The 108,942-nt window shown below is 39.9% G+C and overlaps 2 protein-coding genes, 1 long non-coding RNA gene and 1 pseudogene across 5 annotated transcripts; 1 reads left to right on the top strand and 3 right to left on the bottom strand.

Moving 5' to 3' along the window:
- The first annotated feature begins 555 nt into the window (after positions 1 to 555).
- OIT3 (oncoprotein induced transcript 3) lies at positions 556 to 33,248 on the top strand. Its single transcript, XM_021006107.2, has 9 exons — positions 556 to 787; positions 4,673 to 5,047; positions 5,896 to 6,003; positions 9,482 to 9,604; positions 16,005 to 16,127; positions 17,877 to 18,037; positions 21,117 to 21,532; positions 30,791 to 30,890; positions 32,177 to 33,248. Exons 1-9 carry the CDS (start codon positions 694 to 696, stop codon positions 32,345 to 32,347), a joined length of 1,671 nt encoding a protein of 556 aa, XP_020861766.1. The 5' UTR covers positions 556 to 693; the 3' UTR covers positions 32,348 to 33,248.
- A 4,060-nt stretch (positions 33,249 to 37,308) lies between these two features.
- On the bottom strand, positions 37,309 to 69,145 carry PLA2G12B (phospholipase A2 group XIIB). Of its 3 annotated transcripts, none has more exons than XM_021006200.2 (4): positions 68,762 to 69,145; positions 45,584 to 45,660; positions 42,671 to 42,836; positions 37,309 to 37,857 (listed from the first exon to the last, which is right to left on the bottom strand). In XM_021006200.2, the coding sequence occupies exons 1-4, from the start codon at positions 68,970 to 68,972 to the stop codon at positions 37,739 to 37,741; spliced, it is 573 nt and encodes a 190-aa protein (XP_020861859.1). In that variant the 5' UTR covers positions 68,973 to 69,145; the 3' UTR covers positions 37,309 to 37,738. The 3 variants fall into 3 exon arrangements, with proteins under 3 accessions (XP_020861859.1, XP_020861858.1, XP_020861860.1); XM_021006199.2 differs by having other exon boundaries at positions 45,572 to 45,660; XM_021006201.2 differs by lacking the exon at positions 45,584 to 45,660 and having other exon boundaries at positions 68,762 to 68,874.
- Positions 52,543 to 62,007, bottom strand: LOC110221429 (RNA-binding protein PNO1 pseudogene; annotated as a pseudogene).
- A 7,094-nt stretch (positions 69,146 to 76,239) lies between the features above and the next one.
- Positions 76,240 to 85,567, bottom strand: LOC144456259 (uncharacterized). Its single transcript, XR_013485185.1, has 3 exons — positions 84,045 to 85,567; positions 77,481 to 77,539; positions 76,240 to 76,780 (listed from the first exon to the last, which is right to left on the bottom strand). It is a non-coding gene; the product is annotated as an uncharacterized LOC144456259 (long non-coding RNA).
- Positions 85,568 to 108,942: the final 23,375 nt, after the last annotated feature.

The raw sequence follows: 108,942 nt of genomic DNA on the forward strand, positions 1-108,942 counted from the left end.
CTTTAAAGGAGATACTACAGAAAATAACATCCTCATTTTAGAGATGACAAAGCTGAGGCTCTGTCATAAAGGCAGTAACCTTGGTCATCCTGGGTCTGTGTCTAGCTCTCAGCACTTTATCCACCAGGTCACCCTAAGTCTCCAAAAAAGAGACTCAGAGCATTCCATTAATGGTCTCTTCTATTCCACACCCATCTCTACTATCATTACTGTAATGTTTCCACTTGCTTTGACATTCTGCATCATTCTCTTGTCTTCTGAGCTTAAATGACACCATTGTCCTTTGGTCCTTGATGGTAAGGTATAAAACATAATGATGTAATAAATTATGGAAGAAATGAGACTTCTGGACATGCGGTGTGAGGGGGGAGGGTGTCGCCTTTTCAGTTCCCTTCTGAGTAAGATATATCAGATACGTCACTGCAGAGAACTTGGGAGAGAAAACAATAGGAGGATGAGTTTTTTAAGGGAAAATATCAGTAAAAAAAAATAACCTTGTTGACGGTGCAAGTCTGTGTTTCTAAAAGAGGTCAAGGCTCGAGCAATGCCCAGCTTATTCCTTCATCCCCTTCCTCTGATAAAGTGGCCACGACTGCTGATAAAGCCTCTGCTCTTAAAAGCCTAAAGGTCTCAAAAATTTAAACTGAAAGAGAGTGCTAGACCACAGAAGAAAGAAGAAAAGACATTTAGAGGATGCTTGGGTCCTTCAGCTTGATCAAGAACATGTTCCAGGTGCTACTTTGGGCCTCCTGCCTTTTCATTATAATCACACCGGTACTGCCGATGGGTGAGTGTGTCTGTGGGGTATTTTGCCCTGGGTCCATGCTTGCTTCCACTCACTGCTGTAAGCTGGGGTCCAAGAGCCAGGTTCAGAACCCGACAATGCTGGCTGGAGGATGGCCTTGAGGTTTCAGAATCCTTGATGACCTGCGGGAACTTGCTTGTACAACATAAACTGGGCCTCTTTCCTCTTCTATCAATTCAGCCTCCTGGATTTTCCCAAGTCTGGCTGCTCCACTAATTTCTTGATGAGTTCATTAGTAGACTAACATCTCCTACGTTTTGTCATTACCCTAATGACTTGCAAGAAAAATGCTAAAATAGAAGTGTTAACATCTCAAGGCTCTTTTTAGGCAAAATAAGACAGGAATTCAGTTCAGAGTGGGGTTTTATTTTAATTTTTTAAAATTAATCTATCCCTTCCACTATCTCCCCCCCACACACACACTGAGCAAATTTTTTAAAAAAACAAACTGCAACCCATAGCTGTATTGTCCAGCAAAACGAATTCCCACACTGGCTTGGGAAAAGACAAAGCTTCGAGGATGATTTGATGATCTCTATTAGAGGTTTTCATATATAATAGACTGAGTTCAGTTCTTATGCTTATTAATCTCCAACAAGGGCAGGAAAAGTGGGTTTAAGTTACAGCATGAGACAAGAATTAAGAGCTTTCTTAAATCTAAAAATGGCTATTGAAGTAGATTTCAGAATTGTTGTCTTTTTAAAAAAATTTATTTTCAGATCCAAATTATCTCCTTCCTTCCAGCTTCTCCTCAATCCATTAATAAGGCAAGAAATATGAGACCCATTATAAATATGAAGTCATGCAAAATATATTTCTACATTAGCCATATTGAAAAAGAAAAAAGAAAGCAATAAAAATTAAGTGAAAAAATGCTTCAATCCACTCAGAGTTCATCAGTTCTCTCTCTGGAGGGGGACAGCTTTTTTTTTTAAGCATGAGTCATTTGGAATTGTCATGGATCATTGTGTTGATCAGAGTAGCTAAATCTTTCACAACTGATTAACATTACAATATTGCTGTTACTGTGTTCTAATTCAGCTCACTACACTTTGCATTAGTTCATCGAAGTCTTCACAGGTTTTTCTGAAACCACGCTTTTCTTAGTTTTTTACAGCACAATAGTATTCCTTCATAATCGTATACCACAACTTGTTCCTGACTGCTGGGCATCCCTCAGCTTCCAATTTTTTGCCACAACAAAAAGATCTGTTGTAGATATCCTTGTACATGTGTATAAATGTATATTTTTTCCTCTTTTTCTCTGACCTCTTTGGGATACAGACCTAACAGCAGTATTGCAGGGTCAAAAGGTATGTGGTTTGATAACCCTTTGGATGTAGTTCCAAATTGTTCTCCAGAATGGTTGGACCAGTTCACAATTCCAATAATGCATTACTGTATTTTATTTTTCCAAATACCCTCCAGCATTTGTCATTTTCCTTTTCTGCCATGTTAGCCAATCTGATGAGTATGAGGTGGTACCTCAAAATTGTTTCAATTTTCATTTCTCTAATCAATAGTGATTTAGAGAATTTTTTCATACGAGTATAGATAGCTTTGATTTCTTCTTCTGAAAACTGCCTATTCATGCCCTTTGGCCATTTGTCAACTGAAGAAGAGCTCTTATTTTTACAAATTTGGCTCAGTTTCCTATATATTTGAGAAATGAGACCTTTATCAGAGAAACTTGCTGTAAAAGTTTTCCCCCAGTTTCCTGCTTTCCTACTAATTTTAGCTGCATTGGTTTTGTTTATATAAAACCTTTTTAATTTCATGTAATAAAAATTATCCATTTTACCTCCTGTATTTTCTCTATCTCTTTTTTGGAACTGAATTCTTCCCTTACCCATAGATCTGACAAGTAAATTTTTCCATGTTCCCCTAATTTGCTTATAATATCACCCTTTAGGTTCAAACCATGTACTCATTTTAAGCTTATTTTGGTATACATTGTGAGATGTTAATCTATGCCTAGTTTCTGCCAAACTGCTTTCCAGTTTTACCAGCAATTATTGTCAAATGGTGAGTTATTGCTCCCAAAGCTTAGATCTTCGGGTCACCAACACAAAGTTACAGTGGTCATTTAGTCCTGTTTATTGTATATCTAATCTGTTTCATTGCTCAATCACTCTATTTCTTATCCAGTACAAATTGTTTTGACAATTATCACTTTGTAAGATAACTTGAGATCTGGTACTGCTAGACTGCCTTTACCTTTTTTTTTTCCCCATTGATTCCCTAGATATTCTTGACTTTTTGTTCCTTTAGATGATGAATTTTGTCATAATATTCCTAACTCTATAAAATAATTGGCATGGCACTGAATAAGTAAATTAATTTAAGTATTCTCATTTTTATTATATTGGCTCAGTCTACTCATGAATAATAAATATTACTCCAATTGTTTAGATCTATTTGTGTGAAAAATGTTTTGTAATTGTGTTCATATAGTTCCTGTGTGTGTCTAGGAAGGTAGATTCCCAAGTATTTTATACTGCCCGCAGTTATTTTAAATGGAATTTCTCTTTCTATCTCTTCTTGCTGGGCTTTGTTGATAATATATAGAAATATAGATGATTTGCAAGGGTTTATTTTATATTCATCTATTTCATTTAGATTGCTGGTTTTAGTGGCATATAGTTGGGCAAAATGGCTCCTACTAGTTGCTTTAATTTAATCTTAATTGGTTGTGCATTCAGCCTTTTCATTTTCAATACTGATAATTTGGTTTTCTTCTTTCTTTTTTTAATCACTGCCTTCTGTAATCTACCCTCCCTCTTATCAACACCCCCTTTCTCTTAGCCTCTTCCTCTCCTACTTCCCAGTTGGGTGAGATGAATTTCTACACCCAACTATGTGTTTGTATGTGTATGTGTGTATGTATATGTATATGCGTGTATGTGTATTTGTGTTGTTCAGTCCCTAGTTGAGAAAAAAAATATATATATATAGAGAGAGAGAGAGAGAGAGAGATTCATCTTTGAACCAGTTCTGATGAGAGTGAGGTTCATGTGTTGCCTGCTTCCCCATTTTCCCCTCTATTGTAGTTGTTTAGAGGGTTGGGTTTTATAACTTTTTTTTAACCAAGCTGTTAATTCTCTTTTTGTAATTTTCTTGCATTGCTCTCATTTATTTTCCCAATTTTTCCTCTACTGCTCTTATTTAATTTTTTAAAATCTTCTTTTGTTCTTTAAAAAATCTCTTTCTTTAAAACTCTTCTAGGAATTTTTGTTGGACTTATGTCCAATCTGCATTTTTCTTTAAGGCTTTTCATGTTTTGGTTGTCTTTTTTTTGAGTTTGCATTTTGAGCTTCCTTGTCAGTATTTTTTTGAAAAAAGATGCTTTTTATGGTCAGGTTCTTGTTTTGTTGTTTGCTCATTTTCTCAGCCTTTTTCTTGCCTTTGAATTCTATATTAGAGTTGAGCTTCTGTGGCTAGATTTGGGAGTCTAGGTTCTTGGTGCTTTTCAGGTAGTGTGATAAGGAGAGTGTTCTGGTCTCTATCCTCTTGATCTGTGCTCTGGTACTTACCCACAATTAGGGCCTGTGTTCCCTGGTGACCACAAACCATAACTTCTCCTCTCCATCCTGGAACCGTGACCCACAACCAGGTAATGGGCACCTAATCCTGCACCCACTGCCAGCACAGGAGTCCTCTGTAATCTCTGTCTGTCCTTAGGCTCTAAGCACTCCTGCTGCTGCCATGTTGCTTCTTTCTTGCCTGCTCTTTGCATTAAGGATTTTTCTCCTTTGGTAAAAACTAGTCCTGCTCTTAAAACTTAATCCTAGCATGGCACATTTAAGAAGTAAACTTAGCTCATCCACACAAAAGACACCCCCTTTGAGCAATTCTTTCTATTTCTAGCACTGGATCCCTGTTCTGCTTATATTAGCTTGAATGAGCCCTGGAGGAACACCGATCACCAGCTAAAGGAGGATGATGGTCAGCCTGCCTGTGACAGTCATGTGGATGGGGAGTGGTACCGCTTCACAGGCATGGCCGGAGATGCCATGCCCACATTCTGCATCCATGAGAACCACTGTGGCACCCATGCCCCCATCTGGCTGAATGGTAACCACCCACAAGAAGTGGATGGCATTGTGCAGCGCCAGGCCTGTGCCAGTTTCAATGGAAACTGCTGCCTTTGGAACAACACCGTGGAAGTCAAAGCCTGTCCGGGAGGCTACTATGTCTACCATCTGACTAAGCCCAGTGTCTGTTTTCATGCCTACTGTGGCCGTAAGTAACTTCCCTTTGTTTTCTCCTCTCCCTCTGGGGCAGAAGAATCACTGCTATCAGAGAAAGAGTGAAAGAGAAAGGTGCTATGAAATGTATAGCATCTAAGAGTTCCTGGGGACAGAGCCACAACTAGGGTGGGGTGACTGGGATGCTGCCCAGGGTACAGAAGATAGCTGATATCAGAGGACACACTTACTCCCTCTCGGTCATGATCTTGCGGCCTGCTGCTACCACAAACTGACCCCTGGGACATCACCCCAGGGTGGAGCACTCCTCTCCTAGGGCATGTCCTCCCCTACCTCTATGAGAACAGGCTGCCCCCTTCCCCAAATCTGACTGAACCCAACAGGATTAAATTGTTCCCATACTACCACCCTTCAACCGAATTTATGCTGGGAGCCAGAATGTTTAGTTAAGGGTTTGCCTGGGGATCATGTAACACAGATCCTTTCTATTTGGTATTTCTAACAAGAAAATTAAGCCTGCTGGGCCAAGAGTCTATGAGACATTCCTAAAGGATAAAGAGGTAGTAATTGGAATCATGCCTTCAGGTCATTCTCATAATCATATTTTTGGCCTGACAAAATGTCAGAAGATAAAATATCCTATTCAGTTAGAGACTGTATCTACGAGACAGAAATGTCAGTGCTTCTCTATAGGTACCCTCAGAGGAAAGTTGAGAAAACCATGGTCATCTACCTAATTCTGCTGGCTTCAAGAAGCCCTGAAACCATCATGGCAGCCCTTTGGATAACACCATCAAACTGGGGGGTCAAGGAGCTTATACCCCAGTGAGAGTCTCTAGGCCCTTTTCCGTAATCATCACCATATCTCTGGCCTTCATGCAGATTTCTATGACATCTGTGATGTGGTGGACTGCCATGGTACTTGCTCGAACCCTGAATGCATGTGTTCTGAAGGAACCATCCTGGGCCCAGACCAACAAACCTGCCTGGGTAAGAAAGCTACAGTGAGGTGGGGAATTGGCCAACCAGGTGAAAGGGTCCAGCAGGCAGTTGGCTTTACAGTAGGACAGACACTGGGGGACAGATGGAAGCTATGTATAGAGCTCTGGAGTCATTTGTGTGGAGATGATAACTGAAGTCACTGAGTGACAGTAGATCAAGCCAGTAAGACTGAAAGGGTGAAAAGAAACTGGGAGAAGGTGTGCCTCTGCAGCTTTCTGGGCAGAACAGTGATCAAGCCTTTGGCCCTGACAGATCGGGGTAGAATTTGATCAGGGCTCAGTTTATATTGTGATTAGATGAATAGGGTCAGTCTAGCACTACCTAAAGAAATTCTCTCCTAAAGTGGCACCAGGGTATTTTTATCTTTCTTGGGCAGCGGAAAGAGAAGGATAACGGGCAGTTTGAAAAGAATCCAGGGCTGCTTAAATTACTTTTTCCACTCTCTGTGTCTTAGAGAAATCATCAGGCTGAAGATCCTAGCACTCGGGATAGCCTTTTCCTTTCCCTTGATTTTTTTATTTAATTCAAAGGGAAAGAGATTAAACTAGGACTAATACAGACCACTTTGCCTGGTGGCACCACCAAAAAACCCCACCAAAGATGGCAGAGATAATTTGGAGGCAGAAAGTGTAAAGGGGAAGCCATTTTAATTTGTAAATTCAAATCAATTCAATATACATTTATGGAGTACCTGCTACATACAAGACACTGTGCTATATACCCTGGAGATAAAAAGATGAAAATGAAAGTCACTGTCCACAAAGAGGTTACATTCTGTTGAAGTTATAACATGTCTATGGATAAGTAAATCTAAATTACACACCAAGTAATTTTAGGAGGGAGAGAACCCAAACAGCAGGGGCATGGTGAGAGGGGAGGACAACAACAGGGAGCCTAGGCTAATCCTTGAAATAATTTAGGGATCTTAAGAGGCAGAAATGGGAAGCAAGGGCAGTGCCGGCATGGACCATCTGTGCAAAGACATAAAAACAGGAGAAGGAATGTCACATATGGGAAACAAAAAGGCCAGTTTAAGTTTTATCTGTGAATGTGAGAAAAGCCTTCTGTCCTCATTCCCAACACTAGCTTCTGGTGAAACATCACACATGTCTTAATAAGGGCACACCCATAAAGGCTCTAGATTCCTGCTGTTTGTGGATTTATTCTTCAATCTGTTGACACTAAGGATCTGGGATTTCATCAGTGAGAGATTCAGACAAAGTGCTTCAGAAAAATGTGAGGGAGGAGAAGTAACTTTCTGTTGGATAATTGGAGGTTTTTCCTGGGTAAAGTGACACCTGGACTGAGCCCTGGAGTCAGGGATGGATTGCAATAATTAGAGAGGAGAAGTGAGTACCTTCTTATGTTAGGGACCTCCTGCATGAATGCTTGGAGACTGGATAGAGGCCAGGATCAAGAACCAGATAGTGGCCTAGTACATGGGCCACAAGCAGGGATGATAAGGTGAAGGAAGGCTAAAGCCACATACTTTGGGGCCTGATTTTGAAGTTAAAACCCAGGCTAGGTTTTGTTTTATTATTTTTTTTCCAATAGGCAAGAGAGAACCATCACAGATTCAGGAGCAGGGCAGTGACATGACTGAATCTTTGCATTAGAAAAATAATTTTGGCAGCTTGGATAAAGTTGGAGTTGAGGAGAATGGAGGCAGAAAGCCCAGTTTGGAAGCTATTATAATAGTTCAGAATGAGGTGACGAACTAGGCGGTAGCAGCACAAAAGGAGACAAAAGGATGAATGTGAGAGATGTTACGGAGGTAGGATCAACAGTACCTGGCAACTTATTGACTGCTTCTAGAAGGTAAGAGAATGGGGATAGTCAAATATGACTCCAAGGTTTTGAGCCTGGGTGCCTCAGAGAATAATGATAGTTCATCTAAAGAAACAGGGACCTTAAGAAGAAGGGCAGATTTAAGATGAGTTCAGTTTTGCATATGTTCAGTTGGAAGATCCGAAAGGACAACCAGGTAAAGGGATACAACAGATAGTCAGACATAAAGGAAAGGGATCAGGAGCTAGGTATTAGCTTTGGGGGTTATATGCATGGAGGGGATGACTGAAATTATCTACTTCAGATGAGACGAAGAAGAGAGCTCAGAGAAAGAAGAGGCTCAAGAACAGAACCTTGGAGCATAGACCAAGAGGAGCGGTTATAGTGATAGGAAAAGGATTGGGGGAGCAAAGTCACAGAAACTAAAGATGAAGAGAATATTAAGGAGGGAATGGTGGACAGCATGAAATGATGCAGAAAGAGCAAGGAAGATGAAGACAAAACAGGCCATTAGCTTTGGAGATTTAGATATGGCAATTTTAGTAGAGCTGGGGTTGGAAGCCATATTGCAAGGAGCTGAGATATGAGTAAGTAATGAGGAAATGGAAGTAGAGGGAGTAAGTGCAGACTATTCTTTCTAAAAGTGTAGCAGTGAAGGGTAGAAGAGATATAGGCTGATAGCCTGAAGGGACGACTGTGAAGAGAAGACTGAGATTGTAGACATAAAGCTTTTCAGGAATGCGTGTTTGTTTGGGTTGGTTTTTTTTAAAGGTCCGCTATATTCTTTTTTTCCCCTCTTTTCTTTTTCCCCAGTTACATGCAAAAACAATTTTTAACAATCGTTTTTAAAACTTTGAGTTAAAAATTCTCTCCCTTCCTTCCTTCCTCCCCACCCCACCCCCATTGAGAAGACAAGCAATTCAATATACGTTATACGTGTGTAGTCATGTAAAACATTTCCATAACAGTCATGTTGTGAAAGAAAACATAGACCCCCCCCAAAAAAAAACCCTCAAGAAAAATAAGGAAAGCAAATAAAGTATGCTTGAATCTGTATTCAGACACCATCAGTTCTTTTTCTGGGGATGGATAGCATTTTTCATTATAAGTCCTACAGAGTTGTCTTAGATCATTTTATTGCTGAAAATGGCCAAGTCATCCACAGCTGATCATCTTCGAATACTGCTGTTACTTTGTACACAGAACATTTCACTTTGTATCAGCCCATGTAAATCTTTCCAGGTTTTTCTGAGAGCATCCTGCTCATCATTTCTTATAACAGAATAGTAAGGAATGTATGTTCTGAATAAATACAAACCTATTAGCATATCCTGACTTACAAATATACCTGCATGTCCCACAGCTTTGCACTACATCTGCCTGGAGAGAATTGGCCAGTAGTCTAATTAGTCTTCTATATTTTAGCAGAGAGAAGTTATATGGGTAACCTGATTGGTGTGTGTGTGTGTGTACAGGGGGGTGGAAGGTACCTTGGACCACTGTGAAATATACAGAGCAATAGAAAGCAAGCTGATTTTATGTGGGAGAATGTAGGTGTTCTTCCAAAGAGTTTGAGTTTCCCTGTAATGGGGGCTATCCTGCCTGTTACAAGAAACCCTCCTCTCCCCTCATCAATTACCATTAGTCATATGTTGCTTGCATAATTTCTACCCTATAGATGAAAATGAATGTGAAAAAAACAACGGTGGCTGCAGTGAGATCTGTGTAAATCTGAAGAACTCATACCGCTGTGAATGCGGGGTTGGACGTGTGCTAGGAAGCGATGGCAAAACCTGTGAAGGTGAGAATGGGGGAGAATGGATTCAAACTAATGGCCAGGATCAGGGGTCAGAATTGGTAACGGAAAATAGTGACATTGACTCCTCCATTCCTCTGGAGAGGAATGGTTCTTTTATACTGGAATATAACCGTTTAGTAGTGATACTCTTATACTAGTTTTACTAGAGCATAATTGTTGATTTATTGTCCCAGTGGGTTGGGTGGCATGTTAGATCTCACATTAGGAAGGATCTGGGTTCAAATCCCACTTCTGACACTTAGTAGTTATGCAATCAACAGCAAATGACTTTGCCTTTCTTTGCTTCATCTGTTTAAAAGGGGATGCTAATGCCCATAGCACCTATCTCAGAGGGTTGTTATGCAGGGTCAGATGAAAATATATTTAACACACTTTAAAATTTTAAATCTCTATGCAAAGTCAGCTATTATCATTAAAAGGTAGTTGATTTTATACCCTGTGAAAGTACTTTAAGACATAAGTAAGACAAATAATGAATTCTCCTTTTTAAGATTAGAAATGGTATATACATTTTATATAACTGACATATAAGTGACAATGAAGCCACAAGTCAAAATAATGCTTTGCAGTAGTTATGGAATGGGTGAAATGAAAAAGACATTCATACGTAATATTGTAAAGGCCCCTCCCCTTCAGGGTACCTTTCCTGTTACAGGTAGTTTGTTGTTACTGGTTAGTCATTTTCAGTCTGACTCTTCGTGATCCCTTTTGGGGATCTTGGCAAAGATGCTAGAGTGGTTTGCCATTTCCTTCTCTAGCTCATCTTACAGATGAGGAACTGAAGCTATCAAGGTTAAGTGATTCAGCCAGTGTCACACAGTTAATAAGTATCTGAGGCCGCTTTGAACTTAGGTCTTCCTGACTCCAAGTTCAGCGCTCTATCCAACCTAGCTACCTAGGTCCAGGTAGTTACATTTGCTAAAATTGCTGTACCTTCAACTGCATCTTCTATAATACTTGATTACTTCACTGTTAACATTGAAGGTACAGGACAAGGATGGCTCATCTTATGTCACAGACCCTCTATGTCTGAGCGAGAAAGATGAACTATACACCCTTATTTTAGACCAAGCGCTGGACTGGAATTACAGTCTGACAGCCCTTGTAGCATTAAGTAATATGGCACTTCATTGCACAGAGAAATGAAGATAGCAGGTGCTCTCACTCGTATCTAAAGGACAACTTTAGATGGTGGAACACAATGAGTATTGGACTCAGAGAGACCTAGGTTTGGATTCTACTGTTAACATTGACGAACTGCTCAATCTTAGGCAAATTTTTATGTTTTTTGTTCACTTGTTTTTCAGTTGTGTCCAATTCTTTGTGACTCGTTGTGGAGTTTTCTCAGCAAAGATATTGGAGTGGTTTGCCATTTCCTTCTCCTACAAATGAGGAAACTGAGGCACATAAGGATAAGTGACTTGACCAGAGTCACACAGCTAGTAAGTGTCTGAGGCCAGACTTGAATTCAGGAAGATGAGTGTTCCTGATTCTAAGCCCAGTGTTCTATCCACTGCACCATTTAGCTACCATGTTTACCTTTCTGGGTCTCAGTTTCCTCATTTGTAAATTAGGAATGAGAATAACAGTTGTGTAGAGTTGCTGCTAACCTCAAAGGGCTATAGAAATAGGAGTTGTGTTTTTCCATAAACTCATTTGGGTCTAGTTGGATTAAATGTTACAACAGCACAGACAGACCCAAGCGTGACTTGCAGCAATATGAGTATTTGAAAGTCTTAGGTAAAGGATGTGTTAACTACTGCAGTAGTCATTATGTGCTGCATGTGCAGACAGTGCCTCTAAGAACAAGGCTAAATTTATTTGGAATTTTATTGAACTAAGTGCAATGGCCTGGATTCTTCCTTAATCTTCTTTATTTTCTGCAATAATCTTTGCATATTCGAGCACCGCAGGAGATAATTAATTAATTATTTGGGATCAGTTTATTGGCTGAACATGCAGGCCACTCATCAGACTCCTCTCTGCCTTGTCATCCATACATCCATGGATTCAGAAGGAAAACTCTGGACAAGTTCTACTCGGGGATTTATTTTCCTCTGTTTCCCTTCAGTGACCTGACTCCTCGTGATGCAACTACAACCAGCTTACCGAAAACTTTTCCTTTATCTAAGTCATTGGAGACATAGAATTGTGAGGCTGGATGAGACCACAGTGCTCTAACCAGAAGCCAGATCCTTCTATAACACCCCTAATCAATAGAATGCATTAATCCCTTAGGCCACCTTAATTTCTCCAAAGATGAGAGCACTTGGAATTAGAACTGGCTGAATATTAAAATTTGCTCTTAGCATTTTTCTGAAGAAAAGAGACTTGAGAATTCATCTAATCCAACCTTTTCTTTTTATGTGAGGAAATAGAGGCCCATTGAATCACAGAATTTTAGAGCTGGAATCAACCACAGCTGCCATTTAGTTTAACCCAGGTGTGGAATCTGCTGCAGGGTCCCCACCCCTGAAACTTTAACCTATATCCCCAAAAGAATTCCCATTAAAATATGCCAACAAGTTGTTATCCAGCCTGTGCCTGAAGGCCTCCTAGGAAGGGGAACCCATTAGCTCCTGAAACAGCTTTTTCTACTCAGGGAGAGCTCTAGTTGTTAGGAAATTTTTCCTGATATCCAGCCTGAAATTTCTCCTTTGCAACTTTCCCATAGCTCTGGTCTGGCCTCTAGGGCCAAGCAAAATGCACCTGTTCCCTCTTCCACTAGCAGCTCTTCAAATACTTCAAACAGTGAAATGACATGTCCCCGACCATTCATTTAATCAATCAATCAACATCTATTAAATCCCTACTATGTGCCAATCACTATGCTAAGCTCTAGGGGTACCAAAAAGAAGCAAAAGACAGACCCTGCCCTCAAGGAGCTTATAGTCTAATGAGAGAGACAAAATACAAATAAATACATACAAAGCAAATTACACACAGGATAAATAGAAAATAATTAACAGAAGGAAGGCCCTGCAATTAAGAGGGGTTGGGGAAAGCTTGTAATAGAAAATAGGATTTTAGTGGGAACTTAAGGGAAATCCAAGGAGGTAGGTAGTTAGAGCCGAGGAGGAAGAGCATTCCAGGCCTGGGGGACAACGAGAGAAAAAGCCTGGTGGAGACAGGGAGGGTCTTCTTCATGGAACAGCCGGAAAGCCTGTGTCACTGAATGGAAGAGCATATGTTGGGGAGTAAGGTGTAAGAAGACTGGAAAGTTGGAGGCAGCAGTATTACCAAGGGCTTTGAATGCCAAACAGAGCATTTTGCATTTTCTCCTGGAGGCAACAGGGAGCCACTGGAGTTTATTGAGTAGGGGAAGGGTGTAACACGATCAAACTTGTGTTTTAGGAAAATCACTTTAGTGGCTAGAGGATGGATTGGAGTGGGGAGAGACTTGAGCCAGGCAACATCCCCGCCTCCCCCAAGTGGGCTATTGCAGTAGACCACTGGGTATGAGGTGAGGGCCTGCACCAGAGTGGGGGCAGTGTCAGAGGAAAGAAGGGGGCATTTTGGAGAGATGGTACAAAGGTGAAATCAACAGGCCTTGGCAACAGATCGAATGGGGGGGGGTGGAGGTGGTGAGAGATAGTGAGAAATCCAGGATGACTCCTAGGTTGGCACTCTGACAAATTGGGAGGATGGTGTTGCCTACTATGGTAATAGGGGAGGTGGGAGGAGGGGAGAGTTTGGAGGGGGTTCAGTTTTGTACGCGTTGAATTTGTGATGTCTGAAAAGAGTTTGGAGATGTGAGATTGGAGGTCAGCAGCAAAGGGATGGAATTTAAAATCCATGAGAGTTGATGAGATCACTAGTTGAATAGAAGGGAAAGAGAAGATGACCCAGAACAGAATGCCCAAATACAGAGGGTAGGATCTGGAAGAGGATCCAGCAAAGGAAACAGAGACATTCTTAATAAAAGGAATGAATAAGGAAAAAAATTTTTTAATGTTGACTTTTAATATTTTTCCCTACCTGAAGATGTCCAATTAATCATTATTACTGATTCAAACCTGTGATTTCATCTGTGTAGGGAACTCCCAAAGTGGAAGCACCTTCTACAAAGACAACTTGAGAATTCATAGTCTTAGGCAGTCTGCTTAAGTTAAGAGAGGCTGCTGAGAGAGGGGTTAACTGACTTGCCTATGGTTATATATCCAGTACATATTGGAGGCCAGAATTGAACTTGAGTCTTCCTAAGTCCAAGGACAACTCTTTATCCAATATACCACATTGCCTCTCATACAGTTAAATAGAAATTTTTCCCCAGTGGTTTCAAAGGCCAAAGGCTTGCCTTTATCTGTTAAATTTATAGCTTTATAAATAAGATTGCTTTGAATTTATCCACTCTAAGTTTCAAAAGATTAATTTAAATTAAATTAATTAATTAAAAAGTTAATTCAAGAGAAACAATATTTTATGCAATCATCGTACAAGAAATAATTGAAATCTCAACCAGTAGGCAGCTTTTGTCCCTTCTTGAGCACTTAGATGGCATCCTCATTAAGGAAAACCCATTTCTAGATGCTGCTGAGACAAGAAAGTACTCCCAAGAAGGCTGGTTTTTGAGGCAGCTAGGTGGTTCTGGGTTTGGACTCATGAAGCCTTGAGATCAACCTTTCTTAGATACTTACTAGCTGTGTTAATCTGGATATCTTACATCACCAGAGTAGATTTCAGTTAGAAGTGATCAGGGCTTTGCTCCACAGCACCAACATCCAGGGGGGCCATACTTCCTCCTTGGAAAGAAGGCAAGCTTCCTCCCTGTAAAATTCCAAAAACTGGGGCCCTGCCTAGTGGTCTTTGCCTGCCCATCCTGTGCGGCACAACTTCCTCAGGAAGGACCCTTTCAGGGTTCTGTATCTGTGGCATTCCTCTTCCTGGACCTGCCTTCCCCTTCAATTTCACCTACGTATAAGATGACCCCTTTCTCAAGTATTCCCCACCCCCACCCTCATCTACAAGTGAAATTGTCCAATGTGCAAGAATACTTGCTAACAGCTTGGTCTCTATAATGGCATTCAAATGCTACATGTTCATCAATATTTCAAATTATTGGTCCTCCTTTCATCCTCAAAAGACATATGGTGCCTATCTGTAATATCACAGCGTCATGAGAGAGTAGTTCTAAAGCAGCAGCCTTGATGATGCTTTCCAAAATTGGGTAAATTAGCATATTCTTTGAATCTGCCTCTTCCAGTCTCCTCAGCTCCTTCTTCCTTGCATCTAAGAATTTTTACTGTTCCTCTGGAAGTTTAATAACAGCAAGGTTTGTGTTCTGAAGGTGACAAACTGAAATTATGTTAGCTATAACATTTTTCTTGGGAAGAACATTTTTACTTGGGAACTTGAAAAACGTAATGGTCTTGAATCTTCCCCATAAAGGAAATGTGAGTAAAAGCTCTTTTCGGCAAAGTTTCTTAACGTTTTTATTTTATTCTATTCTGGTTTCATTTTCATATTGGGCTGTTATCACAGAAAGCCTTAACATGAATCCACTTGGGTTCTGAGATCCCAAGAGCAGCAGGTAATGTACCAATGGACCATGAATCCAATGCACTACATTAGCCAAGATCTTGTCTAGTTGAATTCACATCCTGACAGTAAGAATAACAGATTCTTTCATATTCAATACTGCTCTGTAAGCTTTCAAACAGGATGAAGAGAATATTTCATCAGTTGAAATTGGCTTGTTCTGTTTCTTACAAGCTTGGCTTCACTACCCCATTTGTTCAGTAAAATAGCAGCCAGTCAGTAAAATTCCATTTTGTTGGGAGAAAAAATTGAGATCCAGGGGCATTATCAGAAATGTGCACTTCTCTGATCAAATTCCAACAGGTAAGCTTTCTCCATTTAGGTTTCTCACCTCTTCTCTAATTAGACATGATATTTGTCAGTAGTAGCCCAAAAAGGAAGCACTTCATGAGTAGAGAGCTGACATTGAAGTCCTGAGTTCTAATCCTGCCTCTGACACATGCTAGTAGTATGACCATAGGCAAGTCACTTAACCTCTTTGCCTTAGTTTCCCCTTTTTCAAAATAGGTAAAATAATAGCATCTACTTCCCAGGGTTGTTATAAGGATCAAATAATATACACAAAGCATTTTGCAAACATCAAAGCCTTATGTAAACGTTAGCATTATCATTATTATATCACTAGATGACCTCTAAGGTCCTTTCCATCTCTAAATCCAAGATCTTATGATAATTGTTTTGCATTGGTGAAGGGAGTTTACATATTGGAAGTTCCCTAAAATGAAGAAATTACAAATCCAGAGCCTAGATCTTGCAAGAGTTTTATTGCAGCATCACCCTCCCACTCCAGTAAGTTCCTAGAGTGATATAAAGGGCCTGCTTGGCTTTTCTATTTCCATTGCAGACATCCAGGGTTGTCAAAACAAAAATGGTGGCTGCAGCCATTCCTGCCGTGGATATGGAACAACTTATCAGTGCGAATGCCCTCGTGGGTTGGTGCTATCTGAGGACAATCACACTTGCCAAGGTAGGACTTGGGCTATGACCCAGCCTCTATTCTCCTCTCCTGAACTCACTGCCCTTCAGGTCTCTTCACCTCTGCCTCCCTTCAATACAAACCTTCCTAGTATAGCATATTTTTGAATCAGGACCCCAGAATTTTTCAGAAGGGTAAGAAGTTTTGGGAGACACTTTCAGAAGATTTATAACTCCTTAATTTAATTCTTTGAATTTGCCTTTGTATTGTTTCTATAGCTTTTATTATTGTTTTAAGTAATAATGATGAAAGGATAGAGTGCCAGGGTCAGAATCAAGTTCTATTTCAGCCACAGCCTGGCTGTATGATCCTGGACAAGTCACTTCTTCTTAGGACCCCAGGTAACATTCTGAGAATATAGCTTGTAAAATATTTGCAGATCTCTGTTCCTACTTTATAGAAAACAAGCCATGATGGCTGGTTCTACATGCAGTAAGGTACACTAGAAACAGCACTGAATTTGGTACTGGAAGATCTGGGTTTAAAGCATGGTTCTACTACTTGCAAATCATATATGTCTTTGGCCATTTTACTTCTCTGGGCTTCAGTTTCCTCATTTTTTTTTTAGGCAATTGGGGTTAAGTGACTTACCCAGGGTAACACAGCTAGTGTCAAGTGTTTGGTCTGAGGCTGCATTTGAACTCAGGTCCTCCTGACTTCAGGGCCAGTGCTCTATCCACTGAACCACCTAGCTGTCCCAGTTACCTCATTTCTAAGATGAGTTTCGGTTAGATGACCTATAGAATTCCTTCTAGTACAAAATTATTGACCCTATGATCATCTAGCAAAGAAACTTAAGTCTCCTGACTCCCACTTAAATACTTTTCCCCCTGATTATGTTGTGATTACACAGTCCAACTCACTAGACCATGTTATTACCTGACCATAAACAGACAATTCCATAAATACCTAACCAACATTTATTTTCCAAACATAGAAATGAGAAGAACTCCCGTGACTGAATGATTCTCCTCATAAGTACAACAGCATTCAGTGTTTGATCCTTTAGGGACTACCCCCTCAGAGTATGAACTTCTCAGTGCCCAGAACGTGATTTCTCCATATTGATTATTATAATTTTTTATTATATGTTGGGCTTTGTCTTGACCCTTATTGGAAAGAGGAACTTTGGGGACTAAGTTGGAAGAAGAGAAAAAGTCACCATATCTTAAAGGCAAAGCAATCTTTTTCTATTAAATGAAAATTAAATTTATCAGTAGTTTGTGGCTTTACTAAGTCAAGCAATGACAATCTGAAACCTTTCCCAAACCATATTGACAGTGTCTATTTTATGGGGCAATAATTAACAAGAAGGCCACGAGAGTTTGGTGAAGAGGTTTAAGCTTACACAGAAAGAGCACTCTTCCTGCACTGCCAATAAATTGACTTTATGGGATGAATATTAATCCTTTAAGGGTTCAGGTCATGGTTTTGTGCTGGCCATATCTTTGGAAGAGATCTGAGGGTAGAATATTTTCAAATTCTGGAAATAAATGTTTCCCCTTAAAACAACAACAGAATATTTAAGAAATGTATCCAGGTCTAATCTCAAAAGGAAGAACTCTTGGGCTATAATAACTGACTTTCTTTGAGGTCTTTGAAAGATATTGGAAAACACTAACTCACTTAAGTACAACCTTAGACAACTTCTACATAAATTTTTCCTCTCAGTATCTTCCTTCCCCCTAGCTCTCGCTTAGGTTTTCTAGTTGTGCCTGACTATTGTCACCTTTCTTTCAGTCCCTATGAGATGCCAGTCGAACGCTATTGAAGTGAACATCCCCAAGGACTTGGTTGGGGGTCTGGAGATCTTCCTGACCAACACATCTTGCCGAGGGGTATCCAATGGCACCCACATCAACATCTACTTCTCCCTCAAGACCTGTGGCACTGTGGTTGATGTAGGTTCCTTGGGAAGGGAGGACAGGTGGGAATGATACAAGGACCTGAAGCTTGGGAGATGGGTTATAGATTGAATGTTTTGTTTAAGTCACAGATAAAATAGACCCATAATAGAGAATGTAATTCAATTTAATGAGCATTTACTAAGCACCAGCTGTGTACCAGACATATGTGAGAGGCAGAAAGGTGAAGTGGATGGAGAGCTGGCTTCAAAGTCCTCGGGGAGCTTACACTTCACTGGACTGAGCCTAAAGTCCTTCACCCACGAAGTAGCTGAAGATATTTTCATGAGAACAGCAACCACTGCCAGAGTTTTGGTTACTTCTCAAAACTGTGATCTTCATGGCTCTCTCTTTTAAAAAAAACACTCTTTCCAAATACCTAGTGGGTATACCCACTGAAATGCCTCACCAAAACCTCAAACTCAGCATATCCATGACTGAACTAATTATCTTCTCTCAAAAACCTGCCCCTCCTTCTAACTTCCCTAATTCTGGTGAATGGCACCATCATTTTCCAAGTCTTTCAGATTTTAAACCCTGCATTCTTTTGCATCCAATACAAAATGAATCCCCCTAATCCTCTGTCCCCTATTTTATCTCTAAATATGAAAATCCTTCTGCTCCTGCAAGGCCTAGCTCCTGCAAGACCCACCTTCCCCATAATATATTCTCTGATCCAACCCAAGTAGAAGTGCTCATCCCCCAGATCTCTCAGGTTTGACTTCTCCTGTGAACGTAATTTGTATTATAGTTATTTCTGTACATATTTCACGCTTCTACTAGCTCATAAACCTCTCATGTCAGGGACTTCATTGACTTTCATCCTGGTATCCCCAGTTCCCAGCATAACACCTTCTACACAGTATGCACTTTAACAAATATTTGTTGAATTACATTGAATTTTTAATTTTAGGACATAGAAGATATAGATATAGAAGAGAATCAGAATAAGGGCAGAAAGCTCATTCATTCATCATTCATTCAACCCTCTGTACTCTACAAAATCCTACTCTGATACCTCATCATGGCATAGAGGTGACCCTGAGCCCTTAAAGGCTATGCACAAAGCAAAAGTCTGATGGGTCCTTCCATAATGAAAAATGTTCAGGTACAGTCCATGCAATAGACTATATAACCAAGTTATTTGGTGATGAATTATTTGGCAATGACAATTCACAAAGCAAAGAAAAATGCAAAACAGCCTTTAATCCTGTGCAGTGATTCTATTAGTCTATTTCTGCAGTGAAATTCATTCAGTTAACACAGACTTAGAGTAGTACACAAATTTGCTAAAGGGCTTATGGGAAATACAAAGAAGCATATAACACCATCCCTACCTCCAAGAAGCTTGCAACCTAGTTGGGGAGGCCAAACATACATATGGGGGGGAAGTAAATTTAAAAAAAAAACATATGGTTCAAACAATATGTGTTTTAGGAATTGATCAGAAGGGACTCATAGGAGCTGTCTTAGTCAAGGAAGTGTTCGGGACAACCTGAACTGAGCCTCAAAGAATGTATGTGATTTGGTTATGTAGAGTAGAGATGGTCTGGCAAGGGAAAAAACATGAGCAAAAGTTCAGAGATGGGAATGAGCAAGTCACAATCTGGAGTCAGCAGATAGATCATCCCCTTTGAAACAAAGGGTTAATTTGAAAGTTGTAGGTACAGACAGAGGAGATATAGTCAGAGAGACAAGTTGGCACCAGATTATAGAAGCCCTAAAGGCTAGGGGGAAAAAGAGCTTAGACTTTATACCATACTAATGGCAAGCAACTGAAGGTATTTTGAGCAGGTATCAACGTAGGGGTTTTTTGTAGTAATTGTTTTAAGAATTAGTGTTCTAGAAACTCCATTTTTGCAGGGTTATATAGCTTGATTTGATAGACAGACAGATAGACAGATAGATAGATATTTGTTGTCACTGTTGTTAAGTCATTTCAGTCATGTCCGATTCTCCGTGACCCCCATTTGGGGTTTTCTTGGCAAAGCTACTGGAGTGCTTTGCCATGTCCTTCTCCAGCTCATTTTACATTTGAGGAACTGAAGCCAACAGGGTTAAATGACTTGCCCATTTTTTGTTTGAGGTCAGATCTGAAATCACGAAATTGAGTCTTCCTGAGGCCAGGCTCAGCATTCTCTCTACTGTAACACCTAGCAGATAGATAGATAGATAGATAGACAGACAGATAGATAGATAGATAGATAGATAGATAGATAGATAGATAGATAGATAGATATCCTTGTATATAACATCAGTGGTTTGCACTCAATAGTAATGATTCTGGAACCTAGGGCAAGAAACATAAAAGGTATCATCAAATCAACTTTTCAAGACAAATTCAGCTGGGTGAGGTGAGGAAACCTAGAGATACTAGGCCTTCTAGTGGAAAGAGAGCATAGAACACTACCCCAAGGTGGAGAGACTGAGACCTTAGTACACTACAGGGGACAGAGAGGAAAGAAGGGCAGAAGCTCACAGCCTCTGCTGGGAGGAAACAATACCTACCTATTTTATCTAATTATTCTTGCTGACTAGGTAGTAAGAGGCAGAACAGTACAAAGGACAGACGGCTGGCTTAAGTGTCAGGAAGACCCAGGCTCAAGAACTGCTTCTGACACAAACTAGCTGTGTAACCTTGGACAAATCACTTAAGTTCTTGGTACTCCAGGCAACTAAGTTGGAATCTCCCTATACCAATGAAGTCATACGTACAGACCAAAAACCAAAACAAAACCCACAAAAAACTGGGTGCTAAGGTCAATTGTTTCTCTGCTGAAGAAGGAGTGCATGTGCCTCCTAAATTGCACTACTCTGGGCAAAGACCTAGTCATAACATCCTGGTTACAACTTGATGAAGAATAGCTAAGTCTCTAGAATCACAGAACCACAAAGAAGCACATATGGAATGCTGACCATCTTGATGCCAATCCTAAAGTAAAAGAAGCCAACAGAAACAATCAGACGCTGACCCCTGGGTCCCCTGGGGACTAGGGCACTAGAGTAGGGAGTGGAGAACTACAAAGTACAACAACCATAACAGCTTCTTTCTTCCTCTACTTCCTCCTGCCTTCAGGTGGTGAATGATAAGATCATCGCTAGCAACCTAGTGACAGGGCTTCCCAAGCAGATGCCCGGCAGTAATGGCGACATCATCATCCGCACCAGTAAGCTGCTGATCCCGGTCACCTGCGAGTTCCCTCGACTCTACACCATTTCTGAAGGCTACGTGCCCAACCTCCGTAATTCTCCACTGGAAATCATAGGACGCAGCCAGGGGATCTTCCCCTTCACGCTGGAGATCTTCAAAGATAATGAGTTTGAGGAGCCCTACCGGGAGACACTGCCCACTCTCAAGCTACGGGATTTGCTCTACTTTGGGATTGAGCCCCTGGTGCATGTGAATGGTCTAGAAACCCTGGTGGAGAGCTGTTTTGCAACCCCTACAGACAAGATTGATGAGATCCTCAAACACTACCTCATCCGAGATGGGTATGTATCTCTGAACGATCCTCTAAGCCATTTCACCTTGCTTTACTCATGTCTAGGCGCTATAGCACCAATTGCACACAGGGTTACTTCTTGAGATAATATAGCACTCTTGGAAGCCTTAATCTTTTTGAAAATGAACTTTTATTGATACCTTTTGCTTTTATATCACCTTTATGCCTAAATATGCCCCACTTTCCCTACCCAGTGAGCCACTGTCCTGAAACAAAGATTAGGGGGAAAAAAATTAGTTCAACAAAACTACCCCACTGATCAACTAAGTCTGGCTGTATATGCCAAGCTCCACACCCTTTGCAAACAAGCGAAGGACATGCATACTCTCATCTCTCCTCTTGGGCCATCCTGACCCTCACATTTACAAAGAGGTGAGTTTGGGGGTCTTTTGTTAGTCTTACCATTTGTATTATTGTAATCTTTCTGTAGGTAGCTTTCTTGGTCCCTCTTTTCATTTTGCATTATGTCACGTAAATCTTCCCATATGTGTCTCTGAATTACACATATTCTTTATTTTTCATAGCATGATAATATTCCATTATAATTATTACCAATCAATCAATGTTTATTAAATGCCTATTAGGTACCAGGTACTGTGCAAAGCACTGGGGATTAAAAAAAATAAAAAAGCAAAAGACATTCCCTACTGTCAAGGAGCTCGCAATCTAATGGAGAAAACATCAAAGAAATATATAAAAACAGGCTATGTAGAGAATAAATAGGAGATAATTAACCACAATCCAATCGATAAGGAAGCCCTTTATTCTAAGTGTTAGCACTCAGAGCTTTCCTAAAAATCCTTAGTCTCTTTAGGAATACTGTGAGTCTTTTGTGGTATCTACCACCTATGAACCAGGCCTCTATGATTTCAATACTTCAAAGAGCTGTAATTTTTGTCAATGAGGTTATTCCCTCTGCTGTTTGCAGATCACAGCCCCTCTCTAACTGAATAAATGATCTTTGGAAGCTTCTGGGACCAAAAATATTCACTAGCCCAGCCTATGTGGTGATGAGACTCTCCCAACTTGGCCACGTGCATCATTTTATGGTTTACAAAGTTCTTGACATACCTGATCTCATTTGGTCCTCACAAAAATTGCTATCCTCCTTACATAGAGGAGGACACTCAGCTGCAAAGTAGCCACCATTCCTGCTGCTTTTGTCCTCTAGAGGGGGTCAAAGCTTCAGTAAACCAATGTAAGCGTCCAATGGGCCAAGTTCAGCCCTCGGTCAAAAGGGTTTGTTTGGCCTTGCTAACAGAGTGTCTCTTGAGAGGCCAGATAAGTTCAATGGACTTCCAGCTGCACCACTTCATAGTTACATAAGTGTAAGGATAGAGGTTGAGAATAAAACCAACTTGGTTCTTCCAGTGGTCCCTTCCCATCTCCTATTTCCATCAGTTGAAATGGAAAGCTCATAATTCTGTATTGTAATGATAAGCAAAGATAGGATCTCACAGGAAATTCTCTCTTATCTTTGTGACCTTAACTTTTCCAAATGGAAAGCAAAAGCATCGGATTTTCCTTTCTATTTTTTCTTTTTAATTAAAAAAAAAGCATGAGCTTTGTAGTGAGTAGTTTAATGGCCATATTTACTTTTAACAAAAGTAAATGTATAATAAAAATATATCACTTGTCCAAAGACTGGAACATAACCAAGAAAGCAAAGAAGGCCTGTGTACAACCAAAAAAGCCACCACGAAGCTCATGCATTTTACAATAAAACCCCAGGCCCTTACTTGAATACCATTTATTCTTATTTCAGACAGTTTGAAGGCACTTAGTTATCTTGTTTCTTAGCCCATAGAAAATAAGCGATAAATTAGACAGAGGTGAGAAACTACCATGGGTAGGCATAGTTCAACATCCAGAGAAAAGGTCAGAGAAAAAACCCAGTCAGACACAATTTGAAAAGCTTAGTCTGGGCCCGTTTTTTTGTGGGAGCAAATAGCCTCAAACTGTAGTGAGTCCCTTCATTTTAAAGAGAGTGATTATGAATTATTCATAGACACCTTCCCAATTTTAACCCCCCCCTTGTTGACCAAAATATACCCCCAAAACAAACACTTGTTTAATAAATAGCACTTACCTAACAAGGAGAACAAGGTGATGGGTGAATGTTGTGAAGGCAAGGGAAGGGAGGCAGGATTGTTCCGTTCTGAACCCCCTCAATTCGGGAAGGATATTAATAATCTGGCATGTGTCCAGTGAAAGGCAACCATAATGGCGCAAGGTCTTGAGTCCATGTTATATGAGAATCTGTAGAAGAAACTGGAGATATTTAGCCTGGAGAAGAGAAGGCTCAGGGTGGTTCACAATGGTTGTCTTTTAGTATTTGAAGGCTGTCTTGTGGAAGAAGTTAGATTTGGGCCTTTTGGTCCGGAAGAGCTGACCCAGGAGCAATAATGGGTAGAAATTGTAAAGAAGCCAATTTAGGCTTTAAAATGCACGGAAAACTTTTGGGAAATCTTCTGCTTCCTAAGACGGAGCGCAGTCCAAGTACGATGGGCTGCCGAAGGAGACCGAGGCTTTCCCCTCCTGGGGGGACGAGCTGGACTCCAAACTGAGCTGTCTGCGACCCGTGTTTCTGAATCTCCACTGTTCCTCGGTGAAGGGTCTGGGCCGCAGAGGGAGCTCCCAAAGGTGAGAGAGGCCAACTTCTCCGGTCCAGACCCTCCAAAGGCCTGCCCGCTTCTTTCTCTGACTCTGAAGCACCCGGTTGTTGGTTCAGGGCCTGCACGTCCCCAGCTGATGGGAGGAAGAATGCTCTAGGCGCACGGGAAGTTTATCACCTGTCCGCCAGCTTCGGTATTCCTCCGCCTACGTAGGAATGCGAACTGCAACGTGATGTATTTCTCCACCTGTGTGCATGTATGTGTGAGTGTGCTGGCGTTGAAACCCGCTATGTTCTACCTGTTGTGTGTCAACCCTGAGGCCTTTATATTCCTACGCGCGTGTGTGTGCGTGTATTCCTCCAACCATGAGTGGATATATGTGGGGTTGGGGGGAGAGAGCAGGGAGTGAATGCTGGAACCTGCATATTCCTCTATCGCTGTGTCTTTGCGTGTGTTTCTGTCCTGAAATCTGCCGTAATATTCCACCTGTGAGAAGTAGAAGCACATGTGCGTGCGTGCCAATCCTGAGACCTTTATATTCCTGCCTGTGTGCATGCACTAGGATCTCCTACATTTCTTCCTCTGTGAGTGGATGTATGTATGGATATAAACGGGACCTTGGTACCTGTATAGTCATTCACATACCAGTCCTGAGACCTGTATAGCCTTCCTTCCATATGCGGGTTATATTTCAGATCTGCAACCTGCCTCTATGTGTGTGTGGGGGGGGGAGCTGGAGGAGTCAGGTCTGTAATGCAAAGGAATTGGTCTATGAAGTAGTCTATATGGTGAAAATAAGTACAAATGACTGTTGTTCATGATAATGAAAATCCATAAAGTGCCAGCACAGCAAAGGTTGACTGTATTGTTATTTTGGGAGTATCCTGCATTGCCATTTCTTTCCCTTGGAACCAATAATTAAAACTGACTTTATAATTAGATCTTTACAAAAGACCTGATCTGGCTTTGAGCCAGCAGCATGGGACAGTGGAGAGAGCTCTGAATTTGAAGTCAGAGGACCTGGATTTAGATCCCAGGTTGTGGTCAAGTCACTCACCTCTCTGGACCTCCATTTCCATATCTGTAAAATGAGGGAGTTGAACTGGGTGACCTCTAAGGTCCATTACTTCATTTCTCTGGCTCTCAGTTCCCTTTTCTGTAAAATGAGGGAGTTAGACTAGGTGGTTTAAGGTCACTTCTAGTTCTAATTCTATGATACTGTGTCATAGCATGAAGGTGACCCTGGGTTCTCTATGCTACTGGAATAGGAGCTCTAGAAAGTTCTGCCAAAATGGAAAGACTTTAAGTATGGTCTGGGATGATCAGCACCTGCCTGCCAGGGTTGTTGAGAAGATAAAATGAAATAACATATAAAAAGTGTTTTGAAAACATTAATGCATTATATAAATGCTTATTATTATTATTATTATTATTATTATTATTATTATCATCATCATCACCCAATAAAAAAGTAGTTCATAAACTACTAGAGGGACTGACCCACATAGATGTCAATATTGACATATAGAAGTTGCAGCTCAATGAAAGATCCCATAAAAGACGGCATAAGGAGTTAGTTTTATCTTGCACCAAAAAGCAAAAAAAGATACATGGTTTCATGAGATAGCCATTTACCTGTTCTTGCAGTGTTCATGATAGAATGTAAGCAAAAGATAATCACACCCCATTTCTCAACATCTGTTATACAGGTTAAAAAAGCAGAGAAATTACTTGAAGAATTTGACTTTTTTGTTTGTTTATTCAGTTGTTTTAGTTGTGTTCCACTCTCTGTGACCCCATGTGGGGTTTTCTTGGCAAAGACACCGGAGTGGTTTGCCATTTTCTTCTCCAGCTCATTTTACAGATGAGGAAACTGAGGCAAACAGGATTAAGTGACTTGTCGGATCACACAGCTAGTGTCAGAGGGCAGATTTGAACTCAGGGAGATGTGTTTTCCTGACTCTAGACCTAGCACTCTATCTACTGTGCCACCTCACTGACAAGATCCTTCAAAATGAATTGACATGTTCCTAAGTACCCAACAACTTCAATGCTAAGATGGGCACAAGAAAGAACAATGGAAAAAATGTTAGAAAATATGGTTCAGGATTAAGAAATGAAAGCAGTCAAAGGCTTATAAATTACTGAAAAGTCTCATGTCTTTATATCACGAATATAGCCTTTAAGAACAAAGTTGAAAGTATGCATCATGTGCACCAAAATAAAAATAAAATAAAATAAAATTGGCTATATGTTAACAGACAGAAAACAACTGGTCACTGACATAGGAATCATTTCAGAATCAATTATATGTAGTCAGACTGTTAACTGATTAGAACAAAGGTCAAAATACTCAATTAAAGGGTAATGATGAGAAGACATGATATGCAGCTATACTAATCTTATCTACTTAAGCAAATTATGACTAAAAAAGATGACACGGTTTGCAATAAAGATATTGACTGCAATTATTGCTATTTCTTAGAGAAGTTCTATTGATATAAGCAGTTGGCAATTCAAGAAAGCCAAAAGAACCCAGAAAACCACTTTGCCCTTCAAACACTTGATCTCCTTAAAGAATAGAGGGACATAAGAGCTGAGACCAGGAGGAGTGTAGAACTTAAGCTCATTTCCAAAACATTATGGAAAAAGTTGGAGGATTATTAACGAGGTAGTGTCATGAAAGAACAAAAAGTATTGAAGAGTAAAATGAACCTATAGCTATTGTGGTGTAAGACTCAGGTAATATGAATTATTTCAAGAGCATTTATAGAGAATTCAGAATCTAATTTCAACCATTGTTGTATGTCATAGACCCCTTTGGAAGGCTGGTGAAACCTATGAATACTTTCTCAGAATGTTTTTAGATACATAAAATAAGCTACATCGGACTGCAAAGGAAACCAACTATATGAAATACAGTTAAAGAAACATTTTCAAAAAACAAGTTCATGGATCCCAAGTTAAGAATCCATAATAGAAGGCAACAACTAGACACAAAATGGTTTTGCCAACATTTTTATATCAATCTATTCTCATCATCAGGAAAATCACTGCATATAAAGAAGTAAAAATGTGATTTATGAAAATGGCATTGGAAGAACAGCTGGACCTAACCAGATCCACACACAGAAGAGATCCATGCTGGAGTTAACATAATTTTCAAGGCTTTTGGGAATTGATTTTCAGATTATCCCAAAAAGAGAAAGAATCTTTAAAAACTACAAATGTCATCAATTAACAAGGGCTTATTAAATACTTTTATTATTATATATATTTATTAAATTAAACATTACTATATTCCAGGCACTGTGCTAGAAGGCTAGGGATAAAAATCTACAAAAAATGAAACAGTCCCAACTCACTCATCTCTATAACATGGTTAAGAAAGTTGTCTATATACATATTGATAATGTGCTTGATGAAGGGAACAGGCAGGATTTTGCAGATGATTTCCTACAACATGCCATATCTATGGTCACAAAGTTGAGAGCTGTAGAGTATACAGGATCCTGTGTTTTTTCTTCTTGATGTTTTTAATTATAATTGTATAATTATGTATGTATAATTAATTATAATTGTTTTATTTAGTAAAAACAAACTACAGCTTTCAAGGCTCTCCTCCAACAAGATGTCTCCCATGCATATGTAAAAGTCATACATGATTTCTCATTAGAAGCAACCACAGAGATAATTGTTCAATGATCTTCTGATTATCCGTATCAATACATCAATATGTTAAGGATCTGTAATATCAACACGAATTGAAGCAAAAACCAGGGAGTATGTATACTAACCAAAGGTGTTTGCCATTGCCCTAAAGGCTGTCCTGGTCCTCTAGATGCTCCTGTTTGTGGATGACATTTTGCTAATTGCACTGAGTCATCAGAAGACTATCGATTAAGTCTCCTGCATGAGATCCACAACTGTTCAAAAGGAGTAGCAATGGGAAAAAATCAAGTGAATCAAGAAAGCATATTGCCTAGGACATGAGATACAGTTGGACAGACACTTCGTTGAGTTGTTCCATCACTATCTCCATCTTGAACAGGAACTATAGATGGGCAATAAGTTGGGCCTGGAATTGAGTAGGAAGAGGAGAGTAGGCTGAATTGCATTTAGGAAAATGTACAGTGCTTTTAATAACCCCATGCTGCTCCCTAACACAAGAACCCAACCTCTAAGACTATATTAGCCCAGTGGTGCTATGTGACTACAAGTCATGGAACATCTGGATCATCAAAGAATCAAAATTATCGGCTCTCATAGTAAGTAAAAACAGGCTGATGCAAATTATGGATAACAGCTTGCGTGTGAGAAGTGGCATAAAAGGCATTATCAAGAATAAAAAAAGAAGATTTTATGGTGAAAACAAGAGAAAACAGATAGCTGGAAGGCTAGACTGGTACCCCAAAATGTTAAAAGACCTAGAGGAAGGCTTTCTTTAGAGCTGTCAACTGTATTTCTGGAAAGGATGAGATTCATGCAGGATGAGAAGACAAGGGCGTATTGTAATCTGAACCATTGGGGGACATGTTCTTATCTCAATTGGACCCATCAAAGTAACTCAAGTATATGTAACCAACGTAGCATGACCTAATCCCACCAAACACTGGACCAGGAGCCAAGATTCCTGAATTTGATTCTGTACTGTAGTCATGACTGACAGTGACCCTGAGAAATTTTACCTGCCTGCCTCAATTTCTCCAAGTGAAAAATTACAACTAATGAAGTATTTTCAAGTAAAGAAGTATTTAAAAGTGCTTTGGAAGTCCTAAGATCAAAAGGACTGTTAAAATATTGAGTTCCAATTTTTTTTGGGTCAAAAGATAAACCAAAAGGAATGTGACTTTAGGGAAATGAAAAGGAAATAAATGAGATCAAATGCAGAAATACTTGGTTTCTTAACTCCTCTCCATTTCTGATATAAGGTACTATTAGTAGCACAAGCCAGAATGGTGTTTTTGGTTGTTGTTAATTTTGTTGGATTTTTCCATTGCACCAATGCATCAGTAAGTAGTGAAATACTGAGTAATCCAAGAGCGTAGGGGAGAAATCTTCAGTTATAGCAGCATTTATCTCTCCTCCCTAATGCTTCGCCAAACCTGATAAATGAGAGCTCATAGGTACAAGATTACCCATAAAAAATAAAAAAAAAAAAACATTACTCAGAAAAAGACATTCCCTGTAGAAGAGAGATTGGAAGGAAGATACGAACAGAGCCATCAACTTTTAAAGGCCCATAAAAATGACCTAAAATTTAACCCGAAGAAGCACAAATGCCAGGAAGCTCTTTTTCCCTTTCTGACCCTGGTGGTTCACTTTAAGTCTCAAGACTGTTTCCTGGCGGGGGCAGCTAAGTGACGCGGTGGATTAGAGCACTAGCCTTGGAGTAAGGAGGGCCTGAGTTCAAAGGCAGTCTCAGACCAGACACTTGACACTTACTAGCTGTGTGACCCTAAGCAAATCACTTAACCCCGATTGCCTCACACACACAAAAGAAAAAAGACTGTTTCTTGGTTATTAGGGCATCTCCTGAAGAGCCCTGACAGAATATAGCTCTGGGTTAAATGCAAAGAGGTATTTGTGTGGGTCAAATGCAAAGAGGAAAAAAAAGAGTAATAGCAGCTTCTAAGTGAGCCCCTATCCCAGGAGTACCAGGTATATTATCAGGAGAAAGTTTTCACAGGCAATCGACGCTGATGTTGATGATGATGATAATGCATCAGCAATTTTTTTTGGTCCAGACCTGCTATAGGAAACTCCCTCTACCAGTGTAGATCAACAACAGGTGTATAATTTATAGTCTCAGAGCATGGTCTGAACCCTGAGATTTTAAGGGTCACACAGTAAGTATGTATCAGAAGCAGGACTTGAAGCCACATCTTGCTGACTCTGAGGCCAACTCTCTATCCACTATGCTCTACAGCTCCATCATGTCCTATGTCATCAACATCAACAGAGGAAGCACGAAGCCTGTAGAAAGCCAGCTTTGGAGGGAAGAAGACCTGAGTTCAAATCTTAATCTTACTGTCCACTGGCTACATGACTCTGGGTGACTCACTGAAACTCTCAGTGACCCCAAGAAGTCTAAAAGTATAATTTTCAGAAAAGTTCTTTGCCTGCACTGAAGTTTCTTCACCAGAAGTTCCCTCTATCAATGCAATCACTGGCCCAGATTCTACCCTACCTACCCCTCCTCCCTAATAAAAATAAATAAATTCATTTACTTACTACTTTAATATTTGCAAATACAACAGGTGGGTCATTTCAGACCAGATTTCCCACCATATAATACGGAAAAAGAACCTGTAACCCTTTTCATCACTACAAGATCTCTATCAGTTAAATCTTTTGCTGCTGATGAAACTCTCTAATATATTAGCTCAATAGAAAATGTTTCTGCCCAAGAATAATGAGTGAGGCAAAATTAGAGCCAGGCCTGCATCTGGAGATGCCATCACAGGGACTGAATTTTGTTTTTCCTTCATTCCTGAAAAGTTTGGAAAGAACTCAATCTTTTCTGTCCAGTTTCTTTCCTTTTATGGGGATCAAATGGGTTGGGTTGGGCCATTTTTTCCACCTCTGTGAAAGTGATTAGGCCTTTAAACTGCGCTCTTTTCTCTTTTTAGCTGCGTGTCAGATGACTCAGTAAAGCAGTATACGTCCCGGGATCACCTCACAAAGCACTTCCAAGTCCCTGTCTTCAAATTTGTGGGCAAAGACCACCAGGTGAGTCGTATATCCAACAATATGATTTTTCAGGCCCAAGATCTCCTAAGAACACTTTTTTTGTTTCTGTTTTTAATTTTCTAGAGGTGATGAATTGGTCTTCTTTGGGGGCAAAGGGTACCTTGGATGTCTTTCCATTCTGAAATATACCAAGAATACAAACTAGTTAGATATTGAGTAGCCATAATCTACCCTAGCAACTATAATTATCTACCCATAAATAGATGCCCTTTTTAGTATGTGATACCATTTAATGTTGATTTGTAATTGCTATGTGCCAGTGTGACTGGAAGGGCCCACACGTAACAAGCCAACAACAATCCTTTCCCCATTGGCCATGAGTTAAGTTGACCCTTTGATGAGTGATGACCTCTGTTATCTAAAGTGTTCATTTTTAATGATACCTCTAACATTCTAGTTAGTGTTATAAGGAATCTTAGAGATCAGCTAATCCAGCTCCTCATTTTACAGATGGGGAAACTGAGGAGTGAAATGATAAGTCCAAAGTTGTAATAACAGTAAGTGGCATATCTAAGAGTCGAACCCAGGTCCTCTGACTCCAAAGCTGGCATGTTTTCCCCTGTACCATGTCCCTTACATGATATATGTGTGTGTGTGTGGTGTGTGTATGTGTGTGTGTGTGTGTGTGTGTGTGTGTGTGTATATGTATGGGTAGTAATATTTATATATGTAGATATGCCCACATACATACTATCTATCTATATACATTTGTGTGTGTGTGTACACACACATACAAGTGTATAAACATATATACTACCAAAATTAACAAAAAGGTATAGCCAATCTTTATACCTTGATGATTATGAGTCCACACTAATTCTCAGCTCTTTCCTCTCAGTTTCCCTATTTGCAGAGTGAGTAGAATAACATTATTCTTAAAAGACATAAAACACATGAGAGGCTAATGCCTATGGTGAAATGTAAAATATTTTTGTTGTGAGGTACAACGGAGTTGGGTGGCTAGGTGGCGCAGTGGATGGAGTGCTGGGCCTGGAATCAGGATGGCTCATCTTCCTGAATTCAAATCTGGCCTCAGACACTAACCAGTTGTGTGACCCTGGGTAAGTCACTTAACCCTGCTTGCCTCAGTTTCCTCATCTGTAGAATGAGCCGGAGAAGGAAATGGTAAACTGCTCAGGTATCTCTGCCAAGAAAAATCCCACGTGGGGCCACGAAGTCCCGACCGAAATGACTAAACAACAACAAAATAACGTGCTTATTTGAGAATGTCTGATTTCAGTCTCACTGGCCTTCTTTCCTCACAGGTGGTGTTTTTACATTGCCGAGTCCTCGTCTGTGGGGTCCTTGATGAGCAATCCCGCTGTGCCCAGGGCTGCAACAGACGGATGCGACGTGAAGCAAGAAAGGACCAGGGAACTCACCTGCAGAACCGCCTACTGACTAGTGGCCCAATCATCATTGACAGGGAGGACTAGTACCAAATCTGCCACCATGTCTCTGGCTCTGGGGTTTCTCTATGAATTATGACTGCGCCACCAATCTCTTCTAAAGCTTTCCAGGGAAGTTGAATCAGCATTCAAGAAAGCTCAACATTCAATGACACATTATTTTCCGTCATCTTACAGTTGTTGAAGATACTCATGCCATCTAACCTTTTCTGGGTCCTGTTATAGCTGGTTTATAAGAATCAAAACCTTGCCAAATGACTAGGCTTATTCTACAATGGAGGACCATCCATTCAAAAGATCTCCCTATTCTCCTCAACACATTCCCTTTTTGTGGTTTTATTCCTCTTCTTCAAACATCTCAAATAATTCTAAGCACCAGTGCAGTCAATAGTAAGGAACTAGTTATCAGGAGCCTTGAGTCTAGTTTTCAGCTTTCAGGTCATTTAGATAACCCAGGAGACTTTTGTTTCCAAGGAAAGGACAAGGATTTGACAAGCGCAGACATGGGGAGCAGACTTAACAATTTTTTAAAAAGCCAAGGGCCAGTGGTAATGGAAACACTATCGCAAGCAGTCAGGGTCACATTTCAAACTTAAATTGTAGAAATGCTAGAGGGAAAAAAAATGTTGTGTGAACTTATACATTAAAATGCAAGAGCTCAAGGCCTTTAAATATGTAAATTGTCACTGTACCCTAACATTTCCAATAGGCATTCAGGGTCACTTCAGAGGTGCTTATAAGCATGAGTGTTTAATAAAGGAGGCTGTTAAGTTTTTCTCTAACATAGTATTTTCTCCTTTTTTTTTCTTTATTGTTTGTTCTCTTATTTTTACATTGTCTTTATCTTTTAAGGTCAAGGGAATTGTCTCATTGGTCCAGCACCTGGCACACAGTAGGCTCTTTAATAAATGCTTGTTGATTGATTAGACTGACGCCTGTGATTGCTGTGGTAAAATATAGCCATAACTAAACTAGGAAAAAGACAGTTGTACTCGCATTCCTTCCCTGCCATCTCTGAATCTCGATTCACCTACCACAACTGTCTCCTAGCTGCCATTACCAGGGTCCCTCTCCTTCTGTGCACCTTCTCCCTTTCCTGCCCTCCACCTTCTACTGACAACATCTGTAGGCACAAGAGACATACTCTCTGGAACAGGCAACTCCCTCCTGGCATGAATATACCAGTAGTCAGACTGTCCTTTGTGACATGGCATGATATTGAATTTGTCTCTCCTGCATCCCCCAACTCAGTTATGGCTCATTACAGTTATTGTATGGTAAAAAGAACCCCAGATATAGGATTAGATGTCCTGGGTTCAAATCCTGAATCTGCTACTTACTGATTATGTGACCTCAGCTAAATCACCCAATCTGAGTGGGCCTGTTTCCTCATAGGTAAAATAAGAAGGTAAGATAGACTAAAAAATTACTAACGTTCTGTCTAGCTTTAAATCTGATGGTCCAATACAATGATGTACTTTTTTCTAGCTTTAGACTTTTTTTTATTCTTTAGCTTTTTATTTTTTACAATAATTTTTAAAATTCTGAGTTGCAAAATTCTCTCCCTCTCTTCAGCCCCTCCCCCACCCATTGAGGAGGCAAGAAATATGATACCCATTATGTATATGAAATCATGCAAAACGTATATCCATATTAGCCATGTTGCAACAAAAAAAGCAAGAAAAAATAAAGATAGTGGGGGAAAAGTGAAAAAATGATTCAATCTGCACTCAGAATTTATCAGTTCTCTTTCTGGAGGTGGATAACATTTTTAATTACGAGTGCTTTGGGACGATCATGGATCTTTGTATTGCTCAGAGTAGCTAAATCTTTCACAGTTTGATCATCATTACAATATTGCTATTATTGTATACAGTGTTCTCCTGGTTCTGCCCACTTCACTTTGCATCAGTTCACATAGGTTTTTCTGAAACCCTCCTACTCATCATTTCTTTTAGCACAATAGTATTCCATCACGATTATATAGCACAACTTGTTCAGCCATACCCTAACTGATGGGCATCCCCATAGTTTCTAATTCTTTGCTACTACAAAAAGAACTACTACAAATATTTTTATACATGTAAGTTCTTTTTCTTTTTTCTTTGATCTCTTTGGGATACAGAATTGGTAGTGGTAGTATGTGTAAAAGGGTGTGTACAGTTTTATAGCCCTTTGGGCATAGCTCCTAATTTTTCTTCAGAATGGTTGGACCAATCCACAACCCCACCAACAGTACATTACTGTACCTATTTTTCCACATCCCTTCCAGTATTTGTTTTCCTTTTCTGTCATTTTAGCTATTTGATAGCTGTGAAGTGGTACCTCAAGGTTGTTTTAATTTGCACTTCTCTAATTAGTAGCAATTTAGAGCATTTTTTGCATATGACTATTGATAGCTTTGATTTCTTCTTCTTAAAACTGCCTTTGAAAACTATGCATGTCCTTAGGCCATTTATCTAGTGGGGAATGGCTCTTATTTTCATTAATTTAGGTCAGTTTCCTATGTATTTGAGAAATGAGGCCTTTATCAGAGAAACTTGCTGTAAATTTTTTTTCTAGTTTCCTGCTTTCCTTCTAATTTTGGCTACATTGGTTTTGTTGTGCAAAAACTTTTAAATTTCACGTTATTTTGCCTCCCATAATTTTCTTTATCTCTTTATTGGTCATAATCTCTCCCTTTGACTATATATCTGACAGGTAATTGTTCCCACGCCCCATAATTTGCTTATGATGTCACCTTTTAAGTCTAAATCATGCATCTATTTTGAGCTTATCTTGATATATTGTGTGAGATGTTGTTGTAGGCCTACTTTCTACCAAACTGCTTTCCAGTTTTCCCCCAAATTTTTGTTGAATGGTGAGTTCTTGCCCCAAAAGCTTCGATCATTGGTTTATCAAACACTAAATTACCATGGTTGGTTACTTTTGCATTCTGTCTATCTAATCTAATCCACTGATCCACCACTCTATTTCTTAGCCAGTATCAGATTGTTTCGATGATTACTGTTTTGTAGTATAGTTTGACATCTAGTACTGCTAGGCTGTCTTTCCTTGGCTTTTTTTTTTCATTGATGCCCTTGATATTCTTGACCTTTTTTCCTTCCAGATAAATCTTTTTTTATTATTTTTTCTAGCTCTATAAAATAAATATTTGGCAGTTTGATTGGTATGGCAATGAATAAGTAAATTAATTTAAGTAGAATTATCATTTGTATCATATTGACTTGGCCTACCCATGAGCAATTAATATTTCTCAAATTGTTTGGATCTGTCTTTATTTGTGTGAAAAATGTTTTGTAATTGTGTTCACATAGTTTCTGTGTATGTCTTGGCAGGTAAGATTTCAAGTATTTTATATTGTCTACAGTTATTTTAAATGGAATCTTTCTCAATGAGGTACTTTTAAAAGAAGGGCAGTGGCCTGAATTATAACTAAAACAACATAACAGCCTGCCCTGTTGAATAGCCAAAAAATAATTTGGAAGACTTAGTAAAACAGTAGAAAAGACTAACAAATTATCTGAGAAATGGTCAATGATTTCCATCTGCTTTTGAGATAAGGAATTAAACTTGGTTTAATTATATTATAGCCCTTAAGTCTTGCAGGTAGGACTCATGACTTTTTCTCTCTTTTCTTACTGAAAAAGGACCACAGTAAGTACTGTCCTTAGGGAAATCAGCAAAAAAAAAAGAAAAAATAAGGAAAGAGAGATTTTCCATCATGCAGGGGAGGCTGGGAAATGGACATTAGAGGACAAAGCTGACTAAAGGAAAAATATTACGTTCCAATTCAGTCCAGTTCAACAAATATCTATCAAGCATCTACTTGTGTGCAAGGAACTGTACTCAGCACTGGGAATACAAAAACAAAATTTAAAAGTCCCTGACCTCAAGGGGCTTATATTCCACATTCCACATTCCTTTACGCTGATTGGTATTCTCCTCTAGATATCAATATTTGTCAAGAAAATTATTCCCTACCACCAGAGGAGGAACACAGACAATGGAGAGAAGGGAACAGTGATTTCTAATCCTAAAGTAGAGAATTAAGCTCAAGGTTATAGCTTCTTGAGGGTAGTAACAATATCTATGTTTCTTTGTGGGAAATAATAAAGAAGCAAAAGGTACTGGGGAAAACACAAAATATCAGGGAATGTGGGACTATATTAAATCTGTAACGACAGCACCTAACAAAAGTTCACTATGTGCCAGGCACTTTACAGTTACTATCTCATTTGATTCTCACAACAACCCTGGGAAGTAAGTGCTATTATTATCCTCATTTTATGGATGAGGAAACTGAGGCAAACAGGGGATAAGTGACTTGCTCAGGGTCACACAATTAGAAAGTCTGAGGCTGGATTATGAACTCAGGTCTCCCCAAAGCCAGGACTCATGCTCTATCCACCATATCGCCTACCTTGCCCTACAAAAGAGCCTAGAAATCCTCTATTCCACCTCCCTCCTCCTTTTACGGGCCAAGAACTTCAAGTTAAGTTGTCGCTGATGGGTTGTATAGTGGTTTGCCATTTCTCCTTCTCCAGCTCATTTTACAGATGAGGAAACTGAGGCAAATATGCTTAAGTGACTTGCCCAGGGTCAAACAGCTAGTGAGTGTCTGAGGCCAGATTTGAACTCAGAAAGATGAGTCTCCCTGATTCCAGGCCTGGCGTTCTATCCACTGTGGCACCTAGACTTACCCCAAATCCAACAGGTAGAGAGCGGTCCTGGCTAGGATTCCAAGCAGGTTTTTTGTCTCCAAATCCAACAGTCTTCCTACTACCCCAGGGAAATGACTCCACCTGATGTATTGACTATAAACAAAGGGAGATGCATCCAGACCTAGCCACATCCTCCTCTTCCTCTGCTCCTACGCAGATGATAGTAAATGCCAGCCAAATTCACCAAGTAAATTTCCTGGCCTTTTCTGAGCAAGATACTAGAAGCAGCTAAATGGTGATGACTCAAAACAGGGCTTTTCAAAGTTTTAAAAAAGTTCACTTTATTGTGTCTAGCAAGGGACAACCAAAGCATGGATGGATGGGAAGCCATCACCCCCCTCAGGAGAGTCAAGATTTGCCCAAAGTTCCTGTGTGAATACAAGCTTCAATTCCAGAGCTCTCAGAGTTTGTGTTGCATTTTCTGTGTGTGAACAGTTTTCCCAGGCAGGGGGATTTCTAGGACTTGCAGTGGAATATCGATGCTTCAATCCCTCTCCTGCTCACTGTCAGGCAGGTCTCCCCAAAAGTCATGACTCACTCTCAAGCTGTAATTTACTGCGCCCTCTCTCTTTGTGGTAGGACGTGGAAGGATGGAAAGTAGCTGATGGAGTATTTCGTGCTTTCACTGTCCACTCTGAGGGGGGATGTAGGCAGGTGTGGTATCACTGGAGGGCAGGGGGAAGCCAGCTCTTCATCATAACTCTTCCTTCTCTTCTTCAGCACAGATGCAGGCTGCCCTCTGACTGTTCATGAATGGTCGGCAGCCCAAGGTCCATACGGTATTGAATATCGTGTCGGCAAGTGAATCACAAGCTATACAAAACAAGTGGAGAAAAGAGAGGATGAGAAATGGTCCAGGGTCAGCCCAAAGCATAGAGTAATTGCTAGGGGACAACGTGATTTAAGAGATGACATGATGCCCACCAGAATCTTGGTCCAATGCCAAATTGGGTTGCCAAATGGTGAAAAAGTCAGTTGCCCAGCATTTATTTATTTTTTAAAATTAATTTATTTTGGGGCAGCTAGGTGGTACAGTGGATAGAGCACCAGCACTGGATTTAGGAGGACCTGAGTTTAACTCTGGCCTCAGACACATAACACTTATTAGCTGTGTGACCCTGGGCAAGTCACTTAACTCCCCATTGCCCAACCAAAAAAAACCTAATTTATTTTGAATTATCAACAATCACTTCCATAAGCTTTTGAGTTTTAACTTTTTCTCCCCCTCTCCCCATCTCCCTCCCCAAGATGGTGTGCAATCTGATATAGGCTATACATATACATTCCTATTAAACATTTTCACATTAATGATGTTGTAAGTAAGAATTAGAACAGGAGGAACCAGCAGAAAGAGGAAACAAAACATAACAGAAGAAAAAATAGCAAATAGCATGCTTTGATCTGTATTCAAACTCCAGAGTTCTTTCTTTGGATGTGGATAGCATTTTCCATCATGAGGCCTCTGGAGATGTCTTAGATCCTTGTATTGCTGGGAAGGGTTAAGTTTATCAATATTAGTCATGGCACAACATGGCTGTTATCGTGTACAGTGTTCTCTTGGTTCTGCTCACTTCACTCAGCATCAGACCATACAAGTCTTTCCAGGTTTTTCTGAAGTCAGCCTGTTGAGCATTTCTTATAGCACAATAGTATTCCATTACATTCATGTACCACAACTTGCTCAGCCATTCCCAATGGATGTTGCCCAACATTTATTAAGCACCCAAGTCAAGCCATCACCGTCCTGATGTCATTGGTTCTCTTCAAGAACAAAGTACAAACAACAGCAACGAACATTCAGCAGATGCCAGGCACTTGCTAGGAACAAAAAAAAGAGAGAGTTCCCTGCACTAAAGGAGCTCACAGTCTAATGGGAGGACAACATGCCAACAACTCTGTACAAACAAGATATAGGCAAGAGAAATTGGAGCTAATCAGCAATGAGAAAGCACGAGAATTAAGGGGGCTGGGGAAAGGTTTCTTGCAGAAGGTGGGACTTTAGTTGAGACTGAATGAAGCCAAGGAAGCCAGGGGTCAGACACAAGGAGAGAGAGACTTGTAGGCATGGGGAGAAAGCAAGGGCATCCATTTAAATTTAGTTGAATTTTGCGAAGAAACTAGAGTCAACCTACCACCCCAGAACACAGTCACCACATATCCTTGGGGGCTCAGAACCACAGAATCTCTGAGCTATGAGGAACCCCAGAGGCCATTTTGTCTGACCCACACCTGAGCCAGACTCTCCTTATATTTTACATGAAAAGGAGTCTTTCAGGCTGGGAGTGGGTGGTGGGTAGTGCAAATGTTTTTAAGCTTAATCTACAGTGTTAATTAAGATTTCCTCTCTCATTTTCTTAAGTCTAGACAATCAGCAAGCTCTGACGTGTCGTGTTCACCCATTTCTGAGGTTTAAATGCTTGGATGAGAAATTTAACAACCACTTTCGAGAGTTGGTTCAAGCTGGTTCCAGCACACTCCTGACTCAATCCCAGCACTCACTGCCTGCCTCCCAAGGTGCTTTGAGACAGAGCTAACTGTTAGGAAGATCTTCCCTTCCTTGGAGCCTCAATCTACCTTTCTGCACCTTCCACACAGAACAAACCTAATCCTTCCTTTACTGGATAGTGCTGTCAAATACTTGATGGTAGCTACCATGTTCCCACTAAGCATTGTCTCTTCCAAGCTAGCCAACTCACTTCCTTGACTGGCAAGTCCTTGTAGACATGGCCTCAATATCCACCAGTATGCTGCATCCTTCTGTGGATGTCTTAAACCTGCCTGTATTCTTACTTATGTGGGATGTTCACATCTGAACACAATCCCCTAGTTTGTACATAACTGTTGGCTTGTTGCCCCCCCCATTAGACTGTGAGCTCCTTGAGGGCAGGGGATTCTTTTTATCTTGTTTTTGTTATTGTTGTTAGCACAGTGCCTGGCATACAGTGGGTGCTTAATAAGTGCAGGGTGACTGACTTTTTCACCATTTGGGGTGACATTGGACCAAATTTCTGGTGGGCATCATGCCATCCCTTAAATGACATTGGATGTGGTCTGACCAGAGTAGGGGACAGCAGACCACCACCTTCTTATTTACAGGATTGTAGATATAGAGCTGACCAGGACCTTCCTCATTTTACAGATGAGGGTCACATGGGCCTCTTAAATGTCAGAAATATAACAAACCCAGGGCCTGACTCCAAGTCCAGTGTTCTAGACACCATGCCAGGCTGGCTCTTCAGTCCCTAGACACTGTGCCTCTCTTAAATGCAGTTTTAAACAGAAGTTGCTCATTTTTTTAGCTTCTATGTTGTCTTGTTGATTCATATTAAATTTGCAGTCCACCAGAGACCCCGAATCTTTCAGGCGAACTGATATCCAGTCCCATCAAGTGAGGTGATATTAATAGAAGCACTTAGCACAGTGCCTCACACATAGTAGGTGCTTAATAAATGCTTTATCCCTTTCCTGCTCCTGACAACCTTCCCCATCACAGTAGTCCCTTGGGTAGTAATTTCACCTGCAACAAGCAATTCTCTTCTAAAGTACCTCCCCTGTGAAGAATCTCAGTAACTTATAGTTCATTCACTACAGCCTCGTCTGTACCTTCCCAGTGAAGAGACACAGGGGAGAGAGAAGGTCACGAGATGTCCTGTTTACTTCAGTTTTTCCTCTGAGTTGTGGATGAATGGTAGACAAGCCAATTACTCAGGTGGAAAATGTCTTGACCTGGTGTGGGGTTAGCAGCCAGTACTTTCTCATCCGCTGCTAAAACTATTAGACTGGACATAGATAAGCAGATAGATACTCCTTCCCCTGGAGCCCATTTTTTCTCCAGATTAACAGTTCATGCCTTTAGACTCTTACACATTTATTCTGAGGGTCGATTATAGCATAGACCTATGAACAACTCCCAAGATACTCTCTGATGTTCCCTTTCCCTGGGAACTGAGGCCAATCACTTGACCTGTCTACGGCTGTAATGTTACCCTTTTAAAATATATGGTTTTAACAGCTGGCAGTACATCTTTGACTTCAGAAGCCCAGGGATAAAGAAGAAAAATTTCCCCAGAAAGGGAATAGCAACTGAGGACTTTTTTTAAAAATTCAATTTCATTTTATTTTCAGTTCCAAATTCTCTCCTTCCCTTCTCTCTTTTCCCACCCATTTAGAAGACAAGAAAAACAAAACCAATGACGAACATGTATAATCATGCAAAACCAATTTCCACATTAGTCATTGTCAAAAAAAATAGAAAGAGAAAGAAAGAGAAGAAAATATACTTTAATTTGCACTCTGAGTTCATCACTTCTCTATCAGGGGATAGGCAGCAATGTTTCTTTATGAGTCATTTGGAATTATGGCTGTTTATTGTATTGATCAGAGTTCCTAAATCTTTCAAAGTGGATTATCTTTACAATTTGCTGTAACTAAGTTAATAAATTGGTCTCCTGGTTCTGCTCACTTCATTCTGTATCAGTTCATACAAGCCTTCCCAGGTTTCTCTGAAGCCATCCCCTTCATCATTTCTTGCAGTACTATAATACTCCATCACATTCATATATCATAACTTGGACAGTCATTCCCCCAATTGATGGAAATCCCCAAACTAAAGACTTTTCACCAGGTATGAATATGAAGGGCCCTTACACCAAAGACCACAACCAGCTTTCTCTATCTCTAGTAAAAATAGAAGAGGGAATCACTATGTCTAAGAGAGAATTTCTGATATACATCAGTACAGCAGAATGCATGATCAACAAAGCGTTAATTATGACGGGGTGACCCAGGCTTTGTTCCAAAGCGCTAACACGTGAGTGGAAGAAAGGGTCTTCCTTGCAGCAACCACCATCCCTGAACCTTCCCTCAAAGTCCTCTGTCCACCTGTGCTGTGTGCACAATCTTTCTTCCGACCCCTATGGGATCAAGACCAGCCTTTCCCTTCTCCTAGATCAGCTACATCCAAAGTAATACTATTGTCCATGCTGAGTCTCCCCATCACAACCCAACATTTTTTTCCCCGACTTTTTTTTTGCCCCAGGTGAAAATAATCCTAGTTATAGCTCTGATGACCAAAGTCGGCTGTAGAATTTAATTTGTCCTTGGAGATTTTTTAAAAGAGGAGCTAATTTAATTTCTCTACAATGAGTTAAATGGCATCCCTCCCATTGGATATTTGCGTGGCGCAGGGGATAGAGCGTTGGCCTTGGAGTATGGAATACCTGAGTTCAAATCCCACCTCAGAAACTTACTAGTTGTATGACCCTGGGTGAGTCATTTAACATCTCAGCCTCAGTTTCCACATCTATAATATGGGGGTTATAAAAGCACCTATCCACAGGGTTGTTGTGAGGATTAAATGAGATAACATATGTAAAATATTTTGCGAACCTTAAAAAACATTAGCTAATAATAATAACAGGGTTGGGACCAGAAGCTCCTCGGCACAGGGACTTTCCTGAGATAGTCCCTTGAGTCCTGTCCTCCCTTTCCCAAAGCAGCCACAATGTTCCACATGTTCTGCAGACATCTCCCTGTTGCCTCCAACAGTAAGGGGGGTTCAGGACACTAGCCTGAGGGAAGGCGGGAGCCGCCTGCCTGCACAGAGGCCAGTGAGGCCAGGTAGTACCTGCCACCTTGGAGACGAAGCCCAGGCTGCGCTTGAGGTCCGAGCAGATGGAGTGGAGGCACCAGCGGAACTTGGCGTCGCAGCGGTATTTATTGGCACCACACGTGTCGTAACAGGTGTCCAGCTGGTTGCAGCACTTGGTCATTGCTGGGATCCCCAAGTCCATCTGAGAGAGAAGAGCAGGAGAAGGAGCATATATTCAGAGCCCTGGGGCTCCGGCAAGAGCTCTTGAAATCAAGGGTCAAGGCAGTATTGTTCCTCCAAACTCCTTATGAGTGACATCCTGACCCAAAGTCCTAAGGCTAAGAGAATTTGTTCATTTAGATCCATATAGAAGCCTCACTGAGGAAGCTGGGTGGTATAGTGGATAGAGCACCAGGCCTGGAGTCAGGAAGAACTGAGTTCAAATCCAACCTCAGACACTTACTAGCTGTGTGACTGTGAGCTAGTAACTTCACCCTGTTTGCCTCACTTTCCTAATCTGTAAAATGAGCTGGAGAAGGAAATAGTCAACCACTCCATTATCTTCACCAAGAGAACCCTAAATGGGGTCAGGAAGAGTCAGACACAACTGAAACAACTGAACAAGAAGCATCATGGGATAGTAGGTTTAGCAGATGGGGATACTGAGGATCCTGGATTTTGCTACCAATTTACCATATGACCCTGAATAACTCATTTCTCCTCTTTTTGGTCAATATGTCCAAATCATTTATTGAAGATCCATTCCTGTATGTAGCACCACAGTAGGGATGGTACATGGTGGAGGGTGGGGAGAAATGGAAGTAGTCTCCTGCCCTCAAAGAGATTATAATATCACATGTGAAAAAAAGAATACATTTAGCAAGTAAACTTTAGACAGGAATAAATCATCACAGCACAAAATACAACATTAAACATGGAGGGCTTCCTGTTGGAAGCAGGTTTTGAAGGTACTGAAAGACACATTAGGAAATAGAGATAATTATAACTGTAAAGAATCATATGTGCAAATGTGTGAGGAGCAGTGATCTCAATAGTTTGGGTTTAATCTGAGACCTGTAGCAAAGAAGTAATAGAAAAAGTAAGATTGGTGAGTAGGTTGGAAAGGCAAGTCTACAAATGGTCATGAGAGGTTAGGGCTTAGATGTAACACACTAGAAATCTAGTAAACAAAGGAGTGAAATAATGAAAATAGCATCTGCAGAAGGTTTTTCTTAAAATTGCATAAATGATTACTTGGGTCAGAGAGTGCTAAGAAGCAACATGGTACATTAAAGAGAGTCCTGGACCTGGTATCAGGAAGACATGGGGTTCAAATCCCACTCCCAATGCTAACTGTATGACCATGAGCAAATCACTTACCTCCGGAGACTTAGTTTTCTAAGTTGTAAAGTGGAAATAATAAACCTATAGCATCCTCTTCACAGAGCTATTGAGATGTTCAATTGAGGTAATGTATGTAAATTGAAAATAAATTGCAAATTCAAGAGACGATATGTTTTGCAAAAGAGAATTGCAAGACTGGCTGACTAATTCAACATAGGAGGAGAAAGAGAAGTCTAGAATTACTGAAAAGGCCTTGCGAAGCAGGAAGATAGCGGTGGCATCAACAGCGGCCATATTAGGAGTGAGAACAGAAGGCACCTATTTGTGAAGGACGATAGTGAATGGAGTAGCTGCAGAACAACTTCCTTGGGGAGTCCTTCAATACAATAATGTTCAGCAGCTTGTAGAGCAGATCATAGGCCACAGGAACTACAAAAGACTGTTCAAGCCAGACATTATTAAATTAAAAGCCAGTTTGGGTAAGGAAGTTGACAAAGGTCTAAGCCTTTGTAGTCTTGGGTTTATTCCTAGTATCTTTCACATGTGACTTTCCTAGAATCATAGATTTAGAGCTTGAAGGGACGTAAGAGATCATCTTGTCCCACTCTCTCATTTTACAGATGAGGAAACTGAGGCCTGGATATGTTAGATGACATGCCTAGAATCTCACAGCTATTAAAGTTGGGTCAAATCAAGTAAGACAAAATTTAGTAGTGATGAACATACAGTCTTAAACTTGATTTGGAAAAGGAAATCACCTTCCTAAGAACAAGATTAGAGGTGTGGCTACACAGCATCTTGGAAGAAAACTACTCTAAATCTTTTAGAGAATTACAAGGTGAATTGGAAGTGTGCGAAGGCAGCCAAAATGCTTTATGAAATCTTAGGTCTGTAGTCATCTCCTCCAGGACTTGAGAGGTGATGGGAGTTTCTTTGTACAGAATATTCTGCTCAGTTCTAGGTGATGTATTTTTAAGAAGGACAATGATATACTGGAGTGGAAGGACGAAGAGATATTTAGCATTAAGAAAGGAAGATTTGGGTGGGGGAGGGTGGAATAGTTTTCTTCAACAATCTGATGGGTCATCATGTGGAAATTGGATTTGTTCTGCTTGGCAGAAGGGGCAGAAATAGGAGCAGGCTTGATGTCAGATAAACTGACAAGGAGCAGAATGGGCTGGCAGCAGGTGCCCTATCATTGGTGGTCTTCAGTCAAAGGATCAGTGACCACACGAGTGTGTTGCAGAAGGGATGGACTGAACTAGACAGGTGATAAAGTCTTTTCTGACTTTGTGTCTCTGTGATTCTGTGAGTGATCATGAAAGCCCTCAGGGTTGAGTTGGGGGAGGCAGTACTGTTTTCATACCTTTGATCCCAAACAAGAGCTTTATCCAAAAGGGATAGCTACCCCTGAGGAAGGACAAAGTAGCAGTCACCTACTTTGAAATGACTTTTTTTCTCCTGCAAAACAGTGGTTACGATTTTATTGGCAAGCATTTTCCCATGCTCTTCCCCTGGAGGGCCGCTATTTGATTCATTCTCCAGATTAGTAAAATCATATCAACTTGTAAGTAAAGCGTTAGCAGTACATACACTGTCTGGTACCTTGAGACCCAGGAAGTAAGAGCTGCAGCCATTGGGCTCCTGTGGCTTGTAACCAGGCCTGGGCATTGGTGCCTTCCCTGGCAGGAAGGAGAGAGGAGAGAATCAGAAAGAAACCTTTAACAGTGTATTACGTCAGAGCATTCATCAAACAATGACAGTGACCAACATGATTTTGTTTATTTTAACGTTGCATTAATGACGTGGGCTTTGCCTTATCTGAAACCCTCTCTACTCTGAATTCTTCCTTACAGCAATAAAAAAATCACTTAAGTAAAATCTATAATATTATAATAACCACATCTAACAGTGGACACAACATTCTGAATCCATAGTCCACTGCCTCTCTACTGAGAGGAAAGAAATGTGTTCTAATTATCCGTGTTCTATAATCAATGTTGGCCATTGCATTTTATCTCAATTCGGATGTCTTTTAGTGTTGTTTGCACTTATGTTAAGGTAGTCATAGCATATATTTTCCTGGCTCTGCTTTCTTCACTCCATATTGGTTTATACAGACTTCCCACATTTTTATAAATTTCTCTTGTCATTTCTCATAGAGCAATGGTATCCAGTTACATTTAGATAGATAATACATACATAAAGAATTTACTAAGTACTTACTAGAAAAAGAAACAAAGAAAGGATGAGGAATTCAAAGTAAGGGTACCTGGAATCACAGTCCTGCTATTCTTTACCCACGAGACCTTGGAAAATTCACTTAACTTATCTGGGCTTCATTTCCTCATCTGTAAAACGAGACAGTTGGACTAGATTCTGGCTAAGTTCCCTTCTAGCTCTAAAGCTCTGACCCTATGAATCTAATAGGAGATACATGAACGGCACAACCCCACACCCTTCAGTGTCTCTGCACCAGAAAAGAGAGGTGCAGGTGGGGCACACAGACAAAAGTCTCGGAATCAGTCACCTTCTTTCTACCTTTACAAATCCTAAATCACTTTAGATCTTTTTTTTAAACCTCTCAACCTCATTATTTTAAGGTTTTAATCTACCTCCCTTCCCCCAGCCTCTCTCCAATCTGATGCCTTTTTCTTATAGCTTTGTCTTCCTAATGCATTTGTCTGACCACGTCACCCTCAAAACCATCAACGACTCCTCATAATAAACCATATCCTTAACTTGGTAGTCCAGTTTTCAACGTCCCTTTCCAGTCTCACATCACTTCCCTCTATGCTCTTTACATTCATGCCAAACTGGACAACTCATCATTTCCCAATTTCATCCTTTCCCTTCCATCTTCCTGCTCATGACACACCTGACCCCAGCCATTTCTACATACAGAAACCTTTTCCATCCCTTTAGACCCAACTCTGGGGAACCTCCTCCATGAAGCTTTCTTTGATTCCACCCTCAACCCCCACCCTCCAGTGAGAAGTTGTCCCCTCTATCTTTGAATCTTTCCTGACACTTTGGTCAGGTGTTTCTCATGAGCTTGAAACAAGTAGGTATCATAGTGGCAGCAGACGGCAGATTCCTTGAAAGTAAGGAACAGGTCAGAGATTCAAAACTGGAAGGGACTTTCAAGATCATTTAGCTTAGCCCCTTACTTCATTTTAAAATAAAGTTTCACTGATGTTTTTTGTCTTTGTATCATAGTCATTTCTGGGTACCCCAGCCCCCACCTCCACCCAAAAACTAATAAAGAAAAAACAATGAAGTATATGCAATATTCTACACTCATAGCCCCCCACCTCTCTATAAGGAAAGAAAAAAGGTGTGTTTTTTTATCTCTTTGCTAAGTTGGCCTTCATATTTTACAAAAGAGGTAAATAAATCCCAGAAAAGAGAAGTAGCTGATCCAAGACAGTCAACAGCTATGGATGGATTCCCCTTGGTAAGCCTTCAAGAGCTATATAAATGCGAACCATTAGATGATACCTAGGCTCATGGCAAGTCAATGGGCAAACTAAGGCTGAAGCCAAGTATCTCTGACTCTTTGACCCGCTATCAGGCAACACCACTCTAAGAAGAAGAGGAAGCAGTTTTTCACTGGGCACGAGGGTTTCAGGCTTGAAATGGATTAGCAGCGACCTCAGTGCTCAGGAATCTTTCCTCCACCATTTCAAAGCTAGAGGACAGCTGTACATTATCAGGAAAACTCTGGAAGAGTTCTGACTTGGTAGAGGAGGCAGAGAAGCTTCTGCCTGTAGTCCAAACCAAGTATTCTAGATCTAGCTCTCAATATAAACTTTTTTTTAAAATTTAAAGCAAACTCATGTAGACGAAGACAAAATAAGAGGATTGAAGCAAGTCAGTAAGTATAGGCTTTGAGCAAGACAGTTCTGATTTTTCTGAGAATTTACATAGTAACTCTGTTGGGTTTTTTTCCTTACTTTTGTTGCAGCATTGATGTGGCCTGATATAATAGGGGAAATGTTAGACATGGAGGAAGAAATACCTAGGTTCAAATTCTACCTATAGCACTAGGAATATAGATTTAGAGCTCAAAAGGACTTTGGAGATCGTCTAGACCAGGGTGGAGGCCCTCCAGGCCCTCAAGTGCAGCCCTTTGACTGAATCCAAACTTCACAGAACAAATCCCCTTAGTGAAAGGATTTATTTGTAAAACTTGGACTCAGTCAAAAGGCCACACCCAAGGACCTAGAAGGCCACATGTGGCCTCCAGGCCGCAAGTTCCCCACCCCTGGTCTAGAATAGTCCCTTATTTTAAATATGAGGAAACAGACTCAAAGAGGGTATCACACAATTGGTTATATCTAAAAACAGCATTCATTTGTGTGATCCTGAACAATTAACTTAGTCGCTCTGGACCTCAGTTTCCTCATATGTAAAATGATGGGGTTAGGCAAGATGGCCTCTGGGGTTACTTCCAGGACTAGGTCTATGATCCTATAATCTTCTGCTCTACATCCTGGGCTCACTGGTGTGACCCTGGACAAGTAACTTAACCTCCCTAGGTCTCTGATTCCTCATCTATAAAAATGGGGGTAATAATATAGTACCTGCTTCACATGTTTGTTGTGAACTCAGATGAGATCATGTTTGTAAAGAGCTTTATACATTTTAAAATCCTATATAAACTTCAGATATTATTGTTAATACAATTGTGCAAAGCTTTCCTAGGCTTACTGTGGGCCCCAGACCTTACACATTCCTGATGCCAATCAACATTTTCTGCCACAACTCTGAATCAAGAACATACCTTTGATCACAAGAACACAATGAGTTTTGGAAAATCAATGGAGACTGAAAGACGGGTGAAATCTGACATCAAGCAGACACTGAAAGGCCATTCATTTGTATTTGCTTTTTTTTGTCAGCATTTTTTTTTGCAAATGCGGAAGAATGCAACATTATTCTCTCAGAGTCATAACATGTTTGCTTTGTACTTTTAAAAATTTCTGATAAGTGTAAAAAGATCTATTTCTCCCTGTTGTTTTCTTTGGGCTTTTTCATCCCCTGGGGAACAGTCATCTGTTTCTTATGTAGAATTTTTATAGTCCAGAGAATTGAAAGAGTTTTGGACTTAGAGTCAAGAGGACCTGGGTTTGCAGTCGCCTCCATCCAACAGGACCTGATTCAGGCAAGTCATTAAATTTCCCTAAATCTTTATTTCCTTATCTATAAAATGGGCCTATCTGACTACCTATCTCACAGGGGTGTTGAAAGTAAAATATTGTGTGAATTTTAATGTTATAAATGTTTAATGTTTAAATTTTAATGCTATAGAAATGTGAGTTATTATGGGGTATCCTTCATGCAGTTTTTTACTTTCTAATGAGAATGGTTCCTTATCTCTGCTCTAAATATCTGTTTTTCCCCGGATGTGTCCCTCCTCCCCCCACCCATCATTTTGTGCTTATTTTGTATATATACTATTTTTATCTATGTGTGAACATGTTGTCTTCCCCAGTAGAATGGAAGCTCCCTGAGGGCAGGAACGATCTCACTTTCATATTCACATCCCCAACAACAAGTGTGGTGCCTGTCACATAGTAGGTTTTTAATAAATGCATGTTGAATAAGAGCACAAAGTGGGAATCATGAGAAGGGCTTTCAAGTTCTTGTTTCCTGCAGACTTAATTTTAAGATGCCAGTTAATTATTTCAGAGGTAGAGGGAAGAGGAGCTCCTGCCTTAAAGGAAACTTGATTGACATTCAAGGGTCATGTGCAAAGCCAGCATGGATCAGGGAAAGGCAGCCTAGGACAGTAGAGAAAGGAATGGACTTTGTGTCCAATAACCCTGGGTTCAAATCTTACTTTTGCTATTTGTGACCTCAGGTAAGTTATTCATATAGAGGAGTTTGGATTGGAGTGTATCCCATGGAGTATAAGATGAGGTGCCTTGGCTACTTCAGGCAGTGCCTCAGAGCTGAAGGACTCTGACACTGTGAGATGATGAAACAACCCCCTTATTGATCCCTGGGTCCCGTGACGGCAGCAAAGGCATCTACATCAACATTTACCAATGACCCAGAAGGAGTGGCCTGCTCAGTGGACCTTAAAGGAAGGAACCTTGCCCTCTAGCTCAAGCCTCTTTCCATAGGTCAAGGTCAAGACTCCTCAGGCCCCGCCAGCATACTGCTCACCCTGCACAGAAATGGAGAACCAGCCTGTCAAGTATGACAGTCAACATTCTTGCTGATCTAGGTGAACTAGAGATTACAATTTCTGCTTCGATTCAATGCCAATCAGAGGGACTTGTATTTCCTAGAGGCAACAGGGTGCCCCTGAAGCTTCTTAATCAGAAACAAGATGTGGTTGCTTGTGTTTTAGGAGTATCCCCACATATTTAAGTGTATAAGTGAAGTATATTTCATCCAAGATACTGGTTTTTCTGTGAAGGTTCATTAGAGACCCCACAAACAGAGTTTCTTCTTATGATGCTAAACTGTTAAGTAGCCCCTTGGTCAAATTTATTTTGAGTCCTGCCCTCATCATTCTTTCCATGTCTTTTGAGATATACTGACTATCCCTAAAACAAATCAGTAGAGAGGGGGTAGCTAGATGGCACAATGGATAGAGTGCTGGGGCGGAAGTCAGGATAACCCACATTCAAAACTAGCCTCAAGCATTTACTAGCTGTGTGATCCTAGGTAAGTCACTGACCCCTGTTTGCCTCAGTTCCTTATCTGTAAAATGAGCTGGAGAAGGAAATGGCAAGTCGCTCTAGTATTCTTGCCAAGAAAACCCCAAAATGGAGTCACGGAGAGTCAAACATGACTGAAATGACCCAACACCAACAAAGAGAGGAGACAGTAGGGCAATTGGGTCTTGACCTATCTGGCCTCACCTCTAAGATGCAATCTGAGTTTGGCTTAAGGTATTCATTCAACTAACACATTTGTCTTTCCTTCCCTAATAATCTACCACACTGTGCATTTGAATGAGGTCAGTACCACCACTGATAATAATTCATGCAACATAATAGGGAGCCACTAAGTTTTTTGAGTAAGGGGGTGGATACAGTCCACTACAGCACGTGTTGCTTACCCAAAGGAAGAATCATGGCTTGAAGACAGCTGTCACGTGTAAAACATGCACACATAAATACATACATGCACATGCACACACAAATATGTATTCACACGTACACATACACATGCATATACAAATAGATGCATGTACATGCGCACGCGCGTGCGCACACACACACACACACACACACACACACACACACACACAAAACATGTTTTTTTTTTCTCCAGGATAAACAACCTTATGTCCTTAAACCCATCTTCATATAGCATCTCTCACATCTTTCGTTTAATCTGTGCCTGAATTTCTAAGCTGTCTTTTTCTACCTGTTCTGTATCTACTATTACATTCTACTGAAGATAGAAATATTGACATTTCATTATATCATGTTTTATGCCACTATTTGTATGGGTCTATGAGCTTTTCAAGATATGCTTTCTCTACATGTAAGGGTTGACACTCTTCCAAACCTTCTCCCCTTCTCTTCCTCTCAAACCCTTTGACATCAGCTCTTCCTTTTGCCCATCTCAGTCAAAGAGGTGGCCCTTCTCCTCACCAAGGCCAACACTTGTATGTGCACTTGATCTCATCCCTGCTCACCTCCTCCAGCAGATTGCATCCCCCCTCACATCTTCAACCCTTCCTATCTAGTTATTCCTTCCCTACTGTCTTCGAACATCTCTGTCTCCCCCATCCTTTAAAAAAAACTTTCACTAGACTAACATTCCCTCAAGCTACCATTCTCTATCTCCCCTCCCTTTCTCAAACTCCTTGAAAAAAAATTGTCTACTTTTGCTGCCTCCACCTCCTTTCAGTCATTTCTCAATCCCCTCTAACCTGGTCTGTAGACTTACCACTCTTACTCATCTGCTTTCTCCAAAGTTACCAATTAGTCCTCTTTTCTGTTTAATTTTTATTGCTTAACCAAAAAATCCAGCAGGCAGCTAGGTGGTGCAGTGAATAGAGAGCCGGATCTGGAGGTAGGAAGACCTGAGATCAAATTCAGCCTCAGATACTTACTAGCTGTGTGACCCTGGGCAAGTCACTTAACTTCTACCTCAGTTTCTTCAACTGTAAAGTGAGGCTCATAACAGTATCTGACTCCCTGGGTTGTTGTGAGGATCAAGTGAGGTAATATTTGTAAAGTACTTAGTGCCTGGCACACAGCAGGCACTTAATACATGCTTTTTCCCTCTCTCTCCCCCTTTCAAAACAGAAGAATTCCAATTGCATACTTGCTATATAGTACAAGTGAATATGTAGGTACATTATACCAAAAGAAGAGAAGACAAATAAATAGCTTAAGTATTATATAATATCTAAGTCTGCATAGTATCAGACTAACTGTAGAAACACGGTTTTCCTTTTGTTTCTGGATGAGAATGACAAAGTGAACTCTGGCTGATTACAAACAAATATCTCTTCACCTGGCACTGTTGCTGCCCCTTGACGCAGCACATCTCCAGCTTTTTTCGGGTACAAAATGTCCCTGATCTCAACATCAGAATTGCTTTGCCAGCACAGCTCAAATGTTACCATAGCTCTTGGATGGATAACTTCCAAGGATGATGTGGCAGGTGGCTGCACTTGTCATCTTAATGTTTTGAAAAAAACCAAGGATACCAATGTTCAAATCAGCCAAAACTCTCTGGGTCTGGGTCACACTTTCTATGGCAAATTTAATGTTTCATTTTTTCCTAGCAATTTTTTTCTATTGCCTTGGAGAGGCGACCTCCCTCTTTACATTTGTAATTTCTGTAAAGATTTTAGGAAAAGATCATCGACTCTAACCTAATGAAGGCAAGGGCATCCTCCACCTGAAATCTGAGAATAAAAGCTTTAATATGTAAACAGCTTTTGTTGGAATGCTTTCATCCTTGGTTTCTTTACAAATCCTGATTTCTACTTTTCTTTATTGTTAAGGTTAGAATCAGGAAGACCTGAGTTTGAGACCTGTCTCAGACACTTTTTAGTTGTGTGAAACGGGCAAGTCACTTAACCTTTCTGTGCCTCAGTTTCCTTATCTGTACAAATAGAGATAATAATAAGATCTGACTTAAAAGAGCTGTTGTGAGGATCAAATGAGTTAATATATTTAAGCATTTTGCAAACTTTAAAGTGCTATATAACTGCTAGCTATTATTATTGTTATTATCATTATTATGTTAAATTCTACTTGAAGTCCCAAGTGTACTAAAACAGGTCTAAACATTTTCATCCAGTTCTCTTTGAATGGGATATATCTGTTGGCAGGTACTAGAATTTTCTTCATTTCACATTTGGTACCTGAGAATGTGTCTCCAGGTGAAGGAGGAAAATCAGGCTTGCTCTGGGGCTTGGACTATATCCTTGTGACTAGCCTTCCTTCTCTCTTTGGCTGCTCCTCTTCTTGCTGTCTTTGTGTTTTATCAAACCATCCTGTCCATGCTACAGAGAAGGTAGAGGGTTTCTAGCTCCCCCACATCACCAATGGATCTCTTACTTGTCAAATCTCATAGTCTTTTTTCTCCTATCTACAGCTTTTGACACTTTTGACACTGCTCTCCTCAAGACTCTATCCTCACTGGGGTTTTGCCATATTGTTCTTCCTGGTTTACCTCCTACTTATCTGAATGCTCCTCAGTCTCCTTGGCTCACTCATTATCTAAATCACACCCCTGGTGGGCACTAGATGCTCCCTTAGATACTGTTCTGGGCCCTCTTCTCCTTCTATAGTCTCTCTCCTGGCTTTAATTGCTATTTTATACACATTTCTCTCATATCTGTATATCCAGCCCCAGGATCTCCCTTGAACTTCAGATTTGCATCCCTAATTGTCTATTGGGCATTTCAAATTGGATATCCCCAAGACATCTTAAACGCAAAATGTCCCGAACTGAATTGATCATATTTTCTCCCGAATCTTCCCTTCTTCCAAACTTTTCTATTTCTATCAAAAGCACCATCATCCTTCTGGTGTCTCAGATCCTAGACTCCTCACTCTGCTTCACCCCATATATTACCCTGTAGCCAAATCTTGTTATTTTTCCTTTTATAACATCCCTTGCATCTGACCTGTTCTCTCTATTCCCACAGTTACCACCTGAGTTCAGGCCCTTGTTATATCTCACCTAAATTTTTGCAACAAGCTCCTAATTACTCTTCCTGCCTCAAGTCTCTCCCACACCAGTCCATCCTACATTTGTTGTTGTTGTTGTTGTTGTTGTTGTGCTGATTTAGTCATGTCTGACTCTTTGTGACTCCATTTGGGGTTTTCTTGGCAGAAGTACTGGAGTGGTTTGCCATTTCCTTCTCCAGCTCATTTTATAGATGAAGAAACTGAGACAGGGATAAACAAAGGAAAAATAGCATGGAGGGAAATACACAGTTACTTATCATAACTATAAATGTGAATTGGATTACCTCACCCATAAAATGGAAGCAGATAGCATAATGACTTAAAAACTGGAATCATACAATATGTTGTTTACAAGAAACACATTTGAAGAAAATAGATACACACAGAGTAAAGGTAAGGGGCTGGAGCAGAATCTATTATGCTTCAGCTGAAGCAAAGAAAGCAGGGATAGCAATCATGTTCTCAGAAAAGCTAAAGCAAAAATAGATCTAATTAAAAGAGATAAGGAAGGAAACTATATCTTGCTGAAAGGTACCATAGACAATGAAGTCATATCAATACTAAACATATATGTACTGAATGGTATAGCGTCTAAATTTTTGAAGAAGTTGAATGAGTTACAGAAGGAAATAGATAATAAAACTATACTAGTGGGGGACCTCAACTTTCCCCTCTCAGAACTAGATAAATTTAACCAAAAATAAACAAGAAAGATGTCAAGGAGGTGAACAAAATTCTGGAAAAGTTAGATATGATAGATCCCTGGAGAAAATTGAATGGGAATAGAAAGAAATATACCTTTTTCTCAGCAGTACATAGCATCTACACGAAAATTGGCCATGTATTAAGACATAAAAACCTCACAATCAAATGCAGAAAAGCAGAAATAGTAAATGCATCCTTTTCAGATCATAATGCAACAAAAATTACATTCAATAATGGACAATGGAAAGAGAAATTGAAATTGAATTGGAAAGAATAATATAATCTTAAAAAAAACATGTGGGTCAAAGAACAAATCCTCAAAACAAGTGATAATTTCATTAAAGAAAATGACAACAATGAGACAATATGGCAAAATTTATGTGATACATCCAAAGCAGTACTTAAGGGAAAATTTATATCTCTAATTACTTAATCAATAAAATAGAGAAAAAGCAGATTAATGAATTGGATATGCAACTAAAACAATTAGAAAAAGGACAAATTAAAAATCCCCAACTAAACATTAATTGGAAATCCTGAAAAAGCAAAGGAGAGATTAATACAATTGAAAGCAAGAAAACTATTGAACTAATAAATAAAACTATAAGCTGATTTTATGAAAAATAAAACAATAAAACACATAAATCATTGATTAACTTGATTTTTTTAAAAAAGGACAGAATAAAACCAGATTACTAGTATCAAAAGCAAAAGGGGTGAATTCACCATCAATGAAGAGGAAATTAAGACAATTGTTAGGAGCTATTTTGCTCAATTACATGCCAATAAATTTGACAATCTAAATGAAATGGATGAATTCCACAAAAATATAAATTATCCAGATTAACAGAAAAAGAAATAAAATACTTAAATAACCCAAGCTTAGAAAAAGAAATTGAATAAGTCATTAATGAACTTCCTAAGAAAAACATCCCCAGGACCAGATGGATTCACAAGCAAATTCTACCAAATACTTAAAAGAACAATTAATCTCAATACTATATAAACTATTTGAAAAAATAGATGAAAGAGTCCTACCAAATTCCTTTTATGACACAAATATGGTGCTGATACCTAAACCAGGAAGAACCAAAACAGAGAAAGAAAATGGCAGACCAATTTCCTTAATGAATATTGATGCAAAAAAAAATTAAATAAAACACTAGCAAAAAGATTACGGCAACATATCACAAGGATCATACGCTATGACCAGTTGGGATTTATATCAGGAATGCAGGGCTGGTTCAACATTAGGAAGATTATTAGCCTAATTGATGAAATCAATAACAAAACCAACAGAAATAATGTAATTACCTCAATAGATGCAGAAAAAGCCTTTGACAAAATCTAGCACCTGTTCCTATTAAAAACACTAGCGAACATAGGAATAAATGGAGCTTACCTCAAAATGATAAACGATATTTATCTAAAATCATCAGCAAGCATTATCTGTGATGGGAATAAGTTTGAAACCTTCCCAATACAGTTGTGGGTGAAGCAAAGATGCCCATTATTACCTCTATGATTTAATATTGTACTAGAAATTTTAGCTATAGCAATAAGAAAAGAAAAAGAAATTAAAGTAATTAGAACAGCAGTAAGGAAACAAAACTATCACATTTAAGAGTTTTTGCACGATAAGACCGAGGCAACCAATGCAACCAAAATTACAAGGAAAGCAGAAAAGTGAGGGTGGGGGGAATTTTGCAGCAAGTATCTCTGATAAAGGCCTCATTTCTCAAATATGTAGAGAACTGTAGAAAACAAATTTATAAAAACACAAGTCATTCCCCAATTGATAAATGGCCAAAGGATATGGACAGGCAGTTTTCAGACAAAGAAATCAAAGCTATCTATAGTCATATAAAAAGTGCTCTAAATTACTACTGATTAGAGAAATGCAAATTAAAACAACTCTGAGATATCACCTCACACTTATTAGATTGGCTAATATGACAGAAAAGGAAAATGTTGAATGTTGGAAGGGATGTGGGAAAACTGGGACATTAATGCATTGTTGATGGAGTTGTGAACTGATCCAACCATTCTGCAGAGCAATTTGGAACTATGCCCAAAGGGCTATAAAACTGTGCATACCCTTTGATCCAGCACTACTAGTCTATATCCCAAAGACATCCAAAAAGAAAAAAGAAAAGGACCTATTTGTACAAAAATATTATAGCAGCTCTTTCTGTGGTGGCTAAGAATTGGAAATGAAAGGGATGCCCATTGGTTGGGGAATGTCTAAACAAGTTGTGTTATAGGATTGTAATGGAATATCATTGTGCTATAAGAAATGACAGGCAGGATGATTTCAGAAAAACCTGGAAAGATTTACATCAACTGATGCATAACAAAGTGAACAGAACCGGGAGAACATTATACACAGTAATAGCACTATTGTTCAATGAAGAACTGTGAATGACTTAACTATTCTCAGCAATACAATGATCCAGTGATCTAATGATGAAGCATGCTATCTACCTCCAGAGAAAGAACTGATGTTTGAATACAGATTGAAGCATGTTATTTTTCACTTCTTTTTTTTTCATTTTTTTTCTTTTATTTGAGTCTTCTTATACAAAATGGTTACATAATTGCCCACGTATAACCTATATCTGATTGCTTACCAGGTCAGGGAAGGGGGAAGGGAAGGAGGGAGGGAAAGAATTTGGAACTTAAAACTTTAAATAAAAATGTTTTAAAAAAATTTTAATAGTCCCTGCTCTCAAGGAGCTTACATTCTAATGACAGAGACAACATGACATATACAGGATAAATTGAAATGATCTCATAAAGAAATGTCGCTGTTCCACTGTGGGAAGAGGGAAGGTTATGAGTAGAGTAATGGGGGGGGCACAAAATGGAGATTTTCTTCTGCTTCTTTAGCAAAGACAATCAGGAAATCAAGGCCCCCAAATTCTAGGAACAAAAAGAGCAAAAACTTGGAAGAGGTTGACTCCTGAGACCCAGATGAAAAATGTCATTGAAGGAGGCAGTAGGAGAGTCATACATGTACTCTTAGAAAGAACCTTAGTGATCTTCTAGCCTAATCTCCTCATTTTACGAATGACAAGTGACTTGCCCAAGGTCTTACACAGGCAGCAAGTGGCAGAGTGGGGATTTGAATCCAGGATCTCTAACTCCAACTCCAGGACTCTTTCCACTGTATCAGCTCCATTTGTGTGGTATGGGTCAGTGTTAATTTTTTTTAAATTATATTTATTTTGATTGTTGCTCCTCCTTTGTTCTCAAAGGGGACCAATGACGTCAGGAGGGTGATGTCTTGACTTGCAAATGAATAGGATTTCAGTGAAACAGGGCTGTGCAGAGTCATCAGCCTCACGTTCTCCTCCAGAGTCACTGGAGTCCACTGGCAAGACACAGGTCAAGAAGACCAGCAATAGCCTCGGATGCAATGGGAGGTCATGGCCTTTTTAAGCTTAGGTCTTTCCTAGGCCTCAGTTTCTCTGAGGCAATAACACCCATTCAATAATTAAAGGCTAGGTAAGAATTGAGGGAGAACATTCATTTTGAACTTAAATACAAAAAGACCCAAAAAAAGAGCATTTCCATGTACACCACATAGCATAAAAAAAGATTCAATACAAAACTATGAATTTCCATTTCATATTCTTTACTTTTTTAAAAAAATTATGTAATAATGTTTATAGTTTTCAAAGCTACCTGTTTTTCTGTGCTTCCTTCCAAGTTTTCTTTTGTTCTCTGCTCTGAATGTTTTATGTTTTTCTCCCTCCCTTCCTACCCCACCCTAGAGAAGGCTATCATTGGACATGAATGTGTGTGTGTGTGTGTGTGTGTGTGTGTGTGTGTAAAACCATACTGTACATATTTCCATTTGCCAGTTCTTTCTCTGGATGTGGATACCATCTTCCTTCATGAGTCCATTGTAGTTGATTTGAGTATTTATAATACTCAAAATGACTTAGTTGTTCAAAGTTTTCCTTAGAACAATATTGCTGTTACTGTGTACAATATTCTCTTGGTTCTGCTTATTTCACTCTTCATTATTTCATGCAAATCTCTTCATATTTTTCTCAAATCAACCAGCTCATCATTTCTTATAGCACAGTAATATTCCATCACAATCTCATACCACAATTTGTTTAGCCATTTCTCAGTTGATAGGCATCCCCTCAATTTCTAGTTCTTTGCCACCACAAAGAGAGCTGCTATAAATATTTTAGAACATAAATTCTTTTCCTTTTTCCGTAATCACCTTGGGGAAACAGACCCAGTAGTGTTATTGCTAAGTCAAAGAGAATACACAGTTTTATAACTCTTTGGGTATAATTACAGATTGCTCTCCAAAATGGTTGGATTAGTTCACAGTTCTACCAACAGTGAATTAGTATCCCAATTTTTCCATATCTCCTAGACTATTTGTTACTTTCCTCTTCTATCATTTTAACCAATCTGATAGATGTAGGATAATATCTCAAAGTTGTTTTAAATTGCATTTCTCTAGTCAATAATGATTTAGAACATTTTTTCATACGACTACATATAATTTTGATTTCTTCATTAGAAAATTGCCTAATTATATCCTTTGATCATTTGTCATTGGGGAATGACTCTTATTCTCATAAATTTGACAAAGTTTTTTATACATTTGAGATATGAGACCTTTATCTGAGAAACTCTCCATAAAAATTTTCTCCCAATTTTCTGTTTTCCTTCTAATCTTGATTATGGTGGTTTTATTTGTATGAGCCCTTTTTTAATTTAATGTAATCAAAACTATGCATTTTATACCTCACAATGCTTTCAATCTCTTATCTACTCATAAATTATTCTCCTACCCACAAGTCTGATGAGTAATATATTCCATATTCTTCTAATTTTCTTATGATATCTTCTTTTATATCTAGGTCATGTAACCATTTTGACCTTCTCTTGGTAAATGATATAAGATATTGGCCTATGCCCACTGCCAGACTACTTTCCAGCTTTCCCAATAATTTTTACCAAATAAGGAATTCTTGTCCCAAAACCTTAAATCTTTATATTTGTCAAAGACAAGATTACAATAATCATTTGCTACTGTGTATTCTATGTCTGCTCTGTTCCACTGATCTATCTTTCTGTTTCTTAGCCAGTATCAAATAGTTTTGATAATTACTATCTTATAGTGTAGTTTAAGATCTGGTACTGCTAAACCTCCTTCTTTTACATTTTATTTGTTAATTCCTTTAATGTTCTTAACTTTTTGTTCTTCCAAATGAATTTTATTATTTTTTTCTAGTTCCATAAAGTAATTTTTTTGTAATTTAATTGGGATGGCATTGAATAAATAGATTAGTTTAGGTAAAATTTTCGTTTCTGTTATGTTGGCTCTGACTATCCATGAACAATTAATATTTCTCCAATTATTTAAATATTATTTTATTTGCATAAAAAGTGTTTTATAATTGTGTTCACGCAATTCCTGGGTTTGTTTTGATAGGTATACTCCCAGAGATCTTCTACTGTCTACAGTTATTTTAAATGGGGTATCTCTTACTACCTCTTCATGCCAGAATTTGTTGGTGATATATAGAAATGCTGATGATTTATGTGGGTTTATTTTATATCCTGCTACTTTGCTAAAATTATTCATTGTTTCTACTAAGTCTTTAGCTGAACTCTAGGATTTTCTAATTATATTATAATATTGTCTGCAAAGAGACATAGTTTTATTATCTCATTGCCCATTCTGATTCCTTCAATTTCTTTTTCTTCTCTTATTGCTACTACTAGCATATCTAATACAATATTGAATAATATTGGTTATAGTGGACATCCTTGTTTCACTTTTGATCTTATTGGGAAGGCTTCTAACTTATCCCCACTACAAATAATGCTTGCTCCAGATTTAGTTTTTTAAAATTCTGATTTTCTTAAAGATTTCTAGCCTTATATTTGCTTGTGTTTTTTTTTAACCCCACCCTCCAGTTCCTTATAGTTACTAAAACACAAATACAGGAAAGATCTGTCAGTTTAAATATAAATTTAGTGAAAGGAAGTTAAGTGGAAAATCTTCCAACAATGCAAATCACAGCCCATCTGTGACTCATTAGATTTTTGGGTAGAGACTGAGAGCTGGAAAGGACTTTAGAGATCACCTAGTCCAATTCCCCAATTTTACAGATGAGGAAACTCAGACTCAGAGAGGTTACATGACTTATCCAAGGATGTGTAGGTAGCAAGTAAGAGGACTGGTGTTTGAATCAAGGTTCCCTGACTCCAAACTGTTCTTTTTTTTTTCACTGTACCAGCCAACCTAGGGCACATAGAGGCTGAGTCCAGTTTTCATCACTTTCAACTCAGTTCTCTATTAGGGGGGGGGGGGGGAACACCTTAGAAATGTACAAGAAAGTGAGGTATTTCAGGGAGGACAAGGTAGGGGAGAAATTGGAGGTGAGAGCAGAGATTCAGAGGAGACAGGAAGGGAAACTCTGGGTCTTGTAGGTGAAGGACAGCAGCCCAGCTCTCCTTGACACAGAATCAAGAAATTTCTCCAAAGGTTTAACAAGGACAGAACATTATGAGTGACATTGCTCTGTAAAACTGGTAAAAAAAAAAAAGTAAGTTATTATTATTATCACCTGTCTTTCTCTTTGCATACCTTTCTGATCAGTCACTGTCAAGGACGGCTGGGGTTTATTACCGGGGCAAGGGGCAGTTGTTAATTCTCCATTCCCTAGGTGGGGTGATTTATTTAAACAACCACAGTGTCTGCCTGCGTATCAGAGACCTTGGCCACCCTACATCGAATGTCTGTGTTTCTCTCAAGTTTGAAGTGGTCACTTAATTTTAAGGTATCTATTGGATTTTATTTCCAAAAAGAGTTGGAGTAAAGTATAGATTAAATTGAATATTTAAATATCGTTAAGATAAGACACTTAAAAGATAAAAACAGAAGGAAGCAGAAGAAACAGATATTCCCAGAGAGCAAGTTTGTCAGATTACAACATTTCAGCAGTTTGGCTCTCTGACAGCTAAGCCTGTCAGAGAAAGGGAAGGTTAGGTTCCATAGCTTTTGCTTTCTGACAAGAGATAGCTTGCAAATAATCGTCATGGAGACATTATAGATAGAAAGCTGGAAATTACCTGAGAGCTTAGTGAATCCACCTCTTCCATTCTGAGCCCCTAAAAGGCCAAGTGATTTGGCCAAAGTCTCACAGGTGAAGTGAATGGCAGCCATGACTGGAACTCAGGCCCCCTGACGAGTTAATTTTCAGAAATGAATTTTTCTTGGAACTGAACTCAAGTAAGAATAGACTGAGTAAACTGTGGCACATGGATGTAATAGGATATCACTATACTGTGAGAAAAAATGGAGATGATGAATACAGGGAGAATAGAAAGACATGACACAAAGTAAAGTAAGCAGTACCAGGAAAATAATATACTCAATAATTACAACGTAAACAGAAACACCGACAACAAAACATTGAAAATTGAAAGCTGTGGAATTCTGATGACCGAAGACTGCTGCAGACTAAAATGGCTGCAGACTGCCCAGCTCTCACCAACCTACTCCAGCCAAAACCTGAAATTTGCTCCACGGTGAATAATGCTCAAGAAATTCAGTGAGAAATGATAAGATGTGACTGCCTCCACCCTACAATGACACAAAAAGTCAATTAGAAGCCACAGGCAACAGATAGGGTGATGGTCAACAGAGCAAGAGCCAGCAGGGGCAAACAAGCCCACAGGCTGCCAATGACCAGGAACAGGGGAGACACAAGGGTAGCTTGTGACACTCTGTGTCCACAGGCAGAGAGAGTGGAGGGCCTTTCAATTGCTCGAATAAATGTATCTTTTTAGGTTTCTCCTGATGCCTAGTCTTTTCATCAGCCTTGGGATGGTCTGAATCCTACAGGATGAAGATGGGCTTAGAAATCTCAAGGTACAGCAGCAGTCAGGGTGACAAGAACAGTGAAGGTGTTCAGAGGATCAAGGTTCCTAACACTATGTCCTGAGACACCACTGACAGACCTGAAGACCCAACTCCCTGAACCTCAGAGAGTTAGAGAGGCCTAAGCCTAGGAGGTAGAGATCATCGTCAGAACCCAGGTGACGCAGGGTGAAACCAAGCAGAGCTGACTAATCTACCCAATGTCATACAGGTGGCAAGCAGCAGGGACAGTACGGCTCTGGAACAAAGCCCCATTTCAGGAACTAATGCTGGGGGAAAAGAAGTCACCGGCCAGGAAAAAAATTCCTGAGAATATAGAATTGGCCAAAAATTAACCTTAGAAGGCGAAAGAAAGCAAGCCCATAACGACTAGAAAGGTACGTTATTTGAGCCATTGAAAGTGATGATACAATAATTCAGCAACAACAGCAACAGAAGGCTTAGGGGTCTCTAAAGGGCTACAAAAGGAGGAAAAGAAGGGAGGGTAAAAGGAGGAATTCACTAGTGTGGAAAGGAGGAAAAACGGGGTGGAATGTGATGTTTCTTGTAGCTGGAGTGCGTGAGAAGTAGAATGTGAGAACATTAAAGGAAGGGATGATGGGAATGACAAAGGGGGGTCAAACATCCACGGGGAGTCAGGTTTAGAAATACTACAGAAATAAGCAGTGATGGGGACAGGACACTAAGAGGAAGGAACTTCTTGATTGGGGGACAAGCAAAAGGGTGGCAATTGAAACAAAAAGGAAAAGAAAAAGAACTAGAACCAAAAAGGTTGCTCAAGTGGGGGATGACTGGATAAACTGAGGTAAATGAATGTAGTGGAATATTATTATGCCATAACATGTGATGAATGAGATGATTTCAGAGTCCTTAGATAGTATGAGCTGATGCGGACTGAAATGAGCAGAACCAGAAGACAAAATCTATAAGGATAGTAACATTACGTAGAAAAACAACTTTGAAAGATTTAAGAACTCTGATCAATGCAATGACTAACTCTGTCTCCAGAGGACCTATAATGAAGCATATTACTCATTCTCCTGATAGACAGGTGACAGACACAAGGTCCAGAAAGATAGATTTTTGGACACGGCCACCATGTGCGTTGATTTTGTTTAACTATGCTTAGTTGATACAAGTTTTCTTTTTTCTTTTTTAATGGGGGGATTAAAAAAAGAGAGGATGGTTAGCAAGTGATGCCAAAAGCAAAAGAAAAAAGAAAAAAAAAAGGAGGGTCATTGAAACTCTTTTTGGAAATGTGCAGAAGAGAAGAATTTTCAGAAGAAAGTACAGATAAGTTTTGAAAGTAACTTGGAGGATTTATTATATGCTTTTAAAAAAAGCAAATGGTATGAAATAGATACTCACTTCACATAGAATCCTTTTGCATGTTCCACTGTACAACTAGTGCTTTTTTTTTACATTTAAGTCCAGAATTTTGAAAATTAAAAAGGACATAGGAAAAAAATAGTTTTAAAAAATTATAACGCCCAAGCCCAGCTCCAAAGGAGAGATGAGAAAATGCCCATTTCTTTCCTCTTTTCAAAGGTGGAAAGCTAGGTGGCAGACTCGATTGATACATTGGTCAGTTTTGCTGGTCCCTTTCTTTCCTCTTTTAAAATCTTTGTTGTAAGAAGCAGCTCTCTAATCAAGTCTCTTTGGGAAAGGAATATTGGGAAATGCAAATTATACAAAAATGAAAGTATGTGGGGATTTGGGGAGGGGTAGAGTATGTGGAGAGTCCTGGACAAACAATTTCATTGGTGTAGGAAATTCCTAGTGAGTAAACCTGCTTGACCACAGCAGGATGGCCATCGTTCTTCCAAAACAAAATATATCAATAATTTTCTAAAAAGAATAGATTGAGCAGGTCCTTGTTTACAAAGGACATTGATGATATCTCAACCACAGCTATAAGAACACTGTACAAATGGAGGGTTTTCATTAGCAGGATTATTGTCAAACATCAAATGTCACCTTGGAGTCAGGAGGATTTGAGTTCAAATCTGACCTCAGACACATGATACTTACTAGCTGTGTGACCCTGGGTAGGTCACTTAAATCCGATTGCCTCACCAAAAAGAAAAAAGAAAAACAAACAAAAACAAACAAATAAACATCTAATGTCTTAAGCAAGTTGTTGATAATGTGATGTCAGTCCCTTCATAGCAAACCTTCTAAATGAAGACAGGTATTTGTATATTGCTGATTAAAGGGAAACCTATATGCTTTTGATATCAGATATGAGGAAAGCAGAGTTGATATTCTGTTGTGGAATTCTGAGAGCCAGGCTTGCATTCTTGCCAAGAAAGAAATTGAGGACATAAGCAAGAGAGAAGTACCTTAGAGATACAGTCTTTTCTTTTTTCAGTTTTTAATCTTCTCCAACTCTCACACTAATGTTTGGTTTGCACCACCAGTTTCTATGACTGTATGATATGGAAGACCCCATGGAAACTCAATGTCTCATCACAGTATTGAAATGACCTTGGTTCTTCAATGGTTGCAACAGCAGAGAGCTCTGCCAGGTCCTGCAAGCTTTCAAATGATGACCTGTTCCGTCAGCTGAAGACCATGCCTAGCTATATTTGCAGAGACTCATCACCCCTGTCACCAAAATTTACTGAAACCCAATTGACTTCCTTGCTGTTCATCCAATGAAACATTTCATCTCTCATCTTTCCCACCATAGCACAAGCTGTCCCTTCAACATAGCCTCCTGGGATCCTAGCTCCCTTCTGGCCTAAACTCACATATCCTCTCCTGCAAAAGACCTTCCTGATTCCAGCAGCTGTCTGTGCTCTTCCTCATCCCAGCAAATCGTATAGTTCTTTCCCAGTAGAATGTAATCCACTTGAGATCATGACTTCTTTCCAGTCTAGCACACTATCTGGCTGGATAGGAGTTATTTAATAAACACTTGTCGAATTGAATTGAATTGAACTGAATCACTAGAAGATTAGCCACCAAGTAATGATGTCTCTTAGCCACAGAAACTCGGTGAAGAACATGAATTAAACTGGGAAGGAGCTGTCATCTGCCCCTCTGAGGGAGATCCAGCACTCACAAAATGGAGGTGTTGTAAAAATGAAACATAATGACCAAAAAATTATTGTAAAAAAAAATCCAATAAGATCATTTCTGAATAAACTGGGAAGCCTATTATAAACTGATACAAAGGGAGAAGAAACAGTAGAACAATTTATACAATGACAACATCAGAGGGAAAAGGAATTTTGAAAGACTTTAGAATTCTGATTAGTGCAATGATAAACCATTAATCCCAAAGAATAAAGATGAAACATTCCACTCATCATTACAGGGAGGTAATAAACTTAAAATGCAGAGTGACACATTTTCAGACATGACTAATATGGGAATTTGTTTTGCTGGACTACGTGGTTATTTTTTTAGAACCTTGTTTTTTCAGATTTGTTTGCTCCTTCATTTTAAATTTGCTCAATGAGAGTGGGTGGTAGTGTCAAGGACAGATTCATTTTTTTAAATATTTGTTACTTAAACAAATAAAAATAATCAACTATTTTTAAAAAGCAAAATGTGTCAAAACTTTTTAAAAATGGGGGAAAAAACCTCAATAAGTTGAATTTGGGAGTAGTTGATTCTAAGCTGCTTTACCTGGCCATTGCTACTTTTTCAAGGGACAATACTGTGCCTCAGATACCTTCATGGGTGGGTCAGTAAAGTAAACTGAGATGGAAAAAAGGCCTGGCTGATTATTAAGGACACAGGAGGGCTGACAAAGGAGACCCTTTTGGATATTGAAAGAGTTTTCTGCTTCCCGTTACGATTTCAGAAGATGTTTCTAATAAGTTGAGATCATCTATCTACCAGGTCCTCAGATCCTTCTGGTTCCAGAGACAACCAGATTCAAAACCCTCTTCCCAAATTTCTTTTTGGCCAAGGGCCTCTCCTTGGAAAAGTTCCTGCATTTGAAGTAGGGGCTTTGTTTGCCTTCAAGCTATCTCCCTCTTATCTCCTCTCCACTCTACAGAGTCCCCAGTCTCAACCCTACCCAGTTGGGAGTTTTGACACTCTGCAGGTTGCTGAGCTGGGGCCTTTTACTGCTGTTTTGTTGGGGGAGGAAAAGGTGTAACAGCCTTGTGTTCCTGGAAAAGACCTGCAATTCTTATATTCTAGGAACTGCCTCCCCAAGGCGGTCGGTGAAGAACTGGAGCCTTATCTCTTAGGTTGTCTGGGGAGACTGTACCTGAATTGATTCAGGTGACAGAAATGAGCAAACTCCACTCCTACTAATAGCTGACGCTTACATAGCTTTTTGGGATTCACAAAGGGTATGCAGTCTTTATCTCCTTTAATTCTGTCAGTGAGGAATAGAATTATCACTCCCATTTTACAGATGGGGAAACTGAGACAGGTGAAGTGAATTGCCCAGGGTTGCACTGCTGGCAAATACCTGGGATGAGATTTGAATTCAGGTCCCTTTCTCCACTCCAAGTCACACCCTATCCACTAGAGCACACTGTCTCATTCCTACCCAGAAACCGAATTGATATAACATGGTCTAAAGATGATGTTTGTTACTCTGAATCCTCTCTCCCCCTACCACCAAACAAACAAACAAATAAGCTTTTTTTTTACTTGGGTCTACCTTGAATGGCCCAGGTAGGAATTATTAGTCCAACTTGGAGAGGAGGGGAAAGGGGAGAGGGACTTTGAGACTCTTTCTTTGGTGTAGGGAACTCACCGTAGTGACAGCATCTGAATCTAGATTTTCCGGGCCCCAAGGCTGGCTTACCTACTACTCCAACACAGCCTCTCATTAGGCACATGGATAAGTCTAAAGACCTTATTGAATGTTGACAGAATTAAGGGTGAAGGGACACCTTTACTCTTCATTCCATCCCCAACTAGTGCAAAAAACATTGTTGGCCACAGAATATTTTGTTCTGTCCCTGCTGTATCAGCGAGCATTCTTTCTCTCTGGTGGCTTATAAGAAACTTCCATCCTTGACTCAGAAGTTGGGAAAAAAAAAGGCATCCTTGGACATTTCTAGCACACTGCACTAACCCAGTCTTGGATCTTTTCCTTAGACTAAAGTGTGTGTGTGTGTGTGTGTGTGTGTGTGTGTGTGTGTTTCAAAGTGACTTGTCCATGGTCATTTAGGCATCCAGTCTCACTGGTGGGATTTGAAATCTCTACCAGATTTCTACTTCTGTTCCACTAAAGGTCAGGCATCAGAAGATACTTGTCATCCGTACCAATGATGTTACCATGGCTCTTGTCAACCACAAATAATAACTCAGGGAAAATGTGAGTTGACGTATCAAGGACTGTGATTTCATGGATATGGGAACTCCCAAGCGTGAGAACTCCCTCTACAGCAGTAAATGCAATCCAGCTATGACTTTTTAGTCTTCGAGAATTTCCTGAGGTTTAGAGAAATTACTAAAATGACTGTCTCTTGATCACATATCTAGTAAGTGTCAGAGACAAGATTTGAACCCAAATCACCCTGCCTCCAAATCTAGCAATCCATCCACTACTTCTTCACATTAGGTGGGAGCAAAAACAGAGTGAATTAATTCAACTATAAAATGACAAGTTCAAAACCTCCCTAGTATAGTAGCCTGCCCCTGGGGAGGTTGTTTCACCACCTGGCAGTAAATTTTAGGATATTTTCTCTAGATGTTCAGGCATATTTCACCTCTTCTTGATTTCATCCCATCCTGGGGCTTCAAATGATCGCCTCTGCCCTCACTCCACCTATCCCTTACCTAACTTCTCCCTATGTCCTGGCCCCTCCCCACCCCAGGCAACCTGCAAAGGCAATGAAAAGACAGAAGGCCCTTTGGCAGCTATCGGGACGGGTGGGGGTAGGGAGGACCATGACAGATGGGAATTGTGGGACAAGTTTCTTCTACAAGAGGCAGGCAGGTCCCAAGCCCTGGAGCCACAGAGTTGATATTAACATAGAAAGACACAGTACTCACCGTATCTGCATCTATATTGGCAAACCCCATTCTTCCCTCCTAGCAGCTCAAGAAAGGAGTCAAAATAGCTGTTGACTGATTCAAAGCTTCCTCGGATGTGCCGAAGACCCCAGTCAGAATAGGATTCCCCAGTTTTGGCGTCCGGTTCACTCTGGGCCGCACAACCCCTTAGACTCAACCACAGAAAGAGGGCTCTGATAAGTAGCTTCATCCTGTAGCCAAGAGGAGAATACAAGTCCTCTCCCTAGACCCCAGCTGGCCTGCTGGGAAGCCCAGGTACCCAATGACCAGCCTGGGCGGTACTGAAAAAGTTGCCAAAGGGGATTATGGAGAGCATTCAGCTAAGGTGCTCCTCTGTGAGGTGGACTTTAAACACTGCTGGGGTAGCTGGGCTGAGATCAAGGCAATTACAAAGAGTACAAAGGTCAGGTAATGGGAGGGCCCTTCAAAGTTGGATTCTAAAACAAGTAGAAGAGTATTGACCAATCTCTGAAATGTAGGGGCCAGGGGCGGGCTGGAGATAGACCTCCTCCAATGGGATCCCCTCTGTGTGGTCATCTAGGGGTCATGTGTTGGAGTTTAGTAGCCTCACTGTCTTCATGTATTCATTTCCCTGGACCCCTGGCCAAGGCCTCCAGACCCTAGTTCTGTCCCTCTGGATGGAGCTCCAAGGGTGACCAGAGAACACGGGCAGCTTTTTACCACTTGGTGTGGTCAGTAAAGCAGCTTCATATAAAAGATACTCAGTGTTTCTGGTGGCTCTAGAACACCTTACTCTGAGGAAGGTGTAAATCAGGATTTGAGGATTTACCTGTCTTCATCACTGATTAGCCAGATGACTCACACAAGTCCCCTAATCTCTTTATCTTACTTTGCCTATCAGTAAAGGGGCCCTTTTTGCCACTCTCAATTGCAAGGGTATTTTCCATGACTTCTAAAGTCCCTTCTACCTCTAAATCTAAGACCCTTTGGCCATCATAGAGGGAAACAAAGGAAGAAAAGTACCAGGAGAATTCAGAAAAGAATTCAGAAAAGGTGAGGGGCCTTTTCTCTATTAAGCAGACTACTAAAGTGAAAGTACTGGTTTACTTGGAAGGTTTTTGTAACTTTGGGACACTTGTAAATTCTACTCTGAAGCCCCGTGGCTAGACACCATTTCCAGGCTGGCATTCCGGCTTTCATTACATAAAGGGACATAAATTTCCTTCATGAGACCGCTGGGAAATAAAAATGATACCTTCATTGATCAAATGAATCTTTTGGCCTCTCTCAACCATGCCTAGAAAACCCCATCGGAAATAATAGATTGAATTTCATTATCTCAGAAAAGGCATTCCTCCGTCTGAGGGAAAAGAACTAGAATTGCTCTTGAAATGGAGACCTCTGGAGCCCCAGAAGGAATAAGTAATATTCCAGAATAATAATGATACCACCTTATGTCACACAACTTTTTTAAGTCTTCAAAGTCATTCATGACCTTGCTAGGAAGGATGACGAGCTTCATGCAGAGAGCTGCTGTGGCTAGAGCTGAGGGACAGAGAGATGTACTTGGCACCTGGGGCTCTGAATTCAATTCCCAAGCCAGACCTTTACCAGCTGTGTGACCCTGGGGAAGTCACAGCTCTGAGCTTGGTGTTAATAATGACACCTATCTCACCAAGTTGCTGTGAAGATGAAATGAATTAATGTGTGTAAAGCACTTTAAAAGCTTTACCTCTCTCTATGTACGTGTGTGTATAGCTATTGCAATAATAATGCTGAAAGACACCATGGTGTATTGGATAGAGTTGGCTGAGAAGACCTGGGTTTAAATGCTGCCTCTCACACATCCTGGTTGTGTTACCCTGGACAATTCCCTTAACAATTCAGCGCATTAGGGCAATTCTTCTTGACTATTAAGTTGCAGAGAAGATGCTAACCTGCATCAGCAGAGGGCATGTCCTTATCTTCAAGTTCTGTATGCCAGGGAAATCACTGTCCCTATCCCTATAAGAATAATAATGCAATGCCCCAATAGAATATAATCTGCTTGAGGACAGGGGGTGCCGTTTTCATTTTGGCATCCTTAGGAACTAGTATACTGACATAGCAGTCACTTGAAGTGGTTTTTAAATGAATATCATGGCTATTTCATTGTAAGCTGTGATGTGGCCCAAGATGATGAATGTACCTTTATAGACGAATTTATCTAAGACCTTAATTGATTGGGCCTCTAGCCCAGGCACTTTCCCAGCTCCACTTCCTTTCACTCGGGCCCCACTGTTGTTCAATCTTGTCCAGCTCTTCCAGACCTCATTTGGGGTCTCTTGGAAAAGTTTGCTGTTTCCTTCTTCAGCTCATTTTACAGATGAGGAAACTGAGGCAAACAAGGTTAGGTGATTTACCCAGAGTCACACAGCTAATAAGTGTCCGAGGCCAGATTTGAACTCAGGAAGATGAATCTTCCTGACTCAAGGCTGGGTGCTCTGTGCACTATGGCGCCACCTAGCTGCCCTTTGTGCTCCACTGCCTTAAGCTAAAACCTCTCAGAGTGAACTAGAAGCCCAGTCTCAGAATGTTCATCCACACTGATTTTTTTGAACAAAATGTTGAATGACTGAAATGTCCCTCTCCCTGCCTCCCATGTCCCTGATACTATAACAGAGGAACCTGATGGCTTTCTGCTAAGCTCCAATTCAAGAGCCCAAGTTGTGGGATTCAGGGGTCCTGTCTCTAGTGTCAGATCCCACCTCTGATCCTTACCCCTCTGTCACTTTGCCTGAGTCAGGCAAATTCCCTGGGCCTCATTTGTAAAATAAGACTGGACTGCACAGCCTCTGAGTCCTTTCTAGCTCTGTATCATAACCTATTGCAAACCCTCTATGGTATGTCTTTGCTATCTTGGATGTAGAGATGTTAGATTTTCCTATTAGACGTAATGATCTGGGCCCTTGGTATACTGCCTGGGACCAGTATGTGCTAATATCTCTGACTCAGCATTAGAAATTAATGTTGAAGGGGTAGCTAGATGGAGCAGTGGATAGAGCTCCGGCCTTGGAGTCAGGAGGACCTGAGTGCAAATGTGACCTCAGACACTTGACATTACTAGCTGTGTGACCCTAGGCAAGTCACTTAACCCTGACTGCCTCAACAAGAAGCAAATAAATAAATAAATAAAAATTAATGTTGAGATGAAACATAGATGGGGGATGAGTCCTTCTTCTAATTTTACAACCCCACAGAGAATTGTGGAACAAAGGGAAGAAGCCCCCCCTCCCAAGCCCCCATCCTCTTCCTATTCCATTTAGATCCCAAATCACACACTCACCAAACATCAAAATTTAAGACTTGGGGCTCCTGATGGTTCACTTCAATTTATTAAGCAAACATTATTTTTAGTACCTACTAAGTCACTGTGCTAGGCAATGGGGGCATAAAAATGAAAGCTGTTGCCCTCAAGAAGCTTACATCCTATTGTTTATTATGTTTTGTATTCAGCTTTTTAGGAATGGGGCTAGGTGGCAGAAGATACCACTCCCTCACTAATTAGACTGGCTTCTGCTCTTGAGTGACTTACAATCTGATTTGAGATACAAATGAACAGACCAGTAGGAAATAATAATGAAAATAATAACTGATATTCATAAAGTATTCATTTGAGCCTCCCAACAAACCTGTGCCATGATTACTGTAGGTATTATTATTATTGGAGGCAGCTAGATGGCTCAGGGAAAAGAGCACTGACCTAGAGTGAGAAAGACCTGAGTTCAAATGCAGCCTCAGACACTTACTGGCTGTGTGACCCTGGGCAAGTCACTTAATCTCTGTTTGCCTTAATCCACTGGAGAAGGAAATGCCAACCACTCCAGTATCTTTACCAAGGAAACACCACAGACAATATTGGCATGCTGTGGTCTATGGGGTCATGAAGAGCGGGACATAATTATTATTACTATTATTACTTAATAGATGAAGAAACTACCACTCAGAAGGGTTAGAAGACTTGCCTGGGGTTACAACAGCCAGTTAACACCAGTAGCAAGAGCTGGGAGGGAGGGGGAGAAAAATTTAAAACTCAGAAACTTGTGGAAGTGATTGTTGATAATTCAAAACAAATTAATTTTAAAAATAAAAAGTAAAAAGCTTTCAAAAAAAAAGAGTTGAATCCAGGTCTTCTTGACTCAGAGCCCAGCACTTTATCCACTACAAAGATGCTCTGAGTGCCAAGTGAAACAATATTCTAAACAGGGATTTTAAGGAGGAAACAATCACAGAGCATTGGAGAGGCAGGAGAATGAGGTACTTGAGCAGGGCCTTGAAGAAAGAAAACAATTTAGATGGGGGGAGGGGACAGTGGAAAGACAAGGGAACGGCTAAAGCAGGAGTTGTTGGTGACAATAATAAAAAATAATTTGTTTCAACAGCACCTCATGGTTTGATAAATATTTTCTTTTCGCAATTACTCTGTGAGGGGGATAAGATAAATATTAATATGCCCTTTTACCTGTTCATTGGATAAACCAAGGCTCAGAGAGCTTACTTGTAAATGTCAGGACTAAGATTCAAACTCAGGACCTCTAGAATCCAAGGCCAGTGTGCTTACCATTACACCACGATACCTCTATGCAGCCTTTGCTCATATTGGAAGGATATCAATTCAACTCACCATGCATTCAGAAAGCAGTTGCTCTGTGTAAGGAGCATCCACCCCCATCTCTCAGGGCCCAGTTGGCCGCAAGTCTTCCATGGAGACCTCCCCCTAAATTGAATTAACATGGATGTCTGCCTCTCTGGACTGTGAGCCCCCACGAGTTTGCATGGCCCCGGCTGGCAGCACAGGGCTGGGCACCTCGTCCATGCTCTTTATGGAATTGAATGTCCCTTCTGTCACCCTCTAATCTCAGGAGCTAACGAATGTACTCTGGCCGTTTGTGCATGCGGCGGGGCCACGGCCACGGGAAATGCTCAGCCAACATTGCATATCAGAATTCCTGGGTTCAAGGGCGTTTCTGAACTCCTGATAAAGCCCGACAGGTCAGGTCCTGAGCATCAGTCCTGTCTCAGTACCGCCGCCCAGTGGCCGCCCAGCTTCTGCTCAGAGATCTTCGCAGAGGGGAACTCGCTACCCATCAAGGAGACATATTCCGGTTTTGGACAGCTTTCTTAACATTTAACCAAAACCTGCCTCAGAAGTCTCTGCCCATTGCTCTTAGCTCTGCCTTTGGAAAGCACTTAGCACGGTGTTTGGCACACAGTAGGTGCTTAATAAAGCCTTCTTCTTTCTTTCCTCCCTCCCTCATTCTCTCCATTTCTTCCTCCTTCCTTTCCTTCCTTCCTCCCTTCTTCCTTCTCTTCTTTCCTCCCTCACTCCCTCCGTTTCTTCCTCCTTCTTCCCTCGCTCCATTTTTTCCTCCCTCCTTTCCTTCTATCCTTCCACTTAGGTGCCACCCCTTCCCTATTCCCCGGTTTTCAGACCTCCGTCCTGCCTCAGATGAGCTTGGATTTCCTCTCTGTGTAAATGTTGTACCTCCACCTCCACCACCCAGCAGAAATGTGAATTCTCTAAGGACAGGGACAGGTTTTTGTATTCCCAGAGCCTAATACAGTACCTTGTTCACGGAGGGTCTGGACCTGTGATTTCGTTAGCACAGGGGATTCCTAAATAAGGAGAACCCTCCTGCCAGTACCAGGCAGCGGCTCCTCTTCTGACAGAGCTGCCCGGAGCACTGAGAGGTTAAATGTCTCCCCTCAGGTCATGCAACGGTCAAAGGCAGGACTTGAACCCAGATCTCCCCAACTCTGAGGCCAACTCTCCACTACTCCCCCTGTTTTATACATAGGACCTATTTAACAAATGTTTGTGAAATTGAATGGAAATCATTGAATCAAAGTCCTCCAGCTGAATTCTGAAACCAGGCAGAGCATGCTTACAACCTCTTCTGCACACTGGCCATGCCCCAAAATACATGCACCATCTTATTTCTTCAGCCAGTCTCTGCCCTGTTCTGCCTCTCCTCCACCTCCCCCACCCTGCAGCCCAATCAAACCCAATTCTGATCCATTTCTCAAGGCAAAGACCTTTTCTTCCTCATCGGGCTTGTATTTCTGCAGCATGCAAATATCTATAATATAAGAAACAGTAAATAACAGTCTAATTCACATAGCACTTTAACATTTGTAAAGAGCTTTGCATTCATTGACCCTTACAATAACCCTCTGAGGCAGGTCTCATGATCCCCATTTTACACATGGGAAAACTGAGTCTTAGAGAGGATAAGTGGCTTGCCCAGGGTCACACCAGTAGTAAATGCTGGAGGCAGGATTTGAATTCAGGTCTTCTTCACTTCAAGTTCAATGTACTATCCACTATATTACAATGCTTCAAATAATGCATAAGTATGTGCCTATTGGGGAAACAGGAAAATAATGAGATTCTGACTTAAGAATGCAAATGCTACAACACTACCCAACATTTCACAAAATGGAACCAGCACCAGGGCAAAGGCCCTGAATTACTCTATGGAGAAGGCAGCCCTGGAACTCCTGAGGTGCCTTATTATGCCCTGCCTAATTCTCTACCTTCCCTCACTAAAAGTAAAGCTGATAAAGTAAAGGAGGGTATTCTGGGTGGAATTCTCTGTCTCTTGGATTGTGCACTTATCAGAAGCCTGACAAAGAAGGGAAGACCCATCTCTACCCTGATGACTGTGGTTTGCTCCAGGTCACATAATTTAAACTCCTTCGAATGTATGTTTTATAAATGTTAACCAAGGACAAAGATTCTCTTTTGGCTAAAACAGCTGCTCTCATCCTCTTCCTCTCTTTCTCCCTCCTTCCTTCCTCCTCCTCCTCCTCCTTCTCCTTCCTCTTCTCCTCCTCCTCCTCCTCCGTCTTCCCATCTTCTGTTTCTATGTCTTTCTCCATCTCTGTCTCTTTCTGTCTGTCTCCCTCTGCCTGTCTCCCTTCCCTCTCCCTCTTCTCTCATGTAAGCCAAGAACTCTTTTAATCCCATCCTTTTTATAGGGAATGCTTGAACACTTGTCTGTCTTTTATCTTCATATTACTATTATATTCCCAACTAAAGGAGTTATTTCTGGTGGATTTTCATATTTGTGTTGAGCTAGTAATTGATCCCAAAGTCAAAGTCAAACCTTTTTTGTTGTTATTGTTCAGTCATTTTCAGTTGTGTCTGACTCTTCATGATCCCATTTGGGGGGTTTTCTTGGCAGAGATACTGGAGTGGCTCCCCATTTCCTTCTCTAGCTCACTTTACAGATGGAGAAGCTGAGGCAAACAGAGTTAAGTGACTTGCCCAGGGTCATACAGCTAGTAAGTGTCTGAGTCCAGATTTAAGATGAGTCTTCCTGACTCCAGGACCAGTGCTCTATCCACTGTGCCATCCTAGCTGCTCCTAATGGAGAAGAGGACTTTCAGATATTTCTGATTAGAAAAACAGAGCTGTGTAGGAACTTTAAAATATACACATAAGAGTCCAAACATATCTAGGAAGCAAATTTATTCGAGCTACTGGAAGGGGCAGTGTGATAACATTTTAATGGGGGAAGAAGAAAGAAATAAAAGAACATTGCCAGAAATGGTGTCTTCAAAAAAGGCAGTCTCAGCCTACTCTGGCCACTTCCTCATCAGCAACATTCTTGATGGGGTTTTGGGGCTTCTTTGCTGATGGAATCCAGTAAGGGACAGTGCTGTAAGGGGAAATGGCTGGGGCCTTCCCCACTAAGAGCATCATCCTACTAGGGAACACCGGGCAGCATTCTTTGCCCGTGTTGGGTGAGGCTTGTTCTTTTGTTTTAGGTAAGGGAGAGCACCATCCCAGCATCCCAGCATCTGAAGCCAGCTCCGCATCTGAGAAAGGAAGGGACCTTTGGGACCCTGCCCAGCTGTGGTTGAGGACTTCCCCAGCAGGCATGCCGCATCTGGACCAGAACATGGAGGGATCCCTGAGGCTATGGAGCAGGAACTGTACTAACAGTGAGTCCACTCTCCCCCAAAGCCAAGGTGGGATGAAGAAGAGTGTGCCTGAAGGATTAAAGGAAAATATCTGTGCTTAGTCCTTGTTCTGTCCTCAAAGTAAATAGCCCTTCAGAAGAGCCAATTGATACCAAACGGTTATATAAAACTGGGTGTAAGTCACTTACATCTAAGTGAGGGAAACGCAGATAGCAGAGACTCAAGCCAATAGCGTTTGAGAAAATGCACCCACAAGTCCCTCAGGGAACCTTAGAATACTGAAGGGAGCAATGGAGCTGGCCTTTCTCTGAGACCGTGCTGTAGGGCCGATGAGTAGCAGGATTAAAGCAACCCAGCTATTTGTCATGAAACATTTATTCTCCCCTTCCAGCTCTAATAGGCCAGGATTCTGTGGCTCACTCTCAGCTCCTCCCCCACAAAAAAAGGGGGCTTTATGTCCATATAGCTCCAGGGGAAGGAAAAACCCAATAGGCAGGCCCCCCAGATGAGTCCTTCCCTCTCCTGACTATCGCCGTCCTCCTGTTTCTAAGATGCTGACATCTGCATTGGGGATCTCTATGTGTGCTGAATTTCAAAGCCTAGACTGTCTTTCCAACTAGGAAACTCTCCTGACAGGGAACATGTCCTGAATCCAATTTGTTGATATTTTCAAAGAAGCTACAGTGAAAAGAACCTTGGCTCACTGAAGCTGGTCAAAGGATGGAGGTTCAGATCCCCTCCCTTTTCTCCTACCCCATCCCAAACTCACCAATTAACCTGTGTGACCTGGAGCAAAGGGCTTGGCCTTCTGAAACTTGATTTCCTCATCTGTAAAATGGAGATAATAACAGAACCTATATCACAGGTTCTTTTTGAGGATCAAATCAATACTTTGCAAACCTTTTTGCTGTACAAATGTGAGTAACTACTGCTGCTGCTGCTCCTGCTTCTATTGCTGCTGCTGCTACTACTATGACTACTGCTGTTGCTGCTGCTGCTGTTCCTGCTGCTACTACTATTATTACTACAGCTCCTGATACTACTATGACTACTGCTGCTACTGCTCCTGCTACTCCTGCTTGCTCCTGCTACTATTACTGCTGCTAGTGCTATGACTACTGCTGCTACTGCTACTACTGTTACTGCTGCTGCTACTATTACTACTGCTGTTACTGCTACTACTGTTACTGCTGCTGCTACTATTATTACCATTGCTACTGCTGCTACTATTACTACTGCTGTTACTGTTACTGCTGCTGCTATTATCATTATTACTACTGCTACTGCTGCTACTGTTGCTACTGCTACTACTATTACTATTGCTGCACTTTTCCCATCAACCATACTCTTAAGATTAATCTGTAGAAAAAGAGTATAGTGTAGTCAGGGAAGTCCTGTACTTGGAATCTACCAATCTGGGTTTGATTCTTGGCATGGCCTTTTAACAGCTGTGTGACCCTGGGCAATCCATTTAACTTCTCTATGTCTCTTATATAAAATGGGAGACACGATACTTTACCATTTGTATTACAGAGTTGTTAGGAGGAAAGCATAAATTTGATCTATTATTTTTCTTGGAGACTAGATCAATGGCAGGACATCCAACCGGAAATGGTTCAGCTACCTTCTCCCTCTGCCTCTCAGCTCCCTATTCCTATCAGTGGGTTGCTCCCAGAACTTCTATCTTGCAGAATGGCGAAGACTAGCCATCTGTTGCCCCAATGTCAATACGTTTCTCCTCCCATCTCTGTTTTTTAGCTCTCTTTTATATGTTGTCTTCCCCCATTATAATGGAAGCTCCTGGAGGGACTGTTTGCTTGTATTTCTATCCTCCATACTATGTCTGGAACATTCGTTGTTCAGTCATTTTCAGTCACGTCCAACTCTTTGTGCCCGATTTGGGGTTTTCTTGGCAAAGATACTGGATGGGTTTGTCATTTCCTTCTCCAGCTCATTTTACAGATGAGGAAACTGAGACAAAATGGGTTAAGTGACTTACCAAGGGTCACACAGCTAGTAAGTGTCTGAGGCCAGATTTAAACTCAAAAGAGGAGTCTTCCTGACTCCAGGCCAGGCACTCTAACCACTGTGGCACCTAGCAGGTTAGAAATGAGAGGACTGTTTTCTTTTGTTTATTTTTGTTACAGCAACTCAGGTAGCAGCTATTGCTATAGGATTGCTGACAGATGTCACCAGCTATTTCCCTCCCCATCTTGGATTCCTGATGCCATCTCTAGGTTTCTTTAAGTCTCAATGTGATGAGCAGGACTTAAGGATAATCATCTGGTTGGTGGAGTAGGGAAAGCAAACTGGAATGAGTGTAAGGGTTTTTCCCCCTAACCTTAAAAAGACTGGAGTGTGGCTGAATATGTGGAAGGAAGGAGTAAAGAGAGAGAGGGGAGAAGAGAATACTGCCTGGGGTAGTGTCTCACTGTCTCAGGCAGTGAGGGAGGGAAGAAATAAATCAAAGAATTCAGCCATCATAATGTAAATAGAAGGAGGAACAGGGCTGGAGACCTTCCAGCTAGTCTATAGAAGGTTTTCACAGTTGCCTGGGGCCATTTTAGTCTGATGAAGCATAATCATCAGCGGTGTGCTGGTAAATATTTAACTGGCTCTCCAAATAAAAAAAAAATGTATGCATATAGTTTTCCAGTTCCCAAGGTGTAATTAGCACAAATCTGGGTATGTTCTTGTAGATCTGGAAATGTGTTGACCAACTCTACTGGATAATAAATTTAGAACATGGAGAATAGTGTCAAAAATATTCACCCGAAATCCCTCAAGAGCACCCATATACGCCTGAAGGGATCTTGTAGTCAACCTCTGGGAACCAGGTTCATCAGTGGATATAAGAATTAAGATAGCAGCTCCAGAGCATGTGCTAACACAGAGAGATTAGGTCTCTTGCCCAGGGTCACAAAAGTGGCAGGTAGGGGAGGGGCTGGGAATCAAGTCAAATTCCTCCAAATTCAAAGCTCTCCTTACTTTACCATACTGTCTCTAATAGTATGCAGAGGCATAGAAGCATAGTGGATACCACAGTAGTCCTAGAGGCAGGAAAATTTGGGTTCAAATCCTGCCTCTGATGTTTCCTCGGTGAGGGTATTTAATTCCTCAATGTGGCAGTTGATCACTCTGAACTTCAGTTTCTTAACTATAAAATGGGCATAAGAACACCTGTAGTAACTACCTCACAGGACCATTCTAGCTCAAATGAGATCATGTCAATTGCTACATAAATTTATTGGAATACTATTCTGCTATAAGAAATGATGAGGGGGGTGGTTTCAGAAAAACCTGGAAAGACTTATATGAACTGATATAAAGTCCAATGTGCAGAACCAGGAGAACACTGCATATAGTAACAGCAACATTGTATGATGATCAACTGGGAAAGAGAAAGATTTAGCTGTTCTAATCACCAAAGTGCAGCATACTCTTTCATTATGAATGAGCTTCTAAATACCACATGAAACCACCTGGTTCAAATCTTTGGTCTGCACCCACAGAAGAAGAATCTGGAAGACAGAATAATTAAGCATTCTCATTTTGCCCACTCAAAACTCCCCACTGCTCTAATGTTCAAGGTTTAGAACAAAGAAATTTTTGTTTCAAGAACTCCTTTTCAAAATAGATTCATGAATTTTTAAATTAATTCTTCATGGAAACTACTAAGTTCCTTAAAGGATCAGCTCACTTGGCTCTTATATCAAGATCTTTCTTGATTTTCCCTAGTTGTCGGTGGCCTTACGCTGTCAACACAGACTCAAGAGGGTTTTTAGCTATCAGTAGTTCAGTATTTGGGGCTCAATATGGGGCTCGAAACAAGGATATAAAGCAAGCCAGCTTTACTGAGGCTTCCTCTGGCCTTCTAGCAAGTCAGTGTTTCTCACACACCCCAAATCGTGTCTATTTGTTTTCTATACACCCTGTGTGTGTAGAATTACATGTGAATGAGTTGAATCCCCATAGAAGAATGTAAGTTCCCTGTCACTCTAGGCCCCTAAGTTTCAGGTCCTAACAACAACAACAACGGCTATTGAATTAGTGAATTAGTTGAATTAGTGAATCAGTGAAGAATTAGGTGGCCAGGTAGAGGCTAATTGGGCCTACCCATGTTAAATGAACCCTCCTCTCTCAAGTCTCAGGTGAGAACAACTGCTGCTTTCCTGTAAGATAAAAAAAGTGTTGCCATATGGTTGTCATGTAATTGACATGTTACTTTTCATAGGAAACTGTTACTGTGTAGTTAGTGTGTTGCTGTTTTCAAATTAAACTGTCAGTATGTAACCAACACCTTGTGGTTTTGTGTTAACATGTAGTTAGCACGTGTTATGTTTTGTATCACAGTGTTAACATGTAGTTAGTGGGTTGTGTTTTCCCGTATTTTCATTACCGTGTAATTGGTGTATTGTGTTTTGTTCTGCTGCTTCTACTACTATTACGATAATTCTATGGACATCATATTAAATGTCATCTGCTAAATTTCCAGACCATAACCCGTAGGGACAGAAAATATGTCCCTAAAATGCTGGAATCACAGAGTTAAAATGCATATTGTAAATGTCCCAGCAGACATTTTCTCTAGGGGCTCATCTTTCAGTTCAGTTCATTCAGTGAAGACATGTGTCTACTTCTATTAACTGTCTTTCTAACTCAGTTTACACAGCTAATTGCCTATTGGTTAAATTTGCATATTATGGAGCAGAAAGCTACCAATTTGAATGAAAAAAGTTTTATTTCATTTTTTAAAGTTATTAATGAATGTTTATATCTATCATTTTTAGAATGTAATGTAAGTACCAAAAATTAATTACCATCTAAATAGCCACTCTCTCCTCAAGAGAAGGGATTCTTTGAAAGTACATATAACAAGAGTGTTTCTGAGGGCAGTGGGCTTAAGCGAGTTAGAAACCTCTGTGGTGTAGTAAGAGTCTGGATGTGGAGGATGGAAGACCTGAGTTCTAGCCCTATCTGGGGCATTTCAGGCTCATAGAGAGATAGAAGGGACCTCAGAAACCATCTGGGTCAACCTCCTCATTTTACAGATGAGGAAACTAAGAAACAGAAAGATGAAGTGAGTCACCCAAGACTTCAGAGGTCTAAGTGAGAGCATGGCACAGTGGAAAGAGCTTTGGATTTAGTCAGGAACTGAGTTCAAATCCCAGTTCTGGTACCCAGACCTTAGGCAAATCACTTTGGATCTCAATTTCTTCATATGCAAAATGAAGGGATTGAACTAGAATCATGTAATGCCCTACTACAACAATCATCTCATTTAAGTCTAAAGGGCAATATAATAGCCCCTAAGGTCTGAGGGATTCACTCTTCTTTAGGTAGTTTATTTTAGACAAAAAGTAATGTATTTAATCACTGTGACCTCCCACTCTGGAAAATTCCTAACATTTAGGCAGATGTTGGGCTCTCTGCCTAATTGTATATTTATATATATACACTGTTATATATGCATAAATTATATAGGTTCATACAGAAACTACGTATGTGTAGATATGTGTATATGAATGCCATGTATATACATATGTGCATATATGTATTTATATGTTAGATACACATATATGAAATATTATTTTTCTATATTAACATACACACAGTTAATCTCTGTCTTTTTGTAGTTGAGCAAAATTCAGTTTACTGGAAACATTTGGGTAACAAAACAGTAGAGAATTGTCCAGTGTCAATGGATAGACAGGCATGGGGTTGGGGGCGGGGAGAGTTAGGGAAAAAGCAGACTCTTTCTCAGTGCATCCGTCAGGCAAGATCTTGTGTTCTGAGATGCCCATAGAGCCCATGACCTGCCTTCTTTACCACAGCTCAGTTTTACTTTTGCTCCTCAGAAGGGTGCTGGAACTTTGAGCTTGCCCCAACATCTCTGCTTCCAAACCCTCAAAATCTTTTTATTTGTTTTTGAGATAGTTCTATCCTTTTATAAAAATTCCTTAGGGCATGACCAATTCTCTCAAGCAGTGGCTTCAGTGGATTCAAAGCTGTTTACAATCCCTGTTCACAACAGCTTCTAGATTCATTAATTGATTCAAAAAAGTGGATTATTGCCTAACAAGAAAAAGTACTTTTAAGTGAGTGGAATAATCAATAGATCCCCACCCTTATACTCTCCCTTCGATTTTTATAATTAATTTTTTCTATTAACAAAAATCATTTTTAATCTCCCTACAATTGAAAAGTTAAAAAAAAAACCTTTTGTAATAAATGTACGTAGTTAAACATAATAAATTTCCACATTGGCTATGTCCAAACATTATGTCTCAGTCTTCATACTGAACCCATCACCCTTCTGTCAGGTAGGTAGCAAATTTCATCATGAGTCTTCTGAAATTATGATTGGTCATTGCATTGATCAGAGTTCTTCAGTGTTTCAAAGATGTTCATCTTTGCAATGTTGTTATTGTACAAGTTACTGGTTCTGCTCACTCTATTCTTCATCATATACAAGTCTTTCTAGGTTTCTCTGAAACCATATTTTCATCTTAAAAATTTCAGTAAATATATGTATAGTATTTCTTTTTTCCCCTATATTTTGAAAGGTCTTTATACCCCACAACACATGATCAGTTTTTGTAAAATTGTTATGTACAGCTAACAGGTATGTAAATTCCTTTCTATTCTCACTCTGGAAGATCTCTCTTCCCCTGGAAACTTCTCACCCTAGAGGATCCCTCCACCCTTGTGGCCCCTTCCTCTGATCAGTCAGTTCCTCCTGCCAGAAACTACAGAAGGGAAATTATGTTTCAATAATATAGATTTCAAATAAATTTCAAAAATATTTCTTTAAATCTGTTTCCAAAATATTTTTTTCAAAAGCAAAAGAATGCAACCCAAGATATCTTGCAAATCTGAGCCTAATTATCAATGAAAAAGAGATGAACATTCAATAAAAAAGAAGCACTTGAAATCCTCCTACTGAAAAAAGAAAAAGATGAGAGTAGATCATTAAATTTGCAAGCCCCCCTAGACAATAGAAATACAAGAAAGGTAAACAAATACACCCGCTGAGGAAAGCACGTGTAATTAAATCCCACCTCCAGAGATGATAAAAAGGGTGGAAAAAAACTTGGAAGAGAAAAACACCTGTGGGATTGAAAGCAAAACAAACAAAACAACAAAAGATTTCTTTCCAAAAGAACATTAAGGGGATAGAGATGAAAGTAGAACTTAAATATTCTCATTTGGTCCTCATAAATCAGGGCCTCCGGATTCTTGGCTCAGCACCCTGTCCACTGTGCCTAGTTGCCTCTAGCTGCCAAATCCCTGTAGATTATACCCACTGTGAAGTCTCCATCTACCCACAGACCTGGAATCAGGAAGTTCTGCATTCCAATCTAGCATCCAATGCTAGTGTGTGACCCTGGACAAATCACCATCCTCAGTTTCCTCATCTGTAAAATGAGGATGATAATAGTTATTGTGAGGTTCAAATGAGATCATTATAAAGTGGTTAGCACAGTGCCAGACATGGAGTAAGTGCTATATAAACATTAAGCTATTATAGCAATTAGCTATTTGGTGCTCAGAGAGACTGTTATGTCAAGGAGAATAGTGTGCCTTTACGGGCAGCATCCTGCCACAAAAGAAGGGAAATCAGAGCTCCCAGGGGCAGCCAACGTACAGAAGGGTGGGAGGGCATGGAACCAGGAAGGAGATTGAAAGGCCAGTGGAAAATCAACTAATCATGGGAGAATACCACACAATCAGGGAGGCAGGAAAATTTCTGCCTTGGGGTGATATTTCTCCTCTCTATCTCCTGCAGGAATTGATACTTCTAATTATAAGGCACAAGAGAAAGGGGGGAACAGCAATATTTACGGCAGGAATATAGAAATTTTATACAAGAGGGGACTCAAAATAGGTACTTTAGAAGCTTAATTTCCATGAGAAACATCAAGACTAAATAAGGAATAAACAAGTATAAGGACCATAGATCAAAGAATAACCATTTAGAATAGACAGAAAGATAAGCAAATTAATGAAGGAAACAAGGTAAAGACGTTCTTTTTTTTAGAAAAAGGTGCATAAAATAAAAGAAAAAACTAACAAACAAGTCAAGGGGGAAGAAGAGAATTTTAATCAACTACTTAACTAAAAGGGGAAGAAGAGGAGGGGAAATCTTGTTTGTTATTGTTGCTACTGTTTGTTCTTTGTTCTCAAAGAGAATCATGACATTAGGGAGGTGATGCCATGACTTAGAAGTGAATTGGGTTTAAGTGAGGGAGGGCTGTGCAAGGTCACCAGCCTCACTTGGGGTCCAGAGGCCAGATATGGATCAGGATAACTAGAGATGGCCCCTAGGGGGAAATCTAATAGCTAAATAAAAAAAAGAAAGAAAAAGGAATAAGCAAAACTAAAACTAGGAAAAAGAGCGGCAAATAGGAGAGAAGGTCGAGGGCAAAGGGAAAAGAGCCCGTGCTTAATCTTCATGCAGATTAAGCAAAAATAACAAAGAGATAGAATACAATCTTTAAAGAGGAAGAACAAAAATATCATAATTTAGATGAAAAGCTATATTAGAGACAAAAGGAGAAAAGTAACTTAAAATGTGAATGGCTTAAACAATCCAATAATATGAAACAGAGGGACAGATCGGATAAGAAAACAAAACCCCACAATCTGTTGCTCATGAGAAAAGTAAAGATATACGCAGAATAAAAATGAAGGACTGGAACAAGATTCATTACGCATTAGGTGAATCCAAGAAAAACAGGAGTTGCAAACATGCTATCAGGCAAAGCAAAAATTAAAATTTACAATATGAATAAAGATAAACAAGGAAATTACATTATGCTGAAAGGAACCATAGACAGCAAGCCAATATAAATATTAAACTTACATCCTCCAAATGCCGTAGCATTTACATTCATAAAGGAAAATGAACTGAAATACAAGAAGATATAGAGAACAATACAATAATAGTAGCCGCCTTTAGTGTCTCTCAGATTTAGACAAATCTAATAGAATAATAAACAAAAGGGACACACAGAATTGAACAAATTGCTGGAAAAATTAGAGCTGAAGGACTTATGTCATCTTCTAAATGGGCCTACTAAATAATATGCGTATTTCTCAGCACCACATGGAACTTTTACACAAATTGACCATATATTATGGCACAGAGATATTATAAATAAGTGTAAAAAGGCAGCACTAGTAAATGTCCATTACAGATCATAACGTAATAGTAATAGCAATCAATTCAGAAAGCATGAACCAAAGAAACAGACCCAAATGGAAACTGAACTGTGAAGTCCTAAATAATGAGTAGGCCAAAGAACAAAGCAAAACAAACAGTAATTATGGGAAATAAAATGATAATGATGAAACCACATACTAAAATTTCTACGATGCATTTAACGTACTTTTCAGGGGGAAAAATCATATTTTCCTCCCCCAAACATATATTACAAAACAGAAAAGGAGAGATTTAATGAACTAAATCTGCATTTTTTAAATGAGAAAATGAACAAATCAACTCAAAATCAGCAGAAAAGAAGTGATATTGAGAAACAGATAAATTGGAAACAAAAAAAAAAATAACAGAGAAATGAAAAATAAAGCCAAAAGCTAATTCTTTGGGAAAAAAACTAACAAAATTATCAACTTTTAGACAATCTTGATTAGTAAGAAGGAGGAAAATCAAATCAACAAAATAGCAAATGGGCAAGGTAAAATCACAACAAAACCCAGAGGAAATAAGAAGAATTATCAGAACCTATTATGCACAGTAGTATGTTAATATACTATTCTCTGTAGTTAGTTACTACATATACAGTTATATACTATGTATATAGTTATATATATAAGAAACAGAAGAATATCTTTAAAATATAAAATACACAAATTAATGGAAGCCCAATTAGGGATCTTAAATAGTCTAGTCTCAGAAAAGGAATTAGAATTGACTAGTAAAAAAAAAACCCTTTGGGTCCAAATAAATTCACAGGAGATTTCTATCAAACTTTTAATGAACAGTTAATACCAACAATATAAAAATTATTGTCAAAAAATTGGAAAGCAAGCACTCCAGACTTCTTTTATGAGATAGATGTAACCCTAATACCTAAACCAGGGAAGGATAAAGAAGGGGAGCTATCTATGATTATCATCAATAAATACAGATTCAAAACTTTTAAGAAATTCTGTTGAACAAATTACAGCAATTCATGTAAGAAATCATTCATTATGACCAAGTTGGATTTATACCAGGATTGCACAGATGGCTCAACATTAGGAAAACAATCAACATAATTAATCATATTGAAAATAAAAATATCCAAAATGACTTGATTATCCCAATAGAAACAGAAAAGGCCTTTGACAAAGTACAGTATTCATTTGCACTAAAAAAAATTACAAAGTATAGGAATGGAAGGATCTTTTTAATATTACTAAAAATATCACTATAAAACCTAAAGCAAGCATCACATACAATGTAAATTGATAATTAATTTATGAAATCATGAAATGGGGCAGGCATTCTTTGGGTACTTGCCAGGAGAGAACATGATGGCCTTGGGAATTGAGGCTGCAATCACATTTTCAATAAGACATAGAGGCTTTAGGGGAAAATGTCACAGAAAGTACAGAGACAAGCAGTGAAAAGGAGATATAATGGCAGACAGTGTTGGGACAGGATCTGAGGTAGTGAAGGAAAGCAGACAGCATGAGGAAGAGGATGGGGAGGGGATGAATATCATACATAAACACAGATTGGAGTTGTGAGTAATCAAGCAGCATGGATCTTCAAAGATGGACAAGTACTGGAGAGGCAGGAGTTTGAGATTTCATTTTTGTGGGGGGGTTTTGGGGGGGCAACAGACAACTCTTCTTTGTGCCATCTTGGAGTTTTTTCATTAACATACCCAAATCATTTCAAAGTTGTCAATAAGACTTCAAAGTTAACATATCCACATTGTCTCAGAGTTATGGTGTTCTGCTGATCTTATTGCAGATACCTGAAATTTATTTGAGATTTACATATCATAGGACCAAGAAATCCTGACAGCAAATGCTGAATGGTGAACTCTGATTTAGAACATTTTACTAGGATGTGATTTTTGGTCAATTTGTAAATTATGCTCCTTTGATATTTGGGATGGTTTGTACATGACTTCTAGATTTCCCTTTGCTACTTTACACTGACAGCTTAAAAACTGATTATACTGACCAGAAGGAAGTGGAGGCTGAGGGTAGTGGTCAGAGGGACCAGAACAAGATAAAATTTTAACATTTTACTATGTTAACTATGACTATGCTAATATAAAACTACATTAGATATATATATATATATATATATATATATATTAACTATACATATAACTATATATACATATAACTAACTATATATAACATATAACTACATAAAACTAATATATATAATTGTAACTATATATATAAAACTATATATAGTTAACTATGTATCTAACTATATATAAAACTATATATGTAACTATGTTAACTATATGTAACATATATAACTATATATAGTATATAACTACGACTGTTGACATATAACACATTAACTAGAAACTTCTCCAATAAATATAACCACTCTCCCCACCATTGTTTCATATAATTTTAGAACTGCTAGTAATAGAAATAAAACGAGAGAAAGAAATTAAAGGCATAAAGAAAGGCAAAGAAGAGATAAAAATCCTAGAGAAAAGCAAAGATACTAATTGATACATTTAATAGCTTCAGGAAAATTGCAGGCTACAAAACAAACCACAAAAATCAACAGCATTTCTATATAACATTATCGGAACCAAGAAGCAATAACAGAGAAGTCTTATTAGAATAACCACGAAATGCATAACTTCCAAAAAGGTCGTACAGATCGACAGCTCCATAAACAACGCGCTAGTTTGCTATCTTCCCACAACTCTTCCAACATTGACTGTTCTCATCTTTTTTCATTTTTGCTAATTTTCTGGATGTGTGGTGAAACCTTAGGGATCTCTTGATATGCATTCCTCTTATTTTTCATGATTTGGAGCACTATTTCATTTGGTCATTAATAGTTTGCAATTTTTCTTTTGAGAATTCTTTGTTCATATCCTATGATTACAAGTAATGGGGGAATGACTTTTAGATATATACATAGCTGTGTATATGCACACATAGAAAAATACACACACATATCTTTTAGTTGTCTCTATATCTTGGCTACTGAAACTTTATTTGAGTAATTAGATAAATAATTACCATTAGACCATCTCCATTTTTATCTTAATTTGTGCAGAAACTTTTCAAATTTTCCAACCAAAATTTTATCTTTTGCAATTGCCTCTCCACCTTGTTTGGTTAAGAATATATTTCGCCCTCACTGATAATCTTGGAAGGTAGAACATTGGTGGGGGATTGAGCTGGTGGCATTAGAGAATCACCTCTGACCCATCTCAGGTACCCTAGGACCCCAAGAGGGAGATATAGCCAAGCTCTAGGGACGTGACTCATCACTGGGAGTGGGAGCTGGAATAAGGAGACCTCAGAGCTTCCTTAGGCTGTAACCAGATGATCTCTGAGGTCTCTTCCAGCTCTATGATGCTAGCTGTTTGATGCTAGGTAAGTCATTTAATTTCTCTCAGATTCAGTTTCATCATCTAATAAATAGGGATAACAATAACGATTAACTCAATGGCAGGTAGTGAGTCTGGTGAGGTTCAAATGAGATAGGCTATGTGAAGCTCTTCAGACACATTAAATTCTATATAAATGTCAGCTACTATTATTCAAAATTATCATGAGGCTACGTGTCCAACAATCGCGGGGGAAAGTAGCTGAACAAATCATGTTATATGAATGTGATGGCTTATTATTATGTGTAAAAAATAATATAATAGACTCAGAGTATAAACTGAAGCATATTTTCTTCTATTTTTTTTTCTTTTTTCTTGCGCTCCTTCCCACCATGGAACATGACTAGTATAGAAATTTGTTTTGCATATCTATACATATTTATAATGCTTTTTTCCCCCTTGCCTTCTTAATGGGTGGAGAATGGAGTGAGGGGAGGGAGAGAATTTAGAACTGAAAATAAAATAAAATTTAATTTTAAAAAATGACATGAAAAATTCAGAGAAGCCCAGAAAATTTTTATGAACTGATACAGATTGAAATTCAGAACCCTATGATCATTGACCTCTCTCCTCACATTGGCCTTTTAGTAGCATCCTTTGAGGGTCAGCTTCCTATGGGAAAAGCCATTCTGATCATCTTCGTTGTTAGCATTCAAATCCTCCTCCAAGTATCATGTGAGCATCTAGGTGGCTCAGGTACTGAACCAGGAATCAGGAAGGCATGTGTGAAAATCTTGCCTCATATTATTTTTTAAAATTAATTTTAGGCAATTGGGGTTAAGTGACTTGCCCAAGGTCACAAGTAAGTGTCAAGTGTTTGATCTGAGGTCAATTTGAACTCAGTTCCTCCTGACTTCAGGGCCGGTGCTCTATCCACCGTGCCACCTAGCTGCCCCTATCTCAGATTCTTAATAGCTGTGTGAGCCTGGACAAGTCACTTAACTTGCCTCAGTTTCTTTATCTGCAAAATAGCACTTACTTCCCAGGGTTGTTGTGAATGAGAGAGTATTTGTAAAGTGCTTTGCAAACTTTAAAGCACCATAAAAATGCAGAATACTGCTATCCACATACTTCTCTACTTACTTATCTGTATCTTGCCAGTGGAATGGAAGCTTCTTGAGGGCAGGTGTTGTTTTTCTTTTTGCCTTGTGTCTTCAAACACCTGGGACAATGCCTTGTCCATAACAGGTGTTTCATAAGCACTGACTGTCTTGTTGGTCTGAAGTTACCATCTCACATTACTGTACATTTTAGGAAACTGTGAAGCTCTTGTACTGACCCCAAGCTTCCCATGACCCCAAGCTCTTTGGTACTAACACTCATCTGGTGCTTCAACATGGTGGTGAGCCATGGATCACAACTGCTTCAGAAGAACTGAGATGATCCCACAGAGGCCGCTGCAGAGGAGCACAGGGGGTATGACCAGGTATAAGCAAAAGTCAATGGTAAACATTTACAAATGACAGGAGTAAAAGACATCATTGAGGCAGGTAGGTGGAGCAGTGGTTAGAAAGCAGGACCTGGACTCAGGTAAGACCTGAGTTCAAATCTTGCCTCAGATATTTACTAGATTTGTAACTCTGAGAAAGTCATGTAACCGCTGCATGACTCAGTTTCCTCATTTGTAAAATGAGGATAATAATAGCATTTACCTCCCAGAGTTGTTGTGAAGGTCAAATGAGAAAATACCATATTTCGCCACATAATTGTTTCCACCACATAACCATCACACCCTGGTTTTTTTAGTCCAAATCGGTTTATAACCTTTCATCGCGTAATTGTCACATGGTAAACAGAGTAGCAGTGTATTCACCAGTGGCATATGGATACACATTTATCTCTTGCACATCGTGAGCCTTGAGCCTCGAATTCTCAGCGTGCACACATTGTCAGTATGTTTCCCAAGAGCAGACTTGCATGGTTTGGTTAGAGTGCTGCAGTACTAATGGCATTATCACTTAACCCAATGTGGAGCCATAGGCACAAGGGGAGCAGGCAGGCAGGCAAAGCTGCCATGCATGAGTAAGTCACATGATATGGTAAGTCTTGCATCTTTCCAATTTTAACATATATTCAAGAGTATTCTGTGCATCCGAATCTCGCGCCAAAGACAGTTTAGTAATAAATGATTTTAAGTAATACCAGCACAATTTTTAAAAGCCTGTCATATGGTCACAACTCACTTTTTTGCAAAACGTTTACCATAAAATCTGCAATGATCATGCAGTGAAATGCAGTATTTGTAAAATACTTTATAAATCTTAGAGTAGTATATGAATGCTGGTTATTTTTTTTTATATTGTGTTGTATAATACAAAGAGAAGATGGGCTGGCCATTTGGTAAGAATAAGGGATGACAACTGGTTCCTGGGAAACGTCAGGAGAAAGCAAGGAAGTCCTCCAACATAATGGAAGACCATCTTTAGTGAACTTTTGAGAGGACATAAATAAGGTGAGTAGGCAGGTGTGGGTTTCAAGTTACATCATTAGAAAAAAAAATCTGAATCAGTAAGCTCACAGATGCATTTGATTATTACTATATACTAGCTTTTTAAAGAGATAAATAATATTTTGGGGAATGGGCTAGTAAATGAACCCTTTTAGTTGTTTTTCTCTTTTTCTTTAAGTAAAGTCCAGTTCAATCAAACACTCCAATAAAAAAACTAGAGGTTAATATTTCTCTTCCGTCATATTGTTTTCTAATATTTTCAGGTGCCTTTAGAAGTCACATAGTCCACCCCACTCCACCCCTGATTCCTGTAGTTGCCTTGTCCGTTCTCAGAAACCTGATTCCTCTAAGCTCCTGTAGTCCAGTGTCTCTTAAACATCACCCAAAATTACTTCTAATAACTTTCCTGTCACAATTTAAGGTCAACCCTTTCACATCATCCTCCGTGAAAAATGCAGAGTGGCTCTGTCCATCATGTTCTAACATCCCTTTGCATATTTGAGGTGACCGATCACCCACTCTAACACATCTCCCCTAAAGCTAAGCATCCTTCCCTTGGGTGACGTGGCTGTGCTGTGAGCACGCTCTGGGCCTCTCCCTCTGCCTCATAACTTGCCTCCTCTCCAAGGGTCCAGCTTTGAGCCATTCATGGCAAATGGCTCTTTGCTTTCTTTGTTGATAATTGACTCCTATGGCATTAGTCCAAAAAAAAGAGAGCTGTTGGCCATGAAAAATGGGGAGGGGGGATGGGGAATTTGTTATCTCATTCATCTTTTAAGCACATTCATTTCTGGCATTTATTTCCAAGTCCTACATCTGCTTTTCCCTGGTTAGTTTTGGTTTCCTGATAATTCCTCTACTGTTTTTTTTGGCTGACGGTGTCAGCTAACACTCTACAAGTCCACCTTGGTCACAGAGGCTCCATGGCCTGGCATCTGGCCCCCGGAATGTGATCTCCGCTCAGGAATGATTTGGCTGCTGAAGGCAGTGCTGGAATCCAGGAGCCAAACCACACGTGTTTTCGACATGAGTCAGGCCCATCTCCACCTTGGGCTCCACTGGGGCCCTTGAGTCAATGAAGGCCTATTTCTCTGCCCAGCCTCACCATCTCCTCTCAGAAGGGTACACACTGTGGTCTGCATTCTGCCTCTACCATAATTCCCATCTGTCTCCTCTTCTCTAATCCCACCCCTGCCACACAATTCAGTCTTTGTGTCAGGACTGGTGAAATAGCCTCATAAATGTTCTCTTCTCCTCTAGCCTCTTTGCCTTCTGATTCATCCTAAACATTGATAGAAGACTAATCTTCCTAATCAAATCTATCTAATGCAAAGGTTCTTAAACAGCCCAGTACCCTTTGATGGTCTGGTGAAGTTATAGACTCCTCCTCAACGTTTTTTAAACACATCAAATAAAATACATAGGATTACCAAGGAAACAAATTTTGCTGAAATACAGTTATCAAAACATTTTTTAAAGACAGGTTCACAACCCCAGGTTAAGAATCTCTCATCCAGTTGATAGAACGTCGGCTCCTTGAGGTCAGGGACTCATTTTTGTTTTTGTACCCCCGGGATCTAGCAGAGCGCCTGGCATTTGTCATTCAATTGCGTCCAACTCTTCAAGACCCCATTTAGCGTTTTCTCGGCAGAGACATTGGAGTGCTTTGCCTTTTCATTCTCCAGCTCATTTTACAGATGACAAAACTGAGGCAAACAAGGTTAAGTGACTTACCCAGGGTCACACAGCTATTGTGTCTAAGGCCAGATTTGAACTCAGGGAGGTGAGTGTTCCTGACTCCAGGCCCAGCACTCTATCCATTTCACCCCCTAGGCTGCTCATTTAGTGAGCATTTAATAAATGGTAGTTAATTGACTAAGGATCATGGGATGCCACTGCTCAAATGCTTCCATGGTTCCCCATTGCCTACCCAATAAAGACCAAACCCCTTACTTTGGCAAACAGAGTCTTCTGCCAATTCCTTGTATTTCCTACATGTTCTCCCCACATTCCCAACTCTCACCAAACCACTTCTCACTATAGGCACCTATAGCTCTGTCCTGTTATTGGACCTTTGCTCACCAGGTGGCCTGTTCCTATAATATCTTCCCTCTAATACTTAACACATATATCTCTTTAAGGTTTGCAAAGCAAATTACATAGATTATCTCATTTGATCTTTATAATAAGCCTAGGAGGTAGGTGCTATGATTATTCCTATTTAGCAGATGAGGGAATTGAGGCCAGCAGAGATACATGACTTGCCCAGGGTCATCAGTTAGTAAGTGTCTGTGCCCAGATTTGAACTCATGTTTTCTTGACTCCAAGTCCAGAACTCAATCTACCAGTTGAAATTTTATTCATCATTGAAGGCCCTGGTCAAATGCTAGCTCTTTGATGTAGCCTGTAAGGCTTACCACTCAACTGAAGCTGCTATCTCCAAGGCTACCAATGATCTCCTAATTGCTGGATGAAAACCTTCTTGACCTCTTTGCAGCATTTGACAGTGTTGACCTTCTCTTCCTCCTGTATTCCTCATACTCTCTGGGTTTTCACTACACTGCTCTATCCTGGTCATCTTCCTACCTGACCAACATTTGTCAGTCTCCTTTGTTAGATCACCATCCATGCATGTCCTGCTCCCTAAATGTGGCTCTGTTCAGGGTCTTCTTTTCTCCCTCTATTCATTCTCTCAGTGATCTCAACAACTCCCATGAGTTCAATGATCATCTCTGGGCAGATGACTCCCAGATCTCTAGATCCAATCTTAATCTTTCTCTTGAGCTGCAGTCACACATTATTAACTCTCTGTTTAGTTTCTCCATGTGAATGCCCATCCCATTGGCATCTCAAATTTGACATGCCTTGTCATCTCTATTCCCAAACCCACTCCTTCTCCCACCTTGCCTATTTCTGCTGAGCATATCACAACCTTCCAGTTCCTCAGGTTCTAGACCTTGATGACCAAATCATCCTTCACTCTGTCAACTCCACCCACCTCAACATCTGATCAGTTGTTCAGTCTTGTCAATTCTACCTTCATGATGTCTCTTGTGTCTGCCATCTTCTCCCCACTCTCATGGCTACCACCCTAGTTTAAGCCCTCATTGCCTCTCATCTGGCCAATTGCAAGTCTCCCATTTGGATTTCCAGCATCCATTCTCTCCCATCTCCAACTTGTCCTCTACCCAGTTGCCAAAATAATCTTCCTAAAATAAAGACTCTTGATCAAAAAACTTCAATGGCTTCCTATTAATTCTAGGATAAAATACCTTGGCATTTAAAGCCCTTCATAATCTGGATCTAGACCACCTCTCTAAGTTTATTGCATGATATTTCCCTTTGGATTTTTTTTTGTCCCAACAACACTGAAATACTTGTTCCCCCCTCCCCAACTTGGAACTCCATCTCTAGATACTATGCTTTTGCATTGTCTATCCCTCATGCTTGGAATGCTCCCCTTTTTATACCTTCACCTCTTAGTCTCTCTACCTTCCTCCAAAACTGAGGTCACATGCCACTTCTTCTGAGAAATCTTTCTTGATCCCCTTAGTTGTTAGTTCTTACTTCCTTTCCCTCTTCCTTAAACATGTATATATTTATGTTTGCATGCTGTCCCCTCTCCCTTAATATAAGCTCCTTGGGGACAGGCACTATTAGGGGGAAGAGAGTTTTGCATATGTATTTTTATATATGCATATAGAAAGACTATTGGATTCAGATAAAATTCTGCAGGAAGACTTGCATGAACTGATTCACAGAGACAAAAGTAGAATCAGGAGAACAACACACACTAGGACCCATAATTAAAGGAAAACAATAGCAAAAGACTCCAGGACTGATCAATAAAGTGAACAACTATAACTCCAGAGGACCGGAGGTTAGCGTGCCTCCTACCTCTTGGCACTGAAGTCGTAGACTGACTCTAGATTGTGAAATGGGCAAGGCAATATGAAACATACATTGTTGGACACAGTCAACATGTTCATTTGTTTGGCTTAACTGTATTTGGTTGTTTCAAGAGAGAGCTCAGCCTATCATGGGCTGGGGATTACTGATAAGTGATAGTAATGCTTTTAAAAAGCATAAAAATATATTTTTAAAAGAATATTGGATCTAAAATCAAAAGGATTTGGATTCAAATCTCAACTCCACTGGGGCTTTGGTTAGGTCACATAACTTTTCTGAGCCCATTTCTTCATCTGTAAAATAGGGGTGATAATATTATCACCTCCCTCGCAACATTATTTGCAAGGACCAAATGGTGTCAAATGTGGAAAGTTTCCTATAAATAGTTAAGTGCTAAATAATCATCAGCTATTATTGTTGTTACTGTTATCATTACTATTATTATTAAATCTGGATACTTGTTCCAGTCAACTCCCCTGAGCTACTTGGACTTGCTAGCAGAGCTTTTCTGATCATTCTGACTGATCATTCCAGCCCATACACCTTCTACCAATTGATGCTATTCTCTAGACCAGCTTTTTATCGTCTCTTGAACCCAATTTCTCTAAAAACTTCCATTTTCTTATTCTGTACATTTCCAGCTCTGGGGTCTTATGAGACTGACACCACCTCTGTGGTCTAGGATCAGGCTGGCACTGAGGTCAGGTACGAATCTATCCATTTAGTGATTAGTGTCCATTTAAGATGAATAACAGGATATCTGATATTCATCTTACCTGTTGTAACTTATTAACAGTAAAAACTAGAAATCTACACATGTATGCAGAAGGAAGAGGGAGGTTTTTGCCCTGAGAGAAATGCCTCCTGCTTTTTTCTTCCTGGCCTCGATTCTAACAATTTAATCCAATCTCTTTCCTCACTGCCAGCTTCCACGTCTAAAGCAAATTGGAAAACTGGACGATCATTTCACCCTGCAAAAGTCATTGGGAACTCATCCTATGATATAAAATGCATCCTTTATAGAAGGGGAACTGAGAGTTTGGACTTGAATGTGGAAATCCATTTATCTGCTTAGGAAACTAGGCAATTTGTTGGCTTGGCGATCCAAAAGCAATAAAAGGATTCAGAGATGTTAACGAGGCTGACTGGATGCAGAGCGCACCTCTCTCATCATGGGGGAAAGCCAGCCATTAGATTATGAAAAGTGAATACTGATTCCTTAAGCTAAAGAATTTTCCTTTGTAATGGTGCTTGATAAACCAATCAAGGGTAATAAAGAAATTCATTAATGAGATTCAAATCACAAGGAGAATCCAAGTGAATTTTACCTTGTTTCTAGTTCCATTCTTAACTTAAAAGTCCAGAAAACTAACTGCATACTCATTCAGTTAAGACCCTGGGATCTCAGTCTCCACAAGGATATTTGGCATCACAACCTGTGGCCCTTGCTAAGGGAACCATGCTGTACTGTGGAAAGAAAACAGGATTTGGAGTCAGAAGAGCTGGGTTCAAATAATGGCTCTGCCACTTATCAGCTGTGTCATTTTGGGGAAATCTCTTCTACTCTCTGGACCTCAGTTTCCTCGTGTGTAAAATGAGTTGGTTGGACTCGATGACTTCTAAGACCTTTTGACATTCAAATCTTTAATCCTGTGTGTTCCATGAATCAATTAACACTTATAAAGTGCCTACTCTGCACCAGGTACTGCGGCAAGCATTGGGAGCACACTCACAGCAGCATTGACTAAGGGGCTTCTGATACCACCTAGTCTAGCCCACATTCAAACCTGAATCCTCACCTGCAATATCCCTGAAAAATGGTCACCCAGCCTTGCTCAGAGAACCCTAGTGAGGTTTGTTTAATTAAGTTCAATTTTTACAGTGAAAACTTCACCAGCTTAAGAATGACCTAATAGGTGGCTTTCCCCCACCAGCATTTCTGGCAGATGTGTTCTGGCTTCATCCTAAGGCCGCTGTGCTACTCACAATTTCCCCTAGTGGGTGGCTCCGGAAGGTCTGACCAGGTCCTTTGAATCCCAAGTTTGTTCTTTGGGTACTGAAGAGCTTGATTCTTCTTATTTACCTCTCATGTGGGCATCATGCCATCCAGGCAAACGTCTTGAGGAACAAGGATGTTTACCCCTAGGTAAACATCTCTAAGCCCAATAAACAACCTTTTTTTAAAAGAAAGTGATTTGACTCCTTGTCTTCACTAAAAGGGAAACTGGCTTGTAGCAACCCTACCCACATACTATGCAAAGACCTCCTAGAACTATCTGAATTTCACATAAATTTTATCAAATTGTTATAAAAGAAAAAAATGATGCCCAGGAGATTTGCTTTACATCGAGACAGTAAGACATTTTTCTCTTCGTGGATGCATTCCAGCACCATTATTATGAAAATCAGTATTTTTAAAACACTGGTATTCTACTGAATCTGGGACATGAAGATTCATCTCTTATATTAGCTTTGTAGTTACTAACTGGGGCCGCTAAGTGGCGCAGTGGACAGAGTGCCAGGCCTGGAGTCAGGAAGATGAGTCTTCCTGAGTTCAAATCTGGCACTGCACACTTACTAGCTGTGTGACCCTGGGCAAGTCACTTAACCCTGTTTGCCTCAGTTTCCTCTTCCTGGAAAAGGAAATGGCAAATCATTCCAGTATCTTTGCCAAGAAAACCCCAAATGGGGCCACAAAGAGTTGAACACAATTCAAAAAAGACTGAACAACGACAAGAGGTTACTGATTGGCCATGGTGCAGGGTCAAGAAGTTGAGTTTGACCACTCCTTGCTACTTGTGGGATTGTACCCTTTTCTTCTCTGGGCTGTTTTCCTCTTCTATAAAATAAGGAAGGGGGTGTTGGGCAACTTCCAGGAACGATGGCTTCCTGAATGGAGGTAGCCCACTCAGCTCCCACAGACCTAGTCCAACAAAAACCTAAAATTGCCACGATATTGAATAATGATCAAGACATCCAGTGAGAAACTATAGTAAGTGACTTCTTCCATCCAAGGGTACAGGAAAGGGGCATGTCAGCAAATACAACACAGAGCAGGCAAATGATCCCATACTCCCAGAGACATGCATGCCTACAAGGCTTGGTGTCAGGAGGCAGCAAGGACAGAGAGTTCACTACTTCCCAAGAAAGCTCCAGGGAGGTTAAAAAAAAAAAGCAAGCCACAAGGTGATAAGAAAGCCCCAATGTGAAGATCTTAGAAGACCCAAAGAGTGGTAGTGACCAGAACACCAAGGCCAAGCTTAGGCTGGGACACCCCAGGCATGCAGGGGCTCCTGACGTCATTAGCACTCTGTCCTTAGATGTTATAGAGAGCTCTAAGGATCCAGTGCCTGAACTCAAGACCCCTGGGGTCCTAACTCCAGGAGGTGGAGGTCAGTGCCGGCACACAGTAGGCCCAGGGTGAGATTAAGCAAGAATGACCACTCCACCCAAAAGTACAACAGAACTTAGCCCTGGGACAAAGTCCCAGTTCAGGAACTAAAGCTGGAGAAACAGTAAATCAAGGAAGACTTCAACCGGTATCAAGAATTATTGCACATCTAGCTCCATAACAACTACAAGCAATGACTCAAAGAGGAAAAAAAATGAATTTTCCACAAGGACAACATAAATACCTAGAATAAATGGAGCAAGTGTTAAAAAAAATAATAAAAAATCTGAGGAAAGAACTGGAAGGAGAATAAATACCTTATAAGACAAAATGGTAAACCTTATCTAAGTAAATGTATTCCCTGAAAACCAGGACAGATCAAACAGAAATCATTAACCCCATGAGAGAGCAAGAAATACGAGAATAAAGTCAAAAGATTAAAAGAAGAAAATGAAATGTCTCTTAGCAAAAACAACTCACCTGGGAAATGTGTCAAAGGGAGGTAACTTTTGAATTGCTGGACTCCCTGAAAACCATGATTTAAAAAAAATAGTCTGGATACTATATTTCAAGAGCTCATAAATAAAAACTGCCTAGATATATTAGAACCCAATGGAGAAGTGAAAAGACAAGGAAAGAACTCACCTCCTGAAGAGGTAAAATAAAAACAAAAGGAAGTCCCAGGAATGTCATAGTCAAAATCCAGAGCTCCCACATCAAAGAAAATGTTATACAATTATCCAGAAAGAAGCAATTCAAGTACAGAGGAACTACGATCAGCATCACATTAGATCCAGCAGCTTGTACCATAAACCAGAGAAGATATTGGAATATCATACTCCAAAGGCAAGAGATAGGCTTACAACCAAGAATAATTTATCTTGCAAAACTGAGTATGATCTTACAGGGGCAAAAAAAATAAGATTATTAATGGAATAGTTGTTGTTTTTCAGTCATTTTTCAGTCACGTCTAACTCTTTGTAACCCCATTTGAGGTTTTCTTGGCAGAGATACTGGAGTGGTTCCCCATTTCCTTCTCTAGCTCACTTTACAGATGGGGAAACTGAGGCAAACAGAGTTAAGTGGCTTGCCCAAGGTCACACAGCTAGTAAGTGTCGGAGGCCAGATTTAAGATGAGTCTTCCTGACTCCAAGACCAGTGCTCCATCCACTGCTCCAACCTAGCTGCTCCTAATGGAGTAAAGGACTTTCAAACATTTCTGATCAGAATAACAGAGCTGTGTAGGAACTTTAAAATATACACACAAGAGTCCAAACATATCTAGGAAGCAAATTTATTTGAGCTATTTGAAGGGGCAGTGTGACAACATTTTAATGGGGGAAGGAGAAATGTGTCCTTTCAGAACCTTAATGTGTTCTAAGATTATTGAGGGATTTTAATAAGAAAAACTGAGGACCTTGGGTTAGATTGGTTCCATTCTGATCATTTTAAGAGAAGATAAAAGAAATGCAGTTGTGCAGATAAGGGGTGACTTTGTTAGTTTTTAAAAGTGAGGTACATGAGAAGAATACACAAACATGAAGGAAGGGGTGGGGGAAGCAGGCATCAGATAAACTCATCAAACAGACTAAGAAGGACTGAGAAAGAAGGAAGGAAGGAAAGAAGGAAGGAAGGAAGGAAGGAAAGAAGGAAGGAAGGAAGGAAGGAAGGAAAGAAGGAAGGAAGGAAGGAAAAGAACTAGAATATAAGGGAGTACCCATGAAGTAAAGACTAGCTGAAGAAATTGTGGCAAATGAACATATAAATGAAATATTATTATGCTATAAGAAATTATTCCAGAGAATCTTAGATAGTATGAGCTAATGCAGAATGAAGTGAACAGAACAGGAGAAATAGGCATGGACAATAGTGTTGCAAAAGAAAGCACATTTGAAAAACTTAATAATTCTAATCAGTACTGGGCCTGGAGTCAGAAAGATCTGAGTGCAAATCTAGCCTTAGATACTCCCTAGCTGTGACCTTAGGCAAGTCACTTAACATCGCTGTCTGCCTCAGTTTCCTCAATTGTAAAATGGGGATAATAATATTATTATATTAATGATATTAATATAATGTTAATAATATAAAATCTAATATCATTAATAATAACATAATAAATTGGAATAATGATAGCACCTATCTCACAGGGTTGTTGTATCAAATAAGAAAAATATGTAAAGTACTTGGCACAGTGCCTGGCATATAGTAGGCACTTAATAAATGCTTGTTCTCTTCCCTTCTGATCAGTGCAACAGCCAATCAAGTCTCCAAAAGACCTATGATGAAGCATATTGCGCGCCTTCTGACAGAAAGGCGACAAGTTCAAATGCAGAAAGAGACACACTTTCGGACATGGCCACAGTATGAATTTATTTGGCTAAATTATGTTTGTTACAATTTTTTTCCTTTCTCAGTTTTTAATTGGGGAAGTAATGGAGAAGTTAACAACAGTGATGCCAAAAAAAAGAGGGCCATTGAAATGTTTTTTAAATGCACAAAAGAGAAGAGGAGGAAATACAATCAAACCCATTTTGAAAGTAACATTGATTATATACTTTTTGTAATGTTTTTCATTTATAATTTATTATATACTTTTTTTTTACAACTTACCGTAAAGCACGTGTTATGACATGGAGATTCATGGCTTCGCATATAATTGTCTTCATATGTTCTTCTGTGTATATGGAATTGCTATTTTTATTGGTGTTTAAGTTCAGAATTTTAAAATTAGGGAAAAAAAGAGAAAAAATAAAATAAAAGGAGATGGGACTAGGTAATTTCTAATATCTCTTCCAGGTATAAATCCTATAATGCCATTGTTTTTATTTGTGGTCTTCCCGATTTTAAAATACAGCATTAGCGCCTAATTCCATTTAACGAGCTTGGAGGGCACTGACAGCCAGGCTGCTGCGGAGCTCCATTCTCAGACAGCAATCGAGCCACACGCTCAGGCAGACACAGACAAGGTGCCCTCTTGTTCCTATATCACCCTTGACTGATTTGATGAAAAGGTCTTCTATAAAAGAGCTCTGGGAGGTTTTATCTAACTGATTGTAATTCAGCACCCCAGGAGATTCAGACTGCAAGAGGCTACTTGACATCACTGTCTGAGGTCATTTCTGTGTGTTCAAGGAGAAACCACACCAGGTACTGCAAGCAAGCATGGCACCCCCATCTTCCTCACTCTCAGCTGAAAACATTGGCTCACACCTCCCCCCAAAAAAATAATCGAGGCTTTTCAGCAATTACTCCCTCTTCTCTTCTCCCCCCCATCTATCCTCACATCATTCAGACATCTTCCCCCACTATCTTCTCCTTCACCCTTCTCAGATAAAGAGGTGGCAAACCCCTCTATCTGCACCTCAATCCATCTCATCCCATCTACTCTAACAGATCATCCTCACTATCATCTCCTCTCTCTCACTAATTTTCAGCCTCTCCTCTTCTACTGGCTGTTTCTCTTCTGCCCAAATATGCCCAAGTGCCCCCCTCCTTAGAAATACTTCACTTGATTCAATCATCCCTGAGAGTGATCATCAAAGGTCATTAGATGAGTGACCCAGAGGTGTCTCCTCTGACACGGCTGCCATTCTGGTGCCTGTCCTCATCACCTCATGTCTGGACTATTGCAACAGCCTTGCCTTGAATCACTCCTAACTGCAGTCAATCCTCTGCTCCCTCATCAAATTGATCTTCCCAAAGCCTAGGTCTGACCATGTCATCTCCAGACTTAAGCAATTCCCTATTCTTCCAAGATCAAATATAAAATCCTCTGTGTGGCTTTGAAAACCCTTTGAAAACCTTTCACAACCTGACCTCCTCCTACCTTTTGAGCTTCTCTTTACTCCCCTACTTAGGGGAATAATCCTATCTGCAGTTCTTCAAACACAACATTCCATCATCCAACCAGGAGCCATTTTACTGGCTCTCCTCCATGCCTGAAATGTACGCTGTTAGTGCCTTCCCTTCCTCATTTACACTACGTACATAGTTGTTTACGTGTATTTTCTCCCATTTGAATGTGAGTTCCTTGAAGCCAGGACCCTTTTTTTTTGCCTTTGTACCTCCAGGGTTTAGGAATAATGATGCCCCCTCCATCAAAAAAAATAGAGTCATTGAAACATTTTTTGAAATGTGCAGAAGAGACCAGGAGGAAGTTCAGAAGGAAGGAGAGATAATCAGGACAGTTTTGGAAATAACAGGTAGAACTTTTGAGTACTTTAAAAAATAAGAGGGAGAGACAGTTTCATACCCAATCTTCTTTTGTGATCTGATGAATATACACAAATAACTGTGTTTCATTTCAAAATAAAAAAAAATTTTAAATAAAAATGTTTGGCCTCCCAAGTGGTGCTTGGAGAGTTGTCTAGAAAATGGGACATGTAGTCCAGTTCTTAGAACAGTTATGAAGGTCCTCCCCTTCCTTCCACCCCATGCTGCCTCTCATGACTACCATTAACACCATCACACTGCAGACAAAATTCCCCAAAAGACTAATAATGTTTTATCATAGACTTATGGAATTTAGAATTATAAAGGATTTTTAAAATCATCTAACCATAGGATCATAGAATTTGAGATAGAAGAACATTAGAAGCTATCTTCGTTAACTCATTTTACAGATGAGGAAACTGAGGCCCAAGAGTTTAAGTGATTTGCCCAATATCATATCGTAATTGTCCAAACTGAGATTTGAACTCAGGTCCTGATTCCAAACATCTAGGCAGTGACAAAACAAGGAATAGAACCATATTTCAGAATCCTAGTGGATAGCAGAGGTGGGTAGAGGAATGCTGGGCAAAGCCCCAGGGACCTGAAGAACTCAGCTGTTCAGGAACAAAGATATATCATAGAGTAGAATCTTAGAATGGGAAAGAGTCCCAGAAGTCTAGTCCCAACTTCCTACTCAATGCAAAAAACCCCTCTACATCTCCAATACACTCTGTTTGAACATTTCCATGGAAGAAGAGTTCACTGCCTCCTTAGCTAACATATTCCACCATTAAACAACTCTCATTGTTAGAAGATTATTCCTGGATCTGAGAAGTCCAGAGGGGGTGTGGTTAAAGGCCCCCAAATTCCTCTAGGGAAAAAGGACAATTGAAATTCAAAAGTAAAGGAAACTTTGCTTCACTTCCAGAAGGGGGTTCTCACAATGTTTCTCCTTTACTGTTTCCATCTTGCAGGAATCTAGACCAGAAATGCCAAACATGCAGCCCGTGGCCCCATCACCCCTACAAACCTCCCTAGTGCTGCTGGAACCACATTAAAATGCAGCTAGGAAACATGTAACAAAAATAAAAACATAGCAAAATATGTTAAAATGTGGGTTTCTGAGCCAATATGGCCCACAGGCATCTTGGTGTACAGTTTAGTGGCCCTGTTCCTTTTTGAGTTTGACACCCCCAGTGTAGACCCTAAGAACCATTGCAGGGGGAGGTGAGGAGTCTTTCAATTCAACAAATGTTGCACACCAGCTTTTATAAGGAGAATGCAGTAGAGGAATACAGTGGGTCACAGTGGTCACAGTATCAAGCCTTGGGGCCGGAGACCATCAGAATCCTGACAAATGACTTGGAAGTCACGAGTTGTGGTCAGATTCGTGTACAAGACCCAGCGTGTGCATATCCTATTCAAGAGGTGAGTTGTTTTGCTGCAGCATAGTGGGGCATAAGCCTGGAGAGACTAGAACCTTTAGGCTTAGCCTGACACTTTGAATGATTTGTGATTTTATTCACGTGGTTCTTCTCTTTTCTTTTTTTGGTGAGGCAATTGGGGTCAAGTGACTTGCCCAGGGTCACACAGCTAGTGTCATGGGTCTGAGGTCGCATTTGAACTCAGGTCCTTTTGACTCCAAGGTTGGAGCTCTATCCACTGCACCACCTAGCTGCCCCTACATGGTTATTGTATCTGCAGAGGCAGACCACATCCCGCCACATCTTTCTACCTTTTAAGAGCTTTGTCCATGCCTTTCCCAAGATGTTGCACATAAGAGCCACCTCAGGAGATGGAAGCCTTCCTCTTGTTTACTTAATGATGCAGGAATGTTGGAGCAGACCATCTGTTATCTTTTATTCCCAATACTTGAGCAGCCCACCTTTGTGGTCACACATGTCATATGACAGATTTTCCTTATTAAGTTTTAAGCCTCCCCTCCCTACACTCACACCAAAACCCTGACATCAGGGTTATGCTGGCTTAATTATTTAAAACTGATTGTCCTGATGAGAAAGTGTTCCAGCTATGGCCAAGGCTTTCTGGTGGTGATCAGAGGAAGAACTATGTCATGTCCTAATGTACTGCTCTCCAGAGAGTAGAAATCAATCAAATATAACCAATGTATAGAAACAAACCAACTAGCCATCAACCACACAGCTCTACCCTACCCCACCCCCGAATTACTTACAGAGCTCACAAGCAAGTCAAAGGCTGAAATGTCTTTTTTACAAGGTACAGTCAAATGGAAAACCTGAACAATTTGGCTTAAACTATGAATAGTTTGAGCATATTGAAAAGACAGAAGGTGACAACTTTAGATGTGCTATTTCTTCTCTGAATAAGTGATGTGACTGGTAACTCTGGTTGGAAGTAATAAAATCTGAAGAGCTGCAATTTTATGTTAGATTAATGCAAAAGATGAAAGTTCAAAAAATTCATACTATTCCTGAACCAGTGAGAAGAGATAAACTTTTAGTGATATCTTAAGGATGCTATAAGCTCTATTTGTTAGCACAATAAGCAGGAACAAAGAACCAATATGACAATAGTTTAAAATGAAAGTCATTTTTAGAATCTGAACACATGTGATGAGTTTCAGTTCCTTGAGCACAGAGACCATGTATTAAGAGTTCTTGGCCTCCTCCTCTACTACCCATTATATTGTCTTGCACATAGAGGACATTTCCTAAATATCTGCTGAATTGGCAGGCCTAGTTCCCTAAGTTAATGAATAAATGTTTCCTGTTTCAAGAGGTTACTTAAAGAACAATTTGTCTTTGTTCTGATTTAGGACTGATCCTAAAATGGAGACAGTGTTAAGCACACTGTTTTCTGCCTGGCCAAAGAAGATGAAGTCCGGTAGCTAGCCCTTCAATACCAACATAATTCTCCTTTACCCTAGATAGTGCTCTTGACAATGACTTGGCAACTTGGCATGACTGCAGGGGAGATGGTATGCAAAAAAAAAAAAAGGCAGCCTAGCATAGTGGCAAGAACACTGCATTTGGAGGCTGCTAACCAGGTCTTAGCTTGCTTAAACCTTGGGCAAGACATTAAGCTTTCTCAATCAATATTGGGTTTCCTCGTTTTGATAAAATGGGGATAAGCTAGCTCAGGGGGTTATAATGATCAAAAGAGGACATCATGTAAAGCACTAACTTTGCTAGAAAAATGGAAGGTGGGATCTGAGGAGATAGAGGGAGTTGGAGTAGGTGTGGGGGGTAGGGAGGGAAAGGGCTGAACAGAGGGTTGAGAAATAGCTTTCACCTACAAAGAAGAAAAAATATTTCCTCTTTCAGGAAAAAAAAGATTTAGAAGTTCTTTTAGGAAAAAAAAAGACATTTCTGATAACAAATCTATATAACACACACATAAAAGAGCTAATACCTTCAGCCTTGGAGTATACACACAGGCAAATAAAAACTCCTACCCTCTATTATTTGATCACAACAAGGCTAACAGATATGATAGAGATGGATATGACTGGGGCTCCAAATGAATTCAAAGTATCCAGAAATCCTAATGACTAATGCCCTCTTCAAAGCATGCTTCATACAAATAAGGTTAGCTGCCAGGAGCCTTGGTATCAGGATGTGGAACACATGGCCCTTGCCATTCATACCTGTAGGGGGAACAGTCTATCATTCCCTCCCAAGGTCAGAACCCTGAAAGAAGAATGGTGGCTCCTCGGTACTTACTGAAAGGTGGGTAGTACATAACCTGTACCTGTCATTTTATTGCTTCTCATTAGAGGTTTCAATCCCAAATATAACCAACAATTTTAACTTTTTTAAAACTTCAGTACTTTTTAAAAACTTCAGCAATTGGACGTTAGTCTAACTGAGACTTTAATGCAATTTTAGGGACAAAGCCCAAAAATACAGGTTGATTATATCCTATCAAGAAATTCCCATATCAATGTATTTGAAATTTAATAACTCTAATGAGTATTAATAAAGCCCCACAAAGCAATGTAACTTCAAGAGAATGAGGAGGACTTATTTTAAACTCTACTTTAACTTTTCAAAAAATTAGGAAAGAAATCAAACAGTGAAGTCAATCACCTGCCAATCACTAGTCATATTTCACAGAAGGCTGCATTCACACAGACACAGAGCTCTAAATTCTGCGGTCCTTAAAATAGTTAAGAAAGGACAACAAGCAAAAAAACCCACTTCTCTCAGGCAGGTGGCTATGAGACAAACGAGATGATATACGTGTACATGAGCAGAGTGTGAAGAAAGGACCTCTTTCATATACTGTTGAGAGCTAGTCATTCCAACAATTTCTTGTCTTATTTGGCTTCTGATGATTCTATTTTCCTATATGCTATCGCCTAGAGCAGTTGCTCTCATCTATACAGTCTGAGTAAATCAGTATAAATGAAGGAAAAGAGATGCATCATTATGTTGCTTCCTGTTCTGAGTTTATAAGATTAAGATTTGAATTTTTTTCATACTTATCTCCCTTTGGCTTCTAAAGTTTCACTGTATAACTGATTTCACCCTAGATTACAAGTTCTTTTAGGACAGGGTCCTGTTTTATCTTTGAATTTCCCTTCAACTCTAGCATAGTGTTTTGGACAAAATAAAAGTAGTCTTTTATTTTTGTTTAATATTTATTCAAAGTCCTATTGTTGTACAGTAGGGCACATTATGGTAAGCTTGTGGAGTTGGGAGTTTGAGGGGAAGGGGGAACATTGTCCAAGAGACAGACATAGATAGAGCAGTCCAAAGCTTACTCTGTGCTCATGCTGAGATTCGGCCTGAGTTGCCTCCACATTTCAAGCCTGGGCAACGTAGGGAGACCAGTCTTAAAATTTTTCTTTAAATAAAAATATTGTGTCTCTTATTTAATGAACAAATGTAGATAATGATCTAAGTTGAGGGTGGTGCTGCAAAATATTCAGCCTGAGAATGATTTTAGAACATGTTTTGCCAACTGTCACAGTTGTAATAAGGTTTATAAAATTAAGAGAAATATGATTTTTTGCTGTGATCGATTCTGGTCTATTCAGATATTTCAATAATAAATTCTTGAGTCCAACAAGATATACTAGATGTAACTGGCCTATACCCCAATTTTACTTCTATACTCGACATTCATAGTATCTCCAAAAGTGGGGGAAGGGGGTCATGGTCACTGTAATTCATGTGACTTGTTCAGAATTCACTCGCTAAATGAAAAGTCATATTTAATTCTCATTTTGTTTCTATTAAAAAGGAAGTAAATTCATTAAATTGATAGAAGAAGAGCAAAAAATGACAGCTACATTTTCCTTGGGGGTGTCAATCACATTCTTCTCTGAATATTGAATTATTGCCCAAAGATTTGGTGATGATGAAAAGCTCTAAAAATAGTATTAGATTAAGCCTGAGTCTAATAGATTGTCAAGGACAAAAAGCCTTTGTATGAATTAGATTAGCTAGAAGAATATTTGCACATGTTGCTAGAAAATTCGGATCAGACCCAATTAACACACTTCATTAAGTTCCCACAGTTTTATAACAACACAGGACAGGGACTGCACACCTGTGATTTCACTGGTTGAGGAAACTCTCAGGTATGGAAACTCTCTTGACCAGTACAGGTTGGCACCTTCTCTGTAATCTCTAATTGTAGAGAATTGTTTGACATAGTAAGAGGTTAAGTG

Source organism: Phascolarctos cinereus, unplaced genomic scaffold (genome assembly GCF_003287225.1).
Source record: "Phascolarctos cinereus isolate Bilbo 61053 unplaced genomic scaffold, phaCin_HiC Scaffold_3;HRSCAF=262, whole genome shotgun sequence".
In the NCBI taxonomy this organism is placed as follows: Eukaryota; Metazoa; Chordata; class Mammalia; order Diprotodontia; family Phascolarctidae; genus Phascolarctos; species Phascolarctos cinereus.

What these genes read in the sequence shown, in the direction of transcription:
- PLA2G12B (XM_021006199.2), bottom strand. Translation starts at nt 68,972, where the DNA reads ATGAAGCTACTTATCAGAGCCCTCTTTCTGTGGTTGAGTCTAAGGGGT. An exon ending in CCAATATAGATGCAGATACG is followed by an intron (nt 45,661 to 68,761) that starts GTGAGTACTGTG and finishes CCTTCCTGCCAG; the next exon opens with GGAAGGCACCAATGCCCAGG. An exon ending in GTCTCAAGGTACCAGACAGT is followed by an intron (nt 42,837 to 45,571) that starts GTATGTACTGCT and finishes CTTCTCTCTCAG; the next exon opens with ATGGACTTGGGGATCCCAGC.
- OIT3 (XM_021006107.2), top strand. Translation starts at nt 694, where the DNA reads ATGCTTGGGTCCTTCAGCTTGATCAAGAACATGTTCCAGGTGCTACTT. An exon ending in TTTTCATGCCTACTGTGGCC is followed by an intron (nt 5,048 to 5,895) that starts GTAAGTAACTTC and finishes GCCTTCATGCAG; the next exon opens with ATTTCTATGACATCTGTGAT. An exon ending in CGATGGCAAAACCTGTGAAG is followed by an intron (nt 9,605 to 16,004) that starts GTGAGAATGGGG and finishes TTTCCATTGCAG; the next exon opens with ACATCCAGGGTTGTCAAAAC.